Raw genomic sequence first — 129,474 nt, 5'->3', positions numbered from 1 at the left:
TCTTTGTTCTCTGGTCTTTCATGTTTTTCTATGGTGTTCTGTCTCTATTGCCAGGCTATGGTGACTGAGTCTGTACATTGTTAATGTCTTCCTTTGTTTGAACTCTGTGATTTGGACAAGGTGTTCTGCTAATCTCTATTTAGAATTTGGTAACATTGAAGTTTGATTAAATTGAATTTCATTTCAGCAATAATTAGGGTTTGTACAGTTGAAGTTGGAAGTTTACATACACCTTAGCCAAATACATTTAAACTCAGTTTCACAATTCCTGACATTTAATCCTAGTAAAAATTCCCTGACTTAGGTCAGGTAGGATTACCACTTTATTTGAAGAATGTGAAATGTCAGAATAATAGTAGAGAGAGTGATTTATTTTTCAGCTTTTATTTCTTTCATCACATTCCCAATGGGTCAGAAGTTTACATACACTCAATTAGTATTTGGTAGCATTGCCTTTAAATTGTTTAACTTGGGTCAAACGTTTTGGGTAGCCTTCCACAAGTTTCCCACAATAAGTTGGGTGAATTTTGGCCCATTCCTCCTGACAGAGCTGGTGTAACTGAGTCAGGTTCGTAGACCTCCTTGCTCGCACACGCTTTTTCAGTTCTGCCCACAAATTTTCTACGGGATTGAGGTCAGGGCTTTGTGATGGCCACTCCAATACCTTGACTTTGTTGTCCTTAAGCCCTTTTGCCACAACTTTGGAAGTATGCTTGGGGTCAATGTCCACTTGGAAGGCCAATTTGCGACCAAGCTGTAACTTCCTGACTGATGCCTTGAGATGTTGCTTCAATATATCCACATAACTTTCCTCCCTCATGACGCCATCTATTTTGTGAAGTGCACCAGTCCCTCCTGCAGCAAAGCACCCCCACAGCATCGTGCTGCAACCCCCGTGCTTCATGGTGGGATGATTCCTCCCCCTTTTTCCTCTAAACATAATGATGGTCAAACAGTTCTATTTTTCATCAGACAAGAGGACATTTCTCCAAAACATAAAATATTTTTTTCCCCATGTGCAGTTGCAAACCGTAGTCTGGCGTTTTTATGGTAGATTTGGAGCAGTGGCTTCTTCCTTGCTGAGCGGCCTTTCAGGTTATTTCGATATAGGACTCGTTTTATTGTGGATATATATACTTTTGTACTTTTGTCCTCCAGCATCTTCACAAGGTCCTTTGCTGTTGTTCTGGGATTGATTTGCACTTTTCGCACCAAAGTACGTTCCTCTCTCGGAGACAGAACATGTCTCCTTCCTGAGCAGTATGACGGCTGCGTGGTCCCATGGTGTTTATACTTGCGTACTGTTGTTTGTACAGATGAACGTGGTACCTTCAGGCATTTGGAAATTGCTCCCAAGGATGAACCAGACTTGTGGAGGTCTACAATTGTTTTCTGAGGTCTTGGCTGATTTCTTTAGATTTTCCCATGATGTCAAGCAAAGAGGCACTGAGTTTGAAGGTAGGCCTTGGAATACATCCACAGGTACACCTCCAAATTACTGAAATTATGTCAATTAGCCTATCCGAAGCTTCTAAAGCCATGACATAATTTTCTGGAATTTTCCAAGCTGTTTAAAGGCACAGTCAACTTGGTGTATGTAAACTTCGGACACACTGGAATTGTGATACAGTGAATTATAAGTTAAATAATCTGTCTTCAAACAATTGTTGGAAAAATGACTTGTGTCATGCACAAAGTAGATGTCCCAACTGACTTGCCAAAACTATAGTTTGTCAACAAGAAATTTGTGGAGTGGTTGGAAAACGAGTTTTAATGACTCCAACCTAAGTGTATGTAAACTTCCGACTTCAACTGTATATTGGTTCAAGATTTTTATTTGTTTGAACTTTGTTACTCGTGGTTGCATGGTTGAGTTTCTCTCTCTCTCTAGCTCTCGCTCTCTACATATTGACCCAGACTAAGGTATTTAAATACTGCACAGTGCAATTCTGCCTGGGGTAAATAGGTCCTGTTTCAGTGTAATTACTCTTCTTCACATACCGACCACAATGTTTCAGAGGGTGGAAAGATATCTCGCTCTCTCAAGCTAGCATAATGCCGCTCATACATAGTTACTGCCCATCGGGCAAAACTGCATGCAACATCCTTATGACGTCTTGTATGACACCATGGTCACATTGATACTGATTATGTCTTTTTAGCAACAAGAATGGTTGTGTTTTTTTATTCACAGGCATAAAATCAATTGTTCAGATGTAACTCCAGCTGTTCTTTTATTGTGTGTGTGTGTGTGTGTGTGTGTGTGTCATACGTGATCGCTTTCATGTTCATTTGGTAGCCTACAGTATTTGTTGATTGTGGTCGGACGTAAGAGTATTTGAATGGGCTTTCTGGCCATGATTTCAATATGTATAAATGTGTATTCAATATGCACATGCCTGCTCCAAAGTACAACCGCAAATTTGTATTTACATATATTTTCTATTTATTGAACCAGGTGAACTGACTGAGAATACATTCTCATTTACAGCAACGACCTGGGGAAAATTACAAAATATAATTAGCAATCAATATTAGCAATCAAAAAACTCACACACACACACACAACAAATTAAAAATAGATCAATCATAGAATCCGAAAACAAAAACAATATTCCCTAAAAATGACCTAACATGGCTGTCTGAACTGCTTTAGAGGCACCAATCCATTCAGCTTCAGCTCATTCTGACTTGCCTAGTTAAATAAATAAAAATATTTCAAATCCTGTAGACCAGAAAGGTGCAGAATAGCTAAAGGCAGATTTACCTAAATCTGTCGATATCAAAGGGAACTTTAGAATGAGCCATTCCTGAGATGGTGTCTGATAGCTTGTATTTCTGTAGGTGAACAGAGAAGTGAGTGAGTGGTAGTTTATGTAAGAGGGCTTTATAAACAAAAAGCATGGAATGCATTGATCTACAAGATGTCAAAGAGGACCAGCCTACTTTCTGATAAAGAGTGCAGTGATGTGTGCCGAAACTATCAACCGAAATAAAGTGTAATGCATTACGATAAACTGCTCCCAATACCAGTGGCAGATTCATTCATGTATGTACATGATATTGCCATAGTCTAAAACCGGTAGGTAATCCAACAAATTCACAACAACTATTATACACACAAATGTAAAGGGATGAATATGTACACATAAATATATGGATGAGCGATGGCCGTGAGGCATAGGCAAGATGCAGTAGATGGTATAGAATACAGTATATACATATACAATGAGTAATGTAGGATATGTAAACATTATTAAAGTGCCGTTATAGTGACTAGTGATACCTTTAGTCCATTTATTTAAGTTGCCAGAGATTTGAGTCTGTATGTTGGCAGCAGCCTCTCCATGTTAGTGATGGCTGTTTAACAGTCTGATGGCCTTGTGATAGAAGCTGTTTTACAGTCTCTCGGTCCCAGCTTTTATGCACCTGTACTGACCTCACCTTCTGGATGATAGCGGGGTGAACAGGCAGTGGCTCGGGTGGTTGTTGTCCTTGATCTTTTTAGTCTTCCTGTGACATTGGGTGCTGTAGGTGTCCTGGAGGGCAGGTCGTTTGCCCTCGGTGATGCTTTGTGCAGACCACACCACCCTCTGGAGAGCCTTGCGGTTGAGAGCGGTGCAGTTGCCGTACCAGGCGGTGATACAGTCCGACAGGATGCTCTCGATTGTGCATCTGTAAAAGTTTGTGAGTGTTTTAGGCGACAAGCCTAAAATAAATGTATGTATGAATAAAATCTTCAGATATATTTTTACAAGATTGAGATAATACCATATACTTGGTTTTACCTGCATGAAGTACTAATTCAAGTTCAACAAAGGATTTCTGCAAGGCTCCAAAATGGCCTGATCAGACATAGGGGCAGTAACATACAAGTGTCATCTGCATACAGGTGAATTGTATTATTTTTTCGACAGATCAACCAATATTGCTCATGTAAATAGTCAAAAGAACCGGACCAAGAATCAATCCCTGTGTGACACCCTTTGTTACAGTGCGTTCGGAAAATCATCAGACCCCTTGAATTTTTCCACATTTTGTCACGTTACAGCCTTATTCTATAATTCATGAAATCGTTTTTTTCCCTCAATCTACACACAATACCCCATGATGACAAAGCGAAAACAGGTTTAGACATTTTTGCAAATGTATTGAAAATAAAAAAGATACCTTATTTACGTAAGTATTCAGACCCTTTGCTATGAGACTAAAAATTGACCTGAGTGTGTTGGAAGTTTTGGAATCTGCATTCACTGTGAATTCTGAACTGTGAATTCTGCAGACTGCTCAGAGTCAACCACAAACTCCAGAATTCACAGTGAATGCAGATTCCAAAACTTCCAGATATGCAGATAGTCGAAACTGTCACGTTCTGACCTTTATTTCCTTTGCTTTGTATGTATTTAGTATGGTCAGGGCGTGAGTTGGGGTGGGCAGTCTATGTTTGTTTTTCTATGATTTGGGGATTCGTATGGTTCTCAATCAGAGGCAGGTGTCATTAGTTGTCTCTGATTGAGAATCATACTTAGGTAGCCTGGGTTGCACTGTTTGTTTGTGGTTGATTGTCTATGTTAGTTGCTTGTGTCAGCACAGGTCTCATTTATAGCTTCACGGTCATTATTGGTTTATTGTTTTTGTATTCAGTGTTCAGTATTTTCTTTAATTAAATATTCATCATGAACACCTACCACGCCGAATTTTGGTCCTCCGATCCTTCTTGCCTCTCCTCTTCAGATGAAGAGGAGGAAGACCGTGACAGAAACTTCCCGATTTCTACCAGTGAAATGAAAATGTGCTCGTTCTAGCTTGTGATTTGGAATATTCTGATGTTTATGACAAAAACGTAATGTTAATATAGCAGTGGCAGAGCCAGGATGAAATCTCCCTTAAAAACATTTAATTGTGTTTGTTTTGTTTCATTTGTTTTGTTATCATTTTGTTTTCTTGTTTTTTTTCTCACTTGCTATGGCAATGTAAACATGTCTCCCATGCCAATAAAGCACCGTTGAATTGAGAAAGAGAGAGAGATCCCCCATATGTTTTTGGTGAATTGAACAATCCCGCTACTCCTATGCCGAGTTATCGATCCAAATACCCTGCACCAGCAGATTAATGAGAAAGGGCCCATTACACACACACACACACACACACACACACACACACACACACACACACACACACACACACACACACACACACACACACACACACACACACAGATGAAGATAAGATACTTAACCAAGATATGGTTAGAGAGCAAAGAGGGTGTTATATTTTTAAAAAGCAACTGGAAAGAGAGAAGGGGTAGTAGGTAGAGGAGGTCAAATTTAAAGAGGCATGAGAAAAGAGATAAATTAGGGAAACGACAGAGATCAGAGAAGAAAATGTATATATTCCATTCCCAGACCTCACTGTGGGACCAGCATAGAATAAGAGCTGAGATTTTACATTGGGAAAATCATTGATCTCAAATCAGTTTTAGGAATTTCTGGTTAAAAGTTTGTATCCAGATCACACTACTTATGTTTGAATTCAGTCATGGCTGCTTGCCTTTCTTAATGAACCAAATCTAAAATGAGTCCAAATCAGGAAGCGCAGTCGCCCTTGAACAGGGAGAATCACTGATCTTGGATCAGTTTTAACAGTAGGAATCCAGATCACCCCTCTCAACCTGCACTAACCACTCAGTCACAATCACCATCTCCATGTTTCCCTGCACATTGTACACAGCTCACCCATAGTAAAGAACATGACAAAGTCGCAGCCATTTCCATTTGGACTCTTATTGCAGTATTGGAGATTCACTCATTATGAATTAAATTATAGCCCATAGCTCCGGCACACTGTGCGGCAAATGATAATTAACACAAATAATTATGGGGGGGAAATAAATATATTTGAGCTCTGGGAGAGAGGATGGCTTCTCCAGCTACTGTAATGCATGTTTGTTTCAGTGTGTGTTTGTTGGAATAGGCTACCTCAGATGTATAGAGAATATACATACATAAGTGTGTGCACATTTGTGTATACTGTATATTCTCTATACATCTGAGGTACTCCAACACACACACGCATGCACACACGCATGTAGTCTGTTGCAGTGGGAGGCTTACATTGATCCGAGCAAGGCTGAAGGCAGGCCAATGCCCCTGAGAGTTATAAGAGAACTGATATTCACTCACAGTCTCACAGAAGGCTGCACACAAGGCTATGTCACACTCTATAGCTGGGAGAATGCTCATGTGCCTCTATGGCTCTGTCTCTCGTTCTCTTTCCATCTCTCTCTCTCTCTCTCTGTGTGTCTGTCTCTCTCTCTCTCTGTGTCTCTCTCTCTTTTCACCAAAGTGAAACCTGAAAATGTGTTTTCAGGTAATTCACTTGCATAAGGTTTCACCACTCCCTGTATTTGTGACCTACACAGCAACCCTCTCTCTCTGGTCATTGTTTTCACAGAGCTGGAGGCATATGCTGCAGACAAAGCGGGGGACCTCCTCTCCCCCTCCCTCTCAGTGTGCTGTCCCTGTGTTGATCAGCAGAGAGAGACTAATGATGGGCAGGTTATCCCCCCACGTGTGAAGACCCAGGATTCAAAGGTCATATCACCCCCACCCCCACAAGCCACCGAACTCCGCCATACCTCTGCCGATATTGAAAACCAATCAGGGCCTTCCTTCAGGCAATTTGTTGTGGTGGTCAGAAGGGGTGGAAGGGGGAGTATAAGTGGGATAGGAATAGGAAACAGGCTGAGAGGGAAGGTGTTTGTGTGTAGGAGGGGGGTTGGGTGGTGGGTGGCAGTGGGGAGGGGGATACTGATGATTCTCCATCTGCCCGACAAGGACCTTAGGGAGGCAATCTGTTATTTTTGAAAAGCACTTGTCGATGGTGAGAAGTTATAGAGGCTCTATCCGGCCATTTACTGCTTGATGTTGTTCATTTATAAACATGAAAAGACCCCTTTCTCCGGGTAAACAGTTTGACCCTGCGGACGGCAGGTCACTGTTATTATGTGATAGAGATTTGAGAAGGTGATGTGTAGTCTACCTCACTCAGCAGTTTGGTGTCAGTGCTGGATCATGCTACGGCAGGGCTTTTTTTTTAACACGAAACGTAAGAAAAAAGCTGAAACCGGGAGGGACTTCCTAGATTTTCTGTTTTAAGACATTTGCCATTGCGTTCCCTAACATGAACCAGGCATCACAGCCTTCTCAATCTAAGGCAGTGATTCCCAAACCTCTCCTTGAGTACACCCAGCCATTCCACTTATTTCAATGTATTCCAGTTCTAGCACACCTCATTAAATTGATCAACTAAACACCGAGCCATTCATTAGTTGAAATCAGGTATGCTAGCACTGGAACACATCAAATAGGTGGAATGTGGGGGTACTCCAGGGGAGGTTTGGGAAACACTGATCTACAAAACGACCAGTGATTATGTTTTTGACCCTACTAACTAGTCATCTTTTGCATAATATTAGCTGCCTGTTGTGTGGTACACTATGCCATTGATACTGACACAGTTTTGAGGCATCGGTAGGGATTGTGATAAACAGTTCAAATTAGATGACAATGGTATGTACGTATCTCTGTAGCACAAGACACACACATACACACACTGAAAAGTAGAGTCCTCCCTGTGATCTGTTACCTGAGAGATCCTGGGGCGGAGGAGTCTAATACAGGTGTGATGTCATTGTGCTAAACACACACATACACACACACACACATACAGTACACACACACCATCTATTTTTGTGAAGGGTCTGGTAGTCATCGTCTCTCGCCGATAAAGTCTGTTATTTCCTTATGTGGCAATGTGGGTATTTATATGTAGAGAAGATCTCCACCACCGAGAGAGAAAAGAACAATGAGAGAGAGAGGCTACTGCCTCTACAGGTTTGAGGCCACAGACAACGCTGTTTCTTCCCCCCTCCCTTTCTCCCCCGTTCCTCTTTCCTTTCCTCTATCCCCCGGCCTTGCTACATCCTTCTCTCATCCTCCTCTCTCTCGTAGACATTAGCTAGGTTTCCATGAACTTTTCCAGCAATTTTTTGGGGGGGACATTTAGAAAGTTCACATAGAAAACAGATGTGACAATTGCCTGCTACAATGTGTTTCCATTGAACTATCTTGTGTCGATAAAACAGCTGGATGTAATGAAGTCACACCTAAAAAAAATGTTTTAAAAGAACTTACTTTCGCAAAAAACTACAGTGTCGACTAAAAATGAACTTGAAGTGTTTCCATTACCCATTTAGGCAAAATGCGCATTAATAAATTGTCGACAGCCTATATGCCATCCCACCTTTCTGTTTCATGTCTCAGGTAGCCCGCATAGAGACAATGCAAGAATTTACTCATATTTGCCATATTCTAATCATTCTCATGTGCCAATGTATCACCACAGTCTGTGTCATGGTGATTTATTTTTTAGGGGGTGGATCAGCTTTAATATCGAGAATAAATTGTTGCTTCCATCAATGTAATTGTCTGCATCATTTCCAATCTCCCATACATTTTTGGGTTAAATATATATATACAGTATATTATACATACATACATACTGTGGCAAAGAAGGGGGTCGAGTGATAAATGTTTGTACAGGTGTGATCACATAAGAGCTGGCCACTATGTGGCACCATCCGTCAGTCTGTCTGTCCATCTATCCATACAGGTCGTCATCGTTATCCTCGTTAAACACTGGCCCCCCGCCTGTTCCCCCGGTACCCTGGCTTGGACCACTGCCCCCTGCACCACTGGATGGGAACCTGAAGCTGCCAAAGCCTCGGCTCTGCTGCAGTGTCTGGGCAAACATCTCGTATTTGCGGATGTCATTGTTGCTGACGGAGCGGCGGGCGAATCGCATGGCCTCCTCAAAGTGGTCCTTCCTGATCTCTGGCACAGGGTCATCCTCCTCCACCTCCATAGCAGAAGGGTTGGTCTGCCTCTCCCTCTCTCGGCAAATCTCGTTCTCGATGCACTCTCTGATGGCCAGCTTACAGGCCCGCTGGCAGATTTCTGTAAGGTCAGCACCCGAGAACCCATTGGTCATCGTAGCCAGGAAGTCCAGATCAACATCCTTCCTAATGGGGCTCTTTCGGAGGTTAGCCTTGAGAATGTTGATCCTGCTGTTCTCGTCAGGCAGAGGGATGTAAATAAGCTGGTCCAGACGGCCGGGTCGAAGGATGGCAGGGTCAATGATGTCAGGGCGATTGGTGGCGCCGATGATGAAGACGTTCTTTTTGCTGGACATGCCGTCCATCTCAGTCAGGATCTGGTTGATGACACGGTCAGCCGCTCCGCCACCGTCTCCCAGGTCAGCACCCACGTGGCCGTGGGTCTCATTAGCCACCTGTTCAAGGTCAACATCGTCATTCAGTTTCATGTTCTTGGTGTGGATCTGCAAGATTTCCATTCTCATTAGCGACAGCTCTGGCAATCAGGGTCTTTCCTGTACCGGGGGGTCCGTACAGCAGGATACCACGGGGGGGGGCTTGACTCCTATAGCCTTGAATAGTGCAGGGTGTCTGAGTGGCAGCTCCACCATCTCCCTGATCTGAGCCAGCTGCTTCCTCACTCCTCCGATATCGTCATAGCCCACCTCATTCAGGGACTCCTCCTCATCCTCTCTCCTGATAGGCTCTCCCTCGCAGTGGATGACGGTATCGGGGGCAACGATGCAATAGGGGCTGGGGTCAGTCTCCACCACGTGTGGCAAACCTCTTCAAGGTTAGGAGCGTTTGTCACAAATTAAGTGGTACACTGTCACCAAATCCCCCAAGAATGAGAGTTATTTTGAACAGGACCGTACCTGTGTGTTTGTTTCTCCGTCCTGGTCCACCCAGGCCGTAGGCGGGGTCAAGGATATCAGGGTTCGGTACACGAATCAGGTTCTCGGTAGGTCCAGGTCCAAATGCCAACAGGTAAGACCAAAACAATCCAGCTCATACACGGTAAATCCAGCCAATCTCTATTGTCTCTTTCTCTATTGTTCATAGATCCTTCCAGTACTCTCTCTCCCTCTTCCTGGTTTTTCTTGACCCTTTATCTGTGGGTCGGCTCCACCTTCTGAGGGTTCCCCTTGCTTCTGGGACTTGTAGTTTTGGCGGTCGGCCATTTTGTGATCTGTAGTTCTGACAGGGGTGGCCATTTTAGTGATCGGGCAGAGCCCGTTTATTAGTTCTGCTCTCACATATCTGCCATTTATCACTCAACCCCCTTCTTTGCCACAATACATACATACATACATACATACATACATACATACATACATACATACATACATACATACATACATACATACATACATACATACATACATACATATATCTATATCATACATAAACTTTCACACATTTCCACATATACAGTTGAAGTTGGAAGTTTACATACACCTTAGCCAGATACATTTAAACTTAGTTTTCACAATTCCTGACATTTAATCCTAGTAAAAACGTTATTTTAAGAATGTGAAATGTCAGAATAATAGTAGAGAGAATTATTTATTTTTCAGCTTTTATTTCTTTCATCACATTCCCAGTGGGTCAGAAGTTTGCATACACTTAATTAGTATTTGGTAGCATTGCCTTTAAATTGTTTAACTTGGGTCAAACATTTCGGGTAGCCTTCCACAATCAGTTGGGTGGATTTTGGCCCATTCCTCCTGACAGAGCTGGTGTAACTGAGTCAGGTTTGTAGGCCTCCGCACATGCTTTTTCAGTTCTGCTCACAAATGTTCTATAGGATTGAGGTCAGGGCTTCGTGGTGGCCACTCCAATACTTTGACTTTGTTGTCCTTAAGCCATTTTGCCACAACTTTGGAAGACCCATTTGCGACTAAGCTTTAACTTCCTGACTGATGTCTTGAGATGTTGCTTCAATATATCCACATAATATTCCTGCCTCATGATGCCATCTATTTTGTGAAGTGCACCAGTCCCTCATGTAGCAAAGCACCCCCACAACATGATGCTGCCACCCCCGTGTTTCATAGTTGGGATGGTGTTCTTTGGCTTGCAAGCACCCCCCTTTTTCCTCCAACCATAACGATGGTCATTATGGCCAAACAGTTCTGTTTTTGTTTCATCAGACCAGAGGATATTTCTCCAAAAAGTATGATCTTTGTCCCCATGTGCAGTTGCAACCCGTAGTCTCGCTTTTTTATGGCGGATTTGGAGCAGTGGCTTCTTCCTTGCTGATCGGCCTATCAGGTTATGTCGATATAGGACTCATTTTACTGTGGATATAGATACTTTTGTACCTGTTTCCTCCAGCATCTTCACAATGTCCTTTGCTGTTGTTCTGGGATTGATTTGCACTTTTCGCACCAAAGTATGTTCATCTCTAGGAGACAGAATGCAACTCCTTTCTGAGCGGTATGACGGCTGCGTGGTCCCATGGTGTTTATACTTGTGTACCATTGTTTGTAGAGATGAACGTGGTACCTTCAGGCATTTGGAAATTGCTCCCAAGGATGAACCAGACTTGTGGAGGTCTACAATTTTTTTCTGAGGTCTTAGCAGATTTCCTTTGATTTTCCCATGATGTCAAGCAAAGAGGCATTGAGTTTGAAGGTAGGCCTTGAAATACATCCACAGGTACACAGACTCAAATGATGCCAATTAGCCTATCAGAAGCTTCTAAAGCCATTACATAATTTTCTGGAATTTTCCAAGCTGTTTAAAGGCACAGTCAACTTAGTGTATGTAAACTTCTGACACACTGGAATTGTGAAACAGTGAATTATAAGTGAAATAATCTGTCTGTAAACAATTGTTGGAAAAATTACTTGTGACATGCACAAAGTAGATGTCCTAACTGACTTGCCAAAACTATAGTTTGTTAACAAGAAATTTGTGGAGGGGTTGGAAAACGAGTTTTAATGACTCCAACCTAAGTGTATGTAAACTTCCGACTTCAACTATTTATACCACTTGGATCCTGTTTCAGTAGTAATGAAATCAGACCTTCTTGTTGCGTGTCCGATAATCTACCATTTATATCGGAGTGGTGAAAACAAGCTAATAATGATCCTCTGAGTATATTAAAAAAGGTTTGGTATACTTCCACTGGTATGCCTTCCAGCCCTGGAGTTTTCCCGGACTTAGAGGCTTTAATTGCATCAAGAAGTTCCTCCTCTGTTATTTGGCCTTTAAATGAGTCTTTCTGTACAGATGTTAATTTTACATTATTATTGTGAAAGAAATCCATACAATTACCTTGGATTAGTGGAGATGGAGGAGACTGAAACGAAAACATATTCTTGAAGTACTTTACTTCCTCTTACGAATTATAGTTTGGTGAAACATGAGTGACTCCATCATTTGTAACAAGTGCCAATACATTTTTTTGGTCGCATTTCTATGTTGAAGATTAAAAAAGAATTTGGTGCATTTTTCCCCATATTCCATCCAGTTCGCATTATTTTTTTACAATATATTACACTGGATCTTTCTTGAATACGTTTCTCCATTAATTTTTTGTTTTTCCTCTAACTTACTCTGAGCCTCTACGGTACAGTTTTTATTGCTGTCTAACTGTACTGTTAGTCCTTCAATTTCCTTTGTTAATATGGACTCTTTTGGCCTAAATTGCTTTTGTTTTATAGATGAGTACTGAATTGCATGGCCTCTAAAGGCACATTTAAAAGTGTCAATAAGGGGATCTGCTGTACCTATGTTATGTCGGAAAAAGTCCGTTATAAATTCTTCTGTCCTAGTTAAAAACAAGTTATTATCCAGTAGGCTTTAATTCAATTTCCAATATCCTCGCTCATGTGGAAATTCTGTGAGAGTAATATATATGCCAATTATGTGATGGTCCGACGGCATTCTGTCCCCTATCAACACTTTTTAAACTTTTGGTGCCAGAGAGAATGACATAAGAAAGTAATCAAGACGACTTCCACTCATGTAGATATGAAATAATTGGATGGTGAAACTTTCATCCAGTCAACCAGAAAAGCAAGGTGAAGCAATAGCCATCATTTATTCGAAAAAATTAAGTTTCCATCATCATTTGCAATAAAGAAAGTTAGACAAAAGGAAAATCCATCCCAGTCCAACAGATAAAAATGTTGTCTGTCTCCTATATCTGCTGTTTCCATTACACATGTCACAAAGATTTTTATTTCAACATTACTTTTGTCGAATAAACCTGGGGCAATGGAAACCTGCCTAGTGTTTCTCCTCCTGCCGTTCCAGTGCTGTGCGGCCCAGATGCCATTTTCAGAGGAATTGATTTCCCCTTCGGTTGGCTTCATTATCTGCGGTGTGCAGCAGCAAACCCCCTCCTTCTCCTTCCCTCCATCGTTTTTTCCATGCCAGGCATCCTGCCATCAAGGAGAGGTCACCCAGCTTGTGACTGCAGCACAGGGGAGGGTACAGTGAGCCATGGCTGCAGAGCTCCAAGGCTCCAGGGCTGCAGGCTGGAGAGGGGGAGGGACAGGCTGAGACCAACTGCAGACTCATAGAGCGTGAAATAAGGAGATAGAGAGCCTATCTGCCACTACCAATGAGTCAATCCCTTCTTTCATGCAGCCCCCTAGAATCTACAGTAACTGCCGTTTTATGAAACGGCCATGGCCCCTGTTGTAAATTCTCATGTCCTTGTTTCACAGGCTTCATTGTCTTTAGTAGCTGTGGTTCCGGGGATACACTGGTTTTAGTGTAAGGGAAAAGTGTGTGTGTGTGTGTGTGTGTGTGTGTGTGTGTGTGCCCTATTGTCCCAAATGCCATCCTATTCCCTATATAGTGCAGCACTTTTGACCAGGGCCTATAGGGCATTGGTCAAAATTAGTGCACTATGTAGAGTGTAGTGTGCCATTTGTGATTAACATGTGTGCAGATAATTAATTGAGCAGGTGGTGCTGCCAAGCGATTAGTTAGTGAGGAGGGGTCTTTACTGCCAGCTTAGGCTTCGTCCCAAATGCCACCCTATTCCTTATGTAGTGCACTACTTTTGACCAGGTCCCGATGTAGTGCATTATGTAGAGTGCCATTTGGGACACAAAATCTGAAACAGTGCAACACTGAATAAGAGTTAACCTAGACTGCATATAGCAACATAAATGCATCAACTTTGAGTAGCTCATTTCTCTAATACGCTGTCCACCATTTCTTTCTCCTCTTTTTCTCCTCTCAGAGTACAAAGTCGTATACTGTGTCTGAAAATTGCACCCTATTTCCTATAGTGCACTACTATCAACCAGGGCCTGTCATGCCAAATAATGTCCCCCGGCCAAATAGTGTCCCACTCTACATTACATTGGGATTTGATAAACTATTAGCGTCCTTTGCTATATCAACGGTGTGATGACCTAATGATTCAAATTTTGGAGATCATTACAGCCTAAATTATGTTCTTTTCATCATCGCTGTGCAAACAAGGCTGATTTCCACGACAATTTCGCTGTTTAACTTCTTCGAGATAGGGGGCGCTCTTTTAATTTTTGGATAAAAAACGTTCCTGTTTTAAACAAGATATTTTGTCACGAAAAGATGCTCAACTATGCATGTAATTGACAGCTTTGAAAAGAAAAAACTCTGACGTTTCCAAAACTGCAAAGATATTATCTGTGAGTGCCCCAGAACTAATGCTACAGGTGAAGCCAAGATGAAATTTCATACAGGAAATGCCCCAGATTCTGAAGGCGCTGTGTTCCAATGTCTCCTTATATGGCTGTGAATGCGCCAGGAATGAGCCTGCCCTTTCTGTCGTTTCCCCAAGGTGTCTGCAGCATTGTGACGTATTTGTAGGCATATCATTGGAAGATTGACCATAAGAGACTACATTTACCAGGTGTCCGCCCGGTGTCCTGCGTCGAAATTATTTCGTAATCTCTTGGTCCATGCGCGTTCCATTTCTTCAGAGGAGAAAGTCAACTGCCACGAAGGATTTATCATCGATAGATATGTGAAAAACACCTTGAGGATTGATTCTAAACAACGTTTGCCATGATTCTGTCGATATTATGGAGTTAATTTGGAAAAAAAGTTTGCGTTAAAATGACTTAATTTTCGTTTTTTTTCTTACCCAAACGTGATGAAGAAAACAGAGCGATTTGTCTACACAAATAATCTTTTTGTAAAAACTGAACATTTGCTATCTAACTGAGAGTCTCCTCATTGAAAACATCTGAATTTCTTCAAAGGTAAATGATTTTATTTGAATGCTTTTCTTGTTTTTGTGAAAATGTTGCATGCTGAATGCTAGGCTTAATGCTATGCTAGGCTATCAATACTGTTACACAAATGCTTGTTTAGCTATGGTTCAAAAGCATATTTTGAAAATCTGAGATGACAGTGTTGTTAACAAAAGGCTAAGCTTGAGAGCTAATATATTTATTTCATTTCATTTGCGATTTTCATGAATAGTTAACGTTGCGTTATGCTAATGAGCATGTGAAGAGAATTACACTCCTGGATACAGGTTTTTTTCGTAGCTAAACGTGATGAACAAAACGGAGCGATTTGTCCTACAAAAATAATCTTTTTGTAAAAACTGAACATTTGCTATCTAATTGAGAGTCTCCTCATTGAAAACATCTGAAGTTCTTCAAAGGTAAATGATTTTATTTGAATGCTTTTCTTGTTTTTGTGAAAATGTTGCATGCTGAATGCTAGGCTAAATGCTATGCTAGGCTATCAATACTCTTACACAAATGCTTGTTTAGCTATGGTTCAAAAGCATATTTTGAAAATCTGAGATGACAGTGTTGTTAACAAAAGGCTAAGCTTGAGAGCAAATATATTTATTTCATTTCATTTGCGATTTTCATGAATAGTTAACGTTGCGTTATGGTAATGAGCTTGAGGCTGTATTCACGATCCCGGATCCGGGATGGCTAGAATCAAGAGGATAAAACAAGTTTTGTTTAGCTAATAAAATGAAAACATTATTTCAAAACCACTTTTGGGTACCTTGTCACTATTACAACATGAAATCCATGTCTTAAAGATTGCTATGTTTCAGAAATGGCGAAGAAAAATGAGTAATCTGCTTGACACATCAAAGTTACTTACCTTACAGATCACGAAGTCAGCTAATGTTCATTCCATTCATATGCAAATCCGTTGCAGTGTTATAAATGGGAGATATGTACTTTTCAACACTTTTGGAAGGTATGGCCTACCTCAAGCTGGTCCCCTTCCGACTCAGAGTACTGAGAATCAGACTGATCTGAACTCACTGGTTCTGGTGGACGGGATACCTCCTGGGGGGCTCGGACAGATAATGGTCCTAAAGTAATTTGGAGATAGAAATTGAAGTGGTACATTTTTATCAGCTTAACATAACTTAACATAAGCTTAACATAACTACCATTTTCTTGCTTTCTCAAATGTCAACCAAAGCTTAACATACTTTGTCTATTGGGTTTCACTGAAGTGTAGTGCATCAGTGCTTCCAGTGGTTGACCGTCCAACTGCTCCAACTGTAGAAGATTGTTGGCTTCCACTGAAGTAACCCTAGGAAGACAAAGACATTTTTTATATTCGCTTTAACAGATGGTAACCCCAGCTAGGAGCGAAAGAGCAGCGTGGTTTCCCAGGTCTCGCCTTCCTTTAGTCCTTCTTCCAAACCAGGTAATTCACCCGGATATCGTAGCACTTGTTCCCCTTCTTGATTCTGCTCCGGTAACTCTCCTTCTGTTTCTCCTGAGCCTTGTCCATGTTCAGTCTCACCTTGATTGATGACAGGAATGCATGCAATTATAGTTCATATTACAAATACATTTCTTACATATCTCTTGGAGGGCCACAAAAGAAATAAACAACTGACATTTATTTTTACCTGGTCAAAAAACTCCACATCTTACTTAGTCCGTGCCTGAAGGTAGTACTCAAAGTCCTTCTGATCTGGTTCGACAACTTCCAACACATCAGGTGAGGTTTCAGTGATCTGAAAGTACGTTATACCTTGTTCCAGCGTTCATGATGTCGGTCACTCAAGATGACCTCCTTATTAAAAAATCACCCTCCTGTGTGGCTGGCCATCCTTCCCCCGTAGTTAGATATGATTGCCTAACAAGTCGGAAGAGAAGAGTTGCTGAAATACTCAAGTCCAAGTCACCTAGTTAATTCTTAGGGTTGCAATCCTGTTAATGCTTATCAATTGGCTTGCACAAATTATCAAAATACTACACAAGACTCTTAAAGTATTTCATTTAAAGGTTAATTGTATTTTTTGATCACAGAAACAATGAGAAAATATGGAGAGAAAAAAATAATGAAATGTTAATTATATAAAGCATCCTGTCTAATCATCTGCCAGAGAGTATCCCCTATCGGCCAAAGCCGAAAACATTTGGGCCAGATAACTATCCCCGGAATCGGCCCAAGCCCCAAGTAATACAATTGGGCCGCATAACTCACACCGGAATCGGCACAAGTCCAATTCCCACATCCTTGCGATAAGTAATACTGCCGAAGGCGGCCCAGACTTGGACCACGTGATGTTGGCTGAGTGTGACTCTCAGCCGAGTGCCCCGACGCTCAGCTGGAATCGGCCCGGATTCACTGTGCTAGCTGGGATATGTCTGTCATATTGAGGAGTCTAGCTATAAGTTAAACCCGATCAATCAAATGGATAGGTGTAAGCAATTATAGTAATTCTAAACGCCCTTAACTTCTTATGGCTGCAGGGGCCGTATTGAGTAGCTTGGATGAAAGGTGCCCAGAGGTGCCCAGAGTAAACGGCCTGCTCCTCAGTCTCAGTTGCTAATATATGCACCCCCCTATCCCTATCCACATCGATGGAACAGTAGTGGAGAGGGTAGCAAGTTTTAAGTTCCTCGGCATACACATCACAGACAAACTGAATTGGTCCACTCACACAGACAGCATCGTGAAGAAGGCGCAGCAGCGCCTCTTCAACCTCAGGAGGCTGAAGAAATTCGGCTTGTCACCAAAAGCACTCACAAACTTCTACAGATGCACAATCGAGAGCATCCTTGCGGGCTGTATCACCGCCTGGTATGGCAACTGCTCCGCCCTCAACCGTAAGGCTCTCCAGAGGGTAGTGAGGTCTGCACAACGCATCACCGGGGGCAAACTACCTGCCCTCCAGGACACCTACACCACCCGATGTTACAGGGAGGCCATAAAGATCATCAAGGACATCAACCACCCGAGCCACTGCCTGTTCACCCCGCTATCATCCAGAAGGCGAGGTCGGTACAGGTGCATCAAAGCTGGGACCGAGAGACTGAAAAACAGCTTCTATCTCAAGGCCATCAGACTAACATTGAGTGGCTGCTGCCAACACACTGACAATGACACTGACTCAACTCCAGCCATTTTAATAATGGGAATTGATGGGAAATGATGTAAATATATAAACAATGCTACCTTATATAATGTTACTTACCCTACATTATTCATCTCATATGCATACGTATATACTGTACTCTATATCATCGAATGCATCCTTATGTAATACATGTATCACTAGCCACTTTAACTATGCCACTTTGTTTACATACTCATCTCATATGTATATACTGTACTCGATATCAGCTACTGTATCTTGCCTATGCTGCTCTGTACCATCACTCATTCATATATCCTTATGTACATATTCTTTATCCCCTTACACTGTGTATAAGACAGTAGTTTTGGAATTGTTAGTTAGATTACTTGTTGGTTATTACTGCATTGTCGGAAGTAGAAGCACAAGCATTTCGCTACACTCGCATTAACATCTGCCAACCATGTGTATGTGACAAATAAAATTTGATTTGATTTGATTTATTATTAGTATTGGATGGAAAACACTCTGAAGTTTCTAAAACTGTTTGAATGATGTCTGTGAGTATAACATAACTCATATGGCAGGCAAAAACCTGAGAAGAAATTCAAACAGGAAGTGGGAACTCTGAGGTTGGTCGATTTTCAACCCAGCCCCTATTGAATACACAGTAGGATATGGATCAAGTTGTACTTCCTAGGGCTTCCACTAGATGTCAACCGTCTTTAGAAACTTGAATGAGGCTTCTACTGTGTTGTGGAGTCGGATGGGAGCTCTTTGAGTCAGTGGTCTGGCAGAGAGCCAGGTCCTGGTCACGCGCATTTCACATGATAGTGACCTGCGTTCCATGGCTTCTCTACAGACATAGGAATTCTCCGGTTGGAACATCATTGAAGATTTATGATAACAACGTCCTAAAGATTGATTCTATACATAGTTTGACAAGTTTCTTAGACCTGTAATATAACTTTTTGAAGTTTTTGTCCGACGTTCGGATGGACCTGCACGAGTGTTTGGATTTGTGTACTAAACGCGCAAACAAAAGTAGCTACTTGGACATAAATAATGGACATTATCGAACAAATCAAGAATTTGTTGTGGAACTAGGATTCCTGGGAGTGCATTCTGATGAAGATCGTCAAAGGTAAGGGAATATTTATAATATGATTTCTGATTTCTGTTGACTCCAACATGGCGGATAATTTTTTTAATTTTCTGAGTGCCGTCTCAGATTATTGCATGGCTTTCGCTGTAAAGCCTATTTGAAATCGGACACTGTAGTGGGATTAACAACAAGATTACCTTCAAAATGGTGTAAAATACATGTATGTTTGAGGAATTTCAATGATGAGATTTAGAATTTGGCGCCCTGCACTTTCACTGGCTGTTGTCATATCGATCCTGTTAAAAACTTTGTGGAAGGAGCCTCCCGAGTAGCGCGGTCTAAGACATTGCATCGCAGTGCAAACTGCGTTGCTACAGATGCTGGCTCGAGACCTGCTTGGCCGGCCTGGATGTCCTCGTCCCATCGCGCTGTAGCAACTCCTGTGGCGGGCCAGGCGCATGCACGCTGACACGGCCACCAGGTGTATGGTGTTTCCTCTGACACAAAATGTTTTTTTTGTGGATGGGTATAATTTGTATGTATAAAATGTATAACAGTAATATTTAAAATTACTAAATAGGGGAATTTTGTATACATTTATTTAAATTTGCATCTGGCCGCTTCTGGGGGGATTCTGGTAAGATGCCGGGAAAGTCGTCTGATTTCCGGTAGACGGAAACGGCCCGATGTACCTGGCCGGTTCTGAGCAGTCATTAATTTTGATTCCGGGCTGATTCAATCAGTTCCTGCCCCCCGGAAGAGGGCTGCTTCTGTGCCGATTCCTCATTGCTAGCTGGGATAACTATATGTATAGCTAGCAACTAGCTAACGTATGATGGAAAATGGTTTTTGGAAAATGGTTGTACATAGCTAAATCCGTCCAGTTATCTAACTGAAGTTAACTGCTTAACTTTACCCTGAATTGTGAATTTCTCTGAATGTTGCGCCTCTTGTCGAGATCAGTGGTGTTTTCATAGATCTTCATCTGGTTGGAAAGATAAAATAACCTCTCCTCAAGGGATGCCATTGAAATGCAAGCTACATACAGACAGAAAGCTGCAATAACAGCTACAGTAGCTTGCTTGCTAACTAGCTAACGTTAGTTTTATTTAGCTGTCTGGCTAGCTAGCTGACTAGGCAGGCTGAGGAATATAAGTACAGTAGCTAGCAATATCAATCTAAAAACAGCTTAAATGATTTATCCCTATTTAACAATTTGTATTTATATAAAGACAAATACATGGTAAAGAAAGGGTTCTCGCAGCAGGTTTTCCCCGTCAAAAACATTGTCCATGGAGAGCAATTCTAAGGTAATCATTTTGAGCGGGCTGAGCGAGGATTTATGTGGTGAAATAGAACTAGAACTGCCCGCATCTTCCTTAGTTTTTTGCGACCGCTACGGGGTAAAATAGAACCAAGCAACCAGCATAGCAACGGACGCTTGGGTTCGTAATCCAAAGCATAGCAACAGAAGCTAGAACTCATCAAATTCCATTGTGACGTAGAGGGGGACACTATTTGTCTGGGGGACACTATTTGGCATGACAGGCCCATATGACTCTGATCAAAAGTAGTGCACTATTTAGAGATTAGGGCGCCATTTGGGACGCAGTCACAGCGAGGGTCAAGAGATGACAAAACTGTAACCCCATCTTGTTTCTCGTATAGACAGAACCAGTCAGATTCGACCCTCCCTTCTCACTCTGTGACGGATGACTGGAAGTGTTTTCCTCTGCATTGTTCTCTCCATCTCTCCACTGCTGTCAGCAGGGGTCCACTGAGGGACTGACTGTGTGGCTGGATGGTTATTGATGGCCACAACTCAGCCTCTGAGGTCTAAACAAGAACAGCTAGCAGCCATTGGAGACCGAGATCAAAGTATATTTTTTGCCTTCGGAAAGATTTCACAACCCTTGACTTTTTACACATTTTGTTACATGACAGCCTTATTCGAAAATTGATGAAAAAAAAGTACAATTGAATCCATCTACACACAATAACCCATAATGACAAAGTAAAAACAGGTGTTAAGAAAAAACTGAAATCACATTTACATAATTATTCAGACCCTTTCCCCAACACTTTGTTGAAGCACCTTTGGCAGTGATTACAGCCTTGGATTCTTCTTGGGTATGACGCTACAAGCTTGGCACACCTGTATTTGGGGAGTTTCTCCCATTCTTCTCTGAAGATCCTCTCAAGCTCTGTCAAGTTGGATGGGGAGTGTCACTGCACAGCTATTTCCAGGTCTCTCCAGAGATGTTTGATCAGGTTCAAGTCTGGGCTCTGGCTGGGCCACTCAAGGACATTCAGAGACTTGTCCCGAAGCCACTCCTTCGTTGTCTTGGCTGTGTGCTTAAGGTCGTTGTCCTGTTGGAAGGTGAACCTTTGCCCCAGTCTGAGGTCCTGAGTGCTCTGGAGCAGGTTTTCATCTAGAATCTCTCTGTACTTTGCTCCGTTCATCTTTCCCTCGATCTTGACTAGTCTACCAGTCCCCGACGCTGAAAAACATCCCCACAGCATGATGCTGCCACCACCATTCTTCATCGAAGGGAAGGTGCCAGGTTTCCTCCAGACGGGATGCTTGGTGTTCATGCCAAAGAGTTCAATCTTGGTTTCATCAGACCAGAGAATCTTGTTTCTCATGATCTGAGAGTCTTTAGGTGCCTTTTGGAAAAATCCAGCAAGCTGTCATGTCCCTTTTACTGAAGAGTGGTTTCTGTCTGGCCACTCTACCATAAAGGTCTTATTGGTGGAGTGCTGCAGAGATTGGTGTCCTTCTGGAAGGTTCTCCAATCTCCACAGAGGAACTCTAGAGCTCTGTCAGAGTGACCATCGAGTTCTTGGTCACCTCCCTGACCAAAGCCCTCCCCCCCTCCGATTGCTCAGTTTGGCTGGGCGGTCAGCTCTAGGAAGAGTCCTGCTGGTTCCAAACTTCTTCCATTTTAAGAATGATGGAGGCTACTGTGTTCCTGGGGACCGTTATAATGCTGCAGATTTAATGCTGCAGATGTACCCTTCCCCAGATCTGTGCCTCGATACAGTCCTGCACTGGAGCTCTACGAACAATTCCTTCGACCTCATGGCTTGGTTTTTGCTCTGACATGCACTGTCAACTGTGGGACCTTATATAGACAGGTGTGTGCCGTTCCAAATCATGTCCACTCCATTGAATTTACCACAGGTGGACTCCAATCAGGTTGTAGAAACATCTCAAGGATGATCAATGAAAACAGGATGCACCTGGGCTCAACTTCGAGTCTAATAGCAAAGGGTCTGAATACTTATGTTAACAAGGTATTTCTGTTTTCTATTTTTAATACCTTTCAAACATTTCAAACAACCTGTTTTTGCTTTGTCATTATGGTGTATTGTGTGTAGATTATTTTTATTTTTTAAACAATTTAATCCATTTTAGAATAAGGCTGTAACATAACAAAATGTGGAAAAAGTCAAGGGGTCTGATTACTTTCTTAAGGCACTGTAAATATATATAAGTATTTTATTCATACTCCCGTTGAGGTGGTGCTTGTGTGCTGCATGCTCCAGTGTTACCCACTAGACCATATTCAGGCATGCAGAGTGCATGGTTTACTGCATTCAAATAATATGGGAGCCACATTTTGTTACCCAAATATGGATGAACATGTTATGTTAATGTGTTTGGTAACAGTAGTGTAAATGTCTGTAACTGCAATGTAACTACATTTGTAAAGTGGAATAGAATATGGAATCTGCAAGGCGACAAGATTTTGTCCTGCTGACAATGCCAGATGTAACCGTGTAGGGTGAAGTTGCCCCTAGACACTGATCTGGGGTCAGTTTGCATTTCCCCCACTAATGGTTAAGGTTCAGATTGGAGGAGGGGAAGCTGATTCTAGATCTTTACCGCAGGGAAACTTCACCCGTGGGCAAATGTAATGGACCACTGGTCCAGTAAAACCGTTAACTTGATTCAATATAATTTAAGAGCTTACAAGAAAGGCAGGTCACTGTACTTGTGCATGTGACATTAAAATGTGAAACTTAACTGTAAACCATCCAAAACACACATGCTAGGCAGGAGTTTGCCTCATACAATAATCTTTACATGTTACAGGTGCTGTTTGAAATCCTAATTGATGTTGTTGGAGACAATGATTATTTTATGCAACAGTGCTGAGGTTTTTGGACATTTTAAAGGGCATAGAGATATACCACAAGGAACTCACTTGTCTGTCTGCGTCCCAAAGGGCCTGTTCAAAAGTCTAAATAGGAAATAGGGTGCCATTTGGGATGCATACCATGTAACTCCAGCAAGTATAATATCCAAGGGTGATAAATCAACATCCACTCTGTTTTCTGGCCCTGTGGCCTCTATCGAAGAGTTATTTTATTATACTTACTACCTACAGACTATTGAAGTCATTGAACAAGGTACTGATGGTGCAGAACAGCAATTGGACTTGTGGAACACTTTATAAGGCAACAATGAACTGTGAAATAGAGTACTGAAGGTTTGACTTCCACACAATCTTCTCTTGCCAAGAAACACAGCGTGTCCTGATTCTCTGTGGTGGAAGGCATGTGGCGGTTTGCCATTCGCTGCAGCAGAGAGAGATAGAAAGAGACAGGAAAAGAGAAAGATAGAGGGAGCAATTTCCTCCTCAAGTCTGCTTTGAAATTCATTTGACCTGATGGCTTAAAAAGAAGAATGTGAATTCTCGGCAAGCTCCTCTTTAGCTTGATATAACTTACTGCTGAAAGGGCTCATCTAGGTCCAGATATGCTTTCTAATTGTCTGCAGACTCCAGATGGTGGAGCTCAAGCCAGCACTGAAAGGTTTTGGGAAAGTTGCCATAAGGTTTTGGGAGGTTTGCCATGGGCAAAAGCTTTCACAAGCAATCAGAATGATACTCTCCGAGCATGACCCGTTAGTTGCTTTTATCTTTCCCCTCAGGCTTTCTGCGGCCATTTGGTGGTAAATTTGAGTGAAAGTATGTGGGTGTTTCTGACAAAAACCTGTTTTAAACATGTCTGCAGCAAATTGAGTTACAAAACCATTATGCATCTGCAAAAATCAACTATCTTTCTGAAGACTAAGATGTCTAGTTTTTGTGTGTCTACTTTTAATTAATGTTACCTTTTCACCAGAATTTGCTACAATTTCACCCCAAATTCTCATTACCGAAATGCATCTGGATTAAATTCTTGGGTCATTATCATTTTGAGGAAAACACAAAATATGTTGCTTTAGCTTTTCCATAAATCATAAAAATGGTATACTAGTTGACGTTTATATTAAACTATAATATTTGTTACGGAATATTTATGTCTGTGGACATGTCTCTTTACGTAACACTTTTTACGTTTCTGTAAAAACTCCAATCAGTTATCAAATAAGTTTTATTCATCCATGATGCATCATCTAGAGGAGTAGTCCTTAGATGAGCACAAGTTAAGTTAGCTTATTTCTTTAAATGCCTTCAGAATGAGGTTCTTATTCTCAAATAAACCCTTTACACCACTTGGCCTTCTCAATACCGGAAAGGCAAGAAATCTAAAATTGGGATGAAGTCTGAAAACCATTACTTTACCAACATGGAGGCATGAATGAATATAGATTTAGTGATGTGGTAAATTGTTTGCTGACTCATAATAATCTGTTTCCTATTATTTGCAGATTGAGCATTTAGGTCCATTTCGGTAATAAGAACCTTAACTTTGGTAATGATAATAAGCTAATTCTAATGTATAGTAAATGGGTGTGCTGTGCTGATAACTTTATTTGTTTACTAGGATCACTCTTTAAACCTATTGTATGAATCTTTAAAAACAACAGTTCTTTGATTAAGAAGATGGCGCTGACAGTGTAACGATTCTCGTTGGTGGAAGGAGAGGAGGAGCAAAATGCAGCGTGGTTCGTCATATTTTAATTGAAAAACTGAACACTACACAAAATAACAACGAAGAGAAAACGAAACACTAAACAAAAATTAAACACCCACAACCAAAATGGGGAAAACGGCTACCTAAATATGATTCCCAATCAGAGACAACGAACGACACCTGCCTCTGATTGAGAACCATACTAGGCCAAACACATAGAAATATAACAACATAGAAAAAAGAACATAGACTACCCACCCCAACTCACGCCCTGACCAACCTAATACAAAGACATAAAAATGGAACTAAGGTCAGAAAGTGACAGACAGACATGGCAACTCTGCTTCTAGCGCCTAAGCAACTTAGCAGATTTTTGTTTTTTTGTGTGTTATTTCTTACATTATTAGCCCAGAATGTTTTTTGTTGTTGGTGTTATTACATACAACCGTGAATAACTTTTGCATATCAGAGAGGCAGTAACTCGCATTACAACCAGGAATACGACTTTCCCGATTTGGATCCTTTGTGCGTACCCTCCAGGGCAATTTAACTTATTCCATAAATTGCTCCAAGACGCATACGGCAGACAGTGGACTTCTAGTCCAACTCAGGAGGCATGCACACAATGCCTCGCTTCCGAGTATATTACTCGCTAATGTTCAGTCTCTGGACAATAAAACAGACGATCTCAGGGCAAGGATCTCTTTCCCGAGATACACCAGGGACTGTAACGTACTCTGTTTCACAGAAACATGTCTCTCTCCAGATATACTGTCCCCGCCCATACAGCCAGCTGGGTTCTCAGTACATCGTGCAGACAGGTGTAAAGAACTCTCCGGGAAGAAGAAAGGTGGTGGTGTATGTTTCATGATTATCTACTCATGGTGTGATTGTGATAATGTACAGAAACTCAAGTAATTTTGTTCACCTGGCCTAGAATACCTCAATCAAATGCCGACCGTATTACCTCCCAAGTTAATTATCTTTGGGTATAGTCACAGCCGTGTATATTCCCCCGCAAGCCAGTACCATGGCAGCCCTCAAAGAATTACACTGGACTTTATTGTCACGATCCTCTTCCTGTAAATGACTGGACCAAAGCGCAGCGTGGTACTTGTTCATGATATTTATTTAAATCAGAACACTTGAACAAAAATAACAAAGAGGAAAACGAACAGTTCTGTAAGGAAACTAAACTATACAGAAAACAACTACCCACAAAAACCCTGTGGGAAAAAGCCACCTAAGTATGGTTCCCAATCAGAGGCAATGATAGACAGCTGTCCCTGATTGAGAACCATACCCGGCCAAAACAAAGAAATACAAAAACATAGAAAAAGGAACATAGAATGCCCACCCAAATCAAACACTGACCAAACCAAAATAGAGACAAAAAAGCTCTAATGTCAGGGCGTGACATTTATGCAAACTGGAAACCACATATCCTAAGGCAACATTTATTGTAGCTGGGGATTTTAGCAAAGCAAATTTGAGGAAAACCCTGCCGAAGTCCTGTGAACACATTGACTGTAGTACTCATGCTGGAAAAACACTTGACCGCTGCTACTCCCCCTTCCGGGATGACTACAAGGCCCTCCCCCACCCTCCCTTTGGAAAATCAGATCACAAATCTATTTTTCATCTCCCTTCCTATAGGCAGAAACTCAAACAGGAGGTACCCGTGCTAAGGTCTATTCAATGCTGGTCTGACCAATCAGAATCCATGCTTCAAGATTTTTTGACCACGGGGACTGGGATATGTTCCGGGTAGCCTCTAAGAATAACATTGACGTATACACGGACACGGTGACTGAGTTAATAAGGAAGTGTATAGGGGATGTTGTTTCCGACCGTGACAATTAAAACCTACCCAAACCAGAAACCGTGTATAGATGGCAGCATTCAAACAAAACCACATTTAACCATGGCAAGGTGACTGGGAATATGGTTGAATACAAACAGTGTAGTTATTCCCTCCGTAAGGCAATCAAACAGCCAAAATGCCAATACAGAGACAAAGTGGAGTCGCAATTCAACGGCTCAGACACGAGACGTATGTGGCAGGGTCTACAGACAATCACGTTACAAAAGGGAAACCCAGTCACGTCGCGGAAACCGACGGCTTGCTCCCGGACAAGCAAAACACCTTCTTCACCTGCTTTGAGGATAACACAGTGCCACTGACGCGGCCTGCTCCCAAGGACTGTGGGCTCTTGTTCTCTGTGGCTGACGTGAGTAAGACATTTTAAGCGCATTAACCCAGTTTGCTGTCCCCACATGCTTCAAGATGGCCACTATTGTTCCTGTACCCAAGAAAGCAAAGGTAAATTAACTAAATGACTATCGCCCCATAGCACTCACTTCTGTCATCATGAAGTGCTTTGAAAGGAAAGTTAAGGATCATATCACCTCTACCTCCCCGGACACCCTAGGCCCACTTCAATTTGCTTGCCGCCCCAATAGATTCACAGATGAAGAAATCGCCATCGCACTGCACACTGCCCTATCCCATCTGGACAAGAGGAATACCTATGTAAGAATGCTGTTCATTGACTATAGCTCAGCGTTCAACACCCTAGTACCCTCCAAGTTCATCATTAAGCTTGGGCCCTAGGTCTGAACCCCGCCCTGTGGAACTGAGTCCTGGACTTCCTGACGGGCCGCCCCCAGGTGGTGAAGGTAGGAAACAACACCTCCCCTTCGCTGAGCTTCAAAACAGGGGCTCCACAAGGGTGTGTGCTCAGCCCCCTCCTTTCCTCCCTCTTCACTCATGACTGCATGGTCACGCACGCTTCCAACTCAATCATCAATCTGCAGACGACACAACAGTAGTAGGCCTGATTACCAACAATGATGAGACAGCCTACAGGGAGGAGGTGAGGGCCCTGGCGAGTGGTGCCAGGGAAATAACCTCACACTCAAAATCAACAAAATGAAGGAGCTGTTTGTGGACTTCAGGAAACAGCAGAGGGAGCACACCCCTATCCACATCGACGGGACCACAGTGGAGAAGGTGAAAAGCTTCAAGTTCATCGGCATACACATCACTGACAATCTGAAATGGTCCAACCACACAGACAGTGTGATGAAGAACCTCAGTAGGCTGAAGAAATTTGGCTTGGCCCTTAAGACCCTCACAAACTTTTACAGATTCCTGGTACGGCAACTGCACCGCCTGCAACCGCAGGGCTCTCCAGAGGGTGGTGCGGGCTGCCCAACGCATCACCGGGGGCACACTGCTTGCCCTCCAGGATACCTACAGCACCCGATGTCACAGGAAGGCCAAAACGATCATCAAGGACATCAACTACCCGGCTAACACCCGGTTACTCAATCCTGCACCTCAGAGAATGCTGCGCTATATTCATAGACATTAAATGGTCACTTTAATAATTTGACATAATGCTTTACTCATTTCATATGTACAGTGGGGCAAAAAAGTATTTAGTCATCCACCAATTGTGCAAGTTCTCCCACTTAAAAAGACGAGAGAGGCCTGTAATTTTCATCATAGGTACACTTCAACTATGACAGACGAAATGAGAGAAAACAATCCAGAAAATCACATTGTAGGATTTTTTATGAATTTATTTGCAAATTATGGTGGAAAATAAGTATTTGGTCACCTACAAACAAGCAAGATTTCTGGCTCTCACAGACCTGTAACTTCTTCTTTAAGAGGCTCCTCTGTCCTCCACTCGTTACCTGTATTAATGGCACCCGTTTGAACTTGTTATCAGTATAAAAGACACCTGTCCACAACCTCAAACAGTCACACTCCAAACTCCACTATGGCCAAGACCAAAGAGCTGTCAAAGGACACCAGAAACAAAATTGTAGACCTGCACCAGGCTGGGAAGACTGAATCTGCAATAGGTAAGCAGCTTGGTTTGAAGAAATCAACTGTGGGAGCAATTATTAGGAAATGGAAGACACACAAGACCACTGATAATCTCCCTCGATCTGGGGCTCCACGCAAGATCTCACCCCGTGGGGTCAAAACGATCACAAGAACGGTGAGCAAAAATCCCAGAACCACACTGGGGGACCTAGCGAATGACCTGCAGTGAGCTGGGACCAAAGTAACAAAGCCTACCATCAGTAACACACTACGCCACCAGGGACTCAAATCCTGCAGTGCCAGATGTGTCCCCCTGCTTAAGCCAGTACATGTCCATGCCAGTCTGAAGTTTGCTAGAGAGCATTTGGATGATCCAGAAGAAGATTGGGAGAATGTCATATGGTCAGATGTAACCAAAATATAACTTTTTGGTAAAAACTCAACTCGTCGTGTTTGGAGGACAAAGAATGCTGAGTTGCATCCAAAGAACACCATACCTACTGTGAAGAATGTGGGTGGAAACATCATGCTTTGGGGCTGTTTTTCTGCAAAGGGACCAGGACGACTGATCCGTGTAAAGGGGCCATGTATCGTGAGTTTTTGAGTTAAAACCTCCTTCCATCAGCAAGGGCATTGAAGATGAAACGTGGCTGGGTCTTTCAGCATGAAAATGATCCCAAACACACCACCCGGGCAATGGAGTGACTTCGTAAGAAGCATTTCAAGGTCCTGGAGTGGCCTAGCCAGTCTCCAGATCTCAACCCCATAGAAAATCTTTGGAGGGAGTTGAAAGTCCGTGTTGCCCAGCAACAGCCCCAAAACATCACTGCTCTAGAGGAGATCTGCATGGAGGAATGGGCCAAAATACCAGCAACAGTGTGTGAAAACCTTGTGAAGACTTACAGAAAATGTTTGACCTCTGTCATTGCCAACAAAGGGTATATAACAAAGTATTGAGATAAACTTTTGTTATTGCACAATTGGTGGCTGACTAAATACTTTTTTGCCCCACTGTATACTGTATTCTATTCTACTGTATTTTAGTCAATGCCACTCTGACATTGCTCATCCTAATATTTATATATTTCTTAATTCCATTATTTTACTTTTAGATGTGTGGGTTGTTGTGTATTGTTTGTTACTACTTTGACCAATAAAAGTTGATTTCATGTACGGTTTGTCAAGAAATGTGGGGTGTATAAACCCCATTTAACTTTCTTGAAGCCTCAATTGACTGTTTGTGTGTCAGCGAAGACCAACCCCACCAGTTAAAAGAGGATATCCTCCATTTTTACATATTTACTTGTTTTCACACTTACCTACAGTGTTGATTGATATCCCAAGACAGTTTTTGGTACATATCTCACATATTTAGATATTTTATAGGCATATTGTGTTATGCCATTTGCCCATGGTATGCCATTCAACTCAGAAATACACCAATATTCCATTTAAAATTTGATAAATTATGTTTACGTCCACGTTTGACTTTTGAAAATACATGTATGTAATTACAGTATTTATTTAAAGGGTAAATGCCCAAGAAGCCAGTGTTTGGAGGATATATTGTCGTGGGTGTTGTTAGGCCTGAGGCCATGCCAATATATCCTCCAAACACCGGCTCTGAGGGCATTATCACTTGGGGGTTACCAACATTTTCAAATGATGTTTGACATATTTTCATTATAAAATCTATTTTGATGAATTTATTCATACTATTTCATGCTTCATGCAAGATATAGTCCCGACAAAAATCTAGGGTTGCTACCCAAGCCGACTGGTCGGTCGTTCGTTCTATCGGTTGGGTTACCAGAGACGCGACCCAGTCGTTCAGTCTTTTTGTTCTGTATCTATGGACGCAACCCAGACGTTCGCTCTAAATGTTTCATTGCCATACTGGCTGGCAATGTTCTTATCCCTTGCTTGCTAGCTAGCCAACTACAGCTAACTTAGTAATGTCAAACAAGTTTAGCCAGAATAACAGCAAAGTAGCTGCATTTGTTTAAGTTGTTTTCTAGTGACATTTATTTGAATGCATCCATAACAACAATGGGGCTCCATTTCACCTGGCATAGAAAATGTGCTTACTCGTCAGGACACTGTTGTTCAGAGGAGCTCGCCAACAACACAGCTAACACAATCACTTCAAACTGAAGCTGCAAAGACTGCAAACTAGCTGCACTTCGTTTCGATTTACTTTAAAAAAAAAACATGTTTATATCCATAAAAATGATGCCATCTGATTCATGATTTCGACTGGCTGAGAAATGCTGCCTGCCTGTCTTTCTTGTCCCGACTCACTCCGCTGTTGAAAACTAAATGTTAGTCTAAAAAAAATGTGAGATAATGTATAGATGCTTTTTATGGTGGAGATCAAGTTTATAAATTGCCTGGCTGGGCTGATGAGACAGTGGATTGCACAGTCAGATGGAACAGAGTAAATAGGCATTTTAACATCATAGATTTACCCGGTGGTAATTTATGGAATAGACACTGACTGGAATGTGGTTTTAACCAATCAGCATTTAGGATTAGACCCATCTGTTGTATAAACTGAAATAAGGGTTATTTTAGTAAATTGCATTAAAATCTGTGATTTTAGTATTATGCCATTAAATAATTTGGGATTAACAAATGACACACTTTGATGATATGTTGCATTACTGAAACGCTGATAGAGATCAATACAGTCTTTTAATGGCAAACTATGCACACTCATTACCAAAAAATGCAATATCATCTCTGAAACCTGCTCATCATTACCGCAATGCACCAATATTTAGGAAATATTGGGAAAAATAAAACATATGCTTTAGCAGTTTTGGTTAATCTGAATGTGTTACTTTTGATCTTTGTCCAAATATATCCACATAAATCAAATTTAAAAAACAACGTTTACATACACAAGTGATTATGACAAAGAAAAGTTATGTATTACAGCAATGAGTTAAATTACGAAATACAATTTAATAATTTGAATTTAAATATTTGAATGTTCAGTGTCATGTTTAACTCAGGCCTTTTCATTAGGGGAGCAATGTACAAAAACATTATAAATCTATTTTTTTATCACTTTTTTGAACTTAGAGAACTATCGCGGTAATCATTTTTGCAAAGGTAGTTGTAGAAATGGGGGTAAAATGCATAATATCATATTGGGCTCCCGAGTGGCGCAGTGGTCGAAGGCACTATCACAACCTGTATCACAACCAGCCGTGATTGGGAGTCCCGTATCGCAGCGCACACATTTGGCCCAGCGTCGTCAGGGTTTGGCCGGTGTAGGTCGTCATTGTAAATAAGAATTTGTTCTTAATTAACTGACTTGCCTAGTTAAATAAAGGTTAAAAAAAACGTTTAAATAAAAAATATTGTTATTATTATTATGAAATAGATATGTATGATATGATCCTAATCCCAGTGATCCAAGAGGAAATTTCAGGATGAATTACGCTTGAGAATTGTTTGTTCAAATGTCAGTTTTGGGAGAATGTGTCTTTGTGCCAATGTGTATTTAAATTTTACTGCATTTATTTTTCTCTCCCCTGGTGTGTGCTGGTGGTGATGTGTTACAGTAAAAGCATTCCTCTGAGGAAATAGAGCCAGAAGCTGAAATGTCTCCATTCACTGGACATTCAGAAAGGCAGACACTTTTTGTTTTATATCCTCCCTCCCCATCACTATACAACAGCATCTATATCTATCTCCTGACTGAGATAGTGGGTCTACAGCCTCAATAATACACTACAATTCACCTCCTCTTCCACATACAGTAACATCTCCCTTCTTCCATCAGACGCAGATTCAGATGACTATTAGCCCCTCCATTTTGTGTCCTTGACCCAGATGGAGGGGAGTAAGTCATTGTGTCTTTTCTTGAGGCAGTTCCAGATAAGTGTTTTCCAGTGAGCAAAACTGGTTGAAATGATGTTGTCTCAACCAGTTAACAACCAAAACTGGTTGAAATGATGTTGTCTCAACCAGTTTACAACCAAAACTGGTTGATATCTGGTTGCAACGACCCCTCCCAACCCGTTTTGTCTGCTGGGTTGCTGGGCGCTTTCAGATTAGTGTTTTTTTCCAGCAGGTGAAACTCGTCGAAATGACGTCATCACAACCAGTTTAACAGTTATCTGGTTGCAACAATGTAATTTTAAACCAGTTTGGTCAGATTGCTGGGCAGCTTCAGATGTTGACTTGAGTTTAGCATGTCTCTCCAGTGTGTTTGCTTTCTGTGAAAACATCATGAAGATTAATCATAGATGCGGTTGAATAAAGGGATCTCAGCTTTACAAAGCCGCTGGCAAGCGCCTCGCCTCACTAATCAACTTGTCTTGTATTTCCTTGCTCTGTGACCATTAATTATGTACAGGCATGTACGTGAGCCTCTTAAAAACTGCACCTTGCCGTGGACACGCTGCACTCACTTTTGACACCGGTTGATATTATGCGTGACGGAGAGCAGTTGAAATATTAATGACCTCCGGACGTGATGGAGAGTGGAATGTGGGCTGCCCGTGTTTGAAAGGGATAGTGGGAGAGCGAGATTGTCGATTTACAGTATGAGAGCCATCTTATAGAGACAGAGTGGTGTGGTGCATTAGGAATCTGGCACAGCGTGTGCATGAGCATGTGTATGTGCAATGTCCATGCATGTGTGTATGTATGCTTTCCTGTGAGAAAGAAATAGAGAGAGAGAGAGAGAGAGAGAGAGAGAGGCAGGCAGGCAAGGTTGTTATTCATCCCATGGTAATTCTCTCCTCTCCAGCATGTACATTCATCTCACATAGAAAAGGAGTGAAATCTATGTTATTAAGCTCCCTCCCTCGATTTGACCCCAGAGTCCCACTTCCTGGCAAAGAAAACCACCCTACCAAAGAATCCCCCCTCCATCTCTCTCCCTTCCTCCCTCTCTCTTTTCTTCCACCAGCGGGAGGGCATTTGCACTTGTGCATGTTTGCCATTCACTCACCATTCACTCCCCCTCTCCGAGCTGACAGAGGCCCTTTATTTCCTCGTTCTTTTTTTATTCCCTTTCATTTTTTTTTTACAAGGGCTATCCTGTGAACCGGGAGGCCAGTTGCCAATGAGGTCCTTTTATTTGGCTGAGATTGAGTGCAGCCAGGCGGGCGGGCCATGCGGCCCCATTACGACTCCACCACAGCACGGGAGATTGCCTGTCTGGGCCCTCTAATTGTCCACAGTGGCCGAGGGCTTGTGGGGAGGCTGTGGCCAGAAATAAAAGGGACAGACTGGACTGGATGGAATGGACTAGACTGGTCTAGATTGGAATGGACTGGACTAGGCAAGCCCTGCTCAACTGGACTGGAACGACTAGGCTAGATTAGACTGGACAGGGGATAGGGATTGGCTACTAGAAGAATCAGTGAAGCAGAGTGGATCTATTTGTCTGATCCCTAATTTCTCTGTTTTTACTCTCCTTTTCCTTCTTTCACTCACTCACTCCCTCTCGCCCCCCTTCCTCTTTGCCTCTCGTTTGGTCTATTTTGCTTCTCCACTGTTGCGGCTCTTGTTTCAGGGTGGATGTTCAATGTGGATTTCATATTACAGGAGTGATTGCCTTGTCACACTGGCAATATCCCTGCAAATTGAGAAGAATGAGCCACTTATGGTCTTCCTGCTTGTCTGGAGCCCAGTGTGTCTACCTTATATATATATATGTACACACAGTACTTTGGGTGGGTGTGTCCAAACCTTTGACTGGTACTGTGTGTACATATATATATATATAGTCCTTTATTTCATGGGATGACTTGGTTGGTGTATGGGAATGAGTGTGTCTCACTCTGTGTGTGTTTGTTTGTCTGTGTGTATGTGTGTGCAATTTCATGTGCATGGAAATGTGTTTAGTGTACTCTCTCTAGTCCTACAGCTCTGTTAGAAACCTGAGAGCATGTGCCCCTCTTTCAGAGTGCTCATATTGCAGAGAGAGAGAGAGAGAGAGAGAGAGAGAGAAAGAGAGAGAGAGAGCGCTGGTGGAGAATTTAATAAGCCTTGAGTGGGTCTATCTGGAAAACTTCACTTCCTCAAGCACTGCTTTACCAGGCTTAATGCCCTCTGAACAAGGAGCCAGGATGGGCGGTTGCACTGTTTTCTGTAGACACACTCAGCATGTGTACTAAATGGCACCCTATTCCCTTTGTAGTGCACTAGTATGGCTCCTGGTCTAAAGTAGTGCACTATAAATGGAATAGGGCGCCATTTAGGACGTCTAAAAGAAAACACTGCACTGCAACCAACCATCCTGGCTTTACACTGCCCTCTGAGGAGGAATAACAAACTCAATTCAGCCACAATGTTTATTTTGATTCACAGGGATTTCTACTCCTGTCTACCTCTGCCCTCAACAGGCAATGCAACCGAATAAAAGAGGATACAGTTTCTGTGGTGACTGGTTACCGCTGAGAGCAGCGAGTGAATGTGCTTTCTCGCAACATTCAGGGCTTGATCCATGGCCCTGTGTCAATGATGTCGCATAGTCGGTTGATTTACCGTGGGGGGGAGATTCAGCAGCTGAAATTGCCAAATGGAGGGTGGAGGGCACTGGAGACAGGTTAGAAAGAGATGGTCTAGCTACTCTAAGCTAAAGCTTTTGTCTTTGGGGGATGCTTTTTAAAACGAGTAGAGGGGTTTCCTCTGAGAGGCCATTTACTCATTTTTAAAGCCTGTGTTTTGGTAGCCTGTAAAAGCTAGTCCCTCACCAGAGTGTTTGGTCCACTGATATTAGAAAGATGAGGCCCAGTAGTCCGCCCACCTATTCCACAGATAAATATCAGCCGCAACGGATTTCCCCTTATATGTATAAAGACCCCTCTCCCTCTTTCTCTCTCTCCCCCAGTCATTTCCCACTGGGCACAAACTGGTTGAATCAACGTTTTAAAAAACAGATAAAAATACACCTTATGGAACGCGGGGAGTGTGAAGACACACACACACACACACCTTGGCAGCAGCTATTGGGGATCCCTAATAAATACAAATTCAAACGTGCAACATCAGATCCACGTCACATTTTAGATGTAAACATTTTTGCATATTCTTACTGTTTAATCCACGTCTGTTTTTCTATCCTATGAAATTATGTTGAATTATATTGCACATTTTATTTGACCTTACACATTTTATTATATTTTATAACACATTTTATTTGACCTTGTTTCAATGTTGCTAGTAAAATGGTGCTTGAATCATTGTTTCAACATCATGCCATCAACCTAACCAAAGAGATACAGTGCCTTCAGAAAGTATTCACACCCCTTGTCTTTTCTCACATTTTGTTGTGTTACAGTCTGAATTTAAAATGGATTCAATTGAGATGGTTTGTTCCTTGCTTACACACAACCCATAATGTCAAAGTGCAATCCAAGATGGCGTAGCAGTCAGACGTCTTGTCGTGTCGTGTCCCTTGTATATATATCGTTTTTTTAACATATTTTTCTCCGCATATCTTTTAAAACATTTTGCTAAACCTCAACTTCTAAATACTCTCCTGCAACCTGCCTCACCCAATGTAGCGCGGATCTGCTTTTTTTTCCAAAGTATTTATATTTACTTCGGATACGGAACCCCCCTCAACTGAAGCTAGCCAGCTAACTACCAGCTATCAGCAAACCATTGCTAGCGGTCTTCAGCTAACCGGTCATCAGCTAACCTTTAGCTCGGAAAGCTCTCGCCAGTTCGAACAACGTGACTCTAACCAGAGCATAACGGACCTATTATTTTTTATCCCCGGATTCCCACCGCAAACGGAACATTCTCAGCTGCATCCTCACAACTAGCTAACTAGCTAACCGCAACCCCGGATGATTACTCCTGGCTAGCGTTTCCACCCACTTAGCTTGAAGCTATCCCGGCCAGAGCTCCTGTGCTACCACCGAAGCATACTCCTGGGCTACAATATCCGGACCCACGACCGGTCTATCGATGTCACCGCATGAAGAGGCATAAACAGACTCACCCCATCGCGACGTCCCCCAAAGACTAACTTTCTAGCCCTTGCTATCTCCTTGCTTGTTAATTCGTCCTGCTAACTGCTAGCTTGTTTACCCCCGGTCCGCTAACTGCTACCTTGTTTAGCCCCGGCCTACTAACTGTTAGCTTGTTAGCACAGGCCTGCTAACCGTCTGAATTGCCGCGTCCCAACCACTCACTGGACCCATATTTACTTTCAATCTCTTTCCGATTTTTAATTTGTTTATACTTTCCGGTAACCTGCCTCACCCAATGTGATACGGAATCGCTATTATTTTTAATTTTTAGAACACACTCAAGAACCTCCAGAAGCTAACCAGCTAACTAGCTACAAGCTATTTAGTCATTGTTAGCCACTGCTAGCGGCTTTTACCTTTTACCTTCTGCACAGCCAGCCAGTTTTTTAACCTGGATAATACTCGCCAGTCTACCTTCCCTACTGATCACTTGGCTACATAGCTGATGCATGCTGGACTGTCCATTAATCACGGTACTCCATTCTGCTTGTTTATGTTTTATCTGTCGGCCCCAGCCGCACTCAGGCTCTGTGTGTAGTTAATCCGACCCTCCCTGCCTAGTCAACGCCATTTTACCTGCTGTTGTTGTGCTAGCTGATTAGCTGTTGTTGTCTCACCTACTGTTTTAGCTACTGTTTTAGCTAGCTCTCCCAATTCAACACCTGTGATTACTGTATGCCTCGCTGTATGTCTCTCTCAAATGTCAACATGCCTTGTATACTGTTGTTCAGGTTAGTTATCATTGTTTTAGTTTACAATGGAGCCCCTAGTTCCACCCTTCATACCCCTGATACCTCCTTTGTCCCACCTCCCACACATGCGGTGACCTCACCCATTACAACCAGCATGTCCAGAGATACAACCTCTCTCATCATCACCCAGTGCCTGGGCTTACCTCCGCTGTACCCGCACCCCACCATACCCCTGTCTGCGCATTATGCCCTGAATATATTCTACCATTCCCAGAAATCTGCTCCTTTTATTCTCTGTCCCCAACGCTCTAGGCGACCAGTTTTGATAGCCTTTAGCCGCACCCTCATTCTACTTCTCCTCTGTTCCGCGGGTGATGTGGAGGTAAACCCAGGCCCTGCATGTCCCCAGGCACCCTCATTTGTTGACTTCTGTAATCGAAAAAGCCTTGGTTTCATGCATGTCAACATCAGAAGCCTCCTCCCTAAGTTTGTTTTACTCACTGCTTTAGCACACTCTGCTAACCCTGATGTCCTTGCCGTGTCTGAATCCTGGTTCAGGAAGTCCACCAAAAATTCTGAGATTTCCATACCCAACAATAACATTTTCCGTCAAGATAGAACTGTCAAAGGGGGAGGAGTTGCAGTCTACTGCAGAGATAGCCTGCAAAGTAGTGTCATACTTTCCAGGTCCATACCCAAACAGTTCGAACTACTAATTTTGAAAATTACTCTCTCCAGAAATAAGTCTCTCACTGTTGTCGCCTGCTACCGACCCCCCTCAGCTCCCAGCTGTGCCCTGGACACCATTTGTGAATTGATCGCCCCCCATCTAGCTTCAGAGTTTGTTCTGTTAGGTGACGTAAACTGGGATATGCTCAACACCCCGGCAGTCCTACAATCTAAGCTAGATGCCCTCAATCTCACACAAATCAGGAACCAACCAGGTACAACCCTAAATCTGTAAACAAGGGCACCCTCATAGACGTCATCCTGACCAACTGGCCCTCCAAATACACCTCCGCTGTCTTCAACCAGGATCTCAGCGATCACTGCCTCATTGCCTGCATCCTCTACGGAGCCGCAGTCAAACGACCACCCCTCATCACTGTAAAACGCTCCCTAAAACACTTCTGTGAGCAGGCCTTTCTAATCGACCTGGCCCGGGTATCCTGTAAGGACATTGACCTCATCCCGTCAGTTGAGGATGCCTGGTCATTCTTTAAAAGTAACTTCCTCACCATTTTAGATAAGCATGCTCCGTTCAAAAAATGCAGAACTAAGAACAGATATAGCCCTTGGTTCACTCCAGACCTGACTGCCCTCGACCAGCACAAAAACATCCTGTGGCGGACTGCAATAGCATCGAATAGTCCCCGCAATATGCAACTGTTCAGGGAAGTCAGGAACCAATACACGCAGTCAGTCAGGAAAGCTAAGGCCAGCTTCTTCAGGCAGAAATTTGCATCCTGTAGCTCCAACTCCAAAAAGTTCTGGGACACTGTGAAGTCCATGGAGAACAAGAGCACCTCCTCCCAGCTGCCCACTCCACTGAGGCTAGGTAACACGGTCACCACCGATAAATCCATGATTATCGAAAACTTCAACAAGCATTTCTCAACGGCTGGCCATGCCTTCCGCCTGGCTACTCCAACCTCGGCCAACAGCTCCGCCCCCCCCGCAGCTACTCGCCCAAGCCTCTTCAGGTTCTCCTTTACCCAAATCCAGATAGCAGATGTTCTGAAAGAGCTGCAAAACCTGGACCCGTACAAATCAGCTGGGCTTGACAATCTGGACCCTCTATTTCTGAAACTATCCGCCGCCATTGTCGCAACCCCTATTACAAGCCTGTTCAACCTCTCTTTCATATCGTCTGAGATCCCCAAGGATTGGAAAGCTGATGCAGTCATCCCCCTCTTCAAAGGGGGAGACACCCTGGACCCAAACTGTTACAGACCTATATCCATCCTGCCCTGCCTATCTAAGGTCTTCGAAAGCCAAGTCAACAAACAGGTCACTGAACATCTCGAATCCCACCGTACCTTCTCCGCTGTGCAATCTGGTTTCCGAGCCGGTCACGGGTGCACCTCAGCCACGCTCAAGGTACTAAACGATATCATAACCGCCATCGATAAAAGACAGTACTGTGCTGCCGACTTCATCGACCTTGCCAAGGCTTTCGACTCTGTCAATCACCATATTCTTATCGGCAGACTCAGTAGCCTCGGTTTTTCGGATGACTGCCTTGCCTGGTTCACCAATTACTTTGCAGTTCCAGTTCTCTGCTGCCTGTGACTGGAACGAATAGCAAAAATCGCTGAAGTTGGATTCTTTTATCTCCCTCACCAACTTCAAACATCTGCTATCTGAGCAGCTAACTGATCGCTGCAGCTGTACATAGTCTATCGGTAAATAGCCCACCCATTTTTACCTACCTCATCCCCATACTGTTTTTATTTATTTACTTTTCTGCTATTTTGCACACCAATATCTCTAGTTTTTTGTTTTTGTTAGTGACGTCGGGTCCAGATGTCGCTGCCGGAGGACAATACCCCATAATAACAAATGTTAGCGAATTTATTGAAAATTAAATACAGAAATATCTAATTTACATAAGTATTCACACCCCTGAGTCAATACTTTGTACAAGCACCTTTGATGATGATTACAGCTTTCAGTCTTCTTGAGTATTTCTATATCAGCTTTGTACATCTGGATTTGTGGATTTTCTCACATTCTTCCTTGCATATTTTTTCAAACTCTGTTAAGTTAAATGGGGAGTGCTGGTGAACAGCAATCTTCAAATCTTTCCAATGGGATTCAAGTCTGAGTTTTGGATGGTCCACTTAACTTCTTCCGTCGAGCAATCCCGTATCCGGGAGCGTAATCATAGCCTCAAGCTCATTACCATAATGCAACGTTAACTATTCATGAAAATCGCAAATGAAACGAAATAAATATATTGGCTCACAAGCTTAGCCTTTTGTTAACAACACTGTCATCTCATATTTTCAAAATATGCTTTTCAACCATAGCTACACAAGGATTTGTGTAAGAGTATTGATAGCTAGCATAGCATTAAGCCTAGCATTCAGCAGGCAACAATTTCACAAAAACAAGAAAAGCATTCAAATAAAATAATTTACCTTTGAAGAACTTCGGATGTTTTCAATGAGGAGACTCTCAGTTAGATAGCAAATGTTCAGTTTTTCCAAAAATATTATTTGTGTAGGAGAAATCGCTCCGTTTTGTTCATCACGTTTGGCTAAGAAAAAAAACCGAAAATTCAATCATTACAATGCCAAACTTTTTTCCAAATGAACTCCATAATATTGACAGAAACATGGCAAACGTTGTTTAGAATCAATCCTCAAGGTGTTTTTCACATATCTATTCGATGATAAATCATTCGTGGCAGTTTGGTTTCTCCTCTGAACCAAATGGAAAAATGCACGCAGCTGGAGATTACGCAATAATTTCGACGGAGGACACCAAGCGGGCACCTGGTAAATGTAGTCTCTTAAGGTCAATCTTCCAATGATATGCCTACAAATACGTCACAATGCTGCAGACACCTTGGGGAAACGACAGAAAGTGTAGGCTCATTCCTGGTGCATTCACAGCCATATAAGGAGACATTGGAACACAGCGCATTCAAAATCTGGTGCACTTCCTGTATGAAATTTCATCTTGGTTTCGCCTGTAGCATTAGTTCTGTGGCACTCACAGACAATATCTTTGCAGTTTTGGAAACGTCAGAGTGTTTTCTTTCCAAAGTTGTCAATTATATGCATAGTCGAGCATCTTTTCGTGACAAAATATCTTGTTTAAAACGGGAACGTTTTTTTATCCCAAAATTAAAAGAGCGCCCCCTATATCGAAGAAGTTAAGGACTTTCATATTCTTGTTCTGAAGCCATTCCAGCTTTGCTTTGGCTGTATGCTGTTGGAATGTAAATCTTCACCCCAGTCTAAGGTCGTTTGCACTCTGAAGCAGGTTCTCATCAAGGATTTGCCTGTATTTGGCTCCATTCATTGTTCCCTCTAACCTTACTAGTCTCCCAGTACCTGCTGCTGAATATCATCCCCATATCATGATGCTGCCACCACCACGCTTTACGGCAAGGATGGTGTTAGATGGGTGACAAAAATACTTTCATCATTTTTCATATAGTGTAGCATGCACAACGCAGAGGATGGAAACTTCATGCATGTAGTGTGTAACTTTTCAAGTTACAGTATTTCCTTTATAACCTTTTTAATGACATCACAAAATAATATTATGACATTAGTCGTAACGACATTAATATACGACATTAGTGTTCTTTTGGGTCACCTCTGACCATTCCCCACGTTCTATGTTAGAAATATTGTTCCAGTAGTTACTTTTGAACGTGTTAGAGTTTCGGCGGGAAAAGTATTCTTATAACAAAGCACATTCCTTGGGTGAATTTGGAGAGGGATGTCTGTGTTCTGTCCTTGATTTACAACAGGGTGTGAGGTGTAACCCCCACCAGTTTCTTCCTCCCCTCCTCTGCGGGTGAGAAGGGGTCTGGTTGAAATTATTTATTGCAAAGCTGATCTGACCTATTTGGATCCTCACAGGACAGATATGACACAATTATAGCTCTGAGATCTACAGACAGTTGCTTGGACTTCATGGTATGATTTCTGTGTGACCTTAAATACAGTGCCTTCAGAAAGTATTCATACCCTTTGATTTATTCAACATGATGTTGTTACACACCGAATTCAAAATGGATTACATTTTTTTCTCACCCATCTTCACAAAGTACCCCATAATGACAAAGTGAAAGCATGTTTTTAGTATTCACACCCATGAGTCACCCATGAGACATTTTAGAATAAATTTTGAAAGTGATTACAGCTGTGAGTCTTTCTGAGGAAGTCTCTAAGAGCTTTTCACATCTGGATTGTACAATAGTTGCCCGTTATTATTTTCTAAACTCTTCAAGCACTGTCAAATTGGTTGTTGATCATTGCTGGACAACCATTTTCAAGTATTGCCATAGATTTTCAAGCAGATTTAAGTCAGAACTATCTTCTTGGTAAGCAACAGTCACTGTCAACATTCGCATGCACGCACGCCCATGCACGCCCACGCACGCACGCACACGCACACACACACACACACACACGCACACACACACGCACACACACACAAATACAAGTAAGCAGGCATCAGTAAATGTACCAAAAATGCACACACAAAATCAAAGCAACCCACACACTTGTACTGCACATACACAAAGTGACTTACTCTTTCATGGACATAATTCAACCAATAATGAAAAGCTCTAACACACAATAGCAATCCCATCTTGCTGATGTCCTTATTCTAACGCGTCCATCACACAACGCTCCCACAGAGCATTAAGCCATTAAATGAAACTGTCACTTAGACTCCCCTCTGCCGCTAATAAAAAACGGTTTCTCTCTGTCACTGCCATTGTAAAACAAGCCACCAGAGCTGAAAATCCCCATCACAATCATCTCCGAGCCAGTTTCCCCAGCACCCAGCAAACGGTGGTGAATAAACATGAAATTGATCTCCATCTGGCTCAGGGAAGAGCCATAATGGAGTCTGAGAAATGGAAATGACTCAGCTTTGGAGGATAAAGACTGAAATCAATAGTACTGAAGCTGAGCCCTGTCATAACGCACAGTTTTCTCCTTCGATCTGTCGTATCTACTGTATGCATGCATTGGATCCTAATCAATTTACTGATGAGTGAGCTTGGAGAGGTTGCTGTGTATCCTTGCCTGCTGTCACGCCCTGGTCTAAGTATTTTGTGTTTTTCTTCATGTATTGGGTCAGGCCAGGGTGTGGCATGGGGTTTTTGTATTGTGGTGTGTTTTGTCTTGGGGTTTTGGTGTGTATGTATTGGGATTGTAGCTAGTGGGGTTATCTAGCAAAGTCTATGGCTGTCTGGAGTGGTTCTCAATCAGAGGCAGGTGTTTATCGTTGTCTCTGATTGGGAACCATATTTAGGCAGCCATATTCTTTGAGTTTGTCGTGGGTGATTGTCCTATGTGTCGTTGTTCCTGGCTCAGTGTTAGTTTACACAAGTATAGGCTGTTTCGGTTTTCGTTAAGTTCTTTGTTTTGTAGTGTTTGTTATTGATTCGTGTTTTACGTTCGTTCATTAAACATGGATTGCAATCTACACGCTGCATTTTGGTCCGACTCTCCTTCACACCTAGAAAACCGTAACACCTGCTCTATCATAGCTATTAGCTCAGTTACCGATCGGGAGTAAATGGCTCTGTCTTTAGATTAGTTGAGTTTATTAGTCACATGCACTAGGGGTGTTAGGAAGTCCAGGGGGCAGGAGGGGGACAGGTAGTTAGCTGCCTTATGGTGGCCTTCCTGTGACACCGGGTGTTGTAGGTGTTTTCACGCCCTGACCTTAGAGATCCTTTTTATGTCTCTATTTTGGTTTGGTCAGGGTGTGATTTGGGGTGGGTATTCTATGTTCTTTCGTTCTATTATTTGTATTTCTATGTTTTGGCCGGGTAGGGTTCTCAATCAGGGACAGCTGTTTATCGTTGTTTCTGATTGGGAACCATACTTAGGTAGCCCTTTTTCCCACCTGTCTTTGTGGGAAGTTAACTTTGTTTGTGGCACATAGCCCTTAAGGTTCACGGTTGTTTTGTATTGTTTATTGTTTTTGTCGGCGTCATTTCGAATAAAAAAGGAATATGTACGCTCACCACGCTGCACCTTGGTCCTCTTCTTCAGACGCCCATGACAGGTGTCCTGGAGAGCAGGCAGAGTGCACCCAATGGTGCGATGGAGGAATGGTCCATTTCTGGTTATGTATATGTTTTTTTCAGGATGATTGACGAGAAAAATGTTGTCCAACCAGTGGTGGAAATACTTGTCATACTTGAGTAAAAGTAAAAAATACCTTAATAGAAAATAACTCAAGTAAAAGTGAAGGTCAACGAGTAAAATACTACTAAAAGTATCTGGTTTTATCAGGTTTACTTAAGTACAGTGGTGGGAAAAGTACTCAATTATCACACTTATATAAAAGTAAATGCTACATATCAAAATCCTTATATTATGCAAACCAGACAGCATGATTTTCTTATTTAAAAAAATACCGACAGACAGGGGCACACTCCAACACTCCGACATAATTTACAAACACAGTATGTGTTTACTGAGTCCACCTGATTAGAGGCAGTAGGGGTGACAATGCCTTTTATTGATAGGTGCGTGAATTGGACCAAATTGCTGTCCTGCCCGAGCATTCAAAATGTAACAAGTACTTTTAAAATGTAACAAGGAACCTTTATGCGAGTAAAAAGTACTTTCCTTAGGAATATAACTAGTAAAGTACAGATACCCCCAAAAACTACTTAAGTAATTCTTAAAAGTACTTAAGTACTTTACACCATCCAACGCAACGTGTATCTCATTGCACCCTCAAATGCTGTGTCTTGAAATATCCAGACAGATGGATTAAATGGACATTGACATTCGAATAATTCTGACAGCCAATTTTCTAGCTCCGCCCATAGCTTTATAACGTTCCCAGAAGGCATGCTTTATTAAGTCATTGTTGGTTTTACATTTAAGACATGACTCTGTCATGGTGCTGTAGAATTAGAATTTGGACTCTTGTGTAATACATTCTACAGATTAGTTTATACTGGATTGAGCGTACATTTTTGTTAACTTTAATTTCATTAGTTATGTTCCAACATTCGCTCCATCTTGTGCCAATATCAGTTCTTTTTATGTCTTAATTTTTTTTCTAAGAGATTGTCAGTTGGATAGGCTCTCTGCAAGGTCACCATATCAATATCCTTTTCTGACTCAAATAGGATTCCCTCAAGATTGCTCTATGTCCAAAATACTTCAAATCAACATTTTGTGATAAACTTTTAAGTTGCATGTATTTTGAAAATATCTACATTGGTCAGTCCAAAATTGCTTTTGAATTCTGTCATGGAAATGTATTTCCAATTACCAAGTCATTTATCGGTGAATTCTGAGAAGCTATCCAAGGATTGTTCCATAGGGATGTGTTTTTAGTGATATTGGTTTTTGCAGAATACGTCCCATTTTCTTCCATAGTGTTCTTAACTATGAAGTTGTTCATGTTCTTAGCTTTATCCGTTGAAAATAGACACGTGAAAATATTCTGGGGATGAGCATGCGCATCTTCACTATGTGCCTGTTGTTCGTCTTTAGTGCATTTAACTACACTGCTCAAAAAAATGAAGGGAACGCTAAAATAACACATCCTAGATCTGAATGAATGAAATATTCTTATTAAATACTTTTTTCTTTACATAGTTGAATGTGCTGACAACAAAATCACACAAAAATGATCAATGGAAATCAAAGTTATCAACCCATGGAGGTCTGGATTTGGAGTCACACTCAAAGTGGAAAACCACACTACAGGCTGATCAGTCAGGCTACCTCTGGCGAGCATATGGAGGGCTGTGCGGCCCCCCAAAGAAATACCACCCCACACCATGACTGACCCACCGCCAAACCGGTCATGCTGGAGGATGTTGCAGGCAGCAGAACGTTCTCCACGGCGTCTCCAGACTCTGTCACGTCTGTCACATGTGCTCAGTGTGAACCTGCTTTCATCTGTGAAGAGCACAGGGCGCCAGTGGCGAATTTGCCAATCTTGGTGTTCTCTGGCAAATGCCAAACGTCCTGCACAGTGTTGGGCTGTAAGCACAACCCCCACCTGTGGACGTCGGGCCTTCATACCACCCTCATGGAGTCTGTTTCTGACCGTTTGAGCAGACCCATGCACATTTGTGGCCTGCTGGAGGTCATTTTGCAGGGCTCTGGCAGTGCTCCTCCTGCTCCTCCTTGCACAAAGGCGGAGGTAGCGGTCCTGCTGCTGGGTTGTTGCCCTCCTACAGCCTCCTCTACATCTCCTGATGTACTGGCCTGTCTCCTGGTAGCGCCTCCATGCTCTGGACACTACGCTGACAGACACAGCAAACCTTCTTGCCACGACTCGCATTGATGTGCTATCCTGGATGAGCTGCACTACCTGAGCCACTTGTGTGGGTTGTAGACTCCGTCTCATGCTACCACTAGAGTGAAAGCACCGCCAGCATTCAAAAGTGACCAAAACATCAGCCAGGAAACATAGGAACTGAGAAGTGGTCTGTGGTCACCACCTGCAGAACCACTCCTTTATTGGGGGTGTCTTGCTAATTGCCTATAATTTCCACCTATTGTCTATTCCATTTGCACAACAGCATGTGAAATTTATTGTCAATCAGTGTTGCTTCCTAAGTGGACAGTTTGATTTCACAGAAGTGTGATTGACTTGGAGTTACATTGTGTTGTTTAAGTGTTCCCTTTATTTTTTTGAGCAGTGTATATGTCGCATGTAAAACCCTTAGGTGGCGAGTTTTTATTTTTTTATTTGCCCGTATAAGGTCTGTTCTGAATGAGTATACTTTTTTAATGACTGTCTTTGGTTGGCTAATTGGTATTACCAAGAATAAATATGAAAACGTTCGTAGCCATGCCATTCTGAAGAGGTTTATTCTACCTGTAAGATTCAAGGGAAGATTGTTCCATTTAATTAGATCTACTTTCATATTGTTATGTAATGGGATGCATTTATCTTTATATATTTGTTGTTTGTTGTCACTTATTAAGGACCCTAAGTACTTTATCTTATCTTTTATATTTTGTGGTCCACTTAAAGGTAAAGCTGTAGATCACGGCTATTCTTTTTCTTTTTCCTATTGCCATTATTTAGTTTTTTTCCTTGTCAAATTTTATACTGAACATAAATATAAACGCAACATGTAAATTGTTGGTCTCATGTTGGGATCATGTTTCATGAGCTGAAAACAAGATACCAGAAATGTTTTATACACACAAAAATCTTATTTCTCTCACATTTGTTTACATCCCTGTTAGTGACCATATCTCCTTTGCCAAGATAATCCATCCACCTGACAGGTGTGGCACATCAAGAAGCTGATTAAACAGCGTGATCATTACACAGGTGCACCTTGTGCTGGGGAAAATATAAGGTCACTCTAAAATGTGCAGTTTTGTCACACAACACAATGCCACACATGTCTGAATTTTTGAGGGAGCGTGCAATTGGCATGCTGACTGCCTGAATGTCCACCAGAGCTGTTGCCAGAGAATTTACTGTTAATTTCTCTACCATAACGTAATTTCTCTACCTCTAACGTCGTTTTAGAGAATTTAGCGGTACGTCCAACCGGCCTCACAACCACAGACCACGTGTAACAACGTCAGCCCAGGACCTCCACATTCTTCACCTGTGGGATCAACTGAGACCAGCACCCGGACAGCTGAAGAAACTGTGGGTTTGCACAACCAAAGATTTTCTGCACAAACTATCAGAAAACATCTCAGGGAAGCTCATCTGTGTGCTCGTCTTCCTTACCAGGGTCTTAACTTGACTGCAGTTTGGCGTTGTAACTGAGTTCAGTTGGCAAATGCTCAACTTCAATGGCCACTGGCAAGCTGTGCTCTTCATGGATGAATACTGGTTTCAACTGTACCGGGCTGATGGCAGACATTGTGGCATTGTATGAGCGAGCGGTTTGCCGATGTTAACATTGTGAACAGAGTGCCCATGGTAGCGGTGGGGTTATAGTATGGGCAGGCATAAGCTACGGACAATGAACACAATTGCATTTTATCGATTTTATCAGCAACATGTCGCAAGGATCTGTACACAATTCCTGGAAGTTGAAAATGTCCCAGTTCTTCCATGGCCTTCATACTCACCAGAGATAATACCCATTGAGCAAGTTTGGGATGCTGTGGATCGATGTTTACAACAGCGCGTTCCAGTTCCAGCCAATATCCTGCATCTTCACACAGCCATTAAAGAGGAGTGGGACAACAATCCACAGGCCACAATCAACCGCCTGATCAACTCTATGCAAAGGAGATGTGTCGTGCTGCATGAGGTAAATGGTGATGCCACCAGATATTGACTGGTTTTCTGATCCACGTCCCTACCTTTTTTTTAAGGTACAGTACCAGTCAAAGTTTGAACACACCTACTCATTCAAGGGTTTTTCTTTATTTTTACTATTTTCCACATTATAGAATAATAGCGAAGACATCAAAACTACGAAATAACACATATGGAATCATGTAGTAACCAAAAACGTGTGAACTTCTTGGTGACAGAGGGCAGTACTTTCATGTCCGGGTGAAATGCATGCCCAAATTCAACTGCCTGCTACTCATCCCCAGAAGATAAGATATGTATAGTATTAGTAGATTTGGATAGAAAACACTCTGAATCATGTCTGTGAGTATAACAGAACTTATTTAGCAGGCGGAACCTCGAAGACAAACCATTCAGATTTTTTTTTGAGGTCACTCTCTTTTCAATGTATTTCCGTCTTTCAAAATTGGTTGAGGTTATTCCTTTGTGTAATGAAGAAGTACGGCCATCTTGAACGAGGGTCACTTGAAGTGTACTGTTAGTTAGAGGCGCGTGACCAGAAAGCATGCTTCAGTTTGTTTTCTTCCTGTATTGAACACAGATCATCCCGTCTTCAATTTTATCGATTATTTACGTTAAAAAATACCTAAAGTTGTATAACAAAAGTAGTTTGAAATGTTTTGGCGAAGTTTACAGGTAACTTTTGAGATATTTTGTAGTCACGTTGAGCAAGTTGGGACCGGTGTTTTTCTGGATCAAACGCGCCAAATAAATGGACATTTTGGATATATATTGACGGAATTAATCGAACAAAAGGACCATTTGTGATGTTTATGGGACCTATTGGAGTGCCAACAAAAGAAGCTCGTCAAAGGCATGAATTATATTTTTATTTCTGCGTTTGTGTCGCGCCTGCAGGGTTGAGATATGCTTTCTCTCTTTATTTACGGAAGTGCTATCCTCAGATAATAGCATTGTTTGCTTTAGCCGAAAAGCCTTTTTGAAATCTGACACGTTGGCTGGATTCACAGCAAGTGTAGCTTTAATTTGCTATCTTGCATGTGTGATTTAATGAAAGTTAGAATTGTGTAGTAATTTATTTGAATTTGGCACTCTGCATTTTCCCTGGCTTTTGGCCAGGTGGTCGTCCCACATATCCCAGAGAGGTTAAAACCTGTTATGGTGAGGAGTTCCCTGAGGGGAACCCCCCTGTTCAGCTGAAAAGTTGGCGCAGGGTGGCGCAGGGAATTCAAAAATATTCTTTAGAAATATTTAACTTTCACTCATTAACAAGTCCAAAACCTCATTTGAAAGATAAACATCTTGTTCATCTACCCATCGTGTCAGATTTTTTAAATGTTTTACAGGGAAAACACAACATATATTTATGTTAGACCACCACCAAACCAAAGAAAAAACGCAACCATTTTTTCCAGCCAAAGGTAAAATCACAAAAGCAGGATTAGAGATAAAATGAATCACTAACCTTTTGAAAATCTTCATCAGATGACAGTCATATGACATGTTACACAGTACATTTATGTTTTGTTCGATAATATGCAATTTTTATATCCACAAATCTCAGAAATTCAGAAATTCCTCCAAAATATCCGGAGGATTTATAGAAAGCTACGCCAGATAACAGAAATACTCATCATAAACTTTGACTAAAGATACATGTTCTACATATAATGTGTCACGAATCTCGCCGAAGATGGTGCCTCTTCCTGTTCGGGCGGCGCTCGGCGGTCGTCGTCGCCGGCCTATTAGCTGCCATCGATTCCCTTTCCGTTTGTTTCTGTTTATTGGGTTTAGTTGGGTACACCTATTTTGAGTTAGTGTTTGTTTGTAGGCTATTTAAGGGCACCAGGCCCGCTGGGTATTTGTGCGGGCTTGTTCTCTGTTATTTTGGTGTTGGTGTATAAGTGTTATCTCATTATTTTCCAGACAGTGTTAGTCCTGTGTATTTTGGACGGGTTGTTTCTTACGCCCTAGTGTTGGCATGTCCATGTCTCCGCTGTCGTTGGAATAAATAGATTCACATACGATATTACCTGCTCTCTGCGTTTGACTCCTCCACCGCACCATTTATAGAAGTCGTAACATAATGAAAGATACACTGGTTCTTAATGCAACCGCTGTGTCAGATTTTTTTTAAACGTTACGGAAAAAGCCTAACATTGCATTAATCTGAGACGGCGCTCAGACGTAACCGTCATGTTGGAGTCAACAGAAATACGAACATACAACATAAATATTCCCTGACCTTTGATGATCTTTCATCAGAATGTAGTGCAAGGAGTCCTAGTTCCACAATAAATTGTTGTTTTGTTCCATAATGTCCAATACTAGTGTCCAAGTAGCTGCATTTGCTATCACTTTCAGCTCACGTGCCCAAAAACTGACTGCTGGTCCAAGATAACTCGCACGAAAACTTCCAAAAGATATTCCAGGTCGAATAAACTGGTCAAACTAAGTAGAGAATCAATATTCAGGATGTTATTATCATATATATCCAATAACGTTCCAACCGGATCATTCGTTTTCATCTGGAGCTAAATGGAACAGCCGTAGCACTCACAGAGAAATGCGCCACAGGAAAATGGCATTCTGTCGGGACACTGACTATTTCCCCTTCCATTAGGTCAAAGTTCACAGCAAATGCTCCATTCCACTTTCTACTGAATGAGGACATCTAGTGGAAGGCGTAGGAAGTGCTTCCAGATCCATATCTTGTTGGGAAAGGAGGGGGCGATGACATCAAAGTTGCCCCAACTTTCAGAATTTCACTTCTTGTTTGGAAGATTGCCTGCCCTATGAGTTCTGTTATACTCACAGACATAATTCAAACAGTTTTAGAAACTTCTATCCAATAGTAATAATAATATATATATATATATTAGCAATCTAGGACAGAGTTTGATGCAGTTCACTATGGGCACGCAATTCATCCAAAGTGAAAATACTGCCCCCTATCCTCAACAGGTTTTAAACTCTTTAACATCATCCTCAGCTCTGGCATCTTCCCCAATATTTGGGAACCAAGGACTGATCACCCCAATCCACAAAAGCAAAGACAAATTTGACCTCAATAACTACCGTGGGATATTCGTCAACAGCAACCTTGGGAACATTCTCTGCGTTATCATTGACAGCAGACTCATACATTTCCTCAGTGAAAACAATGTCAAATTGACTTTTTACCAAATGACTGTATGACAGACCATGTATTCACCCTGCACACCTTATTTCCAAGCAAACAAACCAAAACAAAGGCAAAGTCTTCTCATGCTTTTTTGATTTCCCAAAATCATTTGACTCAATTTGGCATGAGGGTCTGCTATACAAATTGATGGAAAGTAGTGTTGGGGTAAAACATACGACATTATAAAATCCATGTACACAAACAAAATTGGCAAAATACACATTTCTTCACACAGTTCCATGACATAGGTATGCAGCTTGAGCCACACCCTCTTCAACATACTGTGTATGTCAACGAATTGGCGAGGGCAGTAGAACAGTCTGCAGCACCCTGCCTCACCCTACTAGAATCTGAAGTCAAGTGTCTAATGTTTGCTGATGATATGGTGCTTCTGTCCCCAAACCAAGGAGTGCCTACAGCAGCACCTAGATATTCTGCACAGATTCTGTCAGACCTGGGCCTCGACAGTAAAACTCAGTCAGACAAAATAATGGTGTTCCAAAAAAGGTCCAGTTGCCCCGACTACAAATTCCATCTGGACACCAGTGCCGGGACAAAGATTTTGCCCCCTTTCTGATTTTCTCTATTTTTGCATATTTTTGATACTGAATTATCAGATCTTCAACCAACACCTAATGTTAGATAAAGGTAACCTGGGTTCATAAAAAAAACAAATAATAATAATAATACTGATTGTATTTATTTAATTAACAAAGTTATGCAACACCCAATTCCCCTGTGTGTAAAAGTAATTGCCCCCTTACACTCAATTACTGTTTGTCTCACCTTTAGCAGCAATGACTGCAACCAAATACTTCCTGTAGTTGTTGATCAGTCTCTCACATCGCTGTGGAGGAATGTTGGCCCACTCTTGCATGCATAACTGATTTAACTTGTTTCAAGTTGTGCCACAACATCTCAATTATGATTAGGTCTGGACTTTAACTTGGCCATTCCAAAAATCTAATTTGTTGCTTGTTAGGGGGCAGTATTTTCACCTCCGGATGAAAAGCGTGCCCAAATTAAACTGCCTGTTACTCAGGCCCGTAAGCTAGGATATGCAGATAAGTTGATTTGGATAGAAAACATTCTACAGTTTCCAAAACTGTTAAAATAATGTCTGTGAGTATAACAGAACTGATATGGCAGGCGAAAACCCAAGGAAAATCCAACTAGGATGTACTATTATTTTCAAAGGCTGTTTTTCCATTGAAAGCCTATTCACCATAAAAAGACTTGGGACCCAGTTCATGATCTCTATGGCTTCCTCTACATGTGGCCAGTCTATAGGCATTGTTTCAGGCCTTTACTCTGAAAAATGAGGGAGATACACCACTTGCAATGAGAGGCCAGTGTAAATTTCCAGACATGAGCCAAGCGCGTGATCGGGAGCCTTGTCTTTCTTAATTCTCCTTTTCTATTGACGAAGCTTTTGTCCGGTTGAAATATTATTGATTATTTATGACAAAAACAATCTGAGGATTGATTTTAAACATCGTTTGACATGTTTCTACGAACTTTTATTTTACTTTTTTAAAGCTTTTAGTCTGGATTTTGTGAGCGTGAATTGTGCCTTTGGATTACTGATCTAAACCCACCAACAAAACATAGGTTTTTGGATATAAAGAGGGACATTATCGAACTAAACAAACATTTATTGTCTAACATGGAGACCTGGGAGTGCCACCAGATGAAGATCATCAAAGGTAAGTGATTAATTTAATCGCGATTTCTGACTTTTGTGAGCCCTCTCCTTGGCTGGAAAATGGCTGTATGGTTTTCTGTGACTAGGCGCTGACCTAACATAATCATTTGGTGTGCTTTCGCCGTAAAGCCTTTTTGAAATCGGACACTGTGGTTGGATTTACAAGACGTTTATCTTTAAACGGAATTTTAATTATGGGATTTCTGTTGTTTCATATTTGGCGCCCTGCACTTGCTGTTGTCGAGGTGGGACGCTACCGTCCCACTGGTACCAGAGAGGATAACCATTTTCATGTAGAGTTGATTGTGTGCTTAGGATTATTGTCTTGCTGCATGACCCAGCTATGCTTCAGCTTCAGCTCCAGCTCTAACTCATAGATGGATGGCCTGTCATTCTCCTGTAGAATTCTCTGATACAGAGCAGAATTCATGGTTCCGACAATTAAGGTAAGTCGTCCAGGTCCTGATGCAGCAAACCATCACACTACCAGCACCATGCTTGACCGTTGGTATGAGGTTCTTACTGTGGAATGCAATGTTTCTGTTTTCACCAGACATAATGGGACCCATCTCATACAAAAAGTTGACTCAAGTTTGCCAAAAAGCACCTGGAAGCACCTGGATGATCATCAAGACTCGTGGAAGAATGTTCTATGGACAGATGAGTCAAAAGTATAACTTTTTGGACAACATGGGTCTCATTTATTTGTTTTTCACTTTTGTTCATTGTCTATTTCACTTGCTTTGGCAATGTAAACATACGTTTCCCATGCCAATAAAGCCCATTGAATTAGGGAGAGAGCGAGAGAGAGATGCTATGTGTTTAATGTAGCACACAGAAGAACAGTCCTGCTGAGCTGCACACAGAAAACAGTGGCCTGCTGGCCCTCACATTTGAACTTTGCCTTTTGGTCACTTTTGTTCTCCCCTCCCCTCCCTGCACCCGTGCACCCCTGCCTCTCTGTTGTCTTTGGCTCCAGTAGAAGGGTCAGGGCTCCTAACCCTCGACCCTAGCCAACCCCAAAGCCCGAACATACCCCTGAACACAGGGATAAGGAGAGGAAAATACTAATACTGTCACTCACCCACCATCAAAGGAATGCCAGTGTGGAATTAGGGAATTGCCATTTTCCCATAACACAAAAACAATGTCACATAACAATCAACACAACAAAAAAAATCACACAATCATTTTTAATGCTCCATGCTTTGTTACTTTATTAAAAAAGATGTGTGCCAATTCACTTCTGTCTGTCTTGATATCAAAGGCTATTGGTGCTTTAGCTACTGCGCATTCCGAAAGTGTTTTGACCTTTTGACTTTTTCCACATTTTGTTACGTTACAGCCTTATTCTAAAATTGATTAAATAGTTTCCCCCCCTCGTCAATCTACACACAATACCCCACAATGACAAAGCAAAAACAGTTTTTTGTTTATTTCAAGAATCTCAAATATATTTATATTTGTTTAACACTTTTTTGGTAACTACATGATACCATATGTGTTGTTTCATAGTTTTGATGTCTTCACTAATATTCTACAATGTAGAAAATATTAAAAATTAAGAAAATCCCTGAAATGAGTATTATTTAATACATTTTAGAACAAGGCAGTGACTTAACAAAATGTGGAAAATGTCAAGGGGTATGAATACTTTCCGAACGCACTGTACATGTTAAATATGGTTCTCAGAAGTACAGTATGTCTGTTTTGTTTGGACCAACCCAAACACCTGATGTGTGCCCTGAAACACACACACACACACACACACACACACACACACACACACACACGATGGCTCCTCTGATGGAACTGCGTCTGTTGAGTGGCAGCCAGCACTGTGTCCTGTCAATGGCAGCCTCTCTCACCATGCTGCTGTCAGATGCACACACACACACAGTGCCAGCCTATCACACACAGGACAGAAAGAGGAGGGAGATATAGTTCTCACAGCTTTGCATGCTCTTGGCATTCTCTCAACCAGCTTCACCTGGAATGCTTTTCCAACAGTCTTGAAGGAGTTCCCACATATGCGGAGCAAACTCAACAGGGTGTCAGACAGAATAGGGTTGTCCAGTATACAGTATATTGTAACCATAATGAGCCAGCAAACTGTTTACAATGGAGAATTATATGTTGTCATTGGTCAAATGATGTCTCTCTTATGAACTTGCACAAGTAGTAGAATAATAGAGCAATCCTCAAAGGAACCCCTTCAAAGAACCCCTTATTTGAAGGAATTTTTGCTTACTGTAAGGGTCTGTTCTCTGTGTGTGTGTGTGTGTGTGTGTGTGTGTGTGTCTCTCTAAAGAACAAGAATAGAAGCCTCCTAATGATTTTCTCTCCATTTCATCATTACAGCTTGGTACCTATTGATTGTACCGTGTTGCTCCGAGGATATTTTAGATGATTAATAACCAGATCTAGCGTTGGTAAATTAGAACGTATTGCCTCTCACTAGGCTCCATCACCTCCCCAGAGTGATGCCACATCGTCTCACACTATGAAGAGAGGATGCACCCCAAATGGCAGCCTATTCCCTACTTTTGACTAGTGCACAAGGGCTCATAGGGCATAAAATAATAAGCTATGTCTGCTCACTGTTTGTGCCAATTAAAGATCAATTATAAATCAATCGCGGGAGCAGCAATCAAAGTTTATTTGTGGATCTTCACATTTCCCTTCAATGTAAAAACACAAACAAATATTACATTATACCAATCATTTCCAGGACAGATTTTCAAGGACATTTCATCCCAAAAAAGTATTTTCTAACAAAGGTGATTGGAGACACAGGTACATCCTGAATTTGACCCCGACGCCGACTGAGCTGCTGAAATTGACCCGGGGACACGAGAAGCGGTGAATAATCTGAGCAATGGGATTGGAACACAGACAGCTCCACACTGGGGAGCGATGGGATTGGAACACAGACAGCTCCACACCAGGGAGCGATGGGATTGGAACACAGACAGCTCCACACCGGGGAGCGATGGGATTGGAACACAGACAGCTCCACACCGGGGATCGATGGGATTGGAACACAGACAGCTCCACACCAGGGAGCGATGGGATTGGAACACAGACAGCTCCACACCGGGAGCGATGGGATTGGAACACAGACAGCTCCACACCGGGGAGCGATGGGATTGGAACACAGACAGCTCCACACCGGGGAGCGATGGGATTGGAACATAGACAGCTCCACACTGGGGAGCGATGGGATTGGAACATAGACAGCTCCACACCGGGGAGCGATGGGATTGGAATACAGACAGCTCCACACCGGGGAGCGATGGGATTACGCGTTCTACTCAGAGCCCTGCTCTCCCCAGAGCACACTGACAGCACTACAGGCTCTGTCTCCTGATAATGGGTCTCTCTGAGAGAGGGAGGGAGGAAGCAAGATGGGATTGAAATATGTTTGAGTGTGTGTGTGTTTGTTTGTGGGGGGTTGTGGGGCTGTGTGTGTGTGTGTTTGTATGTGTGTGTGTGGGTTAGGAAAGACGTATCAGCAAGTGTGTGATTGTTGAGAAAGTGAGGGTGAACAAGCTTGAAAGCATTTCAGTAACACACTTAGTCACCTGAAGACTAAACTGTTGTCGTGACGTTGTATTAGTTAATGTGACAACTGTTGGTCATCGAATGATTACAAGTTTCTAATTGCGTGATTAACTGAATCATGCAATTATTAACTCATTGACCTGGGGCACCATGGGAAAACTAGTTTTTATTGAGTTTCTATTTCCCAAATTAACTCAAAGAATATCAGAATATCGATTTTACAACAGCCGCTAATTAACCAGTTACCTCTACCAATCTCGTTCTGAACGTCGTATAGCCCGTGAATCTGCAAGGACCCGAGTGAGTCTTACTGATGAATTCGTACCACACCAATCTTAGTAGAAAATGTCTTTCCTAAAAAGCTAAAATGATGATAAAAGATACACATAGACAAAACACATTATAGGTGTTTGATTAGAACTTGATTAGAACTTAGTATAACAGGCCAACACACTATGGCGCGTGTTACCCACAATGAGGATTTCAAAAGAGAGAGAAAAAAGAAAGTACACAGAGAAATATACATTTGGGTGAATTTGTCAGCTATGCTATTCTAACCCTAGCCTTGCCCCAAACCGCCACTCTTCTGGGTCAGAATATAATGATGTAATTACGTGGGGATGATCTCAGAGGATTCTCTGCGTGGACCGTTCCGCTCTTTGATGACGCACTTCCCTGCGCCCCTCCCTGTTTGTCCTCCTGATGTCAGTGTCCTTTTTGGCTTATGAGTCTGTTCCCTCACCCTTTTCTCTGGAAGGGGTCTTCTGAAGACAGACAGCTGTAGCTCAGAGCTCACAGCATAGGAATGAAACCCTTTAGATACCACGATTCTATGGGAGATAGAGGCTAGATGGTTCGACTTGAATTCGCCCCCTTAGACACAGCTACTCATCCGTAGCTTGGGTAGAAAAGGATTTCTTTGTCCTCAAACTTGCGTTGCGTTCTGGGTTCGTTTACTTTTTTAGACCTTGCTGCAGCTGGGGTCACGTAGTCCTCCTGTAAATTCTATACTCACAGGTTTTATACCCTTGGGTCAGAAGTGGGCGTAACCGCCTTTAGGGCAATTCTCTGGGCGTACCAAGTTAATGAGGCAAGGTCCAGATTTTTCTCAAATCCAATTTTAGACAACTTAACATTTCATCTTCCCCAAAACATTCTCTTTGATTTGGATATTTTCCATACAACGTACAATGTATAAACATCAAACATATACTAGGAAAACCCTTCACATTACAATGTTTTCGTAATAACGTCATCTATTAACCTTTAATAACAAAACAAATGACATACATTTTCATATTCCATCTATCGTCATGACCACCATTGTGGCTGACGGAAACCATTGATCCAAAGTCCCTTTATTTCATGTTTAATGTTCTGAGGCTGGTTCTCCATAGTAACAGGACAAAGGTATTTGTCTGTGGCCTGAGATTTTCCAGGGGTGTGAGGGGCCATAAAAAAAAACACATCTTCAGACCCCTAGATCTCTCCGCTGTTGGGGTTGAGAGATAATCTGTAGGGTTGTGGTCTCCTGTAACTTGACCTGATCAGGACAGTCATGGGAGAGAGCGAGAGAGAGACACTGTAGAATTGAAAAATGACAATGGCAGGGAGGACGGGTGTGTAGAACTGGTGGCTCTCGTCTCTGCTGAGTAGCTTCACTTTCAGGTCTATAGAACAAAACACACACACACACTCATCTCCTCGCAGGCCTCACACAATAGAGCTAGGGTTGGGCGATGTCAGATTATATACTCATAAAACATTGTGGTATAATGATAGTATTGCCCCCTGTTAGCTAACCCCCCCAATAATATAATGAACAAAAATATAAATGCAACATGTAACATTCCAAAGATTTTACTGAGTTACAGTTCATATAACAAAATTAGTCAAATTAAATGAATTCAGTAGGCCCTAATCTATGGTTTTCACATGACTGGGAATAAAGATATGCATCTGTTGGTCACAGACTGTCACACCCTGACCATAGTTTGCTTTGTATGTTCTATGTTTTGTTTGGTCAGGGGGTGATCTGAGTGGGCATTCTATGTTGGATGTCTTGTTTGTCTGTTTCTGTGTTTGGGCCTGATATGGTTCTCAATCAGAGGCAGGTGTTAGTCATTGTCTCTGATTGGGAGCCATATTTAGGTAGCCTGTTTTGTGTTGGGTTTTGTGGGTGATTGTTCCTGTCTCTGTGTTTGTGGCACCAGATAGGGCTGTTTCGGTTTTGCCACGTTTATTGTTTTTGTATATTGTTCATTTATCATCTTCATTAAAGATGTATAAAAAATAACCACGCTGCGTTTTGGTCCGCCTCTCCATCCCAGGAAGAATTCCGTGACACAGACACCTTAAAAAACAAGTTAGGGGCGCATATCGGAACACCGTTCAGTATCTGGTTTGACCACCATTTCTCTCATGAATTTGCATAAAGTTGATCAGGCTGTTGATTGTGGCCTGTGGAATGTTGTCCCACTCCTCTTCAATGGCTTTGCGAAGTTGCAGGATATTGGCTGGAACTGGAAACATGCTGTCATACACATCTATCCAGAGCATCCCAAACATGCTCAATGGGTGACATGTCTGGTGAGGAAGAAAGCCATGGAAGAACTGGGACATTTTCAGCTTCCAGGAATTGTGTACAGATCCTTGTGACATGGGGCAGTGCATTATCATGCTGAAACCTGAGGTGATGGCGGTGGATGAATGGCACGATAATGGCCCTCAGGATCTAGTCATGGTATCTTTGCGCAATAAAATTTCCATAAATAAAATGCAATTGTGTTCATTGTCCGGCTCGCCTACACAAAGCCATACACGTGGTCTGCGGTTGTGAGGCCAAATTCTCTAAAACAACGTTGGAGGAGACGTATGGTAGAGAAATGACCATTAAATTATTTGGAAACAGCTCTGGTGGACATTCCAGCATTCAGCATTCCAATCTGTTACGTTGTGCTGTGTGCACGTTTTAGAGTGGACTTTTATTGTCGACCAGCACACGGTGCACCTGTGTAATGATCATGCTGTTTAATCAGCTTCTTGATATGCCACACCTGTCAGGTGGATGGATTATCTTGGCAAAGGAGAAATACTCACTAACAAGGATGTACACACATTTGTCCACAAAATTTGAGACAAAATACGCTTTTTGTACGTATGGAACATTTCTGGGATCTTTTATTTCAGCTCATGAAACATGGGACCAACACTTTACATGTTGTGTTCATATTTTAGTTCAGTGTAAAAACTATGCTATAACCACCGTTGGGATATAGTGTGAGATCGCATGCTACAACTGGACGAATCATGACGAAGGATAATGTTTTTGAAAACGTGGGCAGTTACCCTTTGGTAGCAGCTACCCTTTGGTTTCCCATCTAAGGTTAACCAAGCCCTGCTTAGATACACTACATATACCAAGTTATGTGGATACCCCTTTAAATTAGTGGATTCGGCTATTTCAGCCACACCCGTTGCTGACAGGTGTATAAAATCCAGCACAGAGCCATGCAATCTCCATAGACAGACATTGGCAGTAGAATGGCCACTCAACGTGGCACTGTCATAGGATGCCACCATTCCAATAAGTCAGTTTGTCATGTTTATGCCCTGCTAGAGCTGCCCCGGTCAACTGTAAGTGCTGTTGTGAAGTGGAAACCTCTAGGAGCAACAACAGCTCAGTCGCGAAGTGGTAAGGCCACACAAGTTTATAGAACGGGCGCTCCAATGCTGAAGCGCGTATCGTGTAAAAATCGTCTGTCTTTGGTTGCAACACTCACTACCGAGTACCAAACTGCCTCTGGAAGCAACGTCAGCACAAGAACAGTTTGTCGGGAGAAACGGGTTTCCATGGCTGCACACAAGCCTAACATCACCATGCGCAATGCTAAGAGTCGGCTGGAGTAGTTTAAAAGGTCGCCGCCATTGGACTCTGGAGCAGGGGAAACATGTTCTCTGGTGATGAATCACGCTTCACTATCTGGCAGTCCGACGAACAAATCTGTGTTTTACCGGATGCCAGGTGAATGCTACCTGCCCGAATGCATAGTGCCAACTGTAAAGTTGGTGGAGGAGAAATAATGGTCTGTGGCTGTATTTCACTGTTCAAGTGAATGGAAAGCTTAACGCTATAGCATACAATGACATTCTAGATACGATTCTGCGCTTCCAACTTTGCGGCAACAGTTTGGGGAAGGCCCTTTCCGGTTTCAGCATTATAATGCCCCAATAAACAAAGTGAGGTCTATACAGAACTGGTTTGTCAAGATCGGTGAGGAAGAACTTGACTGGCCTGAGAGTACCCTGACCTCAACCCCATCGAACACCTTTGGGATGAATTGGAACACCGACTGCGAGCCAGGACTAATCACCCAACATCGGTGCCCAATCTCACTAATGCTCTTGTGGCTAAATGGAAGGAAGTCACCAAAGCAATGTTCCAACATCTAGTAGAAAGCCTTCCCAGAAGAGTGGAGGCTGTTATAGCAGCAAAGGGGAGTCCAATTCCATAGTAATGCTCATGATTTAGAATTAGATGTTCGACAAGCAGGTGTCCACATACTTTTGTTCATGTAATGTATGATATTTGTCATCGACTATTGCCAATGTGCTGTCGTGAGAATGATTATTGAGAGATCTCCACTTAACTAATTAGATTCACTGTTGCTATCGAAGTCATTCCAAAGGGTATGTTTATCAGAACAAATTAAATGTGACCCATACTTTATCACTCATATATCATCAATGATGCTATTTCGGCCTATAGCATTTGCAAAGTCATCAACAGCTAATGTTTCAATTCATTCCAGAATTCAACTAAAAATAGATAATACTAAGGACCTGCGTTTTCCAGCTCTGGTTGATTTCAAATGTAATGATATTTAGTTTCATTGAATTGTGTTTGGTTCTCAATGCAACCAAATATCAACATTTGAAGTAGATGTATTGTGCTGCCATCCTGTTAGAAGGTAAGAGATTATTTTATTACAATGGTTAAAATGGATTTTCATTGTGTTCCATGGTGTTATTCGCCACCTAGTGGAGCTTTCTGGTACTTAGAAAGGCTGTAAGCAAACAGGAAGTAGAGAATTCGTTCTGCACGCATAGAAGCAGCTAAAAACAAAGCTAGGTCTTTCAGTGTAGTTATTTCTTGTCACGCTTCAGCCTCTGAAAATATTTGTTCGTAAATTTGATTCAAGCATTTAGCTAGCGATGATAATCCTGTTAATGATAGAGTTGCTTACATATCAATGTTGGTTGGTTGCATTTACTCACACAAATTACAATGCCTTTCATGTATGCCGTTAGCTGTATTGCTCGTGCGTCATGCAAATGAATTGTAAAACATACAATACTGACGTTTTGTTACTGTTTCTAGTTTAAGATGCTTTGTTATTCTACAGAGATGGTTGTACATTATTAGAGCAATGAAAGGAGTTGGCCAATTACCATATGAGTATAATTTAGCTATATGGTTTGGCGTCATGCCAGATGCATGGTACCTTGGTACATGCTTTGTATTTTCATGCAACTTCAACTTCAAATGTATAATGTACAGCTACAGTATGTCTTATGTGAATTGAATACTAAAGTATAGTATTTTCTGTATTTTGCAGTTTCACAACATAAACATTTTCAATATATTAATTCAAGAAAAGTCGGGCCTTATGAGTTTTATTGAAGACTTGGTTGCTAGCTATCTGTCTAGTTTTGCATGGGAATGCAACTCAAGGGCAGAATATGTATCTTCTGCTTGGATAGTTCCATATGTGCCACTAATTAGTCTGGTTTTAATTCCAGTTTGTCTACAAATGAATCATTGACATGTTGAATTCACGTCGGCAATCTCAACCAAATATCAAAGTTAAAGAATAGGAGTAAATCAAACTTTATTTTAAGTCCATTTAAAGTTTGATTATATTTAGTCATATTCTTTAACTTAGATTTTTGCTTGAGTTGGAGATTTGAATCCAACATGTCATTTATTTTTATTTTTAGGCAAACTGTTTATTGGTATTTGTTTCATTCGTCCATTGTTGATACAGTCCCAAAATGTTTCGCATGTAAAAGCCAGACTAAGTGTCACAGATGGAACTGTCCAAGCAGATGATACATAACCAAACACGGTTCAATATCACTTTAATGTCAGACAATAAATAGCCTTTTAACTTGTTAACAAATGATATGTTGGATTCATGTCCCAAACTCAACAAAAAAAATACAAGTTAAAGCTGGAATATGTACATTTGTGAGATCCATCCAAATTCACATAGAAGTATGAGTTATAGATCTGTCATTCTCATTGACAAAAAGTCTTAGTAGATCTGTTCTATGTATGCTTCCCGTTTTTGTTTTTGCGTCTTTTACTTTTGGTTTTGTACATCAGCTGAAAATACAATATATTTGGTTATTGTAAATATATTTCACAGTGGTTTAGATGGTACAATGACTCTCTACATAAATTGTAGTTGAAATTACATTAAAAGTATATGGTGCAAGTGATCAATGCCGTTCAAGATTACAGCAATTGTGAAGATCTCCACAGACCTGCGACGACCTATGCATGCTATCTTGAACATGCACACTTGTGTTTTCAGCTGTTTGAAGCTGGTGAACTAAACTGATTGCTTGTTTTGTCAGAAACGCAAATTAGGCAAACTATTATAATTTTAGCAACCATGAAATAGGGGGAGCGATTTCTGCATATTGCTCCTTTAAACAATGGGAAGCCTCTCCTTATAAATTTTTTCATATGTAGTCATATAAAGGGTGCATGTTCAAGATAGCTTGCGTTGGTCGTCGCAGGTCTGTGGAGATCTTCACAATTGCTGTAATAATCTGCGCAGAATCTCAAACGGCATTGGTAACTTGCACCATATACTTTTAAAGTAATCTCAACTCTAATCCAGCTCATTTGGTTCTGCTATTAGATGAAGAACAGTGATAAAACACTGTATTCTCATTTGAACTGCTGTGCTTTTAAATGGTTGAAAATGCAGTGTTGTGACTTTTGGTTATGCATATTCAAGATACATTAATGATTCATTACTGGAATAATTAATTGATCCAATTTATTTAATTAATATGGTTATCCTATCCAAATTAATCTAAAACGGCGACCATTAATTAAGGGCTGGCCCCTTTTTTAAAATTTTCGCCTGAAATGACATACCCAAATCTAACTGCCTGTAGCAAGGATATGCATATTCTTGATACCATTAAAAAGGAAACACTGAAGTTTGTGGAAATGTGAAAGGAATGTAAGGAGATTATAACACATTAGATCTGGTAAAAAAACTTTTTTTTTTTGTACCATCATCTTTGAAATGCAAGAGAAAGGCCATCATGTATTACTCCAGCCAGATGCAAATGAGATGTTGGCCACTAGATGGCAGCAGTGTGTGTGCAAAGTTTTAGACTGATCAAATGAACCATTGCATTTCTGTTCAAAATGGTGTATTAAGACTGCCCAAATGTGCCTAATTTGTTTATTAATAACTTTTAATGTTCAAAACTGTGCACTCTCAAACAATAGCATGGTATTATTTCACTGTAACAGCTACTGTAAATTGGACAGTGCAGTTAGATTAACAAGAGTTTAAGATTTCTGCCAATATCAGATATGTCTATGTCCTGGAAATGTTCTTGTTACTTACAACCTCACGCTAATCGCATTAGCCTCCGTTAGCTCAATCGTCCCGCAGGGGACCCACCAATCCTGAAGAAGTTTTAAGGGTTTAATATACAGAAACCCCTTTAATTAACTAGTAGTTATCATTAACCGTTGTACCGTTAATCCTAATCATCAATAGTCTTAATCAGTAGTCATTTTGCTATACTCTCATTCAATGCAGCAATGGACCCACTTCAAAGTTTTATTACGAGGCTAAAATGGATTGAAAATGAGGTAGGTACAGTTGTCTTAATAGACACAATATACAAATGGAATGCAGTACAATCATTGACATGGGAAACTCCACAGATCAATTGTGTGGGCTTATATATTCAAAGGCTGATATGGCATCACTTTAACAGGACTTTGGGGAACTGGAAATTCTTATTTGTGAAAAAAGGAGAAGTGAAAGAGAGGCTACATCAATAAAGTTTCATAGCTGTGAAACTATTGGCTCCCTAATCAGGGGTAGACCGGCTACGTCATTGGAAACAATTATGTGTCTATCTTTTTTATTACAAAACATAGAAACGTGCCATTTTCACATATGTTGATGAGAGATTAAAAACTTTTGACGATTTGACGTGAGCAGAGTGTGTTCAGCAAAGTTCCTCTCGGGAGATGGCTATCTCTGAGTAGGATGGTGCAAGTCAAGGAGAACTATCATTAAACCTCTAAGGCGTGGCTTGTGATCTGGCTTGTCTGAGTACAAGTCTCACTACTTATAGTGTGGGAGGGCTCGGTCAGGAAATGTCACGAAGACTGTCCAGTCATGCCTCAGAGTTTCGCATATGGCATGCAAACTTTGGATTAATACCTTAGATTTGCTTGTGAGTGTATACAGTAAGTCCCTACTGTATAGACAACAGTTCACAGTTCCTAAAAGGAAATAAGCAATCCATAGAATCTAAACACGACTTGAATAAGATACATACATTTTATGTTATGGTGAAATATAGTGCATTCGGAAAGCAAACTAAGGATGCACGATATATTGGTGAACATATCAGAATCGGCCGATATTAGCTAAATATGCCAACATCGGTATAGGCCAGATGTCTAGTTTAACACCGATGTGCAAAACCTATGTCGAAGCTGACGTTCATACCTACAGTACGTAAATGCCAACAAAATAACTTTTTGGTCGGTGTGGTGAGTGTGTGTTTGTGTGTGATTACAAACCTGGACAACCTATGGGACTCCCAATCACGGCCGGATGTGATACAGCCTGGATTCGAACCAGGGACTGTAGAGACTCCTCTTCCACTGAGATACAATGTCTTAGACCGCTGCGTCCGTGTGTGTGTTATCTATTTAAGTACTAGAATGCTTGAAAGTCCGCTAACTTTTTAAATACCGGTTATCGGTATGGGTATCAATTTATTGTCAAGGAAAATATTGGATATCGGTATCGGCCAAAAGTAATATCGGTGCATCACTAATTCATATCCCTTGACTTTTTCCACATTTTTTTTACGTTACAGCCTTATTCTAAAATGGATTAAATGAAAATAAAAATACTCATAAATCTACACACAATACGCCATAATGACAAAGTGAAAACAGGTTTTAGAAGTTTTTGCAAATGTAAAAAACTTTTAAAAATGAAATGCCTATTTACATAACTATTCAGACCCTTTGCTATGAGACTCAAAATTGAGCTCAGGTGCTTCCTGTTTCCATTGATCATCATTGAGATGTTTCTACAACGTGATTGGAGTCCACCTGTGGTAAATTCAATTGACTGGACATTATTTGGAAAGTAACACCCCTGTCTATATAAGGTCCCACAGTTGATAGCGCATGTCAGAGCAAAAACCAAGCCATGATGTCTAAGGAATTGTCCATAGAGCTCAGAGACAGGATTTTGTCGAGGCATAGATCTGGGGAAGGTCCCCATGAACACAGTGGCCTCCATCATTTTTAAATGGAAGAAGTTTGTAACCACCAAGTCTCTTCCTAGTGCTGGCTGCCCGGTCAAACTGAGCAATCAGGGAGAAGGGCCTTGGTCAGGGTGGTGACCAAGAACCCGATGGTCACTCTGACAGAGCTCTAGAGTTCCTCTGTGGAGATGGGAGAACCTTCCAGAAGGACAACCATCTCTGCAGCACTCCATCAATCAGGCCTTTATGGTAGAGTGGCCAGACAGAAGTCACTCCTAGGTAAAAGGCACACGACAGCCCGCTTGGAGTTTGCTAAAAGGCACCTAAAGGACTCTCAGACTATGAGAAACAAGATTCTCTGGTCTGATGAACCCAAGATTGAACTCTTCGGCCTGAATTTCAAGTGTCACGTCTGGAGGAAACCTGGCACTATCCCTACGGTGACGCATGGTGGTGGCAGCATTATGCTGTGGGGATGTTTTTCAGCGTCAGGGACTGGGAGACTAGTCATGATTGAGGGGAAAGTGAACAGAGGAAAGTACAGAGATCCTAGATGAAAACCTGTTCCAGAGTGCTCAAGACCTCAGACTGGTGGCGATGGTTTACCTTCCAACAGGACAATGACCCTAAGCACAAATCTAAGACAATGCAGGAGTAGCTTCGGGACAAGTCTCTGAATGTCCTTTAGTGGCCCAGCTAGAGCCCGGACTTGAACCCGATCTAACATCTCTGGAGAGACTTGAAAATAGCTGTGCAGCGACAATCCCCATCCAACCTGAAAGATCTTGAGAGGATCTGCAGAATGGGAGAAACTCCCCAAATACAGGTGTGCCAAGTTTGTAGCATCATACCCAAGAAGACTCGAGGCTGCCAAAGGTGCTTCAACAAAGTCTTGAGTAAAAGGTCTGAATACTTATGTCAAATGTGATGTCATTTAAATATATATATATAAATATATATATATTGTGGAAAGGAGAGACTATCATGAACACGTCATGTCGGTCGTTTTGTTCTAGGACTCGTCTGAAGGAACCCGCCAGTACCGCCTCCACGATCTACACACAATACTCCATAATGACGAAGCAAAAAATGTGCAAAGATATAGGTCATATTAGTTTGTATGCCAAACTATTCAGACGGGGGTCGTAGAGTAAAACAGAGAATGTCATCGTATTTGTGAAAGTCTCATCTTTCCATAGAAAGTGGTAAAATGTTCACTAGCGCATTTGGTGCCATTTCTCTCCTTAGAACAAAGAAGACATTAAATATTTCTGTCTTCTCCACCTTAGAATCATCACATTTGGTGACAGGATGTCTGGTTGTCTAATCCTGTGTAACACATGCTAATCGTAAAAGTGTCTACATTTGACCCCCTTGGGGCACTTATGGGGCCGTAAGAGGAGGAGGGGTAGGGCTATGGTCCTTGTGATTAAACTGGTTTGTAAGATAATCAAGGGCAGGATGGGGTCTGTTTTTACTCCTTTCCTGCCCATTCAAAGTGACAGACCATTTGTTCTGTTGTCCATAGCTCGGGGGAAGCAACTGTCAATAACAATCATAACTCTTAATTGGAATTTCTTACATAGCCGTATCTATTCTCCTCACTCAGCACAAAAGGACATTTGTAAAACATAACTGTGTTTCCCCTCTGGAGTTAAGAGAGATACAACAGCAGTCATAGATATTTGGTTTACAACTAAACCAAAAATCAGACATAGTTTTTTCATTGGAATTTCGTTGTGCTTTTAGATGGTTGAAAGTGTAGGGATAACACACAGTTGAATTTACAAACTTGAATTTATGTTGTAAACTAATTAATCAACGTCTCAGCCAAATATAACACAATTATCCACGTTGAAATGACGCAGTGGGTAACTTCTAGAAGTTACAGTGCCTTGCGAAAGTATTCGGCCCCCTTGAACTTTGCGACCTTTTGCCACATTTCAGGCTTCAAACATAAAGATATAAAACTGTATTTTTTTGTGAAGAATCAACAACAACTTTCAGCTCATACAAGGAGAAGACTGATCAGAGATGCAGCCAAGAGGCCCATGATCACTCACTCTGAATAATTTTTGCACGCCCAATTTTTCAGTTTTTGATTTGTTAAAAAAGTTTGAAATATCCAATAAATGTCGTTCCACTTCATGATTGTGTCCCACTTGTTGTTGATTCTTCACAAAAAAATACAGTTTTATATCTTTATGTTTGAAGCCTGAAATGTGGCAAAAGGTCGCAAAGTTCAAGGGGGCCGAATACTTTCGCAAGGCACTGTATCTTATTGGTCAAGCTCACGCCAGTCATTTATCACCCTACTCATTAAGCTATCAGCAGTCTTTATTCCCAGGACTTCAGATTTCTTTCGTGGAGGAAAACACGACATGACAGTGCAGAAGTCAGTTTGATGCTTTTTCTATCCTGATGAGCACTACCAGTTTTCCCTCCTGCTAAACTTTTCCTCCCTTGGAATGTCACTCATGTGCTGTGCGCTGCCCAACTCCGTTCATTACTGCGTGCCACCAGTCGAGTTCAAATAGGCTCATCTGTCACATCACTGTTCAAATAGGCTCATCTGTCACATCACTGTCACATCACTGTCGACCCAAAGTTAACACTGTTACATTTTTTAAAATACATTTTAGACACTGATGAGCAAGCTTTCTTGCGTCATCTTTTCCATTAGCAAAGGTCATCAAAATTGTCATCAAAAGGTTTTAAAAAATACATGCAACACTTGGTAAATGGATGAAGATGCTCCAAACGTTTTGAATTCTTTAAAAATCCATCAGATATTGACTGAATTATTGCACATAAAACATTTTACTGGCAAATAATTAAAGGAGTTCAGGGATTTGTGGGAATTCAGGTATTAAATGTATTGTAAAAATATATGTTTTTCAAATCTTAGAATGCACTTATTATTACATTTTGTAATGGTATCAGGTATTTGTGTTAACATAAAGAAATATGAAATGTGCATCATTTGCATAGGTACACTGGGTGTATTTGCATATACAAATAAATTAACATAAAGGGGGTTAGGCAGGGACACAACCATCAAAAATTTGCTATGTCTTTGCCTGAATGTCTAATTTGTAAAAATGTCAACTGTATTAAAAAATTGTTTTTAAATTTCCCAAAAAATGTACACCCTTCAAAATAAAGATATCTTTCTTTTCATGCAAGTGTCGAGACGATCCTATAAAAACTTCTTGGGAGTCCAAACCCGTATCCGTGAGCGTAATCATAGCCTCAAGCTCATTACCATAACGCAACGTTTCCTATTCATGAAAATCGCAAATGAAATGAAATAAATATATTGAAATACAAGCTTAGCCTTTTGTTAACAACACTGTCATCTCAGATTTTCAAAATATGCTTTTCAACATTTGTGTAAGAGTATTGATAGCCTAGCATAGCATTAAGCCTAGCATTCAGGAGGCAACATTTTCACAAAAACATGGAAAGCATTCAAATAAAATCATTTACCTTTGAAGAACTTTGGATGTTTTCAATGACGAGACTCTCAGTTAGATAGCAAATGTTCATTTTTTCCAAAAAGATTATTTGTGTAGGAGAAATAGCTCCGTTTTGTTCATCACGTTTGGCTAAGAAAAAAAACTGAAAATGCAGTCACTACAACGCAAAACTTTTTTCCAAATTAGCTCCATAATATCAACAGAAACATGGCAAACGTTGTTTAGAATCAATCCTCAAGGTGTTTTTCACAATTTTATTCGATGAAAAATCATTCGTGGCAGTTGGTTTCTCATCAGAGGCAAACGGAAAAATACTGCAGCTGGAGATTACGCAATAATTGCGACGGAGGACACCAAGCGACCACCTGGTAGATGTAGTCTCTTATGGTCAATCTTCCAATGATATGCCTACAAATACGTCACAATGCTGCAGACACCTTGGGGAAAACGTGGAAAACATAAGCTGACTCCTAGTTCCTCCACAGCCATATAAGGAGTCATTGCCATGAGGCGGTTTTAAAAAATGCGGCACTTCCTGATTGGATTTTTATCTGCGTTTTTTTCTGTAACATCAGTTCTGTGGCACTCACAGACAATATCTTTGCAGTTTTGGAAACGTCAGTGTGTTTTCATTCCAAAGCTGTCAATTATATGCATAGTCGAGCATCTTTTCGTGACAAAATATCTTGTTTGAAACGGGAACGTTTTTCATCCAAAAATTAAAATAGCGCCCCCTAGTTATAAAAGGTTAAATCCCAGACGAAGCTTAGCGTTTTTATAGATACAACCGAAAAACAATGTATACCATTAAGCTAAGTCCATTTCAGCCATTATTCGGGTTGTGTTTGACAGGTCATTACAAACATTTCTGCGGTCGTAATGGGAAAATGACAGGCAAAAGCAAGAGTATGAAAGAGTCATTGGAGTAAAATGAAAGCAATCAATCCAGCGAGATTTAGTGACACGTGGTTATTGTAGGGGTCTTTAACAAGCAATTAATTTCTGCAGGTTCAGTTTTTGATAATGGTGGGGCACATGCCTCTAATATAAGCTCTGTTATAGTGAGCTCTGATATAGGCCATCAAGAACGCTTTTAATTAAAACTTCCTAGGGATAGGAGTCCCATTAATGGGACAGTTGTAAAACATGTAGCGTCTTGGGTCACAATTGCAGATTTTAGAGAAAAAAACAAATGTCAATACATAAGTGTCTTATATCGGCTGAATGCTTAAATTCTTGTTAATATTACTGCACTGTCCAATTTACAGTAGCTATTACTGTGAAAATATGCCATGCTATTGTTTGAGGAGAGCTCCTAAAAACAGAACACTTTTTTCACCGCGATAGGTTTGATAAATTCACCTCTGATGGTGAAATGTGTACTTACATTCTGAAATCTTGCTCTGATTTATCATCCAAAGGGTCCCAGAGATAACATGAAGTGTCGTTTTGTTAGATAAAATCATTTTTCATATCCTTAAAAGGCTCATATAGCAAGAACGATCAATTTTGTATTTCCACTAGTTCAATTTGCAAAGAAAATCATCTGTGAAAATCTAACCCTAAACATTTTTCAACCTGTCAAATCAAGTTCATATTTATTCTTATTCTTTATTCTTAGATCTTAGAATGTAACCAGTCTTAACTATATCATTAGGGGTGTAGTATATCCTATAGGACACAAAATTTGATCAGAGAGTGACACCTTCACGCCGATGACTCCGGTCTTCATTTGATCGACTGTATCTTTATCAAATAAGCACCAATCAGGGTCAAAGCTAGCTAGATAGCCAATGATCTGGGCTTTACGGGAGTGTCCGGAAACCCTGTTTCTATCGTAAAATGTCGCTACTAACCTTGTGCGACCGCATACCTTTTCCTTTTGGACAAAAATTATAAGAATATTCAGAGTTATGAAGTTATGAAAACAGTTTTTTTGTTGTAAATGTTGAACTTATAATATGGCTAGTACTACTGGAAAAGCTAAATCAAAGTCAAAGTATACAGATCTGACGATATTCTTGTGACTTCACACTAAATGTCATGTAGTTCGATCATACTTCAAGTTATGAAACTTTGCTGCCATCTGTGGACACCATCAGAATTACAACCAGAGTGATGGCTAGAACTGGGACCATTCTGTCGCATTTCAAAGATGGTGCTGGAAAAAACGTTTTTTTTCTTTTGTATTTTCTTCTACCAGAGCTATTGTGTTATATTATCCTACATTCAATTCACATTTCCACAAACTTCAAAGTGGTTCCTTTCAAATGGTACCAATAATATGCATATCCTTGCTTCAGAGCCTGAGCTATAGGCAGTTAGATTTGGGTGTGTCATTTTAGGTGAAAATAGAGAGAAAAAAAAGGACTATCCCTATTTTAACTTTGAGCCTGTTTCTTATGCTGAGGTCTATAAAGCTCTAAAAGCAATAGACCCTACAAAGTCTGCAGGCCCAGACAACTTAGATCCTCTTAAATTTAAAGGATCAAGTGCTTTAATTTAAATTGCTCCTGCAGCCACCCTATTGGACTGTTTAGGCTTGCATCTCTGTTGGTGTATTTAACCTACTTTTTTTCACTTTTCTTTATTTTTTCTTCATAACCCACCCTAACTCATGAAGTCTGCTAACTAAACTGTAAAGGTCTGAAAATGGTTACTTATTTTATGTTGTACTTTATTTATTTTTTAATACCTTAAAGACCTAAAACATATGCTGCTTAAAGAGCATCCATGCCTTTTGCAGCCCTTCTCCCTGAGTGTTGCCTGCTCAAAGCACCTCATCTCACTCACACTTTCTCACAGGCTACAAGTGAAGACAGACACATCGGGGATGCAACAACAGCAATACGCACACGGCAGTAGGCTATAAGTGCAAATGTTCCATTAGCGGGAAAACACCATTATCAAAAGTGACCACAAATGCAATTATGCATGTAATGCTTTTATTATAAAGGTGCATTTTTATGATGAAAATTATCTTCCTCAAACTTGAAACTAACGCGCTGTATACAGTATGTATGCAAGTTAGACTCAACATCCATTGTAAAGCGGATTAATGTGCTTAATTTTAAGAAGTTATTTGACCACTTTAGTTGTGATACAAACCTTATCAAAACATATAGGGCTAGGCTACATGAGGTGTGCGACTATGATTCGAAAAAGTCACAAAAAAGGTATTGTTTCCTGCCTTAAGCTGGGCATCATTCACAATTGATAATACATAACTCACAAGTAATAGGCTATTGTCACCCATCAGACTATTCCTGATTTAATCTTGTCTTTACATATACTAAATCATATATGTGTCTGCACTTAAATAGCGAATGGAGGGCTCTTTTCCGGTGGTTCATTTTCATGCCAGCCGGGCAGGATATACTCCTGTTGTAAAGACAAGCTATGTGCTTAATATTTGCTTAATATTAGGAAAGTTGAAATATAAATATAGTAGGCTTAGCCTATAGAAATCTGATGGGATACTCCTCTTTGTAATAAAGGCCATCACTCTGTTTTCTCAAGCAATTGCATAGCCTGTAGAAATGTTGCACAACATGAGCTCATGGGCTCTCATGAAGTGTTTGATTAGATTTTCTATTACTTTTGCATTGATGTCAGAGTGATTATAGGGACACTAGAGTGCTGAGCACCAGGCCGTTAGCAAGTTTGGTAGGCTACTAATGACCATCAGCAGCCTCAGAGCTATGAGAAGCCTAATTACCGTGACTAAACGGTCACATGGAATTTGACTGCCTTTCATGACTCGTGACCGCCAGTATGGCAGTAATATGGTCATCCCTGATGACACAGATAGCGTCATCAACAAAGACAGGTAATGTATGTTATGTGAAAAGTTGTATTAAAAAATACCCGCTTGATAAAATAGGCTAATTCCCCAGCCAAGCAGATAACTAGTATAGTCCTTTCGGCATTAGCAAAAAACGTTGTCCTTTATTTAGAACCAAATGCAATTTACCCTCATAAGATTTCCTGCTACAGTTGTTTGAGAGATGTCCAGTGGGAACATGCAGCATAGAGGAACGGATCCACTGATCAGCATCATGCAGACATGCCCTCGCTGTGAGCATTCATATGAATGGAGCAGTCAGCCACATGTTGGCAAGTATCCAGCCAGCAACCTTCACCTGTCAGCAGCAACAGCTTTCACAGGCTCATCATTTGTACAAATACAGAAAGTAACCAACTTCATTACTTTGACACATTTGATAACCCTGACATTATTTGTTGCTTATTTTATACTTCTTCGGTGCATTTTATGTCCAGGGCATAACCTAGCCTCGTGGAACCCGCCCGATCACTGTGTCACCAATCTATCTCACTTCACAGCGATCAGGCGGGTTCCACCTAGCAAATCATTGATAATTGTTACAGGCTTTGGCTTTTCCATTTATCCATCGAGTTTAGAGCTTGGGGTGCACGGATTGGTGTCACCTCGTTAGGCAGTATGTTTTACACCTGTGCTGGCTTCTCCATCTCGTTAGTTGGAAGGCATTTCCCCTGTGCTGGCCCAGGTGATATTTAAGAGTGGCTGGTCCAGTGCTCCAGATGTTGGCTCCCCCTATTTGAATTCTAGACAAATAATCCTTCATCTGATCTTCCCTGTTTTTGTTTTGATATGCTTTCCTGTCTTTAAGTTTGGTGTGGGGTTTTCTTTTGTTTGCCTCTTCTTGGAAAAAATGTAGTGGGAGATCATGGTGAGTGTCTTTTAGGTCCCAGTGGTTGCTAGTCAACTTTCAGTGTGGGTGTCATGAGTGTCTTTCAGAACCCCTCCTAAAACCCCACCTGTTTCGTTTAGGTTGTTGTCAGTGACTGTTAGTTCCCCCTTCTGTTTGAGCAACAATGTTTTGTGATCTTGCTGGGGAACATAACAAAATGGGGACTCGTCCGGGATCTTATTTCCCATGAGTATGGTAGTCTCTCTATTAACCTACTCTGAAGCTCTGCCTTGCCCAGAAATGTGCGTTTTCAAAATATACTTTTGTGGTAGAGTTTCTGTCACTGACATCCACCTTGAGAGGTTATAAGATTGGTCGACTCATTTTGAAAGTTGCGTAAACGCACAGGTTTATAAAAACAAAATAAAAGCCATGGATTTTAATTTGGAAGCATTTGTGGAAAACCCTACAGTACATGGGAGACACTAGATAAATGTATGAAGGCGAATCTACTCATCATTGCAAAGCATTATGACATCAAAGTGGCATCTAAAAGCAGTAGTCAAAGAGTTAATCGGAAAAACAAGATCTTCTGGTCTGATTGAACTCTTTGGCCTGAATACCAAGCCTACGTCTGGAGGAAACCTAGCACCATCCCTACGGTGAAGAATGGTGATGGCAGCATCACGCTGTGGGGATGTTATTCAGCGTCAGGGACTGGGAGACTAGTCAGGATCGAGGCAAAGATAAAGGAGTAAAGTACAGAGAGATCCTTGTTGAAAACCTGCTCCAGAGCACTCAGTACCTCAGACTGGGGTGACCTTTCAACAGGACAATGACCCTAAGCACACAGCCAAGACAATGCAGGAGTGGCTTCGGAACAAGTCTCTGAATGTCCTTGAGTTGCCCAGCGAGAGCCCAGACTTGAACCCGATGTAACGTCTCTGGAGAGGCCTGAAAATAGCTTTGCAGTGACACTCTCCATCTAACCTGACAGAGCTTGAGAGGATCTGCAGAGAAAAATGGAGGGTGTTTTGCCTTTGTCTGACACTTCAGCAAGTGGTTACAGTGCGTTAGTACAAGACGTGTAGATGAGTTGCATGGAAGTTCCTTTGTGTAATGTGGAACTCAAATCTAATCTTATTTCTGGTTCCGTTGTCATTGGAGTGAGGCCTAGCCTACCGGTGAAGGGGGTCTCATTCATTTTTGGAAACAATTTGGCTGGTGGGAAGGTCGTGACTAATCCTGTCGTTTGTAAGGAACCCAGAGTAGAGGAACCTGATGGGTTATCAGAAAAGTACCCTAGAGTGTTCCCAACATGTGCCGTTACATGTGCTATGTCTAAGAAAGTTGAGGCAGCAAGTCTAGCGTTGAGGATGTTAGCGATCCCACCATAGTCAGTTGGTCTGGGTGATCCTGATTTTGGTTAGCCTCCTGACTTGACCTCCCCTTTGAAAACCCCAAAGCTGAGGGAGTTTGTAGGACTGCTGAAGGAAGACAGGTTTCCTACTGTTGATACTTCGATGTTTAGCATGCAGCTGATTGCTGAACCGAGTAAGGATGTTTCCCCCTCCCCTTTTTTTGCTGCGATATGTCCAGAGAAGGAGTTTGAAAAGGTTTGTGTGGGTTACTTTAGCAGAGATGGTGATCTAATGAGGAATTTGCTTTCTCGCACCACTTCTGGGCAAGACGATTGGCCCAGTGTATCTCAAATTGTGGTTCCAGTTACACTTTGACAAGAGATAGTGAGGTTGGCTCACAATATTAGTATGGCAGGCCAACCTAGCGACAATGACCGTATCTTGCGTAACTTCTTCTGGCCTGGTCTGAAACAGGATGTTTTTTTTTACTGTAAATCCTGTCGCGTTTGCCAGTGGATGGGTAAACCGATCCAAGCTGTGCCGGTTGCACCTTTGCAGCCTATTCCTGCTATTGACAAACCTTTCAGCAGGGCTCTTGTGGATTATGTTGGTCCTTTGCCCAAAGCAAAGAGTGGTAACCAGTTTCTCTCAACCATCATCTGCGCTGCCACTCGTTTCCCTGAAGCCATTCTACTGAGGAAAATCATGGCTGACAGTATTATTAAGGACCTGGTGAAATTCTTCAAGAGATTCTTCAACATTTTGACTTCCGCGGGCAATGCAATCAGACAAAGGTTCTCATATCAAATGTCTTATTTTTAAGTGCTACAACAGTTGGAAGTAACCCACTGCCCCTTTAGTGCCTACCACCTAGAGTCTCAAGGTACTCGAGAGATTCCATCAGACTTTGAAGTTTATGTTGAGAGCTTACTGCTTTGAGTTTGAGAGACTCGGATGAAGGGGTCCCTCTTGTGCGTGTTTGGGGAGGTTGTTCGGGAATCTCTCGGGTTTTAGTCCAAATGACCTCGTGTTTGGACATCATGTCAGAGGTCATTTGAGCTTGCTGAAAGTGGTTTTGGCAGGGCAACACCTTAAACATAAAAACAAATCTGTTGGAGCACGTTAGCACTTTTTGAGACAGATTGCGCCGTGCCTGTGAGTTTGCCAGTGAGAATCTGGAGAAGGCGCAAATGATTGTTATGATCGAAAGGACCGAAACCGCATTTGAGGTGGGTGACCAAGTTCTGGTTTTGTTGCCTGATCTAGGGTCACTGTTGCAAGCTCACTTTTTAGGCCCTTAACCAATGTTTTTTTTTACTATGGGATATATCTGGATTACAACATCGCCACACTGGAGCGGCAGTAAAAAAAAACAGTCCGAAAGTAATTTTCCGTTGGAGCCCCGACTGTCAGGAAGCATTTGAGAAGACAAAGACCCCTTTGGTCTCTGAACCAGTGCTAGCTTCTCCGGATTTACGTCGCCCAATTGCTTTGTACACCGATGCCAGCAATGTAGGAGCATGGGCTGTGCTCCTACAGAAAGACTATAACAATGTTGAACACTCTGTGGGGTACTTTTCAAATAAATTTCCCTCATTTCAAAAACATTACTCAACTATTTAGAAGGAGACTCATTCCAAGTGGGTGAGAGTTATACAAACTTAAGTGATTTTACTTACGTTTCTCAAAAATGTCAGAGCCGAGCTTTGCATTACTGCACAGCAAGAAATAAAAAAGAGCTGTCATTTGTCTCTGGTGTGAGCATATGATTCTCATGAAACCAGTTTTCAAACGTCTGTAGCAAATTGAGTTACAAAACCATGATGCATCTGCAAAAATAAACTATCATTCTGAGGACTAAGGTATGTATTTTATATACAGTGCCTTTAGAAAGTATTCAGACCCCTTGACTTTTTCCACATTTTGTTATGTTACAGCCTTTTAAAATTGATTAAATTGCTTTCCTCCCCTCAATTTACACACAATAACCCATATTGACAAAGAAAAAAGTAGTTTAGAAATGTTTGCAAATGTATGAAAAAATAACAAACTGAAATCACATTTACATACGGATTCAGACCCTATACTCAGTCATTTGTTTAAGCACCCTTGGCAGCGGTTACAGCATTGAGTCTTCTTCTCTGCAGATCCTCTCAAGCTGTCAGGTTGGATGGGGAGCGACGCTGCACAGCTATGTTCAGGTCTCTCCAGAGATGTTTGATCGGGTTTCAAGTATGGGCTGTGGCTGGGCCCCTCACGGACTTTCGGACTTGTCCCAAAGCCACTCCTGCGTTGTATTGGCTGTGTGCTTCGGGTCATTGTACTGTTGGAAGTTGAGCCTTCGCCCAAGTCTGAGGTCCTGAGCACTCAGGACTGTCATGTGCCTTTTACTGAGCAGTGGCTTCCGTCTGGCTACTCTACCATAAAGGCTTGATTGGTGGAGTGCTGCAGAGATTGTTGTCTTTCTGGAAGGTTCCCCCATCTCCACAGAGGAACTCTAGAGCTCTGTCAGAGAGACCATCAGGTTCTTGGTTACCTCCTTGACCAAGGGCCTTCTTCCCCTGATTGCTCAGTTTGGCCGGGGCGGCCAGCTCTAGGAAGAGTCTTGGTGGTTCCAAACTTCTTCCATTTAAGAATGATAGAGGCCACTGTGTTCATGGGGATCTTCAATGCTGCAGAAATGTTTTGGTACCCTTCGTCAGATCTGTGCCTCCACAGTCCTGTCTCGGAGCTCTACGGACAATTCCTTCAACCTCATGGCTTGGTTTTTGCTCTGACATGCATTGTTAACTGTGGGACCCTATATAGACAGGTGTGTGCCTTTCTAAATCATGTCCTATCACTTGAATTCACCACAATCAAGTTGTAGAAACATCTTAAGGATGATCAATGGAAACAGGATGCACCTGAGCTCAATTTTGAATCTCATTAGCAAAGGGTCTGAATACTTATGTAAATAAGGTATGTGTTTTTATTTGTAATACACTTAGCAAAAAATAAATAAACTTGTTTTTGCTTTGTCATTATTGGGTGTTGTGTGTAGTTCGCTGAATATTTCTAAGATTGATGAGGAAAAAAACAATTTAATACATTTTAGAATAATGCTGTAACGTAACAAAATGTGGAGAAAGGGAATACATTTTCCGAAGGCACTGTATATATATTTTTTTAACTTAACTTATTTGAATTTGAATAAAACGCATGTTGCTGTAGTGTGTCCATAATTCATAAAAATGTTATACTAGTTGAAGTTTATTGTGAACTATATTTATTACGTACAGTGTCTATGGACATGTCTCATTACCTTAACACTTTAAAAAAAAGTTCCTGTAGAAACTAATCCGTTTTTAAGTAAAGTTTTATTCACCCATGATGCATCATCTCGAGGAGTCTTCAGAATGATGTTCTTATTCTCAAACAACCTTTACCCCACTTAGCCTTCTCATTACCGAAACGCTAAAGAGCTAAAAATTTGAAAAAGTATTTATATAATTTGTATTTTAAGGGTTATTTCTAACTCGGGTCTTTTCATTAGGGAGCAATGTAAAAAAAATGAAATATTGATTTGTAACTTTTTTGGACTGAACTCTTACGGCATTGAAAATGTTGTGATAATATATTCTGCATTTTATCAAAATACATAATAATAATTATAAAATAGATACAGATCCTATTCTCAGTGATTCAAGAGAAAATGTTGTGAAAAATGACACTTGAGAATTTTTGTTTTTTTGGGACAGTTTTGTGAGAATGACCCAGGATGACTATCTGTAGAAAACTTTAAATTGCATTTCCAGGCACAAGCCATTCACCCCATCCTAAATTTGCTGAGACATGATTCTCCCACCCCTGGCTGAGTATAGAGAGACATATGATATCTCCTTTTGCCCTGAAAGAGGTGGTCTTCAATGTAATATCCCTTAAACAAATGTAAACTATGTTTTTGTCTTATTATTGATCAAACCATTTCTATTTAGCGCAAAATTAAAAAACGATGTAACAGGGAATCAAAATGGCATGCCCATACTCCACTATTTCCCAATTATGCCTTGAGATCTGGAAGGCGGCCTTTTGCATCATCCCAATGGTCCGAATGTGGAATCTGTTCTCTGGTCGATATCATGGTCATCAATGGTTTTAGAACATTCCAAGCCCATTCTACGCTGGCCTGTGGAGTCCCTTGGGATGATACCCAACTACTGAAACAACCAATGATGGGATTCATAAATAAATGATCTGGGCTCCCAAAAGGACTGATCTCTATAAAGTATAACTCATATTCTGAGCTAGCCATTAAAAAAGTATGGTCCACCGATCTAAGTGAATCTGAACAACTCTTTAACTGGAACAGAATGTGGGAGAATATGACCTTGGCATCGTGTAATCCGAACCATCAATTTATACATTTTAAGTGTGTTCACAGACTGCATTAAACACCAATTAAACATTTTACAATGGAATTGGCCACAACTCCCAACTGTTCACTGTGTCCCCTAAATCAGACAGGCACATTCCTTCATACAGTATGATGTGTGAGTGCCCTGCAGTTAAATGCTTCTGGGACAAAGTTACAAAATGAATCTACTATGTTACTTAAAGATGACAGCTCCGTGAATCTCTCAATCAGAGACGATTACTGCTGGCAGGCAGCCCTGCCTCAAAAAAAGAAGTTGGCTCTTAGATGGCAAACACCCCACTCTTTCCCAATTTATCAGTTACTATTAGAAGTTATACAATTAGAACTAGAATTAGACAGTGAGAATGAATGGTGCTAGTCAAGGAACAATTGAGGCCTGGACACATATACTTGACTCTGTAAAGAATAATCTCAGCTAAAGCCACACACACATACAGTGCCTTCAGAAAGCATTCATACCCCTTGACTTTCTCCACATTTTGTGTTACAGCCTGAATTTAAAAATGAGATTTTGTGCCTACACCCACAATACCCGACAATGTCAGTGGAATTGTGTTTTTGGACATTTTTACAAATGTAATATATTTTTTAAAGCTTAAATGTTTTCAGTCTAAGTAGTCAACCCTTTTATGGGAAGCCTAAATAAGTTCAGGAGTAAAAATGTGCATAACAAGTCACATAAATTGCATGGACTCAATTGTAGTGTTTAACTCAGATTAAACCACAAAGGTTTTCAAAGAAAAGACTTGCAAAGAAGTGGACCTATTGGTAGATGGGTAAAAAAATAAAAAGCAGACATTGGATATCCATTTGAGCATGGTGAAGTTATGAATTACACTTTGGATGGTGTATCAATATACCCAGACACTACAAAGATACTAGCGTCCTTCATAACTCAGTTGCCGGAGAGGAAGGAAACTGCTCAGGGATTTCACCATGAGGTCAATAGTGACTTAAAACAGTTCAAGTTTAATGTCTGTGATAGGAGAAAACTGCGAATGGATCAACAATATTGTAGATACTCCACAATGCTAACCAACTTGACAGAGTGAAAAGAAGGAAGCCTTTCTAGAATAAAAAATATTCCAAAACATTCATTCTGTTTACAACATGGCACTAAAGTAACACTGCAAAAAATGTGGCAAAGCTATTTACATTCTGTCCTGAATACAAAGTGTAATGTTTGGGGCAAATACATCATATGTATTACTGAGTACCACTCTCTATATTTTCAAATATTTTAGTTTGATCCAAGATGTCGTAGCAGTCAGACGTCTTTGTCCTGTCTTGTCCCTTGTATATATCGTTTTACATCTTTTTTTCGTCGCATATACTTTAAAATATTTTGCTAAACCTCAACATCTAAATACTCTCCTGCAACCCGCCTCACCCAATGTGGCGTGGATCTGCTTTTTTTCCCCCCTAAAGTATTTATATTTACTTCGGATCTGGAATCCCTCAACTGAAGCTAGCCAGCTAACTACCAGCTATCAGTCAGCAAACCATTGCCAGTGGTCATCAGCTAAACTTCAGCTCGGAAAGCTCTCGCCAGTTCGAACAACGTGACTCTAACCAGAGCATAACGGACCTGTTATTTTTATCGACGGATTCCTACCACAAGCTAAACATTTTCATCTGGATCTTCAGAACTAGCTAACCGCAATCCCGGATGACTACTCCTGGCTAGCGTTTCCATCCCAGAGCATGCACCAATTAGCTTGAAGCTAGCCCGGACAGGGCTCCTGTGCTACCACTGAAGTATACTCCTGGGCTACAATATCCGGACCCCTTCTACAGCCGGTACGGGGCATGGAACCCCGCAGATCCCCCACGACTCGAATACCGACATAATCTGCCCGAGGACTCCAACAGGCCCCTCAGGCGCGACGCCCGCTGAAGGCCCATTATGCTAACCAGCTAGGCCTGTTAGAGCTACTTGGAACCCTACTAATTCCACGACTGGTCTATCGACGTCACCGCACGAAGAGGCAAAAACAGATTTACCCCCATCTCGACGTCCCCCAAAGGCTAACTTTCTAGCCCCTGCTATCTGCTTGCTTGCTAACCCGTTCTGCTAACTGCTAGCTGCCGGACCCGGTCTGCTAACTGCTAGCTTGCCTGCCCGGTCTGCTAACTGCTAGCCATTGCTAACTGCTTGCTTGCTAACACGGTCTGCTAACTGCTTGCTAACCCGGCCTGCTAACTGCTAGCTTGCCCCGGTCTACTAATTGCTAGCTGCCGGCCCTGGCCTGCTAACTGCTAGCTTACCTGCCCGGTCTGTAACTGCTAGCCCATGCTAACTGCTTGCTTGCTAACCCGGCCTGCTAACTGCTAGCTACTAGCTGCTAGCTTGCTTTACTCCCGGCCTACTAACTGTTAGCTTGTTAGCATCGGCCTGCTAACTGTCTGAATTGCCGTGTCCCCAGCCAGCCCAACCACTCACTGGACCCATATGTTCACTTGGCTACGCATGCCTCTCTCTAATATCAATATGCCTCGTCCATTACTGTCTTGGTTAGTGATTACTGTCTTATTTCACTGTAGAGCCTCTAGCCCTGCTCAATATGCCTTAACCAACCATGTTGTTCCACCTCCTACATATGCGATGACATCACCTGGTTTAAACATCTCTAGAGACTATATCTCTCTCTTCATTACTCAATGCCTAGGTTTACCTCCAATGTACTCACATCCTACCTTACCTTTGTCTGTACACTATGACTTGAATCTATGCTATCGTGCCCAGAAACCTGCTCCTTTTACTCTCTGTTCTGAACGTGCTAGACGGCCAGTTCATGTAGTCTTTAGCTTTACCTTTGTCCTACTTCTCCTCTGTTCCTCTGGTGATGTGGAGGTTAATCCAGGTCCTGCAGTGCCTAGCTCCATTCCCACCCCCCAGGTGCTCTCATTTGTTGACTTCTGTAAACGTAAAAGACTTGGTTTCATGCATGTTAACATTAGAAGCCTAGTCCCTAAGTTTGTTTTACTCACTGCTTTAGCACACTCTGCTAACCCAGATGTCTTAGCCGTGTCTGAATCCTGGCTTAGGAAAACCACCAAAACCCCTGAAATCTCCATTGTTTTCCACCTAGATAGAACTGCCAAAGGGGGTGGTGTTGCAATCTACTGCAAAGATAGTAATAAAGAACTCTGCTGGCTATCTAAGTCTGTACCCAAACAATTTGAGCTTCTACTTCTAAAAATTCACCTTCCAGAAGCAAGTTTCTCACTGTTGTCATTTGCTATAGACCTCCCTCTGTCCCCAGCTGTGCCCTCAATACCATATGTGAATTGATTGCCCCCCATCTATCTTCTGAGTAAGTGCTACTAGGTGACCTAAACTGGGACATGCTAAACACCCTGGCCATCCTACCAACTAAGCTTGATGCCCTCAATCTCACACAAATGATCAATGAACCTACTAGGTACAACCCCAAATCAGTAAACACGGGCACCCTCATAGATGTCATCCTAACTTATTCTCCCTCCAAATACACCTCTGCTGTTTTCACTGCCTCATTGCCTGCATCCGTAATGGGTCTGCGACCAAACGACATCACTGTCAGACGCTCCCTGAAACACTTCTGCGAGCAGGCCTTTCTAATCAACCTGGCCGGGGTATCCTGGAATGACATTGACCTCATCCCGTCAGTAGATGATGCCTGGTTATTCTTTAAAAGTGCCTTCCTCACCATCTTAAATAAGCATGCCCCTCTCAAACAATTTAGAATTAAGAATAGATACAGTCCTTGGTTCACTCCAGACCTGTCTGGCCTTGACCAGCACAAAAACATCCTGTGGCGTTCTGCATTAGCATCGAATAGCCCCCGTGATATGTAACTTTTCAGGGAAGTTAGGAACAAATATACACAGGCAGTTAGAAAAGCTAAGGCTAGCTTTTTCAAACAGAAATTTGCCTCTTGTAGTACTAACTCAAAAAGAGTTCTGGGACACTGTAAAGTCCATGGAGAATAAGAGCACCTCCTCCCAGCTGCCCACTGCTCTGAGGCTAGGAAACACTGTCACCACCGATAAATCCACTATAATTGAGAATTTCAATAAGCATTTCTCGACGGCTGGCCATGCTTTCCACATGGCTACCCCTACCACGGTCAACTGCACGGCACCCTCCACGCAACTCGCCAAAGCCCCCACCATTTCTCATTTACCCAAATCCAGATAGCTGATGTTCTGAAAGAGCTGCAAAATCTGGACCCCTACAAATCAGCCAGGCTAGACAATCTGGACCCTCTCTTTCTAAAATTATCTGTCAAAATAGTTGCAACCCCTATTACTAGCCTGTTCAACATCTCTTTCGTATCATCTGAGATTCGCAAAGATTGGAAAGCTGCTGCGGTCATCCCCCTCTTCAAAGGGGGAGACACTCTAGACCCAAACTGCTACAGACCCATATCTATCCTACCCTGTCTTTCTAAGGTCTTCGAATGCCTAGTTTTCAAACAGATTACTGACCATTTCGAATCCCACCATACCTTCTCCGCTATGCAATCTGGTTTCAGAGATGGTCATGAGTGCACCTCAGCCACGCTCAAGGTTCTAAACGACATCATAACCACCATCGATAAGAGACATTACTATACAGCCGTATTCATCGACCTGGCCAAGGCTTTCGACTCTATCAATCACAACATTCTTATTGGCAGACTCGACAGCCTTGGTTTCTGAAATGATTGCCTCGCCTGGTTTACCAATTACTCCTAATTGACACACTACTGTGTGTCAAATCGGAGGGCCTGTTGTCCGGACCTCTGACAGTCTCTATGGGTGTGCCACAGGGTTCAATTCTCAGGCCGACTCTCTTTTCTGTATACATCAATTATGTTGCTCTTGCTGCTGGTGATTCTCTGATCCACCTCTAACCAGACGACACCATTCTGTATACTTCTGGCCCCTCCTTGGACACTGTGTTAACTAACCTCCAGACGAGCTTCAATGCCACAACTCTCCTTCCGTGGCCTCCAACTGCTCTTAAACGTAAGTAAAATTAAATGCATGCTATTCAATCGATCACTGCCCACACCTGCTCTCCCGTCCAGCATCACTACTCTGGACGGCTCTGACTTAGAATACGTGGAAAACTACAAATACATGGGTGTCTGGTTAGACTGTAAACTCTCCTTCCAGACTCACATCAAGCATCTCCAATCCAAAATTAAATCTAGAATCGGCTTCCTATATCGCAACAAAGCATCCTTCACTCATGCTGCCAAACATACCCTTGTAAAACTGACCATCCTACCAATCCTCGACTTCGGTGACGTCATCTATAAAATAGCCTCCAACACTCTACTCAACAAACTGCATGCAGTCTATCACAGTGTCATCCGTTTTGTCACCAAAGCCCCATACACTACCCACCATTGCGACCTGTACACTCTCGTTGGTTGGCCCTTGCTTCATACACGTCGCCCACTGGCTATAGGTTATCTACAAGTCTCTGCTAGGTAAAGCCCCGCCTTATCTCAGCTCACTGGTCACCATAGCAGCACCCACTCGTAGCACGCGCTCCAGCATGTATATCTCACTGGTCACCCCCAAAGCCAATTCCTCCTTTGGTCGTCTTTCCTTCCAGTTCTCTGCTGCCCATGGCTGGAACGAATTGCAAAAATCTCTGAAGCTGGAGACTCACATCTCCCTCACTAGCTTTAAGCACCAGCTGTCAGAGCAGCTTACAGATCACTGCACCTGTACATAGCCCATCTGTAAACAGCCTATCTACCTACCTCCCTCATCCCCATACTGGTATTTATTTATTTATTTATTTATTCATTTTTGCTCCTTTGCACCCCAGTATCTCTAACTGCATATTCATCTTCTGCCGATCTACCATTCCAGTGTTTAATTGCTATATTGTAATTACTTCGCCACCATGGCCTATTTATTTCCTTAACTTACCTCATTTGCACTCACTGTATATAGACTTTTTGTTTTCTTTTGTTGTACTGTATTATTGACTATGTTTTGTTTATTCCATGTGTAAGTCTGTGTTGATGTATATGTCGAATTGCTATGCTTTATCTTGGCCAGGTCGCAGTTGCAAATGAGAACTTGTTCTCAACTAGCCTACCTGGTTAAATAAAGGTGAAATAAAGTAAATAAATAAAAAAGCATGGTGGTGCCTGCATCATGTTATGGATATGCTTCTAATCGTTAAGGACCGGGAATTTTTCAGGATAAAAACTAAATGGAATGGAGCTAATGTCCCGATCGTCGTATGGAGTAGACCAAAGCGCACGCAGCATGGTGTGAATCCATTATTTTTTTAATGAATGAAGAACACGAAGAACACTTAAACAAAAACAACCAAACGAATGTGACGCTATGACAACGAGTGTGGACACAGGCAACTACACATAGACAATAACCCACCAACCACAATACAAAACAGGCTACCTAAATATGGTTCCCAATCAGAGACAACGACAAACACCTGCCACTGATTGAGAACCATATTAGGCCAAAACACATAGAAACAGAGTAACTAGACATGCAACATAGAATTCCCACTCATATCACACCCTGACCAAACAAAACATAGAAACAAACAACTCAAATAATGGTCAGAGTGTGACAGTACCCCCCTCCCCCAAGGTGCGGACTCCGGCCGCAAAACCTAAACCTATAGGGGAGGGTCTGGGTGGGCGGGCATCTGGCCACGGTGGCGGCTCTGGCGCGGGACGTGGACCCCACTCCACCATAGTCATTTCCCTCTTCAAAGGCCTCTTTAGAGTGGCGACCCTCGCCTCCGACCTTGGGTCTAAGACCCTAATTAAAGGCCCCACTGGACTGAGGTCTGAGATAGGAGTCACAAAAAGCAGAAATATAGATCAAATTAATCACTAACCTTCGATGATCTTCATCAGATGACACCCATAGGACATCATGTTTTGATTCCAAAACATCCAGTGATTTTGCAGAAATGCTCATAATAAACATTGATAAAAGATGCAAGTGTTATTCACAGAATTAAAGATAAATGTATCCTCTATTCAACCGCTGTGTCAGATTTCAAAAAAACTTTACGAAAGAAGCATAATCTGAGAACGGCGCTCAGAACCCAAAACAGCCAGAGGAATATCCGCCATTTTGGCGTCACCAGAAGCTAGAGAAAACACTATAAATATTCACTTACCTTTGATGATCTTCATCAGAAGGCACTCCCAGGAATCCCAGTTCGACAATAAATGTCTGATTTGTTCCATAAAGTTCCATCATTTATCCACTTGTTTTTAGCGTGTTTAGCCCAGTAATCCATCTTCATGAGGCGCGAGCACTTCCTCCAGAGAAAAACTCTAAAAGTTCAGTTACAGTCCGTAGAAACAAGTCAAATGATGTATGCAATCAATCTTTAGGATGTTTTTAACATAAATCATCAATAAGGATCCAACCGGAGAATTTCATTGTCTGAAGAAAAACATTGGAACGAGAGCAAACTCTGTCGGGAGCGCAAGTCATGAGACCGAGGCTCTCTGCCAGACCACTCACTCAAAGAGCTATTATGAGCCCCTCCTTTATAGTAGAATCCTCAAACTAGTTTCTAAAGACGGTGACATCTAGTGGAAGCCCTAGGAAGTGCATCCTCATTCATATCTAACTGGGATTTCAATAGGCACTGTTTTGAAAATCGTTTTCTCACTTCCTGTTTGGATTTCTTCTCAGGTTTTTGCCTGCCATATGAGTTCTGTTATACTCACAGACATCATTCAAACAGTTTTAGAAACTTCAGAGTGTTTTCCATCCAATACTAATAATAACATGCATATATTAGCATCTGGGACAGAGTAGGACGCAGTTCAGTCCGGGCACACTATTCATCCAAAAGTGAAAATGCTGTCCCCTATACCAAAAAGGGATCAATGGGTCAGAGACATGGGAGGAATTTCAGTCCGGGTCTCATAGCTACATGGCAAGTTCTCATTGGTCCAAATTGTTTATACATTGAACCTGAAATAGGTTACTTGTTATTTGGCCATTGGCCCAGTTTTATTGCAAGACATTCTAATTGGTCAACCACAGGGGAGAGAATCTCTGAGGACAGGGGAGAATGAACATCTACCTCCCCGCATGATTTGTTCTCTTTGAATAAAACAATTTTCCTCCCCCTAATTTGCTTTGGGGTCTGTGTTATAAAGCGTAACATCAACTACTGACATGTTGGCCCCATGTTTCACGAGCTGAAATTAAAGATCCCAGAAATACACTACCGTTCAAAAGTTTGGGGTCACTTGGAAATGTTCCTCTGTCCAGTGTCTTTGCCCATCTTAATCTTTTATTTTTACGTGCCAGTCTGAGATATGGCTTTTTCTTTGCAACTCTGCCTAGAAGACCAGCATCCCAGAGTCGCCTCTTCACTGTTGACGTTGAGACGGGTGTTTTGCGGTGACTATTTAATGAAGCTGTCAGTTGAGGACTTATGAGGCATCTGTTTCTCAAACTGGACACTCTAATGTACTTTTCCTCTTGCTCAGTTGTGCACCGGGGCCTCCCACTGCTGGTTAGAGCCATTTTGCGCTGTTCTGTGAAGGGAGTAGTACACAGCGTTGTACGAGATCTTCAGGTTCTCACATGGAATATTCTTAATTTCTCAGAACAAGAATAGACTGACGGGTTTCAGAAGAAAGTTCTTTGTTTCTGGCCATTTTGAGCCTGTAATCGAACCCACAAATGCTGATGCTACCAGATACTCAACTAGTCTAAAGACTAGTTTTATTGCTTCTTTAAATCAGGACAACAGTTTTCATCTGTGCTTAACAAAGTTGCAAAAGGGTTTTCTAATGATCAATTAGACTTTTAAAATGATAAACTTGGATTAGCTAACACATTGCCATCGGAACACAGGAGTGATGGTTGCTGATAATGGGCCTCTGTTCGCCTATGTAGATATTCCATTTTAAAAATCTGCCGTTTCCAGCTACAATACTAATTTACATTATTAACAATGTCTACACTGTATTTCTGATGAATTTGATGTTATTTTAATGGACCAAAAATGTGCTTTTCTTTCAAAAACAAGGACATTTCTAAGTGACCCCAAACTTTTGAAAGGTATAGTATATAATGTACTAATACAATTACTCAGAGAAAGAGATTAGTAATAAAATTGACACCCCTGTTTTCAATACCTCACCTTTCGAGGATACACAGCACTGAGCCTTTAAAGAAAATTGAGTTGGAGAACACATTGGGAGGGATCTTAGACCATTCCTCCATACAGAATCCTTCCTGGTCCTTGATATCCTTCCTCTGCACTTGTGGACTGCCATCTTCAATTCAAACCACAGGTTTGTCCAGAGACTGAGATGGCTATTTCAAAATGTACTGTAGATTTTGTGGCCAATTAACAATTTCTTTGTGGGTTTTGATGTGTGCTTTGGGTTACTGTCTTGCTGGTAGATCCACTTGCGGCCAAGTTGCAGCCTCCTGGCAAAGGAAACCAGGTTTTTGTAAAAAATGTCCAGGTACTGGGTAAAGTTCATGATGCTGTTGACCTCAACAAGGGCCCAAGGACCCAGTGGAAGCAAAATTGCCCTATAACATCAATTACTGTACCCACCACCACAATGTACAGTAGGTTTGGGGTTCTTTTCTGCTCATGCATTCTCATGTCAACGCAAAAACCCACCAATTGTGGCACTATTTTCTACCATCTGACCAAAGCACCAGTTCCAATCCACGTGCCGATTGCTGTTAAGCAAACTCCAGGCATTTACATTTCTTGGATGACATGAAAAGAGAGCTGTTTGGCCACGCACATCAGTGGTGAGTTTGGTGACAAAATGAGACTGTATGAGCAGAAAAGAACCCCCGTAATGCTAGAAATACCCCCAACTAACTCAGTGGGCTTTCTGGGCGGATTTTGAAAAAAAGATTATGGCAATTTTCCGGCCATTTCTTCTGATGAAGACAGATGAATTTTGAGTGGAGCCATTGGAGGGTGTATGAAATTATATTTGTATTAACCTTTCCTATAAGGAATATGGTGCTATTTAGGATGCTGACAGGGTTTGTTAGCATAAGGTCGAAGTCCGACACCCCCACTGAATTCTAATTAGCATAATAAAACATTATCCCCATAAAAATCTGTTTAAACTAATGATGTTTTTTTGTGTGCATTGGATGCGTCTCAATCCACCGCATCTGCTTATGTAACACTTCCGCATCTGCAGTGAAAGGTGACAGAGCTAGAGCGGTGTTTGTCAGACCATGAGACATCGCGAAAATCTGTCTCCTCACAAAATCGTCACTTTAGTCTGAACGGTTTGGCCTAACAATTATGGTAAGATGAGACTCTCTATGAAAAGAGGACACTTCCGAACAAACTTCCTTTAGATTTCTTTGGAGTGAATATGTTATTCAATGCATTTGTATGGGCTAATAGCAGTAAGGCCAAATAAAGTTTTTCATCAAACAAAACCAAAAAAAATGTATACTTCAATGGGCCTTAAAATTCAAATTCAATTAGAAACATAATATTTTGTTTGATTTTTTTTTTTTAAACATATAGCTTAGTAGAACCCCCCTCCCCTTGATTAGACTCTTATGGGTTAACTAGGGTTGGGCTGACATTTTAACGGCTCCTCATCTCATTCCACCACGCTGCAATAAAATGTCTCAGTGGCACACAATGGGGAGTGGTTTCCTAAAAATACTGGGCAGAGCAGGCTACTTTATGGCTCTGAGACAATTAAACTGCTCCTGGTTTTATTGACGGGTAGGGCGACTGGGATAAAGATGGAGAGAGAGATGTGGGAGTGTGGGTATGAGAGAGAACCACTGAGCACACCGTTATTTCAGCATGAAAATGTGGGGAATATTTGGTTGAAATGTTGATCAATGACATTTCAAACTTTATTCACCCTCTCAAGACAGTCAACAGTTATTTTTTTACATTTCATTACTAGGTACAGGGAGTGTATATTTAATAGCAACGGACATGGAACAGGACAGTCTCTGGACATGAACACAAAACAACAATGCAGACACAGAGAACAGACAGACGGAAAAATCAACAAAGGGAAAGAGTCCAGGTGAGTCCAGCGATCACTGCTGCGCGTAATGATGGTGACAGGTGTGTGTAATGAAGGGCAGCCTGGTGCTCGAGGGAGAGCGGGAGCAGGTGTAGCAGATGGGTATAATTTTTTTTAAAACATTGAACATCCCTTTGAGCATGGTGAAGCATCAATACACCCAGTCACTACAAAGACATAGATGTCTTTAGCTCAGTTGCCCGAGGGGAAGGAAACTGCTCAGGGATTTCACCATGAGACCAATGGTGAATTCAATGGCTGTGATAGGTGAAAACTGAGGATGGAGAGACAACATTGTAGTTAATCCAAAAGACGCCACAGTACCACTCTCCATATTTTCAAGCATAGTGGTGACTTCATGTTATGGGTATGCTTGTAATGGTTAAGGATCGGGGAGTTTCAGGATAAAAAATAAATAATGCAGTGGCAAAATTCTTGAGGAAAACCTGATTCAGTCTGCTTTCCACCGGGAGATTAATTCCCCTTTGAGCAGGACAATAACCTAAAACACAAGGCCAAATCTACACTGGAGTTGCTTACCAAGAAGACAGTGAGTGTTACTGAGTGGCCGTGTTAGTTTCTCTTTAAATCTGCTTGAAAATCTTTGGCAAGAACTGAAAATGGTTGTCTAGCAATGATCAACAACCAATTTGAAGAATTCTTAAAGGAATATTGAGCAAATTCTGCACAGTCCAGGTGTGGAAAACTCTTAGACTTACCTAGAAAGTCACAGCTTTTAATAGCTGCCAAATGTGATCCCATTATGTAGTGACTCAGGGATTTGGATATTTTTTAATTTTTACAATTTTTCTTCCACTTTGACATGAGTATTTTGTATAGATCGTTGACAAAAAAAATTACAATTCAATATATTTTAATCCCAAAAAGTTGGTGTGTGAAAACTTTGAAGGCACTGTATAATACAATTCTACGCAAAATGCTTCTTCCAGACTGAGGGTCTATACTACTCTTGGCTATTGTTATTTTGTGTAATAATTAGAGCAGTAACTAGAAATAGCATTGTGTAAACCTTCATCCATGTAAAACCAAATACAATTTGTCAAAGTCAAGAACAATTTAAATGAAAATGCCCCAATTCTGGCACAGGTTTCTGGAAAACACTTCGGAACAGGCTTTGATGTTAAACTTCAGAACTTTTTCATCCTACAAGCCCCCCTTGCGATCAGGTGCATAATTCAGGCAGATTGACATTGCCTGTAGTATTTTTGCCTCTGTAGCCTGTTATTCGCCAAGACTCACACCTGCTGCACAGGGGGAAACAAAAATTTGCTAGAGAAGATACTTAAATGTCATGATTTGGACTCCACTGTACCTATAATGACACTGAAAAGGTTGGAGTCCTCAAAGGCCCTCTTCAGCATTGGCATGAGGCTGTTTGTCAGGGTTCTGTATAGAACACAAAATATGTACTTTCAAAGCAACACACCATTACCTAATTTAAAAGTGAAACAAATATGGTAGTAGTTTACCGGTGTGTCGCTCTCGTCACTTGGTCTGGGATGTCTTTCCCCCCAGCTTTGAGAAATCTTTAATTTTACAAAAGGACACTAAAGCATTACACATGTACAGGATTTTTCCATCCAGTACTACATGGCAATATGTCATTCAACTAATACCAATTAAACATTTAATTGATCACCATATATTTTTGAAAATCATTCTCCTTTAGCTGCTCGTCAATCTTCAGTAAATCTTCATCCGACCCGTTCAGAGTGAACATGGGAGAGTGACATATAAAGGGGAGGAAATGGAATCCATAATGATGTAATGATGATTCCAAAGATCAGTACTCTGGTGACATCGTATGCCGGAGGGGAAGAGTAGGCGTGACAGTACCCCCGGACATGCGGCTCCATCCGCAGGGCGACGCCGAACAGGGGATAACCCCGAGGACGAGGAGTGGGTCGGTGGGCGAAGGTGGAAATCACTGATGATGTTGCGGTCCAGAATGTCCTCCACTGGAACCCAACACCACTCCTCTGGGCCGTACCCCTTCCAGTCCACCAGATACTGGAGCCGGCCCCCACGGCGTTGGGAGTCCAGTAGGGATCTGACAGCGTGTGCCGGGCTTCCCTCAATGTCCAGAGGGGGTGGAGATGTGTCGTGGGGGACAGCAGCAGCTAGGGGACCAGGAACCACCAGCCTGAGAAGAGAGACATGAAGAGGGTGAGATACTGTAGTGACTGGGTAATTGTAACCTGTATGTCACCTCATTGACCCTCCGAAGCTTGAATGGCCCGGGGGCTGTCTGCTCCTACTGACGATAGACGGTGTGCTGGAGTCTCAAGTGTGCATTGTTCCACACCTCCACCATAGGAGCCGCGGTCTGGCCCGGGGGCCATGGGCCCAGGACCGGCTAGAAACCCATAGACACTGGAAGGGGGTCAACCCAGTGGAGGAGTGACGTAGAGTCCTGGGCGTACTCTGCCCAAGGAAGGAAACGTGCCCACCCTGCCGGTCCTGACAGTGACTCCTCAGGAACCACCCCAGCTCCTGATTCATCATCTCCACCCTCCAGTTTTAAACTGATGCCAATACCCGGATGTGAGGCTAACCGTGACCCCGAGCTTCGTCGGGAAGTGAATTGGGGGCCATGGTCCGAGACGTGTCCTCCGAAAGGCCATAATGCCAGAAGATCTGCTGGAAGAGTGCCTCAGCGACCTAGAGAGCAGTGGGAAGACCAGGAAGAGGGATTAAGCGACATGACTTGGAGTATCTATCCCCTACCACCAGAATGGTGGTGAAGCCATCAGAAGAGGGAAGACCAGTAACAAAGTCAATGGATAGATGGGACCAAGGTCGCTGAGGTACGGGAAGCGGCAGGAGCCTCCCTGCTGGAGCATTCTGGCGGGGGGGGCTTGGTTTGAGCACACACACGGAACAGGAGTTGACATGCCGAGTGACATCCTGCACCAAGGTGGGCCACCAGTATTTCTCAGTGATGGAATGGATGGTGCGAGAAATACCTGGATTTCCAGCGATGACAGCTGTGTGCCCAGGTCAGCAGCCGGTCCCTTATCCCTGTGGGAACGTAGATGTGTGTGCCCAGGTCAGCAGCCGTTCCCTTATCCCTGTGGGAATGTAGATAAGCGCGGGAGAACAATTCTGGGGTGTGGGCTCCCTCTAGAGCCTGGCGGATGTCCACATCTATGTCCCAAACCATTGGATCCACGACTGGGGAGGATGGGATTATGGGTGCCTTCTGGACAGGAGCCGCTCCCGAATCATAGATATGGAACAGGGCATTGATGTTCTTAGAACCTGGGTGATAGGTCAGCATGAAGTCGAACCTGTTGAAGAAAAGTGCCCACCTGGCAGATTGTCTCCTCGCTGTCCGTATGTACTCAAGGTTCTGATAGTCGGTGAGGATGAATGGTTCCTTGGTACCCTCCAGCCAGTGTCTCCACTCCACTAATGCCAACTTCACCGCCAAGAGCTCCCGATCACCAACGTCGTAATTCCTCTCTGTGGGGTACCGTTTCGTAAAATTTTAGTGGGTCCCCCTGTCTGTGACAAAACTGCCCCCACACCCACCTCCGATGCATCTACCTCAACCACAAAAGGTAGCTTTGGATCTGGGTGTTTTAGCAAGGGGACAGAGGTGAAACGCCTCTTGAGACGAAAGGCCTCGTCGGCTGCTGGAGACCACACCAACCTACAAGGCCCACCCAGGAGGAGGGAGGTGTGAGGGTCAGCGACGGCACTGAAGTTCCTGATGAAGTGGCGGTAAAAGTTGTCAAACCCCAAAAACTGTTGTAACCCCTTGATGGTAGTTGGGACTGGCCAATGACCTTACCGCATCTACCTTCTTGACCTCCATCCTCACTCCCTGTGGACTGATTTGGTAGCCCAAGAAGGAGACAGCCCCTGGAATTGGTACTTCTCCACCATGAAGTGGCAGGTGTTTTAGCCAAGAGGCGTTCCAGGACTGCTCGAACGTGAGGGATATGATCTTTCAGGTTGGTCGTGGTCGGGATGATCAGGATGTCATCTACTTACACAATCACCTGACATCCAAGCATGTCCTTGAACACCTCGTTGACGAATGCCTGGAACACTGACGAAGCATTGGCTAAGCCAAAGGTCATAACCTAGTACTCGTAGTGACCAGACATCGTGCTGAACGCCATCTTCCACTCATTCCCCTCCTGGTTGCGAATGAGATTGTAGGCACTCCGCAGGTACAGTTTGGGGAAGAACCAGGCCCCGCGGAGCTGCACGATGGCACCAGCGGGAGAGGGTACCGATACTTCACGGTGATGTCATGGAGTCCACGGTAATCGATACAAGGGCTAAATCCTCCCTCCTTCTTGGCCACAAAGAAGAAACCAGCCGATGCAGGGGACGTGGACCTGCGGATTAAATCCTGTTGGAGCGCCTCTTGAATGTAGTCCTCCATGACCTGGGTCTCAGCCACCAACAGAGTGTAAATATGTCTGTGCAGAGGTGGAGCACCGGAAAACAGGTCAATGGCACAGTCACAGGGGTGATGAGGAGAGAGACAGGTAGCGCGGGTCTTGGAGAATACCTCCCTTAGATCCTGATATTCCACCGGGATATTGGGCTGGAGGGCATCCACAGGATTCTCAACCAACGTGGAACAGGGAAGCAGGTCTTCCGTCATTCAGGTGACCAGTCAGTCATTCTCATCCTCGATCATGGGATGATAGAGTTATGGCAGTGAAGCCGAGGATGATATTGTGAACTGGTGATGAAGGGCATGTTTTCCTGATGATTGGGCTCCACGGTGAGGGTGAGTGTGTGATGGTTCCGGATCCTAGAGGCCAACAGTCGAGACCTTGAACCGGAAAAGGAGAGGAGAGCAGGTAGGTAGTAATATTGAGAGGAGGCAAGGGTCTGATCCATAAAGTTCCCTGCAGCGCCGGAATCCACTAAAGCTGTAGACACAGGGCATGAGGGACAGTCAGCCACAGTGATGGGTACTAAAAAGAGTATAGAAGGAAGGTCTGAATCTGGAATACTCTCTCCTGGTCCAGGGGATGTAACATCACGTGACCGCCCCGCTGCTCTAATGGATCACGGATTCTGAAGTAATGGACACCGCTGGCGCTTGTGCCCTCTCTGGCCACAGTACAGACAGAGCCCCAGCTGTATCCGTCTGCGCCGTTCCGCCACGGGAAGGCATGTGACCCCTACCTCCATGGGTCCAGACTCTGATCCCAAACACTCGCCCGAAGGAGGGAGAGAAGTGATGGAGATGCCGACGCTCCCGGAGGAGGTTATCCAGATGGATGGCCATCGCAATGAATGCGTCCAGGGTGAGACTGCCATCTCGGCAGGCCAGTTCCGTCTGGACCTCCTCGTGCTCCATCCACTGGAAGCTGCACGGTCAGCAGAGAAATAACCGTTTGGATGGCGTCCCATCAGATTTCTCCAGGAGGGATACCTGAGTGGGTTGCTGAATGTGCTGGTGTGCTGACTCATTGTGTAGACTGGCTCTAGAATATCCTCCACTGTTGAGACATTGTAGACTGCGGAGAACATGTTCCATGGCCATCTCCAGTTGAGCCAGCTGATCATGGTGTTGACGAAAAACGTCACCTTGTTCATTGAACATCTGGGAGATGTCAGGTTGTCCTGCTGCTTCCATATTTTGTGTTGATATTCTATAATGATGGGGCGGTGAGTCGGAAGCAGGTGAAACAATTTAATAAAACAACAAAACCAAGAACACGCCACTAACATCAGGCAATACGCTGATACACAAGAACAATACCAACTGGTGAGTGAACATGGCAGAGTAACATGTAAAGGAGAGGAAATTATGAAGGTAATGGAGTCCAGGTGTGAATCATAATGATCATAATGAATCATAATGATTCACAGGTGTGAGTAATGATGAGTGCCAGGCGTGCATAATGATGAATCCCAGGACTGGTGGTTAGTACTCTGGCGACGTCGTATGCCGGAGGGGAGGAGCAGGAGCAGATGTGACAGGATCTCACAAAAGGAGTTAAAGGACTCTCTTGTGAAATTCTGAAAAAAAAGTAGTTTTAAATTTGTACATTTCCAAATATAAACAGCCTAATTTCAATATCATTAAAAATGCTTTAAAATAAATGTCATACTTGCTTCCAGCATAGTTTGCCATTTCCCCTCACCACCAATAAATACCTGATGGCTTGCAGGGCATTTTAGCCATTTGCTTCTTAGTGGCACTGGCACAGGTTTTCTGGCTTCTTTGAGTAGATTTTAGTGGGGTTTTGAGCCCTAAAGAAATTAATACATGTGTTATATAACATCCAGCCTTTTCTACACATATTTGTAAGGCATTCTAAACACAATCTAATTTCTACCAAACTTTAAATGAAAAATCGAAATTAAGAGTTTCATAGTTGCGTCTGTCACAGGAAAAGGGTCTGATCTTTTGCAGCGATTTGCTGAGGTGGATCCCTCAAATAAGAATGCAGAAGGAGACCTTAAGTCATTATGCACCAGGGTTAAGCCATGTGAGAGACCAAGATGATTCTCTGCGATAAAATATTTGACACCATGCCAATTGTTTTTATAATTAGAATACCTTTCTCAAATACAATGATCAAGAATAAGGAGTTGGCTTACGTTGTGAAGGGTTGTCCTCACAGTCATTATTTGGTGGCATGTACTGGATTTGAGCCTTTTGCTTCCTGGTAGCGGTGGCGCTGGTTCTCTGGTCTGTCGGGGCATAATATGGTGGGGGCTTCAATGTTTTCCACAAGTATATAGAGTAGACAGCTAAATAGAAAAAGTAGGCAACCAGTTGCCCCTGGGCTGGGGGGGGTCCAATGGTGTTTGGCCCCCTAGGTACTACATTTTTTTTTACCTCCATGATTGGTATTGGTATTTTGTAGAAAAGACATGACTTTACAATTTAAAATGACTGAAAATGTATGAATTCATTGTATTGTTAGTTGTTTTGAATATTGTCTATGTCTAGGCCTATATGATCAGGACTGTTTTCTAAGTAAGAGAACATTGAAAATTGAACATGTCTTCTCTTGGGATTAAAGTTGTATTTACAGTTTTATTGCAAGATATTAATTGTAGAGAAAAACAACAAAAATATATAATCTAAGTCCACAACAATGCTTAACCTGTTCACACAAACCAACAAACGGGTGTGGTCATTCTACCGTGGTCCCTGCAGCTTATGCTCACACCGGTGTGATTAGATCGCTTATTTAAAACGTCCAGTTTCAATTGACTCAACAGTCAACATTTGAGCTAGCCACACTGGTTTTTCACGTAAACATTTTGCAAAAACACTGTCCTTACAAAGTGATGTCCTGAATGTGACCAGTTAATTTTTTATTTGTAATGATCAGACAGTAGAAAAGGCATACACAATCATCCAAACCAGAAAATGTAGTCTACATTAGTCCTTGTGCCAAATGAGGAAAGATTGATGTAACACAAGCGGTCATATTTAGAGAACTCTTGGCTGACAGAAACCATAATATGAATTGGCTAATAGCAATTACTATTTATAATTCATCACATCACGGGTGAGCTCAACATTGATCGAAATAATTGAGTAAAACACAATTTTATTGGTCACATACACATGGTTAGCAGATGTTACTGCTAGTGTAGTGAAATGCATGTGCTTCTAGTTCCAACAGTGCAGCAATATCTCACAAGTAATCTAAGAATTCCACAATAATATACACAATCTAAGTAAAGGAATGGAATAAGAATATATACATATCAAATTAAATATATTTATATACAGTGCCTTGCGAAAGTATTCGGCCCCCTTGAACTTTGCAACCTTTTGCCACATTTCAGGCTTCAAACATAAAGATATAAAACTGTATTTTTTTGTGAAGAATCAACAACAAGTGGGACACAATCATGAAGTGGAACGACATTTATTGGATATTTCAAACTTTTTTAACAAATCAAAAACTGAAAAATCGGGCGTGCAAAATTATTCAGCCCCTTTACTTTCAGTGCAGCAAACTCTCTCCAGAAGTTCAGTGAGGATCTGTGAATGATCCAATGTTGACCTAAATGACTAATGATGATAAATACAATCCACCTGTGTGTAATCAAGTCTCCGTATAAATGCACCTGCACTGTGATAGTCTCAGAGGTCCGTTAAAAGCGCAGAGAGCATCATGAAGAACAAGGAACACACCAGGCAGGTCCAAGATACTGTTGTGAAGAAGTTTAAAGCCGGATTTGGATACAAAAAGATTTCCCAAGCTTTAAACATCCCAAGGAGCACTGTGCAAGCGATAATATTGAAATGGAAGGAGTATCAGACCACTGCAAATCTACCAAGACCTGGCCGTCCCTCTAAACTTTCAGCTCATACAAGGAGAAGACTGATCAGAGATGCAGCCAAGAGGCCCATGATCACTCTGGATGAACTGCAGAGATCTACAGCTGAGGTGGGAGACTCTGTCCATAAGACAACAATCAGTCGTATATTGCACAAATCTGGCCTTTATGGAAGAGTGGCAAGAAGAAAGCCATTTCTTAAAGATACCCATAAAAAGTGTCATTTAAAGTTTGCCACAAGCCACTTGGGAGTCACACCAAACATGTGGAAGAAGGTGCTCTGGTCAGATGAAACCAAAATTGAACTTTTTGGCAACAATGCAAAACGTTATGTTTGGCGTAAAAGCAACACAGCTTATCACCCTGAATACACCATCCCCACTGTCAAACATGGTGGTGGCAGCATCATGGTTTGGGCCTGCTTTTCTTCAGCAGGGACAGGGAAGATGGTTAAAATTAATGGGAAGATGGATGGAGCCAAATACAGGACCATTCTGGAAGAAAACCTGATGGAGTCTGCAAAAGACCTGAGACTGGGACGGAGATTTGTCTTCCAACAAGACAATGATCCAAAACATAAAGCAAAATCTACAATGGAATGGTTCAAAAATAAACATATCCAGGTGTTAGAATGGCCAAGTCAAAGTCCAGACCTGAATCCAATCGAGAATCTGTGGAAAGAACTGAAAACTGCTGTTCACAAATGCTCTCCATCCAACCTCACTGAGCTCGAGCTGGAGGAATGGGAAAAAATTTCAGTCTCTCGATGTGCAAAACTGATAGAGACATTCCCCAAGCGACTTACAGCTGAAATCGCAGCAAAAGGTGGCGCTACAAAGTATTAACTTAAGGGGGCTGAATAATTTTGCACGCCCAATTTTTCAGTTTTTGATTTGTTAAAAAAGTTTGAAATATCCAATAAATGTCGTTCCACTTCATGATTGTGTCCCACTTGTTGTTGATTCTTCACAAAAAAATACAGTTTTATATCTTTATGTTTGAAGCCTGAAATGTGGTAAAAGGTCGCAAAGTTCAAGGGGGCCGAATACTTTCGCAAGGCACTGTAGCTGATATCTCAAAGTGCTGTACAGAAACCCAGCCTAAAATCCCAAACAGCAAGCAATGCAGGTGTAGAAGCACGGTGGCTAGGAAAAACTCCCTAGAAAGGCCAAAACCTAGGAAGAAACCTAGAGAGGAACCAGGCTATGTGGGGTGGCCAGTCCTCTTCTGGCTGTGCCGGGTGGAGATTATAACAGAACATGGCCAAGATGTTCAAATGTTCATAAATGACCAGCATGGTCAAATAATAATAATCACAGTAGTTGTCGAGGGTGCAGCAAGTCAGCACCTCAGGAGTAAATGTCAGTTGGCTTTTCATAGCTGATCATTAAGAGTATCTCTACCACTCCTGCTGTCTCTAGAGAGTTGAAAACATCAGGTCTGGGACAGGTAGCACATATAAATATATGGACGAGCAATGACAGAGTGGCATGGGCAAGATGCAATAGATGGTATAAAATACAGTATCCATTTGTTAAAGTGGCCAATGTTTTCATGTCTGTATGTAGGCAGCAGCCTCACCTTATTAGAGATGGCTGTTTAACAGTCGGATGGCCTAGAAATAGAAGCTATTTTTCTGTCTCAGCTTTGATACACCTGCACTGACCTCACCTTCTGGATGGTAGCGGGGTGAATAGGCAGTGGCTCAGGTGGTTGATGTCCTTGATGATCTTTTTGGCCTTCCTGTGGCATCGGGTGCTGTAGGTGTCCTGGAACGCAGGAAGGTTGCCCCCGGTGATGCGTTTTGCAGACCCCACCATCCTCTGGAGAGCCCTGTGGTTATGGGCGGTGCAGTTGTCGTACCAGGCAGTGATGCAGCCTGACAGGATGATCTCAATTGTTTATCTGTAAAAGTTTGTGAGGGTTTTTAAGTTGACAAGCCAAATTTCTTCAGAATCCTGAGGTTGAAGAGGTGCTGCTGCGCCTTCTTCAGCACACTGTCTGTGTGGATGGACCATTTCAGTTTGTCCGTGATGTGTATGCCGGGGAACTTAAAACGTTCCACCTTCTCCACTGCTGTCCCGTCGATGTGGATAGGGTGTTCCCTCTGCTGTTACCTGAAGTCCACAATCATCTCCTTTGTTTTGTTGACGTTGAGTGAGAGGTTGTTTTCCTGACACAACACTATGAGTGCCATCAGCTCCTCCCTTTAGGCTCTCGTCCTTGTTGGTAATCAAGCCTACTACTGTTGTGTCTTCTGCAAACTTGATGATTGAGTTGGAGGCGTGCATGGCCACGCAGTCATGGGTGAACAGGGAGTACAGGAGGGGGCTGAGCATGCACCCTTGTGGGGCCCCAGTGTTGAGGATCAGTGAAGTGTAGATGTTGTTTCCTATCTTCACGACCTGGTGCTGCCCGGCAGGAAGTCTAGGACCCAATTGCACAGAACGGGGTTGAAGCTTAATGATGAGCTTGGAGGGTACTATTGTGTTGAATGCTGAGTTGTATGAACAGCATTCCAACATATGTATTCCTCTTGTACAGTTGGGATAGGGCAGTTTATAGTGTGATCGCGATTGCATCATCTGTGGGCCTATTGGGGCGGTAGGCACATTGAAGTGGGTCTTGGGTGACAGGTAAGGTGGAGGTGATATGATCCTTGACTAGTCTCTCAAAGCACTTCATGATGACAGAAGTAAGTGCTATGGAGCGATAGTCAATTAGTTCAGTTACCTTTACCTTCTTGGGTACAGGAACAATGGTGGCCATCTTGAAGCATGTGGGATAGCAGACTGGGATAGGGAGAGATTAAATATGTCCGTAAACACACTAGCCAGCTGGTCTGCGAATGCTCTGAGGACACGGCTAGGGATGCCATCTGGGCCGGCAGCTATGCGAGGGTTAACACGTTTAGATGTCTTACTCACGTTGGCGACGGAGAGCCAACAGTCCATGGTAGCGGGCCGCGTTGATGGCATTGTATTATTGTCAAAGCGGGCAAAGAAAGTGTTTAGTTTGTCTGGAAGCATGACGTCGATGTCCGTGACGTGGGTTTTTTTTGTAGTCCGTGATTGTCTGTAGACCCTGTCACATATGTCTCGTGTCTGAGCCATTGAATTGCGACTCCACTTTGTCTCTATACTGACATTTCGCTTGTTTGATAGCCTTGCAGAGAAAATAACTACAGTTTTTATTCGGCCATATTCGCTGTCAACTTTCCATGGTTAAATGCAGTGGTTCGCGCTTTCAGTTTTGCGCGAATGCCACCATCTCTCCACGGTTTCTGGTTAGGGTAGGTTTTAATAGCCACAGTGGGCACACCATCTTCTATGCACTTCCTTATAAACTCACTCATGTCCCAGTCCGCATGATCAAAACAATCTTGAAGCGTGGATTCCGATTGGTTAGACCAGCGTTGAATAGTTCTTGTCACGGGTACATCCTGTTTGAGTTTCTGCCTATAGGAAGCGAGGAGCAAAATGGAGTCGTGGTCAGATTTGCCGAAGGGAGAGCAGGGGAAGGCCTTGTATGCATCGCGGAAGTCAGAGTGGCAGTGAACCAGAGTTTTACCAGCACGAGTACTACAATCACTATGCTGATAGAATTTAGGTAGCCTTGTTATCAAATTTGCTTTGTTAAAATCCCCAGCTACACTAAATGCAGCCTCAGGATATATGGTTTCCAGTTTGCATAAAGTCCAGAGAAGTTCCTTGAAGGCTGTCGTGGTATCGGGCTTGAGGGGGGATATACACGGCTGTGACAATAACCAACGAGAATTGTCTTGGGAGATAATACGGTCGGCATTTGATTGTGTGGAATTCTAGGTCAGGTGAACAAAAGGACTTGAGTTCCTGTATGTTGTTACAATTACACCTTGAGTCGTTAATCATGAAACATACACCCCTGCTATTCTTCTACCTGGAGAGATGTTTATTTCTGTCGGTGCGACGCACAAAGAATCCCGGTGGCTCTACCAACTCCAACAGCATATCCTGAGAAAGCCATGTTTCTGTGAAACAAAGTATGTTACAATCCGTGATGTATCTCTGGAAAGCAACCTTTGCCCTAATTTCGTCTACCTTGTTATCGAGGACATTAGTGAGTAATATATTCAGAAGCGGTAGCTGGTGTGCTCACTTCTGAAGTCTGACCAGAAGGCCGCTCCATCTACCTGTTTTGGGTCAACCTCTGGAATCTGTTCCAATGCCTTGGTTGGTTCGGACAAAGGATCCTCTTTGGGAAAGTCGTATTCCTGGTTGTAGTGCGGGTAAGTTGACGTCGCTCTGATATCCAATAGTTCTTCCCGGCTGTATGTAATAACACTTAAGACTTTCTGGGATAGCAATGTAAGAAATAATTAATAAAAAACGAAATACTGCAAAGTTTCCTAAGGACTAGAAGCGAAGCGACCCTCTCTGTCGGCACCATCTTCATATGCTTTCTAGAAATCGAAAGTAATCCGACGATGAGTAGTTTGTGCTCGCTACCATGTTTGTTTTTTCGCATCAACCAAAGATAATAAGAGGAGACAAGATGAGTTTGGTCTGTTTGTAGTATGCATGTTATGTATGTGTCATCACTGATCATTCACTTACCTTCATTCACTTCCAGAAGTTTATTCAAAAGATGATTCCTTCACCTCATTATAACATATTTGGTCTGACAGACATTTACGTGACACCCAGAATGCATTCTATTATGTCAACAAACATGGTGCCACACAGCTGGCAAATTACTCATTATAATCAGTAAAACATGATATGCAGAAAATAAGGCACTTACTTTGATAGGAACGCACACGTCCAAAGTTATTATTTGTAAGGAAAACAATGCAACAATGCGAGCGCCAGCCAGAAAATGTGCCAGTTCATGCAAGACTGCGAAAGTGTCTGCATACTTGATGTGCAGAAAAAAATGGGGAAGGGCTCTTCTCAAAGAGGGAAGTTTGTCCTATGTCCGTCCACAACACTGAAATGGGCTACTTCTATGTGAATTAATGAGGAGGTGGAACACACCTCAATTCAAACTGTTGTTAGAAAATACAACTTGTTAGAAAATCATTTGAAATTGCCAAGTTGAAACATAGTCTATAGATAATTAGCAGGCAGCGTGTGTTAACTGTCCTGTTGCGTAACAATCACATTTTGGAACAATGAGTGCATTCTGACATCAATTGCATAAAATAACTCAAGCTGGGGAAACTGTTAGGGATATTTGGAAGTCATGTGTGAAAAGGTTAAACCACATCAGGAGAACACTTGAGGTCCGAGAGAAATCCGATTATGTATTTTTTGGGCGCGTTACCCTTTAATTCAAGTGTGCACCTGCTGTAGCAAGAGGCTGCTTAGCTGTGCTTTTGTAGCGCACGTGATGGTAGAGTTTGTAAAACAAATATTCATTTGATTGATGATGATAATAATCATGATATCATTCTGCCAGGTAAGCATAGGCTACTTTGTAGTTAAGATTTAATTAAGAAGGTTTTGGGGAAAGCCTTTACATCTACAAGAACACTTGTTTTCATTAGCATCATCACCAACGGCTACACAAAGTGGTGGACTCACGCAGCGCACACACACACAGATGGGCATTCTTGTTCCCCTTTCAGAAAGTTGTAGGAAATACGAAACACTGATGCATTCTGTTCATGTCTTATGATAAACTTGAGCAAATTAATTAATTTACAATATATTTAGTTGATTCCCTACTAAGGTGAATGCATTTTGGAATATGGTCAAATTCCGTTTTAGTGCTTGGATTCTGTGAGGGCCCTAATGATCATATTTGGACCAAAAATTGGCTTTCCACTACCTATTTTTCCTGCAGTGATGATTCAAATCAAATAAAAATGTATTTGGCACATGTGTCGAATACCACCTTACAGTGAACTGCTTACTTACAAGCCCTTAACCAACAATGCAGTTTTAAGAAAATACCTACAGAGAGTAAGAGATAAGAATAACAAATAATTAAAGAGCAGCAGTAAATAACAGTAGCGGGGCTATAAACAGGGGGTACCGGTACAGAGTCAAAGTGCGGGGCCACCGGTGTCGAGGTAATTGAGGTAATATGTACATGTAGGTAGAGTTATTAATTTCTTTGGGCTTGAGAGCAATATTTTGGCATCTGAATGACAAGCGTGCCCAAAGTAAATTGCATGTTACTCAGGCCCAGACGCTAAGATATGCATATAATTGGTAGATTTGGATAGAAAACACGCTAAAACTGTTAACATAATGTCTGTGATTATAACAGAACTGATATGTCAGGCAAAAACCTCAGGAAAACCCATCCAAGAAGTGGGATTTTCTTGATGTGGGTGGTTTTCAATTGAATACCTATTGAGTATCTAATGTGTTAGGACCCCAATTGCAGTTCCTATGGCTTCCACTAGATGTCAACGGACTTTAGACATTATTTCAGGCTTGTTTTCTGAAAAATTAAGAAGAATGAAACCTTTATGACAGGGGACTGAGGAAGCATGCAGTGCTGGTTTACGCACATGACCGTGTGCGCGCCCTTCGTTGTTTTTCCTTTCTATTGAAGACGCTATTGTCCGGTCGAAATATTATTGATTATTTAGACAATTGACAACCTGAGGATGAATTATAAACATCATTTGACATGTTTCGACGAACTTTACCTGTACTATTAGGATGTATTCGTCTGCATGTTTTGACCGCCTTTAAGCCAGTGGATTACTGAACCAAACGCGCCAATAAAACTGAGTTTTTGGGATATAAAGAGGGACTTTATCGATCAAAACAAACATTTATTGTGTCGCTGAGACTCTTGTGACTGCAACCAGATGAAGATCTTCAAAGGTAAGTGATTAATTTTCTGACTTTTGTGAGTCCTCCTGGCGCTGTCCTCAGATAATCGCATGGTATGCTTTTGCCGTAAAACCTTTTTGAAATCTGACAAAGCGGCTGGATTAACAAGAAGTTAATCTTTAAGCCGATGTATAACATTTTTATGGATGTTTATTATGACTATTTCTGTATTTTTGGTGCTCTGCAATTTCTGTATTTTTGGTCGTCTGCAATTTTGGTGTGCTTGGACCATGTTAGTTTGTTGGTGATGTAGGTCAGCGTATGAGCGGTTCTCTCTCAGCGGGTCGGGACACCTCCCAAATTACTCTTCTTTTCCAACAAACTGTGACCTGCTGAGAGGAACTATGATGTTGGGAAGCGAGAGCTTCTCGCCATGGAGCTGGCTATCGAAGAGTGGAACCACTGGTAAGAGGGAGCTCATCACCCATTCCTTGTCCTTACCGACCACCACAATTTGGAGTACTTAAGAAGTGCTAAGAGGCTCAACCCCAGACACATTCGCTAGGCAATCTTCATTCCCCCGCTTCAACTTCATTGTCAGCTATCTACCCGGCAAGAAAAATGTGAAGGCTGATTCCTTATCCCGTCTATTTGACTCCCCTTCCTCTAACCCAGCTCCTGAGCCCATCCTGCCTCTGTCTTGCGTTGTGGGACCCATACAGTGGGAAATCCAATCAGCCGTCCAAGAGTCCCTATGCTAAGATGGACATAGTCAATATAACTATTTGTTCAGCACTTTTGTAATGTACAGCGACAGAATTCAGAACATGGGCCGTTCTTACAGTGTTCTCCCTGTACACCAGGTCAGAACCGTAGGATAAATAAAGGGGACATGTAAACAGACAATGAAATCTCTCACAAAATTCGATGATGACATTTCTCTTATCCTCTCTGGGATATGTGGGACGCTAGCGTCCCACCTGGTTAAAAGCCAGGGACAATGCAGAGCGCCAAATTCAAATAAATTACTATAAAAATATAACTTTCATTAAATCACTCATGCAAGATAGCAAATTAAAGCTACACCTGTTGTGAATCCAGCCAACATGTCTTATTTCATAAAGGCTTTTCTGCGAAAGCAAACGATGCTATTATCTGAGGATAGCACCTCCGTAAACACAAAACGCAGAAATAGAAATATAATTCATGCCTTACCTTTGACGAGCTTCTTTTGTTGGCACTCCAACAAAAAAGGATTTCAGTTTGCCTGCATTAAAGTCCCCGGCCACTAGGTGCGCCGCTTCTGGATGAGCATTTTCTTGTTTGCATGAGCATTTTCTTGCTTTTGGACTCGTTGAGTGTGGCCTTAGTGCCAGTGTTGGTTTGTGGTGGTAAATAGACGGCTACGAAAAATATAGATAAAAACCCTCTGGTAGATACTGTGGTCTACAGTTTATCATGAGGTACTCTACCTCAGGCGAGCAATACCACGAGACCCACCAGCTTTTATTGACAAATAGACACACAAAGCCACCCCTTGTCTTACCGGACGTAGCTATTCTGTCTTGCTGATGCACAGAAAACCCAGCCAATTGTATATCATCCGTGTCGTCGTTCAGCCACGAATCTGTGAAACATAAGATATTACAGTTTTTAATGTCCCGTTTGTGGAATAGTCTCGAACAGAGCTCATCCAGTTTATTCTCTAGTGATTAAACATTGAGCCAATTGAAAAAAATGGTAATGGCAGGTTACCCACCAGCCGACGAATTCTCACAAGGCACTCTGTGTCACGACTTCTGCCGAAGTCGTTGCCTCTCCTTGTTCGGGCGGTGCTCGGCGTTCGACGTCACCGGTCTTCTAGCCATCATTGATCCTTTTTTCATTTTCCATTGGTTTTGTCTTGTCTTCCCACACACCTGTTTTCAATCCCATTCATTACCTGTTGTGTATTTAACCCTCTGTTTCCCCTCATGTCTTTGTCAGAGATTGTTTTATTGTCAGTGTAGTGTGATTGTTGTATAGGTGCGCGTAGGGTCCTCGTACCCATGTTTGTGTGTTTATGTACATTTAGTGTTATGGAGCATACTCCGTGGACTTTATTAAAAGACTCCATTTTACACTCCATTTGACTCTCCTGCGCCTGACTTCCCTGCCACCTATTACACCTATGCATGACAGAATCTCTGACCATATATGAAGTCAGCAGGAGAGGACACTATGCCCATGGAGCTAGAGGAACGCGTTCAGGAACAAGCGAGGGAGCTTGACGTTATCAGCTCCGTCATCGATCACATTGTAATGAAAAAAGGATCAATGATGGCTAGAAGACCGGTGACGTCGAATGCCGAGCACTGCCCGAACAAGGAGAGGCAACGACTTCGGCAGAAGTCGTGACACTCTGATCTACGCCCTCTGTATTTCCTTCTTTTCTTCATGCCAATGACATGCATTTGGACCTTGTATGGGAGCAACATTATATCCATCGCGTCAGACTCATTATATCCTTCGTGTCAGTACCCCTCCCAGTCCACCAGGTACTGGAACTGACCCCCATGACGAGTCCAAAAGGGATCTGACAGCATAGGCGGGACCTCCTTTGATGTCCAGAGGAGGCGGAGGGGTGTCATGGGGGACTGCCTCATCCAGGGGACCAGAAACTACCGGCCTGAGGAGAAAAACATGAAAGGTGAGAGCCGGTAGTTAGTGGGAACCTGTAACCTATAAGTCACCTCATTGACCCTCCGGAGAACCTTGAACGGCTGACAAACCGGGGGCTCTGCTTCTTGCAGGGCAGGCAGAGTGGGACGTTTCTGTTGGAGAGCCAGACTCGATCACCAGTATCGAACACGGGCACCTCACTGCGGTGGAACTCCGCCTGCTCCTTCTGGCGATGGACGGTGCTCTGGAGCCTCATGTAAGCATCATTCCAAATTTCCTCTACAAGCCAGAACAATTCGTCCACCACAGGGGCATCGGTTTGGCTCGTAGTCCCCTGAGCCAGGGCTGGCTGATTACCACCCAGAACACATGGAAGAGAGTCAGCCTGGTGGAGGAGTTTTCCACCCAGGGAAGGAATTGGGCCCACTCCCCTACCAGTCCTGGCATTGACTCCTCAGGAACCTCCCCAGCTCCTGGTTCATCCTCCGTTGGACTGAGACCGTTGGAACTGACTGGACTGAGACTGAGACTGGACTGACTGGACTGAGACCGTTGGAAATGAGGCTAACCATGACCCCCAGTTTCTCCATGAAGCACTCCAGACTCGTGACATGAATTGGGGGCCACGGTCAGAGATGATGTCCTCCTGAAGGCCATAGTGCAGGAAGACCTGCTGGATACCAGAGAGAGGAATAAACTGGCATTATTTTGAGAATCTGTCCACAACCACCAGAATGGAGGTGAAACCGTCAGAGGGAGGAGATTGGTGACCAAATCAATGGACACGTGACCAGGCACAGGAAGGAGTCTCCCTGCTGGAGCGTGCAGCGGGGGGTTCGTTTGGGCACATAATGAACATGAGCCACATCCTGCGCAAAGGCTGAGGGGCTTACATTGCCAACTTCCCTTGCTTGGCTAATCATTTGGACCGATGACAAAGATGGCCGCGGGGATTACCCCAAGGGCGTAAGGTGAGGGTAAGTGGAGGAGGGTGTGTCTTTTACGAACTTGAAACGCAGCCAATGTTGCACTTCACTAGCAATATATCAAGTCAAGACAGATGGAAAGGGAGGCAAAATGCAATGGAAACCCATTTAACTTGTATTTTTTATTCGGTACATGGGAATTTAACCTCAAACTTCAAAGTATTTTTATGTGCACTATGTCATCACGCACAGCCTTTTATCCTTTTAGCCTTTTATATTTTAAGTCAATTTTATTGAAAACATATTGTTTCTAATACGGATTTTAGAATATTTGCATGCCAATCTTTTGCCAATGAATGGAAACCTGGATTGTGTCAAGCAGTTCTTTAACTACTTTATCATATTAAGTATAGCCAGTTAAAACCTGTTGACGGGTTAGGGTTCCCATTTGGGAACGACCCCTCCCACGTTCAGCTGGAACGTGGCGCATGGAACGCAAAAATATTCTTAGAAATATTTAACCTCCACACAATAACAAGTCCAATAGCTCAAATGAAAGATAAACACCTTGTTCATCTAGCCAGCAAGTCAGATTTCTAAAATGTTTTACGGCGAAAACATAGCACATATTTTTGTGAAACCACCACCAAAGACACAGCTAATTTGAATAGCCACGTTGAACAAAATATGCAATCAACAACCGCAGGATTAAAATTAAAATAATTCACTAACCTTTTTGAAAATCTTCATCAGATGACAGTAATAGGACATGTTACACAGTACATTTATGTTTTTTTCAATAATATGCAATTTATATCCATAAATCTCTGTTTACAATGACGCCATGTTCAAAAAATGTTACTCAAATGTCCTGAGAAATGATGATAGCCCCGGCAGATAACGTCAGATAACAAGCAATACACATCATAAACTTTGACTAAATATACATGTTCTACATATAGTTAGAAAGATACACTTCTTCTTAATGCAACCGCTGTGTTACATTCATTTTTAACGTTACAGAATTCGTTCACTAGGCTATAATATGAGACGGCGCTCAGAAATTAGCATTATGTCTCCTCTATCTCGGAGTCCACAGAAACCCATAATTAACACATAAATATTCCCTTACCTTTGATGTTCTTCGATCAGAAGACGTGGAAGGAGTTATACTTACCAAAAACTGCGTTTGGTTTTGAAGTCTGTGTCTTTAGGTTATCAAACGCGACAAATTCCGGTTGAAATGCAGCCAAAATTCTAGTGGATGCGCATCTAAACCTCAAAATTACATATTATATGTCGACTAAACTGGTCAAACTAAGTGCAGAATCAAACTTTAGCATGTTCTAAACGTGCAAAACAATCCTTAGCTCGAACAGACAAACCTACATCGTTTGGTCAATCCTGGAAGAAAGAGAGCTCCAGACGCTCCGACGCGCGCATGAAAGTACATGTATTTTCGGTGACCCGGAGTTTTCAGCCCGCCAAAACTCGAGGGAGCGCGCAATTCTCACAATGACAGGCCCCACTGAAAGGAGACATCGGGCTGAAGAGATAGGAACTGTTCCCAGATCCGTAGCTGGTTGGGAAGGGTGGGGGCGATGACGTCAAAGTTGGGCCAACTTTCATGATGGCAAGAGAGAGTTTGGGAGACTGGCTGCCCTGAGAGTTCTGCTTTACATACAGACATAATTTGAACGGTTTTAGAAGCTTTAGAGTGTTTTCTATTCAATAATAATTATTATATGCATATATTAGCAATTTTGGACAGATTTTTTTTCTGTTTACTATGGGCACGCAATTCCTCCAAAGGGGGCAGTAGTCAGCCCTATCTTTAACAGGTTTTAAGAAGGGAAACTCGAGTGTGGTTGCATCAGCTAATATTGCACCAATTGGATTCACACTGTAATGACATGCGGTCTATTTAGTTGACCAGTTCTACACATGCTTCCCCAATGTCGGATGTCACATGCTCGCATGCAATGGTGTCTCTGCCGCAGTGCTGCTGTAAATAGCTGTTACAGTCTATGCTGGCTGTTTCTGCTATGAACTTTCTTTGCGAATGTTCATCAGCAATGTTGAGCCTCGCTTGCCTCATTCAATATGCTTATGTTGCAATGTTGGCTGCTGCAGGGATGTCATTAATTACGAAGATCAACCATGTTTTTATTTTTTTTTTATTTTTTTTATTTCACCTTTATTTAACCAGGTAGGCTAGTTGAGAACAAGTTCTCATTTGCAACTGCAACCTGGCCAAGATAAAGCATAGCAGTGTGAACAGACAACACAGAGTTACACATGGAGTAAACAATTAACAAGTCAATAACACAGTAGAAAATAAGAGAGTCTATATACATTGTGTGCAAAAGGCATGAGGAGGTAGGCAAATAATTAAAATTTTGCAGATTAACACTGGAGTGATAAATGATCAGATAGTCATGTACAGGTAGAGATATTGGTGTGCAAAAGAGCAGAAAAGTAAATAAATAAAACAGTATGGGGATGAGGTAGGTAAAAATGGGTGGGCTATTTACCGATAGACTATGTACAGCTGCAGCGATCGATTAGCTGCTCAGATAGCAGATGTTTGAAGTTGGTGAGGGAGATAAAAGAATCCAACTTCAGCGATTTTTGCAATTCGTTCCAGTCACAGGCAGCAGAGAACTGGAACGAAAGGCGGCCAAATGAGGTGTTGGCTTTAGGGATGATCAGTGAGATACACCTGCTGGAGCGCGTGCTACGGATGGGTGTTGCCATCGTGACCAGTGAACTGAGATAAGGCGGAGCTTTACCTAGCATGGACTTGTAGATGACCTGGAGCCAGTGGGTCTGGCGACGAATATGTAGTGAGGGCCAGCCGACTAGAGCATACAAGTCGCAGTGGTGGGTGGTATAAGGTGCTATAGTGACAAAACGGATGGCACTGTGATAAACTGCATCCAGTTTGCTGAGTAGAGTGTTGGAAGCAATTTTGTAGATGACATCGCCGAAGTCGAGGATCGGTAGGATAGTCAGTTTTACTAGGGTAAGTTTGGCGGCGTGAGTGAAGGAGGCTTTGTTGCGGAATAGAAAGCCAACTCTTGATTTGATTTTCGATTGGAGATGTTTGATATGAGTCTGGAAGGAGAGTTTACAGTCTAGCCAGACACCTAGGTACTTATAGATGTCCACATATTCAAGGTCGGAACCATCCAGGGTGGTGATGCTGGTCAGGCGTGCGGGTGCAGGCAGCGAACGGTTGAAAAGCATGCATTTGGTTTTACTAGCGTTTAAGAGCAGTTGGAGGCCACGGAAGGAGTGTTGTATGGCATTGAAGCTCGTTTGGAGGTTAGATAGCACAGTGTCCAAGGACGGGCCGGAAGTACATAGAATGGTGTCGTCTGCGTAGAGGTGGATCAGGGAATCGCCCGCAGCAAGAGCAACATCATTGATATATACAGAGAAAAGAGTCGGCCCGAGGATTGAACCCTGTGGCACCCCCATAGAGACGGCCAGAGGACCGGACAGCATGCCCTCCGATTTGACACACTGAACTCTGTCTGCAAAGTAATTGGTGAACCAGGCAAGGCAGTCATCCGAAAAACCGAGGCTACTGAGTCTGCCGATAAGAATATGGTGATTGACAGAGTCGAAAGCCTTGGCAAGGTCGATGAAGACGGCTGCACAGTACTGTCTTTTATCGATGGCGGTTATGATATCGTTTAGTACCTTGAGCGTGGCTGAGGTGCACCCGTGACCGGCTCGGAAAACCAGATTGCACAGCGGAGAAGGTACGGTGGGATTCGAGATGGTCAGTGACCTGTTTGTTGACTTGGCTTTCGAAGACCTTAGATAGGCAGGGCAGGATGGATATAGGTCTGTAACAGTTTGGGTCCAGGGTGTCTTCCCCTTTGAAGAGGGGGATGACTGCGGCAGCTTTCAATCCTTGGGGATCTCAGACGATATGAAAGAGAGGTTGAACAGGCTGGTAATAGGGGTTGCGACAATGGCGGCGGATAGTTTCAGAAATAGAGGGTCCAGATTGTCAAGCCCAGCTGATTTGTACGGGTCCAGGTTTTGCAGCTCTTTCAGAACATCTGCTATCTGGATTTGGGTAAAGGAGAACCTGGAGAGGCTTGGGCGAGTAGCTGCGGGGGGGGCGGAGCTGTTGGCCGAGGTTGGAGTAGCCAGGCGGAAGGCAAGGCCAGCTGTTGAGAAATGCTTGTTGAAGTTTTCGATAATCATGGATTTATCGGTGGTGACCGTGTTACCTAGCCTCAGTGCAGTGGGCAGCTGGGAGGAGGTGCTCTTGTTCTCCATGGAGTTCACAGTGCCCCAGAACTTTTTGGAGTTGGAGCTACAGGATGCAAACTTCTGCCTGAAGAAGCTGGCCTTAGCTTTCCTGACTGACTGCGTGTATTGGTTCCTGACCTCCCTGAACAGTTGCATATCGCGGGGACTATTCGATGCTATTGCAGTCCGCCACAGGATATTTTTGTGCTGGTCGAGGGCAGTCAGGTCTGGAGTGAACCAAGGGCTATATCTGTTCTTAGTTCTGCATTTTTTGAACGGAGCATGCTTATCTAAAATGGTGAGGAAGTTACTTTTAAAGAATGACCAGGCATCCTCAACTGACGGGATGAGGTCAATGTCCTTCCAGGATACCCGGGCCAGGTCGATTAGAAAGGCCTGCTCACAGAAGTGTTTTAGGGAGCGTTTGACAGTGATGAGGGGTGGTCGTTTGACTGCGGCTCCGTAGCGGATACAGGCAATGAGGCAGTGATCGCTGAGATCCTGGTTGAAGACAGCGGAGGTGTATTTGGAGGGCCAGTTGGTCAGGATGACGTCTATGAGGGTGCCCTTGTTTACAGATTTAGGGTTGTACCTGGTGGGTTCCTTGATGATTTGTGTGAGATTGAGGGCATCTAGCTTAGATTGTAGGACTGCCGGGGTGTTGAGCATATCCCAGTTTACGTCACCTAACAGAACAAACTCTGAAGCTAGATGGGGGGCGATCAATTCACAAATGGTGTCCAGGGCACAGCTGGGAGCTGAGGGGGGTCGGTAGCAGGCGACAACAGTGAGAGACTTATTTCTGGAGAGAGTAATTTTCAAAATTAGTAGTTCGAACTGTTTGGGTATGGACCTGGAAAGTATGACACTACTTTGCAGGCTATCTCTGCAGTAGACTGCAACTCCTCCCCCTTTGACAGTTCTATCTTGACGGAAAATGTTATTGTTGGGTATGGAAATCTCAGAATTTTTGGTGGACTTCCTGAACCAGGATTCAGACACGGCAAGGACATCAGGGTTAGCAGAGTGTGCTAAAGCAGTGAGTAAAACAAACTTAGGGAGGAGGCTTCTGATGTTGACATGCATGAAACCAAGGCTTTTTCGATTACAGAAGTCAACAAATGAGGGTGCCTGGGGACATGCAGGGCCTGGGTTTACCTCCACATCACCCGCGGAACAGAGGAGAAGTAGAATGAGGGTGCGGCTAAAGGCTATCAAAACTGGTCGCCTAGAGCGTTGGGGACAGAGAATAAAAGGAGCAGATTTCTGGGCATGGTAGAATATATTCAGGGCATAATGCGCAGACAGGGGTATGGTGGGGTGCGGGTACAGCGGAGGTAAGCCCAGGCACTGGGTGATGATGAGAGAGGTTGTATCTCTGGACATGCTGGTTGTAATGGGTGAGGTCACCGCATGTGTGGGAGGTGGGACAAAGGAGGTATCAGGGGTATGAAGGGTGGAACTAGGGGCTCCATTGTAAACTAAAACAATGATAACTAACCTGAACAACAGTATACAAGGCATGTTGACATTTGAGAGAGACATACAGCGAGGCATACAGTAATCACAGGTGTTGAATTGGGAGAGCTAGCTAAAACAGTAGCTAAAACAGTAGGTGAGACAACAACAGCTAATCAGCTAGCACAACAACAGCAGGTAAAATGGCGTTGACTAGGCAGGGAGGGTCGGATTAACTACACACAGAGCCTGAGTGCGGCTGGGGCCGACAGATAAAACATAAACAAGCAGAATGGAGTACCGTGATTAATGGACAGTCCAGCATGCATCAGCTATGTAGCCAAGTGATCAGTGTCCAGGGGGCAGCGATGGATGGGGCAGGGAAGCTGGACTGGCGAGTACAATGACTAAATAGCTTGTAGCTAGTTAGCTGGTTAGCTTCTGGAGGTTCTTGAGTGTGTTCTAAAAATTTAAAATAATAGCGATTCCGTATCACATTGGGTGAGGCAGGTTACCGGAAGGTATAAACAAATAAAAAATCGAAAAGAGATTGAAAGTAAATATGGGTCCAGTGAGTGTTTGGGACGTGGCGATTCAGACGGTTAGCAGGCCTGTGCTAACAAGCTAACAGTTAGTAGGCCGGGGCTAAACAAGGTAGCAGTTAGCGGACCGGGGCTAAACAAGCTAGCAGTTAGCGGACCGGGGCTAAACAAGCTAGCAGTTAGCAGGCCGAATTAGAAAGCAAGGAGATAGCAAGGGCTAGAAAGTTAGGCTTTGGGGGGGCGTCGCGATGGGGTGAGTCTGTTTATGCCTCTTCATGCGGTGACATCGATAGACCGGTCGTGGGTCCGGATATTGTAGCCCAGGAGTATGCTTCGGTGGTAGCACAGGAGCTCTGGCCGGGCTAGCTTCAAGCTAAGTGGGTGGAAACGCTAGCCAGGAGTAATCATCCGGGGTTGCGTTTAGCTAGTTAGCTAGTTGTGAAGATCCAGTTGAAAATGTTCCGTTTGCGGTAGGAAGCCGGTGGGAATCCGGGGATAAAAAATAATAATAGGTCCGTTATGCTCTGGGTAGAGTCGCGTTGTTCGAACTGGTGAGAGCTTTCCGAGCTAAAGGTTAGCTGATGACCGGTTAGCTGAAGACCGCTAGCAATGGTTTGCTGACTGATAGCTGGTAGTTAGCTGGCTAGCTTCAGTTGAGGGGATCCGGATCCGAAGTAAATATAAATACTTCAGAAAAAATAGCAACATTGGGTGAGGCGGGTTGCAGGAGAGTATTTGGAAGTTGAGGTTTAGCAAAATGTTTTAAAAGATATGCGAAGAAAAATATGTTTAAAAAAAAAAACGATATATACGATATATACAAGGGACACGACACGACAAGACGTCCGACTGCTACGCCATCTTGGAGAACTTGCTAATCTACTGGCTACTGTTGTCAGTCAATAGCTGGCTACAAATGGCTAGCTAGCTGGCTAAGTAGAATTAGTCTCAAGAGTAGCCTATCATATTGCTGATCCCAACAGCAAGCTTTCAGCAGAGTCTGTGCACTCGGTCAACCTATATTTATTTGTATTTAACCTTTTATTTAACTGCATAGGTAGTCCCTCCTGCATAGGTAGTCCCTCCTGCATAGGTAGTCCCTCCTGCATAGGTAGTCCCTCCTGCATAGGTAGTCCCTCCTGCATAGGTAGTCCCTCCTGCATAGGTAGTCCCTCCTGCATAGGTAGTCCCTCTCCTGCATAGGTAGTCCCTCCTGCATAGGTAGTCCCTCCTGCATAGGTAGTCCCTCCTGCATAGGTAGTCCCTCCTGCATAGGTAGTCCCTCCTGCATAGGTAGTCCCTCCTGCATAGGTAGTCCCTCCTTGTTGGTCTATCTTGCTTTCTAGTGACAGCATAGACTATCTATTCTAACATATTGAATGCTATTATAGCTATCTCTTAATTCTAGTCATGTTTTAGCTGTTATTAATTATTCTTCTAGTTGCATTTTTTTTTTTATCTTGTCTTACATACTAGTTCTTCATGTGTTTCAGGTTGCAACCTTTAATGCTGTGGTGAATGCTCGCACATTCAGGTGTTATCTGATATCTTTGCTTCATTATCTGCACAGAGTATTGCATTATGTCTTGTCTACCGGTATTGCTTCTATTGGAGCATGTGCATGTTTAGGTTCTGTATTCATCACCTTGATGGGACAATGCTTGTGCTAATTCATGCATTGGCTGTTATGTCCTGTGTCAGCTGCAAATCAAAATCAAATCCAATTTTATTTGCCACGTACACCTGGTTAGCAGATGCTAATGCGAGTGTAGCGAAACACTTGCACAAGACAACGTTGAGGTCGTGGTGACAGAGGCCAACACTTGCCACTTCTTCCACAGCATCTGCCACAGCATTGCAGTATGATGGCAGACAGATTATTTTACCCAGGTGCAAACAGGGTGTTTCGCAATGAGACTTTACATGACACCGAGTTTACTTTCATGACGATGTGCTGCTTTAGTGTCGGTGGGTATTATTTATTGTGATGATTTATCAGCTAGTGCAATCAATTTCCACTGGGGGATTTATAGTACGATCTAATATTATACATGCTTATCGGGTACTGTCATCCATAGCTGTCTTTTACACTAAGTGGTCACTTCTCCGGCTTCTCCCCAGCTGGGTATCTAATAGTGGTGGGATTATCGTCTCAGCAGATTGCCCCCTTACAGGACAAACATGCATTCTTACAGATATTAATTTGTTTGCTGTTGTGATCATGAAACATCAGGTTAGGCATATTTTAGGAGCATACCATATTAGGATAGTAGTAAGCAAGTCTACTCGTGTTATCATGCATGCTTGAACATAGATGCCTGGAGATGCACTAATACCCTGATGCAGCGTGACTCATATCTTCCACCATTGTGCTGGGGGGCGCTACATGCGTTGTCCAGCAGTTGAGCATCGAAATATCTTGTGCAACAGGGATGGCGTCAGTCTGGATTGTGCAACAGGGATGGCATCAGTTCAGCTCATTTTATTTCATTGCTACTACTAACCCTAACCATATCTAACCTTTTTTTCCCTCCGATTTCAAGTTATCACCTTGGACCTTAGTGGGTGAGCTGACATTGTATTGCGGTGCGATGACCAATCAAGGCTCGATATATCTTCCAGTTGCATTGGACTGGCTGGTGATGCTAGCTTTGCCTAGCATGCGTGAACTTGCTAAACACCCACATGGCGATCTGCTGTTGGCGATCAAGCGTTCATTGCTCTATGGGAAAATTAGAGGCCTTATTTCAGACACACTCATATGCTAGGCTTATTCTAGTAATCTATGGGGTCTATTTATTTTGTTATCAGGTCATCTATCTTCTCTCACGGCTTACTGGCATAGACTGTTAGACATAAGCTTCAGTTCAGGTAGACTATATTGTAGGTCTAGGTTTTAGATGATCGTGTCCCTCTCAACGTGCACGCTGTGCATGCTGCAGAAGTTCAGCAACAGCTGAGCAGTATCAGGAGTGGCATTAGGCTTTGGAAAGTACAAGTGGTTACATGTAGCTAGGGTTTTAGATGCAGTTTTGGGGGGGTTGTTAGTACACTGTTGTTATGCTATGTGGTGGTATGTCACGGCTGAGCTGTACGCTCTGCAGCAATCATTGTCTGTTCCTCTCTCTCTCTATGATGTCTTCTGTTTCATAACCACGTATGCATTTTCTATTCCAAATTTCAGGTAGGCAAAAGTAGCCTTTCTCGCCATGGTCTGAAAGCAAGCAGGGATTCCGTTCATCTCAACTGTCAGGACCCTTCAGCGTGTACTTCGCTTAGGAATCGATCTGTCGCCTACTCTCCATGGCCTACGGAAATCAACCAACATGCCTATTAGGACTATCTCAACTCTCTCAGCAGCACAAGTTAGAGTTCACTTAAGGTGATGGTGTTGGGTTTACATTCGTCTTTGCTAGAGGCTGTCTGTTTGATGTTTTCATGCATTCTTCAGTCTGAAATACGCTAAACGTTCCATCCCTATAATCTTGCACGATATATCAAATGATATTGTTTTATGAACTGCTTCTAGTCGGTCACGGCTTGACCCTCAAGATTATGGGCCGTAATCCCCTACTGCCTACAACGTTTCGCTCAGAGTATGGAGCCTACATGAGTTCCGGCAGTAATTGCTAATATGATTATGATTGCGTTGGCTCTATGGTCCAGTAACTATGTTGCTTTTGTACTGCATCGCATCTGATACAGTACGTAACACTTTTAGCTCAGGTGGGTGGCTAGCACTCAGCGGTGCATCTATTTTGCAGGTGGTTGGTCGGGCTTATAGGTAGAATATCCTCATGATCAAAGATGACTGCTCATCTTGCCTCATCGAGGGCACCTGGCAAGGTGTCATGATGGCAGGCGGGTTCATACTACTTACGGTTGCCTAGTTAGATAAGTAGTATATTTATGACTGCTTATCTTGCCTCATCGAGGGCACCTGGCAAGGTGTCACGATGGCAGGCGGGTTCATACTACTTACGGTTGCCTAGTTAGATAAGTAGTATATTTATGAACGCTCATCTTGCCTCATCAAGGGCACCCGTCGGTGCATCGTGTGAAATAGTCATATGGCTGCAATAGCTCATGCTACACATAGTTAGTATTTACTGACAGGCGTAGTCGTCAGTCAAGTATAGTAGAATGACCTTCACAGGTCTATTGAGAGCTCTTATACTGTGCTTTCTGCTGTACACATAGTTAATCGCCTGGCTGTGGTTCTGCTGTTTTAGGGGATTTGACATAACTTGTTGTGCTCATTCACTGTAGTTACAGTATATCATCATCTTCGCTCTGGCAGCGAGCTACCCTGAAGGAGCAGAGCCCTAATGCCAAATCACACATTGTTATATTAGCTGTTAAATCCTAGCTAGCTGTTAAATCCAGCTTTTGCCGAACCCAGTAGCGAGAAGAGCGAAAACATCTTCTCCACCGAGGAAAAACCTTCAATGCAGTTATTTGCTGTGCTTTCAGTGAAGTTATGCCCTCCAGTTCTGATATAACTGCTGCCAACCAAGAGCATCCATTGTTGTTAGGATTTATATTTCAGCGCCCAGTAAAGGCGCTTCTCATTATCGTCATCGAATTAACCACCTCACAGATTATCAGAAGATGCTGATTGGTCCGGCAACACGGTGGTAGAAGAGGTAGGGACTCAAATGGTTTGAATATGGTTGTGTCCAGACTGTATCCATGTAGTAAAACAGAATGTAACCTTGCGGGATCAGGATGGTTCGTATGAGGCTAATCCAAAATTTCCCCTAGAGGTAAATAAATAATCCATGCACGAGAAACTCTGGTGGGGGTGGGAGGAAAATGAAAAATCTCTCTTTAGGGTGAAGTATGCTCCAAGCATCAAACAAGTCAGAACACAACAAGGTTATTGTAGTTTTGTGATTTTTTTTTAAATTAATTTTTATTTCTATTCGTTTTTAGATTTGATTTGAAATTCTGTTTAGTTTCAGTTAGGTTTCAGACTTGATTTTATAGTTTTTATTCAGTTTCAGTTTGATAAAAAAAGATACACTACCGGTCAAATGTATTAGAACACCTGCTCATTCAAATCAAAGTTTATTTGTCACGTGTGCCGAATACAAGAGGTGTGTAGACCTTACGATGACATGCTTACTTACAGGCTCTAACCAACAGTGCAATTTCTAATTTAAAAAAAAGGAATTAGGTGAACAATAGATAAGTAAAGAAATGAAAACAACAGCCAAAAAGAGTGAAAAATAACAAGCTGGCTAAGGCACCCCCGGTTCCATTGGTGGCGGTCCCCAGACCCGACGGTGGCTTCAGCATTCTGTAAGGACTGACGCTGGAGTAGAGAAGCAGGTACGGGGAGTCAAACAATTTAACAAGACGGGAACATCTTCAGCACACGGGTATACAAGAACATATGACAATCAATGCTGAAGCTGGGAACAGAGCAGGGGAACAGACAGATATAGGGGAGGTAATGACAGAGGTGATTGAGTCCAGGTGATTCCAATAATCGTTGATGCGTGTGACGGAGGGAAGGCAGGTGTGCGTAATGATGGTGGCAGGAGTGCGTAATGCTGGGAAGCCTGGCGCCCTCGAGTGCCGGGGGAGGGGGGGGAGCAGGAACAGGCGTGACCGTGTGTAATATATCTGGGCTGTGTCTGGGCTTTCATCAAACCACATGAGAAAAAGAAGAAGAAAAGGGAAAACAAAGTAAACATCTCTGTCTCCTTAGAGCAGAAACATGTAACTCCTAAAAGAGAAAACACATTCACCCTTTGGGTTGAGAAAAGGCATGCTTTGCTGAAAGCATAACAAAGAGAGAAGTTCTTAGCAGAATGCAAAAATACCACCCCCCCAAAAAAAAAAAACTCTAACAACCTTGCACCATGTATGTAATAGCCTACCGCTATTCCAAGCTGCAGTATAACAGACATGCCCACTAAAAAAACTATCTGCATGGTTATTACATGCTGGTTATCCAAATATAACAGCCTGCAAATTATAAGCTTTATAAAATAAGAGAGTCTATGTAAGTCAGACTACCGTTAAACATTTATCATATAAAACTAATGAAAGGGAGGTAGTAATCAGCTATCCTGTACTGTCACATCATGACAAAGAGATTATAATCAGCTAGTCAAAGTAATAGATATGGTAAGCTATTCTATGTCAACTTGTATTTGGCATTGTCCCAATTCTGAGGTTCTCACTCACATCACCATACACTTGACAGTAGGCCACTCAACTCACATAGCTGGCAGGCGTCCTCTGCTGAATGAGACGACAGGGTCCTTGTTTCCGTGGGTGAAGAACTTCATGAGAAATGTCAGCTCTCTGTCGGCCGTAAGCCTAATGCGCTCTGTCAAGTTTAATGGTGCCCTTGGTCTCCAGTCCCAAAATGGACGGCAGCCAGAATTATATAAACTGGGTAGCTGGGTTGCCTTCCCTCCACTCTTTATTTTAAGCAGAAGATCTTGATATGGTTTCTACGGCTGCATCCATGCATGTTGGGTCGTCTTTCCGGGAAGATCATGGCGTTTCTTCGCTGCATCTGACAAGCTAGTTTGCCGGTCAGAGATTGTGTCCTTGACGAAGGTGATGCGAGCCTCACCAATGTGCGTTGTTCTCAGTTCTCGTAGTAATAGATTCCAGGGTGTCAGACAATTCAGTCAGCTTTTCTTTGAACACAGAGGCATCGTTTCTGGTTATTTCGTGCCCGAGAGTAGATGTGTTCTCTGCTGTTAAAACAGCATCACCATCTTGTATGCCAGTCTCACTAGCCATGCCTGCCATCTGTAGTCGTCATTTCTCACTCCGAGTTCTCGCCTCTTCAGTGAAATCAATGGGCTGTTCTTTGTCAGACATATTTAAGGAGATACTTAGTGCCAATATAAGTGAATTTGCTCAGTTCGAAGTGGTAAAAAACAAGTTTCATAGTGACGGGTGCGGGAGACTGGTTGCCAATTGCCCTCTCAGGTCAACGTCATCACGTGACTCTGTGTTTCTCCGTGTTTCTTTTACTCCCCATTTGCCCATTTGTCTCCCTCCTGCCGCCCAGCACAGTTTACTCAAAGTGCAGTGACCATGTCTGAAGAGAGTATCAACATCCAGCCCTTCTCTTTGTCTGGCTGTATACACACACACACTCATCAACCCCACATCGCAAAAATCAAAGACACTGGAATGTTTTGTTTGTCATTAACAGAGATGACTGACTTAAACCAGGACCGTGTTTCTCACAGTGCAACCACAGCTGGTCCTAACAGCTCCAAGTCTACACAGAGGAAACAGATGAATAAGCAGCATGTGTATCTCTCATTCATGGCATCCTATTCCCTATGTAGTGCACTACTTTTTACCAGGGCCCATAGTGCACTATTTTGGACCAGAGCCCTACGTAGGGAATAGGGCAGCCAGTGTAAGCCACGCGTGGCAGAGCTGGGGGGTGGGTCTGGGAACGTGGTCCGTTGATGGTCATGGTCTCCACTGGACCGTGGCGTACTGTGACCCAGCCACTTCTCATCAGGACCCTGGTGGGAGACCACCAGAGAGGCGTGATCAAACACACCAGAGTGCCTCCAGAGGGGGAGAGATGGAGAAAGGTGAGGGGGAGATGTGTGTGTGGGGGGGGGTGAAAAGAAAAGGAGAGAACTGAGGAAAGGTAATGAGACAAAGCGAGGTGGGGCATAGGATGGGAGGATGGAAGAACACTCAGAGAAAGATGCAGCATAAGACAGAGATGGAGTGTGTGTGAGAGAGAGTGTGAATTAAAGGAAAGAAGCCCTTCACCCAATATTGGCTGGCTGAGAGACTGTCCCGCCAAGCCTTATCTCTTGTGAGACAGTGTATTTATTGAAAGTCTTGTTTCCTGTGAGAGGACTCTAATACACTAGGACCATTGCTACATTCTACACAGACACTCCACATTATGTGAATTGAATTGAGAGAGAAGGAAAGGTATCAGGCGAGTGATACAGTTTGAGGCAAGCCATTTCGTTGTTCATTCTACAGTATTTTGTGCCCTTCACAGCCAATATCAGCCCTAAACTGTGCAGAGAAAATTGTGTTCGCAGAAAATTGATACAGAGACCAAATGTGTCTTGCTGGTAGCAAATTGAATTTCAAAGACCAACACAGCAAGTGGGTTTGGATACAGACTGATATAAGTTGCTCCTTCTGAATTTTGACGAGAAATATCTGGCTTGAGGTGGCGTTTTTACACTTACATAAATGACCATTATTCAACTAGGATAGGAAAACAAAATGTAATCAAGAGTTCATTACATGTTCATCCATTTACAGTTAGCACCCTCGTGCAGAACGCGTCATTTCCCATGTATTAGACTGTTGAGCATGTACAGAGTATGTATGGACATTGATGCGGTTACTGCACAGTTTGTATTGCCTACAGTGTATGGTTCTTATTGATATTATTTTGACTTTCTCTGGACTGAAAACCACTATTAAGCTTGCCAACACTCTCAGAAAAAAAGGGTTCCAAAAGGGTTCTTCGGCTGTCCGAGTAGGAGAACCCTTTTTGGTTGCAAGTAGAATATTTTTTTGGTTCCAGGTAGAACTCTTTTGGGTTCTATGTAGAAGCTTTTGGGGAAAGGGTTCTACATGGAACCCAACAGTGTTCTAACTGGAACCAAAAAGGGTTCAATAAAGTGTTATCCAATGGGGACAGCCGAAGAAATCTTTTAGGTTTTAGATAGCACCGTCTTTTCTAAGACAACTTGAAATATATTCATGCCTAGACCAACTTCCAGGCTTCTGTCATAACATGACATTTTGAAAGAGAGAAAAACATTATTTAGAGGGGTCCTTTTCGGTATATCTCTTTCCGAATTGTCCACTGGAAAAACGGACGTGCTGGGGTAATAATTACATAACCGAAGTTCTATAGTAACACAAGTCCCGTGCAAATAGGGCTAATGTGGGAGAACGGAAAGTACAGTTATTCACAATGTCCTGACTCACTGTACTCCCATCCTTCCTCGACTTGACGGTTGATTCGTGAATCTCTGTGGAATCCTTGAATTCACTTGTCCAACCACGTTCCCGGCATTCACTCGTCAGTGAAATAGGAATATGATATAAAAGGGGTTCTAGATAGTCAAAGATGCTAACTCTACTCGCGTCCTCCTCACTCACGTTACAACTTCCCTCCCCAGCCCCCATACCAAGACCCCTGGGTGTAATTTGGAGTGGGTCCAGCTGCTCTGTTCTAACTCTCTGATATCAATACAATTAAACTCCCCAGGAGCACACAGGTCCATTCAATCACCACCACCACTGTGGCAGGGAGGATAATTGGACACCATTCTAAACCCCCTAAATCCACAGCACAGTGAAGGGGGTGGGGGATTCTGCTTGTGTGGGGGTTATTGCTGAGGGGCTCCCATGCTCTTTGCTATGTCACACACACACACACAGGCGCATGCATTGATGTACACACATACACGCATTCATGCGCGCTCACACACACACTCACTCACTCACACCTTCGACTGGGCACCTCCACTGTGATAGCAGGCCTGGAGATTAGCCAGGACCCCTGCTGTTGACCTGAACAACTCGGTCTGGGTTGACATACATGTCTCGTGTCCTCTTCCACTACTACACACACACACACACTACCCCTATGCCCCAGGCCTACTGGCACTGTGAGACTGGTTCTCTCTCTCGTGAATCCTAGACCTTCTCACAGATCCTAATAGTGTCACTCTTGGCCCACACTTCAAGCTGAGCCAAAGAGCTCTACGGTTGTGTTGTAGCTCACTGCCCTCCACTACAATGAATGGGTCCCAAATGGCACGCTATTCCCTATATAGTACACTACTTTTGACCAGGTAGTTTCAAAAGTAGTGCACTATATAGGGAATAGGGTGCCATTTGTGACTTAAGCTTGATGGCGAGGGCCTCACATGTTTGTACAATAAACATAGTTTATCACAAGCAGCCTGATATTGTTTCAAGCTCTAGGACTTCTCTGTAATTAAAAGCAGACCTACTTTGTACCATTGATGTCAGTGTTTTTATTCAAATACATTTAGAATTTTTTGGGGGGGGAGGCTTCTGTTCACTGATATGCTATCCTCCTGTTTGCTATAAGCTGATTTTATGTATCTGCCAAAAAGTGTGGGTTTTTTCCCACTTATTGAAATCATACTCCAAATCACAATTTATTCAACGTTAAGTGCTGGGAGACGATAAGCATGGTGACATTAGCACATCTGCTAAGCCCCTGAAATGTGTGGGGCTGTCATTAAACTCTATAATTACACACAAGCATAGGCACCACACCCCAGCAGCTGTGTGCACATTCACCATCGGAAATAAAAGCCTTCCACTTGTCAATATTTGCATGACTACTATGACACTATTTGCACGGGACTAGTATTATAGAGGACGTTGGCTATGTCATTATTACCCCAGCACGTCCGTTATTCCAGAAGAACATTCAGACGGGATTAGTTTGACCAAACTGCCCCCTGTCATTTTTGCAGAATTGACTGCTATGACAAAAGCCTGGAGGATTCAAGGCATGAAAATAGTTCAACGTGTCTAGGGATAGCCTGTCTGGGGATAGCCTGTCTAGGGATAGCCTGTCTGGGGATAGCCTGTCTGGGGATAGCCTGTCTGGGGATAGCCTGTCTGGGGATAGCCTGTCTGGGGATAGCCTGTCTGGGGATAGCCTGTCTGGGGATAGCCTGTCTGGGGATAGCCTGTCTAGGGATAGCCTGTCTGGGGATAGCCTGTCTGGGGATAGCCTGTCTGGGGATAGCCTGTCTGGGGATAGCCTGTCTGGGGATAGCCTGTCTGGGGATAGCCTGTCTGGGGATAGCCTGTCTGGGGATAGCCTGTCTGGGGATAGCCTGTCTAGGGAAAGCCTGTCTAGGGATAGCCTGTCTGGGGATAGCCTGTCTGGGGATAGCCTGTCTGGGGATAGCCTGTCTGGGGATAGCCTGTCTGGGGATAGCCTGTCTGGGGATAGCCTGTCTGGGGATAGCCTGTCTGGGGATAGCCTGTCTAGGGATAGCCTGTCTAGGGATAGCCTGTCTAGGGATAGCCTGTCTGGGGATAGCCTGTCTAGGGATAGCCTGTCTGGGGATAGCCTGTCTGGGGATAGCCTGTCTAGGGATAGCCTGTCTGGGGATAGCCTGTCTGGGGATAGCCTGTCTGGGGAAAGCCTGTCTAGGGATAGCCTGTCTAGGGATAGCCTGTCTGGGGATAGCCTGTCTAGGGATAGCCTGTCTGGGGATAGCCTGTCTAGGGAAGCCTGTCTAGGGAAAGCCTGTCTAGGGATAGCCTGTCTAGGGATAGCCTGTCTAGGGATAGCCTGTCTAGGGATAGCCTGTCTAGGGATAGCCTGTCTAGGGATAGCCTGTCTGGGGATAGCCTGTCTAGGGATAGCCTGTCTGGGGATAGCCTGTCTAGGGATAGCCTGCCTAGGGATAGCCTGTCTAGGGATAGCCTGTCTAGGGATAGCCTGTCTAGGGATAGCCTGTCTAGGGATAGCCTGTCTAGGGATAGCCTGTCTAGGGATAGCCTGTCTAGGGATAGCCTGTCTAGGGATAGCCTGTCTAGGGATAGCCTGTCTAGGGATAGCCTGTCTGGGGATAGCCTGTCTGGGGATAGCCTGTCTAGGGATAGCCTGTCTAGGGATAGCCTGTCTAGGGATAGCCTGTCTAGGGATAGCCTGTCTAGGGATAGCCTGTCTAGGGATAGCCTGTCTAGGGATAGCCTGTCTAGGGATAGCCTGTCTGGGGATAGCCTGTCTGGGGATAGCCTGTCTGGGGATAGCCTGTCTGGGGATAGCCTGTCTAGGGATAGCCTGTCTAGGGATAGCCTGTCTAGGGATAGCCTGTCTAGGGATAGCCTGTCTAGGGATAGCCTGTCTAGGGATAGCCTGTCTAGGGATAGCCTGTCTAGGGATAGCCTGCCTAGGGATAGCCTGTCTAGGGATAGCCTGTCTAGGGATAGCCTGTCTAGGGATAGCCTGTCTAGGGATAGCCTGTCTAGGGATAGCCTGTCTAGGGATAGCCTGTCCTAGGGAAAGCCTGTCTAGGGATAGCCTGTCTAGGGATAGCCTGTCTGGGGATAGCCTGTCTGGGGATAGCCTGTCTGGGGATAGCCTGTCTGGGGATAGCCTGTCTAGGGATAGCCTGTCTGGGGATAGCCTGTCTGGGGATAGCCTGTCTGGGGATAGCCTGTCTGGGGATAGCCTGTCTGGGGATAGCCTGTCTAGGGATAGCCTGTCTAGGGATAGCCTGTCTAGGGATAGCCTGTCTGGGGATAGCCTGTCTGGGGATAGCCTGTCTGGGGATAGCCTGTCTGGGGATAGCCTGTCTGGGGAAAGCCTGTCTAGGGATAGCCTGCCTAGGGATAGCCTGTCTGGGGATAGCCTGTCTAGGGATAGCCTGCCTAGGGATAGCCTGTCTAGGGATAGCCTGTCTAGGGATAGCCTGTCTAGGGATAGCCTGTCTAGGGATAGCCTGTCTAGGGATAGCCTGTCTAGGGATAGCCTGTCTAGGGATAGCCTGTCTGGGGATAGCCTGTCTGGGGATAGCCTGTCTGGGGATAGCCTGTCTGGGGATAGCCTGTCTAGGGATAGCCTGTCTAGGGATAGCCTGTCTAGGGATAGCCTGTCTAGGGATAGCCTGTCTAGGGATAGCCTGTCTAGGGATAGCCTGTCTAGGGATAGCCTGTCTTGGGATAGCCTGTCTGGGGATAGCCTGTCTAGGGATAGCCTGTCTGGGGATAGCCTGTCTAGGGATAGCCTGTCTAGGGATAGCCTGTCTAGGGATAGCCTGTCTAGGGAT

At 42.8% G+C, this 129,474-nt stretch overlaps 1 pseudogene; it reads right to left on the bottom strand.

Annotated features, from left to right (window-relative positions):
* Nucleotides 1-8,594: 8,594 nt before the first annotated feature.
* Nucleotides 8,595-95,835, bottom strand: LOC112219192 (annotated as a pseudogene).
* Nucleotides 95,836-129,474: the final 33,639 nt, after the last annotated feature.

This window comes from Oncorhynchus tshawytscha, linkage group LG19, assembly GCF_018296145.1.
Source record: "Oncorhynchus tshawytscha isolate Ot180627B linkage group LG19, Otsh_v2.0, whole genome shotgun sequence".
In the NCBI taxonomy this organism is placed as follows: domain Eukaryota; kingdom Metazoa; phylum Chordata; class Actinopteri; order Salmoniformes; family Salmonidae; genus Oncorhynchus; species Oncorhynchus tshawytscha.
This window is presented reverse-complemented; position numbering and strand designations above follow the sequence as displayed.